Source organism: Amia ocellicauda, unplaced genomic scaffold (genome assembly GCF_036373705.1).
Source record: "Amia ocellicauda isolate fAmiCal2 unplaced genomic scaffold, fAmiCal2.hap1 HAP1_SCAFFOLD_90, whole genome shotgun sequence".
In the NCBI taxonomy this organism is placed as follows: Eukaryota; Metazoa; Chordata; class Actinopteri; order Amiiformes; family Amiidae; genus Amia; species Amia ocellicauda.
Window position 1 is genome coordinate 146002 of NW_027103015.1, and position 144179 is coordinate 290180.

At 42.1% G+C, this 144179-nt stretch overlaps 19 non-coding genes across 19 annotated transcripts; 17 read left to right on the forward strand and 2 right to left on the reverse strand.

Moving 5' to 3' along the window:
• Positions 1 to 18494: 18494 nt before the first annotated feature.
• trnar-ucu (transfer RNA arginine (anticodon UCU)) lies at positions 18495 to 18585 on the reverse strand. The gene is given in 2 exon segments: positions 18495 to 18530; positions 18549 to 18585. It is a non-coding gene; the product is annotated as a tRNA-Arg (tRNA).
• A 2129-nt stretch (positions 18586 to 20714) lies between these two features.
• Positions 20715 to 20805, forward strand: trnar-ucu (transfer RNA arginine (anticodon UCU)). Its single transcript is given in 2 exon segments — positions 20715 to 20751; positions 20770 to 20805. It is a non-coding gene; the product is annotated as a tRNA-Arg (tRNA).
• Positions 20806 to 28430: 7625 nt separating this feature from the next.
• On the forward strand, positions 28431 to 28504 carry trnai-aau (transfer RNA isoleucine (anticodon AAU)). The gene has a single exon. It is a non-coding gene; the product is annotated as a tRNA-Ile (tRNA).
• Positions 28505 to 30658: 2154 nt separating this feature from the next.
• On the forward strand, positions 30659 to 30773 carry trnal-caa (transfer RNA leucine (anticodon CAA)). Its single transcript has 2 exons — positions 30659 to 30696; positions 30728 to 30773. It is a non-coding gene; the product is annotated as a tRNA-Leu (tRNA).
• A 1209-nt stretch (positions 30774 to 31982) lies between these two features.
• Positions 31983 to 32097, forward strand: trnal-caa (transfer RNA leucine (anticodon CAA)). The gene is made up of 2 exons: positions 31983 to 32020; positions 32052 to 32097. It is a non-coding gene; the product is annotated as a tRNA-Leu (tRNA).
• Positions 32098 to 41300: 9203 nt separating this feature from the next.
• trnai-aau (transfer RNA isoleucine (anticodon AAU)) lies at positions 41301 to 41374 on the forward strand. Its single transcript has one exon. It is a non-coding gene; the product is annotated as a tRNA-Ile (tRNA).
• A 2154-nt stretch (positions 41375 to 43528) lies between these two features.
• trnal-caa (transfer RNA leucine (anticodon CAA)) lies at positions 43529 to 43643 on the forward strand. Its single transcript has 2 exons — positions 43529 to 43566; positions 43598 to 43643. It is a non-coding gene; the product is annotated as a tRNA-Leu (tRNA).
• Positions 43644 to 44852: 1209 nt separating this feature from the next.
• On the forward strand, positions 44853 to 44967 carry trnal-caa (transfer RNA leucine (anticodon CAA)). The gene is made up of 2 exons: positions 44853 to 44890; positions 44922 to 44967. It is a non-coding gene; the product is annotated as a tRNA-Leu (tRNA).
• Positions 44968 to 74821: 29854 nt separating this feature from the next.
• trnar-ucu (transfer RNA arginine (anticodon UCU)) lies at positions 74822 to 74912 on the reverse strand. The gene is given in 2 exon segments: positions 74822 to 74857; positions 74876 to 74912. It is a non-coding gene; the product is annotated as a tRNA-Arg (tRNA).
• A 2131-nt stretch (positions 74913 to 77043) lies between these two features.
• On the forward strand, positions 77044 to 77134 carry trnar-ucu (transfer RNA arginine (anticodon UCU)). The gene is given in 2 exon segments: positions 77044 to 77080; positions 77099 to 77134. It is a non-coding gene; the product is annotated as a tRNA-Arg (tRNA).
• A 1712-nt stretch (positions 77135 to 78846) lies between these two features.
• Positions 78847 to 78937, forward strand: trnar-ucu (transfer RNA arginine (anticodon UCU)). Its single transcript is given in 2 exon segments — positions 78847 to 78883; positions 78902 to 78937. It is a non-coding gene; the product is annotated as a tRNA-Arg (tRNA).
• A 1720-nt stretch (positions 78938 to 80657) lies between these two features.
• On the forward strand, positions 80658 to 80748 carry trnar-ucu (transfer RNA arginine (anticodon UCU)). Its single transcript is given in 2 exon segments — positions 80658 to 80694; positions 80713 to 80748. It is a non-coding gene; the product is annotated as a tRNA-Arg (tRNA).
• Positions 80749 to 82464: 1716 nt separating this feature from the next.
• On the forward strand, positions 82465 to 82555 carry trnar-ucu (transfer RNA arginine (anticodon UCU)). Its single transcript is given in 2 exon segments — positions 82465 to 82501; positions 82520 to 82555. It is a non-coding gene; the product is annotated as a tRNA-Arg (tRNA).
• Positions 82556 to 84285: 1730 nt separating this feature from the next.
• trnar-ucu (transfer RNA arginine (anticodon UCU)) lies at positions 84286 to 84376 on the forward strand. Its single transcript is given in 2 exon segments — positions 84286 to 84322; positions 84341 to 84376. It is a non-coding gene; the product is annotated as a tRNA-Arg (tRNA).
• Positions 84377 to 86087: 1711 nt separating this feature from the next.
• On the forward strand, positions 86088 to 86178 carry trnar-ucu (transfer RNA arginine (anticodon UCU)). The gene is given in 2 exon segments: positions 86088 to 86124; positions 86143 to 86178. It is a non-coding gene; the product is annotated as a tRNA-Arg (tRNA).
• A 1716-nt stretch (positions 86179 to 87894) lies between these two features.
• On the forward strand, positions 87895 to 87985 carry trnar-ucu (transfer RNA arginine (anticodon UCU)). The gene is given in 2 exon segments: positions 87895 to 87931; positions 87950 to 87985. It is a non-coding gene; the product is annotated as a tRNA-Arg (tRNA).
• A 1711-nt stretch (positions 87986 to 89696) lies between these two features.
• On the forward strand, positions 89697 to 89787 carry trnar-ucu (transfer RNA arginine (anticodon UCU)). The gene is given in 2 exon segments: positions 89697 to 89733; positions 89752 to 89787. It is a non-coding gene; the product is annotated as a tRNA-Arg (tRNA).
• A 1710-nt stretch (positions 89788 to 91497) lies between these two features.
• Positions 91498 to 91588, forward strand: trnar-ucu (transfer RNA arginine (anticodon UCU)). The gene is given in 2 exon segments: positions 91498 to 91534; positions 91553 to 91588. It is a non-coding gene; the product is annotated as a tRNA-Arg (tRNA).
• Positions 91589 to 93298: 1710 nt separating this feature from the next.
• On the forward strand, positions 93299 to 93389 carry trnar-ucu (transfer RNA arginine (anticodon UCU)). Its single transcript is given in 2 exon segments — positions 93299 to 93335; positions 93354 to 93389. It is a non-coding gene; the product is annotated as a tRNA-Arg (tRNA).
• Positions 93390 to 144179: the final 50790 nt, after the last annotated feature.

The window sequence follows — 144179 nt, forward strand, 5'->3', positions numbered from 1 at the left end:
GAGCACGTGTCATGCTCTGTAATGCAAGGGAGCAATGAGGGGCTGTAGAGACACTCATAAGAGTAGCAGATTTAACACTTTTTTATGAACTACTAATTTGTTCTATTTTAATAGAATATGAAATGTAGTAGAAAGTTGTATCAGATCAGACCACTGGACAGAAACACCCCACCAAGACTGAGTTTTCATGTTTCTGCACATGTCACCTACAAACTGTTGACAGAGTGGATGAGGGTCTACAGCAGAGGTTCCCCATCCTGAGGTTGTGACAAAGTCAGGGTGAGTTTTGTTTAATATGTTTTTAAATTATTATTATTATTATTAAATTATTATATTGTTATTTTATATATATTATTTTGTAAGTAAAAATATGATTGCTTAATATGTTTTTGCATTATTATTACTATTATTATATAGTATTTGTTATTTATATATATGAATTTGTAATTAAAAATATGATACAATTATGTCAAATTAAATCAAAATTATAAACCACATTAATGTACATAGTAATACAACATGATACATATGATACAAAAAACATGTCTTAGTATTTTAGGGGTTGGAGGCTAATTTGACAATGTTAAAATGGGGTAAGGTTTTGAAGCCCTGGCCTACAAAGTCATTTTAAACCCCACTGCACAGCATTGTCAAAGCCCTGCTACCCGTTATCAATGCAGTTGTTAGCTCTGTATTAGACAAGTGTCTAAAAGTTGCATGAATAGATTAATAATACCCCTGTACTACTGGTAAACCTTTAAGTTTACATCATAATTTTTGTAAGTGTTGGAATATGTTGAGGGTGAGCCTATTTGTTTCTGTGTCTGTGAAATAAGCCATTTTACAAAACATAGAGTTTGTAGTGATTTTTCAGAGTTTCAGGGTTTAGTAGAATGCAGTTTTGGTTCATATAAATATGACGTTGTGCTTATTTCAGTCTGCTGTGTGTGTTTCCTGAAGACTGATTGCATTTTCACTATGTAGTTTGCAGATTACTCCTAGAAGTTATATAAATAATTTTACAAAACTTAAAATTTGCAGTAAAATACCATCTGTGCTTATTATATCCTTGCAATGTGGTCCCTATTTCTGTGTTTTGTATGTGTGTCATGCTTGCAGTTGTCACCATGTATTTGTAGGTTTGAAAAATAAGGTATTTCCAAAGGAATAGAAACTTAAGTGTTTCTCACTTTATTTACAATAGATACCTGATGTACTTTGTCGCCAGAACCTGGTATAACTTTGAAAAAGAAGCCAAGAGTGAAAGACTTAATAGAATATATATGGAATATGCTGGAAATGACATTACTCCGTACAGGTCAGTGTTTCTTTCTGTCCAATGTTGGTGTTGTGAACCAGAAATTAATGATTACAAGTATCTATACAACATTTCATGGAGTATCTTTTTCTACTTCTGACTATGTTCCATGTTGTAAAATGCTTGTTTGTCACAATAAAAGTCACCATTGTGTGTGTGTGTGTGTGTGTGTATTTTATTAATTCTATACATTTGAGCACAAACAAATCATATATACATATATTATTTATTACATATGAGTATTCACAAATAGTGCTTCACTGTGTCTCTCTAAGAAAAGTGGTGTGCATGTCTTTAGTGTCTATTGATAAATAAAACCTTACAAGATATATATATATATATATATATATATATATATATATATATATATATATATATATATATATATGTTTGTGTGTGTGTGTGTGTGTGTGTAATGGAATGAAATGCAGTATATTCTTAAATATGATACATGTTAAGGCTACGTTTGAGCATTCACTAATGTAACAAATATAATAAGTACAAGGCTGGTCAAAATGTACAGAAATAATTCTATACATTTCACTGTTGTTCTCTATTGTCTATTGATAAATATAAACTAAAGAGATATAGGTATGTGTGTTTATCAGTGTTTGCTTAAATATATATGTAATGACATGCAATATATGTAAGTCTATACATTTCTTAATTGATTTTTTCTTACCTTTTTATTTTGCCAACACAGTATCATCCTAAGCCTAATCATAAAACATATAAACTAAAAACACATGTGGGTTCAAATCCCACTCTGGGTAAATATTCATGTTTCTTTTTTAATTTACTAAAACAGTATCATAAAACAGTATAACCTTAAATATATATACAACGTTTATTTTTCTTATTTTTTAATTTACTAAAACAGTATAATCAAACATAATCTAAAATAAAATGTATATGTGTATTTACAACTTTTATTTTTCTCAAATGTATACAATATAACCTTGTATATATATAAAACTTTTATTTTTCTTATTTTTTAATTTACTAAAACGAATCATAAAACATTATAACCTAAAATAAAATATAAAACTTTTATTTTCTTATTCTCTATATAACCTTATATATATATATATATATATATATATATATATATATATATATATGTATTTAAAACTTTTCTTATTTTTTAATTTACCAAAACAGTTTCATAAAACAATATAACCTAATATATATATATATATATATATATATATATATATATATATATATATATATATATATATATATATATATATATATATATATATATAAAACTTTTATTTTCTTATTTCTTAATCTTCCAACACAGTATCATAAAACAATATAACCTTAAAAACACAGTTTACGCTATTAAACATTACATCTCCACACCAGCAGGGTGAGGTGCACTTGGACACTCACCATGATGGATGTCACCCTAACAAAATAGCTACCATCTTACCAGATGACCTATGACCTTACAAATGGCCGATGTCAGCCAAGATGGCTGACATCCAAAATAGCCAATATCATCCAAGATGGCTGACAAGGGAGGGTCAAATGATAACCTAAGGGGGGTGCTGGGAAGGAGAGAGGAGTTTCGGTTCAAAGGTACATATGGAGGGCGAGACTTCCAGCTGTCAAAATAAGTGATGCCGCCATCTATACTACTTCTGTGGCTGTCTGTGGCTGGACCGGAGGGTTGGACCTGGGTTTCTCTTCATTACGAATACATCTTTCGATTTCTATTATGTCATCGCTGATATAGCAGTGAAGTGAGAGGAAGAGGAAGGGATAGCACGTGTGTGGGCTCACTGGCTGCCTCAGCTGGAATGGGTGAATGAGAGAGTGCAGGAACGGAACGCAGGAAATATACAATTGTATGTGACAGGCCGCTGTCTGTCACGGCACGGCTGCTGCTGACGTCTACTGATGAGGTGCTCATGTGCCACAGCTGTGTTGTCGCTGCCTCGCTAACAGGCTGTGGACTCACGGTTGCGGACAATGAGCACCGAGGCCATTGTGACGTCAGTGGCAGCTGTGCCTTCTCTATTTAATCCCTCTCCTTCCCAGACGGAGGCAGCTAACCCGCCGAGAAGGAGGACTGACACTCCCAACCCTGACTGCCCGGAGCACCCTGTTTTGTGTGGACGTTTCGTTTTGGTTGTTTTTACCCCTTGTATTTTGTCCCGTTTACCCTGTGAACCACAATAAAGCCCGGACACCAACGGAACCAGAGATTCTCTCCCTCCCTGTGTCTGGCTTTTACATTGTATTATGCATATTCTGAATCGATATGTAATGTATATTAATGATTTATTGATTGAAAGAGTTCTGTTTCTTCTGGCTAAACTTGTTTGCACATTGAATATTGAATTGTAGTGTGTGTGTGTGTGTGTGTGTGTGTGTGTGTGTGTGTGTGTGTGTGTGTGTGTGTGTGTGTGTCACTAGAAGTCCAGCACACTATCCATTGTGGCACAGAACCACAAAACTGTACGACGAAGATTCTCTTCTGCATGCCTGCAGATGACCGGGCGTCTCAGCCCGTGCCAGCAGGGTTAGGCAAGATCTTGCAAGCCCATCCCTCCCGACAAGCGTGGTTTATACTCTGTCCGATTCCACCGTCTTGATTTCTGTTGCAGCCACTTTCCATGCTTTGCTCACTCGAGAGGCAGCCAGGTTAAGCGGGCAATAATGCACAAGTAGCTCTGTCTTGCGAATCTTGGAACTGTCCATTGGACGTACACGGCGTCAGTCGTCAAGAAATGTCAAACAAGGAATGCCCACGACGAAGGTGGGATAGAAAGCCACGTGTGCAAAACACAACGGCTTAGTAGTCCATGGCCTTAAGTACAAGGCCACCTGATCCAGCTGTTCCCGGAGATGCAACTGACACGGAGGGGGACTGGTACAGTGACATTGGCTAGGAAAAGAAGCAGCGTATGAGGTCTTGAGAGTCAGGCAAGGATTTGGGACAAAGTCAGCATTCCAGAAAAGTAAGAAGTGAAGGTCTCAGCGAGGCACTTGACTGCAAGATACCTCTGGCTGTCCAACACACTATACATTGCACCACAGAGCCACATGAACAACTGGTGATGATGCTCTTCTGCACGCCTACTGATGACGGGGCATCTCAGCGTGCTTGTACAAGTAGCATTTTCAGATGTGTTTTTCAATCCCTGTCTCGCTGATATTGACACAAAAGGAAATGATGGGTTCTTCTTTTAGATTATGCGGCTCATGTTGACTTGACTGTGAGGGGAAGTATTTGTCAAGCACACTGTCTGTGTGTCTGTCTGTCTATCTGTGGCTGTCTGTGTGTGTCTGTGCTTGTGTGTGTGTGTCTCTGTGTGTGATGTGGGACAGTGCCCTGTCTGAGTGCCAAATATATTATATTCCCACCATTGTTGCAGCAAGATTGTGTAACCCATATATGAATTTAAGCTTTGTGTATGGCTCCGGAGAGGACAGGTACAGTAGTTCTGTGCAGGTGATTTTTAGAAAAACATTTTCATCCAAGGACATAGAAAGAACATAATGTAAGACACAGGAGACGTGTGTGTTAAAGTTTGAGGTACCTCATTACCATCATCTAGTTGCCCAGAAACCAAAGGGAGTCCTTTTGTATATGATAGCAAGTTCTTTAGAAAAACTTTAGATGTGTCTTGCCCAGTGACCATCTCCGGAGCGCTTCGTTGTAGCTCAATAAACTTTTTTGGTATTATTTCAGTTAAATCAGGTCCTGATTATTCCTTGTCCGCCTGTTTATTAAGGGAGTAAAATTTGTCCCTATCAGTGCGTCTGTGTCTGTGTCTCTGTGTGTGTGTGTCTGTGGAGGGTTGACATTTTTGATATCCGTAACATCACAGCAGATGAGCTGAACATGTTTCTCATTATGCACACTGGGCACACTATATTGAAAAGCGATAACACTACACACATATGAACACCAAACTATTGCTGAAACTTTAGTTATGCTAACTCTGAAAATGATAAAATGATCATCTGAAACACACAACAATAAAGCAAAGAACATCATTCCACAAAGCAAAGCGAGTACATACAAGGATACTGTAACATTGTAACTGTACGCATACACTTAAACTAGTTCAACTAATGTACAAGCACAATGACCATGAACTCAGACCCAATTCTTGGTGGGGGGGTTTAAGACTATAAAAGTCACTGGTGCCATCACTGGTATACATTGATTACAGATCGGGCCCTGTGTTCAGTGTGGCCACTGCTACCTTCCTACATACCAGAGGAGGCTGGTGCATAGAGGTGCGAGAGAGCAGTTCTGGATCAAACACACCTGCTGCTGCGCTCTGCTCTCCAATGCGCACTGCAGGTCAGTCTCAGAACCAGACAGTGCGCAGTAAGTTGACCATTGAAATACTCTTGCTGTGCTGGATTTTATTTCTGCTATGACACTGACAATTTGATGAATGGTGATAGCTAGTTTAGGGTTACCATACATCAGAGGAGGCTGGTCCACAGAGGCAGAGGAGGTTGCTCCTCCTCTATCTTTGAGTGTTTAGCTGTTACTGTTTCTTCAGTTATATTTGTACTATATTACCTTGTTATAGTGTTAAAATGTATTTTCATTTAATAGTGTGGTTTTTCAAAGTAAATAATTTTTATATACATTAATCATATTAACTAAAACAAATATGATATTCTTTTTAGTAAAAATAATACTAATCGTTAATGTTATTTATTGTTTGTTATTGATTGTTAAAAAAATATGTTTTAGCTCACAAGTTTTTGTGATCTTTTCTTGGTAAAGCATTTTAGCACCTTTTTGCCATGTATTGAACAAAGAAGTGCTTTTGCACAGTATATAATGTTACATAAGGGTCCAGGGATTGAATGTTACACTCATAACTTATTGTTCAGACATTAATACATAGATTTTGTTTTGCATGTAAATACTTGTTTGAGGTCATAACACTTTGTTGTAAAAGGGACTACTTAACATACAGTGTTAAAGATGCATTCTAGTGATGTTGGGGGGAGTTGTGTACCCATTCTCTCCAGTCAGGCATTTTCTTTGTTTTTGCATATTAAGGGGACCCTATTTTGTTCACTAATACCATTCCCTCTTGCACTGAACACATGCTCAAGGAATGTGTCCATATTGAAGCACTTTTGGGGGTGAGACGGGTGGAAAAGTTGTCTGTATTGTCTTGTGTTCATGGCAAGAAGGCATCACCGTTGTCTATTGTGTTCATTTTAAAATACATTTGTCACTAGCAAATGGTAGCAAATATGGTGGTACATTAATGCTGGATTGTTATGAATAGCTCAGCTTATCCTTGTAATTTGCTTCAATCTTGACTTACAAACTGAGTTTTTAAAATCAATTTTAAAAGCATGCCCCCAGACCCCCCTAGCAGACCTCTCTGTAATAATCATGGCCTCCTTATGGCCCCCACCCCATTTTCAAAATCCTAGAAATCACCCCTGTTCATCAGTGAAATTGTTTTTGTCCTGTTTTTCATGTTGTACAGAATTGATTTCTTATTATCATGGTTGTACAGTAAACTGTCCAATTTATTAATTCGGGACCGTTTAGGCTGGAGCTTAGGCTCACTCAAATCTTCCTCTTGAAAGTGGCGACTGCAGACGCTAGTATGAGGGGTTATGCTGAACTGCTCACACCAAATATTTTGTATCCACTTTTTGAGAGTATCTTCCATGGCAGGGAAAGTATGAAAAGAAAGCTCAACACGCAGTTGAACTAGAGGAAGCCTCACGCAGCGGGACATCTGATACCCCACTCCCCCGCTGTTATTGTGAAAATGGTGCGGTCGAAACACTTGGCCAGTCAGATGTGCGGAACACACTGATGTGCATTTTGCAGCTCAGCAAAGCGGAAACTGACTAGCGAGTCAAAATGCCTCACCAAAGGCAAAAATCAGGGGACAGAGAGGAAAAGGAATCGAAAGAAGCAGAGAGGCAATGGCCACATTTCTTGCAAAGCATGAACACCAGGTATGATAGGCGAAGCTGAACATGGCAAAAGTGAGGAGCTGGTAGACTAGCAAATAAAACGTCAGCTAGAAAGCTTAACCTTTAAGTAACGTTAGCACATTCACTTCACTAGATAAGAAAAAAAAAACACTGCTTCACTGGCCATGAGAAGGGCTGTGTACCAACCCGGTATTAAACGGGCCCCGGTGCTAAATGATTAAAGACTGTAGTATTGATGAGCTCCGACGTTACGGTTCTTTTGAACGTGTCGGTGTCATTGGAAATCACGCAGCTGCAGCCGCTGCTCTGCTCTGTCGGACTGACAGACACACACACACACACACACACACACACACACACACACACACACACACACACACACACACACACACACACACACACACACACACACACACACACACACACACACACACACACACACACACACACACACACTATGGCAGGGATGGCGAACCCGTAATGCAACGTCTGAATTTCAGTGTGAATACATATACAATAAAATAGCACCCTTCCCAGTAGCTAGAAATACCACGCATTAGGCTGCTATGAGTTAGATCATGGGTTTTCAAACCGGTCCTGGAGTACCCCCTGCCCTGCTGGTTTTTGTTCCAATTTAGGTTTTAATTACTTAATTGAATGGTATATTGCTTTGTTAGGTCAATTAAGGATTCAATTAAGCAATTTAAGACCCCAGTTGCAGTGAACATTTTGTCAGGGTTCACATCGCAAAAAGTGAGACAAATTCACCTCCATTTGCGATGTATTTTCTTCATCGATTCGTTGATTCTACGATGCATTAAAATACGTTTTTCCGACCCAAATCAAGCATCGAAAATGCGTATAAGCAATGCTGAGGTACCTCCCCTTTAAGAAACGCGTTTTTTATTTTTTTATTGTGACGCCCGAGAGGCGGCCCGCACTCCGTGCCCTGTTACCCGAATCCCGTCCCTCATTGGCCAGCGGGTCTGTCACTCATACAGGGCAGGGCTGTAGCTTTCCAATTACACCAGACACGCCCATATCCGAGCACTTGGCTGCGCTGCGTGTTTGTGTGAGAGGCACAGAGCGCACATGGGGAAGACGGGGCGCACACAGAATAGAGGCGATTCACAGACAGCACAAAGACGCCATACAGCACGAAAAAACAAATACAAAGTAGAAAAAATGCAATCTGACAAAATAAATAAAACAAATCAGCTTTCAGAAACAAATCATACATGCGGAGTCTGTTTACAGCACTATGAAAGCCACTGACAGTGTGTTGTTTGCAAGAATAAAACGCCAGGGCGGCGTGGTAGCTGGGATGAGTTACTGCATCAACATAGATAGGAGCTCTTGTAAAGAATAGCCTGTGTCTATGTAAGGCCTGAAGTGACAATATTCAAAAGCCAGATGTTTGGAATTCTGTTTCCCTGTTTAGCATTCTTATGTACTTGTATATAGTTATTCCGGCTGGTGGTAGTCTAATATAAATGGCTGTAATTTCTGTTCTGGAGGTCAGATTTGAGTAGTTATTTTTACACAAGTTCATAAGACTTCGAAGTTTCACTGTCCAGTGTCAAAAGTCTACCTGGAGCACTAAAAAAGTGTTATATTTACAATAAATTCATTTTTTCTTATAAGCGCTTTTGATTTTCTTCACTTTTTTGAGTTCTGTATTAACTCTGGTGGGGCAAACACAATTATTTGTTATTTTCCGAATTTCCATTTTGTGCTGAGTGTTTCCATATAAGATACTTGCCTCTAGCCCTTGTAGTTACAGAGTTATATGACAACAGTAAAATCAGGCAAAAATGTGGGGCCTCAGTGGGTTAAATAAAGAAGTTGTATTGAAAGTCAATTGCATAACTGTATTAGTCAAGACAGATATTATGATCTGCATTCAGTCTGATGCTGAATGTTATGCATCTATAGAGTTTCAAACTTGTATTAGCACACCAGTTCCTCTCCTATGCAATGGTGAATGCAGGCATTATTTAATAAGTAGACAATGCAGTCAGAGTCTGTGAGCAGAGATGGATAGTACTGTGCAGGATTCTGGAAAGGCTTGACTACATACTACAGGAGAAGCATGGAAGTCTTGGTGGTATAACTTGGGTACAGGGATGAGCATAGGGCAGGATATTATCTACAGTCACACACCTGCAACATGCAATCATTAAACAACAATGCAAATATCTGTAAAATGCATTTCACAATCTAAAATGCATGCAAAGTAATGTAGATACGAATGCACATATCATATGTCATGAGAACAAATCATAATCACCACTTTTGATAATTGGTAGACCAATTTAAGTTGCTAATCAAGCAACTGGTGTTGCTAAGCAAAATTATATTTGATTAGCATAACTGCTATGCAAATTTGAGACAACAAAATGTACGCTGCAGTTGGAACAAAAACCAGCAGGGCAGGGGGTACTCCAGGACCGGTTTGAAAACCACTGGGTTAGACGATTGCACTGACTCCTTTTTTCACACGCAAAATTACATCGAGAGCAACAGACATGGACGGTCACTACTACTGAGTTCAGGCAATAATTACTATGCATGCTATTTAAAGTCGTTCACATTGTCTGTCAAACCCAGCGGATTGTACATCACGCGTCACACTCCCCTCACACACACGCACACAAAGTAAGAGATAGAGAGACACCGAGAGAGACAGATAGAGAGAGAGAGCGCTACAGTAATTAACGGAGCACAAGAGGTGGCCGCCGAGGCCACACAAAACACGACAAAGTCAGCACAGTTTCCAAATCGACCCTATTATTTAAAATATATTCAAACTCGGCATTTACGTTTTCAAAGGAGCACAATCTGCCGGTTGTCGTGGTTGGATCGATCCATAATAATGCTAACAATGTTCCAATTTCCCAAATTACTTAGCTAGCTAGCGTTAACTAATTTGACTCAGATCAGTGTAATGTGTGATGCGCTGCATCACTACACTGCATGCTAACGCCCGCAGTTTCACGCAGCAATGACGCAGTGACGCAAATGGAACTGGCTGGCACTTATTCTGCTCGGTGATATTCTTGGTTGTTCCATGGTGGTGCTAAGGTGGGGCTGTAGCCTAACCAAGCCATACCCCGCTGCCGCCCCTGACGCTGTGCAAGATTTCTATGAGGGCAATTATTGCTGTGAGTGACCTAGACAGATGTCATCATGGGCAGACTCTCTCTCTATATATTTTTTTTCACAATAATGCATATTGTCTTGTGCATCATAATAATTTACCCTTGGCTAAATTACTGACCATGCCACTCGTTTCGCCCAAATAGTTTTAGATATAATGCGCACAACTCAGGTTTCCCCCTACAAGATCTTTTTAATCAAATAAAAGTAAGCAGAGACCGGAATAAATTGTACAAAATGTTTAACAGTTTATTACAAGGAAAAATCCAAGAATTAAAGCAGGATATGCAATAAACGATTCAATAATTATTCATCTTAAATGCCACAGGCGAACTGGGGTTAGTGAAGTAAAATAAACAAATAAACCACACTAAAAACCAAACTCTCAATGTGAAAACAAATCGTAATCATTGTAACAACTCAACTCCAAAAAAGAAACCATTCAAATAAGAAACCCCAACTACCCGTTCACCAAGTGGCAATTAGACAGATGACTTTTAAAACTATTGTACGTTACAAATCATAATATAACAGTAGTTTAAAGATGGATAAAAACAAAGCAAAAAATACATAAAATCCATTGTCAGAATGATTAAACAAAAGTTACCTAAAATGCAGTTTAAATACAGTTACCTCGGGGAGGACAGGTCACAGACAGTTAGATGAGTTGGGAGCTGTGAACACAGGTGGGACTTGATAGGGGTGGGACACTTTCCTGGTTTTCTTCTATTTTTACCCCTTTCAGAGATCCCAGTTTAATACTAATGTCTAATCACATTAATCTGTGTCCCAGTCTGCCTCTTTCATATGATATGCAAGTATTACTGATGTAACAAATATCATTTTATTTTCTAGAAAGGGGTGAGGTGACACATTAGCTGACTAAAGTAGGTAGAAACTTTTTTTTTTTAATCTATGTACTATTTGTCAATAGTGAAGTCATGCTGGATTCCAAGACGTGTCTCAGGCTGCCCTCTGACAGAGAAGGAGCTTATTAAGGGCATGTGTTGTGTGCAGGGTATTGTTATTGTTGTATTGCTATGACCAGCAGTACATATTGTGATATTGTGGAGCAGTGTAGCACAGTCACTCAGAGATGGCTCACACTCTGGGCCCTCATTCACCACAGCCCAACACTATAATGGGGATCCCAGACTGACGGGTAGTGGCAAAATAGTTTTCTGTTGGTCTCAGTGTAGGATGTTGTTAATATACACTGCACTGCTGGGTTTACAGGTCACAGTGAGTGTCTCTCCTGGCTGAACAGATTTCACTGATGGAGTCTGAGTCACAGTATACTGTCCGCTGGATTCTGGAAACGAAGAATAAAAACAATGCTTACATATATATGTAATATACATGAAAACAATCTGATTTGGTCTATGAGTTTGATGTGTGCCTGTTTAGATATTACAAAGAAATACATACAAAATGGAAATAATAAAATCAAAATAATTCCCACCCTGAGTGCAGAGTGTCCAGATTAACATGGTGATGAAAGTCATTGTTGATGTGTATTGTGTTGGCATGAAGGGCAGCTGTCAGTCATGAAGTGTTAAACTCACAGGCTATAAACACTCCCAGAGCACTGAAGCATGTGCTGCCGGTGCCAAGTGTCTCGTTGTCGGACCTGCTGCATGGATTCCCCAGATCACCGCTAGCTGTCACCCCTGTCTCAAGTTTTGTGGTTTCCCTTCTAATAATTTAATTATCAATTTCACCTGTCTACTGTCTCCCTGCCCTGCTGAGAAAATCAGCTCAGACCAGCTTCAATTCCAAGATGGTCTAAGGTGGTTCATGATGGGCAATGCTGGTCTATTGCTGGTCCAAGTTGGTTTAGCTGGTTTGATGCTGGTAAAGCTGGTAAATGACAATATGATGCTGGGAGATGGTCATTTGAAAGACCAACTTGGTCAAGCTGGTTGGTTGACCATGTAACCTGGCTAAACCTGGCTAAAGTGACCAGCTAAACTGGCAATGAGATGATCTTTCTTTCAGCCTTGATCAAGATCTAAAGCAATGTATGCTCAAGGTGGTTATTAGTGATCAATTATGAAGTTGCATGCACTTATCAATAATACACGAGAGTCAGGTTTAAAATCCCAATTATTTTATAATCTGCTATTATTGTTCTCCACAATCTTAAATAGCCTTAATTCCCTGTGTTATAGCTCATGTTTTCTTGTGTATTTGATATGCAGATTCCCATAAATCTCCAGCATTGTCATTTAAAAATAATAATAAAATATATAAATACAAAATGTTATGTTTTTTAATTAAATTCCTTTATTGAGAGTTGAACACAGAAGAGTAAAACAGCACTCCTTGCTCTAAGCCTCTCCCAGCATGCATGGAGAGTAGCCTTTTCTACCCTGAGTCTACACTCTGAAATGTGCTGGGTAATAATTTGAACCCAATCATTGGGTTGTGTGTTGAGTCTAGTTTCTTACTGCTCTGAGATCTCAACCCAGCGTGTGGGTTATTTCTCTTAACTACTCGCCGTCACCTGCAGGTAACCTGCACGCGTTACAATGAAGAGCGTTTCAAATCTCTAAGAAGCAGGTAAAGTTTCTGTAACGTACCGTGGGGCACAGGAACACGGGAACCAATTGCAGTGCGTGGTAGAAGTGGTCAGACAGTCGTGGGTCAGATACGATCAGAACAGGGCAATCAAGGGCAAGGCAAAGACGTGGTCGTGGTCACAGGCAAGAGTCAGGCGATCAGGCAAACAGGGGAAGAGCAAGGTCGTGGTCGGGAAGTCAAGGAAGCAAGGCTGAGACAATGCTAAACAAGAAAGAATGCTTGGAATTGTAGAAAGAGCTGACAGAACTTCACAATGTGTGAGAGACAGTGAGGGGTTTATAAGTGGAACAGAAAACCAGGTTGGGAGGTGCAGGGTGAATGGCAGCAGAGGGGCATTGTGGAAGTGCACATGGGTTTCAGGAATGTGATTGAATGATTGAATGAAGGGAGCTGGGAGAGGTGACTGGGAATGGGTGAGTAGTACAGGTAAGTCATATTTTTATTTTATTTTTAAATGTAGGCTATTATATTTAAATATTATAGAATTAAACTATATATATATTTATATATATATATATGTGTGTGTGTGTGTGTGTGTGTGAACCCTGCAAATAGAAAAATAAAAATAGGTTGTAAGTTGCTGACTAGTGCTAATGTTTTTATATTTAACGTGTGTGTGTGTGTATATATATATATATATATATATATATATATATATATATATATATATACACACACACAAACACAAACACACATATATATACACTTTATACAGTGGCTCTCAAAAGTATTCACTCCCCTTGGACTTTTCCACATTTCCTTGTGTTACAACAGGAAATCAGTTTTTGTAGTTTTTGCCACTGATCAACACAGAAAATGTCCATAATGTCAAAGTGAAAACTGCAAATTGTTCTAAATGAATTACAAATACAAAACAGAAAATAATTGAATGCATAAGTAATCACCCACTTCAGTCAATATTTGGTAGAGGCACCTTTGGCAGCAATTACAGCCATGAGTCTATGTGGATAAGTCTCTACCAGCTTTGCACATCTGGAAACAGCAATGTTTGCCCATTGTTTGTAAAATTGCTCAAGCTCCATCAAGTTGGATGGGGACCTTTGGTGAACAGCAATGTTCAAATCTTTCCACATATTCTCAATTGGATTGAGGCCCTGGCTTTGACTGGGCCACTCCAGGACATTCACCTTTTTGTTTTTAAGTCACTCCAGTGTGGCTTTGACTGTATGTTTGGGGTCATTGTCCTGCTGGAAGGTGAATCTTCTCCCAAGTCCCAGGTCTCTTGCAGACTCCAGCAGGTTTTCTTCCAGGGTTTCTCTGTACTTTGCTGCATCCATTTTGCCCTGTATTTGTCCTGATGCAGAGCATCCCCATAGCATGATGCTGCCAGCACCATGCTTCACGGTAGGGATGGTGTTCTCAGGATGATGTGCAGTGTTAGGCTTGCGCTAAACATAGTGCTTGGCGTTGAGGCCAAAAAGCTCTATTTTGGTCTTATCAGACTCATCTAGCCGAGATTTGATGTGAGTTTGTTTCAACAATGGCTTTCGTTTTGCCACTCTCCCATGATGGCCACTTTTGTGAAGCACCCAGGCTATTGCTGCAGTCTGCACTGTCTCCCCCAACTCAGCCGTGGAAGACTGTAACTCTTGGTGGCCTCTGTGACTAGTGCCCTTCTTGCCCAGATACTCAGTTTTTGAGGATGACCTGATCTAGGCAGATTCACAGTCTTCACATTTTATCTCCATTTCTTAATAATGGCCTTTACTGTGTTCCAGGGGATATTCAATGCCTTGGAAACGTTCTTATTTCCTACCCCTGATTGGTGCTTTTAAAGAACCTTATTCCGGATTTGATTTAATGATGTAGTTTCTGTTAGGAATTGTACTAACCAACTGTGGGACTACTAGAATTACATTTTTATATTTTAATCAGAAGAATTCAAATAGTTTAAATAAAACAAATTAACTGTGTAACATGATTGTCACCGAAAGTTACAAAATTCAACAAAACAATCTGTAATTTGTATACAATACATTCACAATTAAACAAAATATACAAATTACATTTAATTTTACTTTATTTTCTCAACTCTGTCTTATCTTACTTTTAATAGGAAATGTAATGTATTTTTTACCCCTCATAAAATAACACAGTACCTAACCAAAATATTAGGAAATGGTATAAGGCAAGGCAAGGGAAAACAAAATCAAGCCATATGTATAGCTTGGTTATGTAACAGACAATCCAGAAAATATAGTAAAGTCTGTAAAAGAAACTCTCTGCACTGGACACGTTCGAAGCAAACATATGCTGACTTCACCAATTGTGCCATCCTATACTAAAGCACCAGTGTCATTGGACTTCTTTTGGTTTAGTTTATTCAATCAATAATCACAGGGTAGCCACAGAGTGCTTTACAGAGTGGTAAACACAACAAATGTACAGCAAAATAAAATAATACGTAAATACAAGTAAAATAAGTAAAATAAATATAGACCTGTAAACAGTTTACATGATCTAAAATAAAGTAAGTGAACATTTAAATAAATAAACCATTTAGGCACGGAGGAGAGAAAAACCAAAAACTAATAATGAATTAATAATATTGTGCATTATGTGAATAATGAATGGCAGAGATTGTTTTAGCAGTTTAGTGGATATAGGGTCTAGTGCGCAGGTTGTAGTATTCATTTTAGTAATTAAGGAGACCAATTCCTGGTGATTTACTGCGTTAAATGAGTCCAAGGTAGGCAGGGGCTGTGAAGGACTGCAGACATCGGCTATAGCATTTGTGTGTGTTTCCACTTCTGTCTGTTTTCTAATGCCGTTAACTTTGCTATTGAAATGATCCATGAAGTCATTGCAGATAATATTGGGGGGGATAACCTCTGAAGGCTTTAAATGCTGATTAGTAAGTGTCGATATTGTATTAAAAAGAAAACGCGGGTTATTCTTATGCGTCTCTATTCAATTAGAGTAGTAGGCAGACCTAGCAGAGGACAGGGCTTGCTTGTATCTTTTTATAATGCCATATGGAAGACCATATGGAAGTTTTGTTGCTCTCCATTTACGTTCATATCTACGGCATCCTGTTTAAAGTGAGCGAGTGTGTTCGTTAAACCATGGTGAGTGGTTTGTTGCTTTAATCTGTCGTGTCCTTAATGGAGCTACTGTATCTAAAGCAGTGCTTAGTGTATTGTTGAAATTATTTAATAATTCATCTACAGATCCCGTTTTGATAAAGCTAGCATTTGGCAACAGAGTAGTACACTTATGAATAGCAGTAGGATTTAGGCAGCAAGTTTCTATGTTCCTCTCCTGTGTGTCTGATTCTACTCCAGGCAGCTCAAATGTAATAAGGCAGTGGTCAGAAATCATCTGGTTCTGGGGTGATATTATTAAGTTGTGAATCTGTACCCCATGGCTAATAACTAGATCCAGTGTGTGATTGTGATGATGTGTGGGTCCTGACACATGCTGAGTGAAGCCTACAGACTCCAATAGGGACAAGAAACTAACACTGAGGGGGTCGTCTTTAATGTCAATATGTATGTTAAAGTCCCCCAAAACATTTTACCAGAGTTTACCATGGTGAATGGCTAAGTCAGATAAGAGATCGCTAAATTCGGTCATAATACAGGAATAGGGGCCTGATGGCCTATAAACAGCTATAAGCTGAAGGTGGATTAAGCCTAAACCTGGTGAATTTCAAAAGATGTGAAGCTGTCAAATGGCTTAGTAGTCTGTGCGGTAGATGGTGGCTAGGCCCCCCCCACAGCCTGTTGTACGGGCCTTCTGGCATTAAGAGAAGTCAATAGGGGAGGCTTCTACTAATGGAATAGTGTCGTCTGGTCTTAACCAGGTCTCTCCAAGCCAATGAAAAATTACTGTTTTAATAGGATAACTATTCATTTTGTTTGTATAAGATTCAATTTCAGGATTATGTGATTTATTCGATGCCCCCAGGCATGGATCTACGATCGGGGTCAGGTTATGCTGGGAGTTCAGGCAGACTGCAGTGTAGGACTGCGAGGCTGCAGCCCGACCGGTGCTCTGAAGAGTCACGTTTTTATATTCTAATGAAAGAACCATTTGTTTATTGATAATACATATTTGGTGATTATACATATGATATCCATCCAAGACTTGGTCACCTGTTGCTCTTAGTACTTTCTTCAAATGTACTTAAACCAAGGAGTACAGTTTTTGAACCATTCAAGACGATTTTATTAATTTGTCCTTTTTAAAAAAAAACTGGTGGTTCAGTTAATTTGCTACAGAAATTCGATACCCTCTCAGTAATGTTGTGTAGATTGCTAAATGGAGAGTCTTTGACAGCATAAACATATTAACTGTGTAGTGGTGCACCTCAACAGAGCTCTTCACAAGCTTAACAAGCTTTCCATTTCCATTTTCAAAATAAGAAGCAGAATGTGCTCACAGGGCTCCCCAGGTGCGTACAATCCCCCAGGAAATTATATACTAGGCTGCAATTTAGTGCGTATCCTCCACTTGTGTTGCAATCTGACCCAAAGGGCAACACCTTTGAGTTACTAACTTAATCCTGTACCAATGTTTACATATTAGATAACTTTCACCATCTGCTGTCAGAGAAACAATGCACTATGTTTGGCAAAGCACTACGCTATGTACAGAACACACTTATTCCTGGGTAGCTGCTGCCATGCTGGAACAGGCTGGCACACAAAATCAGGCACCTGCAAAACAGTTTATATGTTATTGCTCAACTGTCATAAATTGTAGAATACATGATCTCGATAAAAGCTCAGACATTTATCACACAGGGCAAGCCAGCTAAGTGATGAAAGGAACCATAACCGATTTAATGTGCCTTTTCACAATTGCTGGCGCTCTGTGCCACGATCAGCCGTGTTCAGCCAGCATTAATGACACAGGCCGCTTATCTAGAACGGCAACATGAATTGAGCACCATCAGAGTAAACAGACAGTCGCAGTGCGGGGGCTTCTGTAGACTTTCACAAGTATCCGAATTTACTTTTCTCGCTTTAATTCTGTGCTCTCTATATTATCGCTGGATCCAGGGTGGGGGGGGCGTGCTGGGCGTCCCAGGTGCTGCTCTCTTAGACCGAGGTGGAGCCCGAGTGGTAGTCTGAGGTCACCTTCTCTGTGGCACTCGTCACTTCCTTAGTTATTGTCATCATTGCCGCTGCTGGGGAAACTCTCCACTTTAACCGACACGTGGGATAGAAAGCCACGTGTGCAAAACACAACGGCTTAGTAGTCCATGGCCTTAAGTACAAGGCCACCTGATCCAGCTGTTCCCGGAGATGCAACTGACACGGAGGGGGACTGGTACAGTGACAGTGGCTAGGAAAAGAAGCAGGGTATGAGGTCTTGATAGTCAAGCAAGGATTTGGGACAAAGTTGGCATTCCAGAAAAGTAGGAAGTGAAGGCATCAGCAAGGCACTTGACTGCAAGATACCTCTGGTTGTCACAAGGAAGCCCAGCAAGCTGTAAGCTTCATGAAGTGAGCACTGACTCTGGTGGGACTCAAACCCACAACCTTTGAATGACCACTGCCCTTTTCACTAGAAGTCCAACGCACTATCCATTGCGCCACAGAGCCCCACAAGACATTTATCGCCATACTGTTCTGCACGCCTACTGATGACGGGGCATCTCAGCGTGCTTGTACAAGTAGCATTTACAGATGTGTTTTTTTAATCCCTGTCTCGCTGATATTGAGACGAAAGGAAATGAATGGTTCTTCTTTTAGATAATGCGACTCATGTTGACTTGACTATGAGGGGAAGTATTTGTCAGGCACACTGTGTGTTTGTCTGTTTATCTGTGGCTGTCTTTGTGTCTGTGGCAGTCTGTCTGTGTGTGTGTGTCTGTCTGTCTGTCTATCTGTGGCTGTCTGTGTGTCTGTGGCAGTCTGTGTTTGTGGCTGTCTTGTGTGTGTGTCTGTGGCTGGACCGTTGGGGCTGGTTGGAAACATCATCGACCTGGGTTTCTCTTCATCACAAATACATCTTTCCCTGCCCACATGCCCGAATTGCTTTTCAGCTGGATCACAGCCTCGCCCCAGGTGGGCAAAACCTCCAAAAGTGGTACAAACTCATCCATGTATTGCAGGGTTTCTGGGAAATCTGGCATAGTGAGTGAGAAAGTCAACCCTGACAGTGTGGCGAGAGACGGGAAGCCACGGAATTTATGCGCTCTGTGATGTCATAGAAGTCAGCTGTGAGAGAGTTCTGAGATGTCATCGCTGAACTGGCAGTGAAGGGACTACCATGGCCATGGACTACTAAGCCGTTGTGTTTTGCACACGTGGCTTTCTATCCCACCTTCGTCGTGGGCATTCCTTGATTGACATTTCTTGACGAGTGACGCCGTGTACGTCCAATGGACAGTTCCAAGATTCACAAGACAGAGCTACTTGTGCATTATTGCCCGCTTAACCTGGCTGCCTCTCGAGTGAGCAAAGCATGGAAAGTGGCTGCAACAGAAATCAAGACGGTGGAATCGGACAGAGTATACACCACGCTCGTCGGGAGGGATGGGCCTGCAAGATCTTGCCTAACCCTGCTGGGACAGGCTTGAAAGCATACCCATTGCACTTGCTTGCAAGCTGAAGACTCAAGTCAACATGAGCCGCTTTTACCAAATACAAGAACCCATCATTTCCATCCGTCTCAATATCAGCGAGACAGGGATTTAAAAAACACAGCTGTAAATGCTACTTGTCAAATCACGCTGAGACGACCGGTCATCTGCAGGCATGCAGAAGAGTATCTTCGTCGTACAGTTTTGTGGTTCTGTGCCACAATGGATAGTGTGCTGGACTTCTAGTGACACACACACACACACACACACAGCAATTAAATATTCAATGTGCAAACAAGTTTAACCTTAAGAAACAGAACTCTCTCAATCAAGAAATCATGAATATACATTATAAATCGATTCAGAATTTGCATAATACCATTGTATATTTACTGCGTTCCCATCTCTGCACTCTCTCATTCATCCAATCTTGCCCAGTCAGCGAGAGAAGCCACGTACATGCTTTGCCTTCCTCTCCCTCTCCCTTCACTGCCAGTTCAGCGATGACATCTCAGATCTCTCTCACAGCTGACTTCTATGACATCACAGAGCGCATAAATTCCGTGGCTTCCCGTCTCTCGCCACACTGTCAGGGTTGACTTTCTCACTCACTATGCCAGATTTCCCAGAAACCCTGCAATACGTGGATGAGTTTGTACCACTTTTGGAGGTTTTGCCCACCTGGGGCGAGGCTGTGATCCAGCTGAAAAGCAATTCGGGCATGTGGGCAGGGAAAGATGTATTTGTGATGAAGAGAAACCCAGGTCGATGATGTTTCCAACCAGCCCCAACGGTCCAGCCACAGACACACACACAGACAGCCACAAGCACAGACTGCCACAGACACACAGACAGCCACAGATAGACAGACAGACAGACACACACACACAGACAGACTGCCACAGACACAAAGACAGCCACAGATAAACAGACAAACACACAGTGTGCCTGACAAATACTTCCCCTCACAGTCAAGTCAACATGAGTCGCATTATCTAAAAGAAGAACCATTCATTTCCTTTCGTCTCAATATCAGCGAGACAGGGATTAAAAAAACACATCTGTAAATGCTACTTGTACAAGCACGCTGAGATGCCCTGTCATCAGTAGGCGTGCAGAACAGTATGGTGATAACACTCTTGTGGGGGCTCTGTGGCGCAATGGATAGCGCGTTGGACTTCTAGTGAAAAGGGCAGTGGTCATTCAAAGGTTGTGGGTTCGAGTCCCACCAGAGTCAGTGCTCACTTCATGAAGCTTACAGCTTGCTGGGCTTCATCGTGACAGCCAGAGGTATCTTGCAGTCAAGTGCCTTGCTGATGCCTTCACTTCTTACTTTTCTGGAATGCCAACTTTGTCCCAAATCCTTGCTTGACTATCAAGACCTCATACCCTGCTTCTTTTCCTAGCCACTGTCACTGTACCAGTCCCCCTCCGTGTCAGTTGCATCTCCGGGAACAGCTGGATCAGCTGGCCTTGTACTTAAGGCCATGGACTACTAAGCCGTTGTGTTTTGCACACGTGGCTTTCTATCCCACCTTCGTTGTGGGCATTCCTTGTTTGACATTTCTTGACGAGTGACGCCGTGTACGTCCAATGGACAGTTCCAAGATTCACAAGACAGAGCTACTTGTGCATTATTGCCCGCTTAACCTGGCTGCCTCTCGAGTGAGCAAAGCATGGAAAGTGGCTGCAACAGAAATCAAGATGGTGGAATCGGACAGAGTATACACCACGCTCGTCGGGAGGGATGGGCCTGCAAGATCTTGCCTAACCCTACTGGGACAGGCTTGAAAGCATACCCATTGCACTTGCTTGCAAGCTGAAGACTCAAGTCAACATGAGCCGCTTTTACCAAATACAAGAACCCATCATTTCCATCCGTCTCAATATCAGCGAGACAGGGATTTAAAAAACACAGCTGTAAATGCTACTTGTCAAATCACGCTGAGACGACCGGTCATCTGCAGGCATGCAGAAGAGTATCTTCGTCGTACAGTTTTGTGGTTCTGTGCCACAATGGATAGTGTGCTGGACTTCTAGTGACACACACACACACACACACACAGCAATTAAATATTCAATGTGCAAACAAGTTTAACCTTAAGAAACAGAACTCTCTCAATCAAGAAATCATGAATATACATTATAAATCGATTCAGAATTTGCATAATACCATTGTATATTTACTGCGTTCCCATCTCTGCACTCTCTCATTCATCCAATCTTGCCCAGTCAGCGAGAGAAGCCACGTACATGCTTTGCCTTCCTCTCCCTCTCCCTTCACTGCCAGTTCAGCGATGACATCTCAGATCTCTCTCACAGCTGACTTCTATGACATCACAGAGCGCATAAATTCCGTGGCTTCCCGTCTCTCGCCACACTGTCAGGGTCAACTGAAAAACATATTAATTGAACTTAATTTTTCAAGTTTTCACAACTATAAACCAAGTCTAATTGACAAAATAGTCATTCTTCCTCAACTTTCATTACTTACAGTGAGGGAAAAAAGTATTTGATCCCCTACTGATTTTGTACGTTTGCCCACTGACAAAGAAATGATCAGTCTATAATTTTAATGTTAGGTGTATTTTAACAGTGAGAGACAGAATAACAACAAAAAAATCCAGAAAAACGCATTTCAAAAAAGTTATAAATTGATTTGCATGTTAATGAGGGAAATAAGTATTTGATCTCCTATCAATCAGCAAGATTTCTGGCTCCGAGGTGTCTTTTATACAGGTAACGAGCTGACATTAGGAGCGCTCCTAATCTCAGCTCGTTACCTGTATAAAAGACACCTGTCCACAGAAGCAATCAATCAATCAGATTCCAAACTCTCCACCATGGCCAAGACCAAAGAGCTGTCCAAGGATGTCAGGGACAAGATTGTAGACCTACACAAGGCTGGAATGGGCTACAAGACCATCGCCAAGCAGCTTGGTGAGAAGGTGACAACAGTTGGTGCGATTATTCGCAAATGGAAGAAACACAAAATAACTGTCAGTCTCACTCGTTCTGGGGCTCCATGCAAGATCTCACCTTGTGGAGTTTCAATGATCATGAGAACGGTGAGGAATCAGCCCAGAACTACACGGGAGGATCTTGTTAATGATCTCAAGGCAGCTGGGACCATAGTCACCAAGAAAACAATTGGTAACACACTACGCCATGAAGGACTGAAATCCTGCAGCGCCCGCAAGGTCCCCCTTCTCAAGAAAGCACATGTACAGGCCCGTCTTAAGTTTGCCAATGAACATCTGAATGATTCAGAGGAGAACTGGGTGAAAGTGTTGTGGTCAGATGAGACCAAAATCGAGCTCTTTGGCATCAACTCAACTCGCCGTGTTTGGAGGAGGAGGAATGCTGCCTATGACCCCAAGAACACCATCCCCACCATCAAACATGGAGGTGGAAACATTATGCTTTGGGGGTGTTTTTCTGCTAAGGGGACAGGACAACTGCACCGCATCAAAGGGACGATGGACGGGGCCATGTACCGTCAAATCTTGGGTGAGAACCTCCTTCCCTCAGCCAGGGCATTGAAAATGGGTCGTGGATGGGTATTCCAGCATGACAATGACCCAAAACACACAGGAGTGGCTCAAAAAGAAGCACATTAAGGTCCAGGAGTGGCCTAGCCAGTTCTCCAGATCTTAATCCCATAGAAAATCTGTGGAGGGAGCTGAAGGTTCGAGTTACCAAACGTCAGCCTCGAACCCTTAATGACTTGGAGAGGATCTGCAAAGAGGAGTGGGACAAAATCCCTCCTGAGATGTGTGCAAACCTGGTGGCCAACTACAAGAAACGTCTGACCTCTGTGATTGCCAACAAGGGTTTTGCCACCAAGTACTAAGTCGAAGGGGTCAAATACTTATTTCCCTCATTAACATGCAAATCAATTTATAACTTTTGAAATGCATTTTTCTGGATTTTCTTGTTGTTATTCTGTCTCTCACTGCTAAAATACACCTACCATTAAAACTATAGACTGATCATTTAATTGTCAGTGGGCAAACGTACAAAATCAGCAGGGGATCAAATACTTTTTTCCCCCACTGTACTTATTAATTTCATTATTTGCAATCCACAAGTCCATCTATAATCATTCAAACGCGGGCTACTTCATCTTTTCTTGCATGATCAGCAACTTTATCCCATGCTAATTAATACAAAAAATGTCTCAACTCCGGTAAAGTAGTATGTCATCATGACGTGATGGTTTTGGCACATGCGCATTAAACAAAACGTTCATAGAACATATGTTTTGTGGTTACCTGAACACGTTATTTAAAGTTTTACAATTCTGTTCAAGTTGAGGTTGTTGTAACTCATCTTATTGTGTGGTGAGACACTGCAATTTCACAGAACATGATTTTACTTGTCCAATTTCCAAAACGAGCTCTCTTCAATCTCCGTTTCAAATCCATGTTGATTTGCGGGTAATCACTGTATCCACTCAATCTTACTACAGTTGTAAGAAAACACCTGTAATGCTGTACAATGCATGTGTTTTTCAAGCACATGAAAGATTGTAGACAGGTAGAGATCGCCACTTGAGTGCCAGACTGACTCTATTGTAAAGGGAAGGCAGGATTATGTGTTATATTTGATTTATTATGTATTTAAATGACCAGTCAAAATAACCCGATTTTGGCTATTCTAGGAAAATGTGTTTATAACTTATTTATTTTCGTGTTTATGCAGCTAAAACGCTGTAGGCATGTTTAATACATATAGTTAGGAATAGTCACGAATGGGTATATGCGCAGTGTATTTTGGAACACAGTATAATTCAAATTTGAATAACCAAAACGGTCAAATTGACCGGCTCTGCGCTTGTAGTGTTAAATGTGGGTGTCATATCGTGGGCCGCACTTCCATGTGTGACGGGCCGCAGGTCGAGAACCACTGCCCTATTCAGAACAGGTTGGTCAGATAGGACCAGAACCAGTGCAGACCCAAAGAACAGAGGACGAGCGTTAGGCAGACAAACCCCAGGGCCCCAGGGCCACAGGTTAGTGCTTTCCTGGAGGTCTTTAGCTCCCCTGTATAATGGACCATTCCAGAGAGATTCCCCTTTGCAGTCAATATCATCAGCTCAGCAGTTTGCCAATACAGATCCCTGGGGAGGTGGGGGCTCAAATCCAGGACCAGGGTTAGCCACCCCTAGCATAAAGCAAAACATTACATGTGTTTAAATGATTGAAGTCAATACAATGATTAATGAATTGATGTATTTATTGAGGTGGCTGTGACAGAGCAGCTATAGAGACTATTGCACTCCTTCACAGCAGCATCTCTGTTGCTTATATTAAGTTATACTAAGGTATGCTGAGCTGACGATATTGAGGTTTTTACTAAAGAAAAAATAGATAACATGCCACAGGTTAACAACCAGTCCAGTCAAACCCTAAGAGAGATCAGGATAAATGAGGAGGAGGTAGTAAAGGGACTAGCAGAATTAAAAACAAACAAATCACCTGGGCCAGATGGTATATTTCCAACAGTACGTAAAGAAATTATGGAAATGATTGTATTAATTATTTCTAAATAGCACTGGTTTCACTGTTTGTGAATGTTTTGATGGTTTTTTTATTTGTCAAATGCATTGACCGTTATTGTTCTTTTAAATGCATCAGATTGTTTTGATAGTTTTTTTTTGTTTGTTGTTTTTTACATTTCAGTTATTTTGACAATTTTTTCACCATTGCATAAATTAAATAGTCTAAAATGTGCTTTTTATTATTTTGTCTTGCTTTTCAAAGACAAAATCAATTACAAAACTACAATTAAAAAATATATATTTAAGACTGAACATTAAACACTGTGCCAACAAAGCACAATAAATAAAATAAAATAAAATAGATACATTTATATCTGGCCATCTTTGAGCCCCCCTTCTTGAATAGCCTACTGTGAAAGCCGGACACAAATAACGGGGAGAGAGAGAGGGAGAGTCTCCGGTTTCGGTTGTGTCCGGGCTTTATTGAGTTCAGGTATGTCAAAAAAGGGCGGAGATACAAAACAAAAACAAAATCAAAAGCAAAAGCAAAAGCAAAAAGTGTCCACAATCGGGGTGCTCCGGGCAGACAGGGGTAATAGACTCAGTCCACCTTCTTGTCGGTTAGCTGCTTCCGTCGGGGAGGGAGAGGGATTAAATAAACAGGGCACAGCCCACTTTATAGCGAGACACTCCTTTTCAATGGTGCTATATTTACGCTCCTGGGCGATAATTGTTTGCTTAGATAGAGGACGGGGTGTTCCTGACCCCCAACACTCTGGGACAGGACCGCGCCCACTCCAACTTCTGAGGCGTCGGTCTGTAGAATGAAAGGGAGAGAGAAGTCAAGGCATTTAAAAAAAGGGTGTTGGCAGAGGCGGTCCTTAATCGCCTGGAAAGCCACCTGGCACTGCTCCGTCCACTGGACCGTATCTGGAGCACCTTTTCGCGTCAGTTCGGTCAGGGGGTAAGCCAGGGTGGCAAAGTCCGGCAGAAACTGGCGATAATACCCGGAAAACCCCCAAAACTGCCGAACTTCCTTTTTGGACTTAGGAGGCGGACAGGAGGCAATAGCGGTCACTTTGTCAACGACTGGCCGTACCTGCCCCCCTCCTAAGAGGTACCCCAGATACTTGGTCTCCCTCCTCCCAACTGTTCACTTGCCCGGGTTTTCCGTGAGCAGCGCCCAGCCGATCCAGCAACTCATCCACACGGGGCATCGGATAGGCATCAAACCTAGACACTGCATTGAGCTCCCTATAATCAACGCAGAATCTAGTGCTGCCGTCAGGCTTTGGCACCAAGACTATAGGGCTACACCATTCCGATTGTGACTTTTCAATGACTCCCAGCTCCAACATCTTCTGCACCTCTTCATTGACAGCCTACTTTTTGTAATAAGGGGTGCGATAGGGTTTGACACGCACGCAGGTGTCCAGTGCCGTGTGGATGTGGTGTTCAATGAGAGGTGTGAGCCCGGGTCGGTGAGAAAAGACATGCTGGAAGTGGCACAATAAAGAGCGAACCTGCTGTTTCTGGGCGTTTGTTAAATGGGCGTTTGTTAAATTGAGTTCAGTGCGAACCTCAGAAACAGCGGCTTCAGACTCTTTGTTGTGGGGGGAACTAGAAGCACCCAATGCTTCCTCCTCTCGCCACTTCTTCAGCATGTTCAGATGATAGATCTGCTTTTCCCTCAGACGATCCGGGCGACACACCTCATAATCAACATCCCCTAAGCGGCGTGTGACCACAAAGGGTTCCTACCACTTAGCCAGCAGTTTAGATGTTGAATTTGGGAATAACATCAGTACCTTGTCCTTGGGTGAACGATCGTAACCGGGCTCTCCTGTTGTACATGCGCTGTTGTCGCTCCTGGGCCTGTAAGAGATGCGACTGTGCAAGTTTCCCCAGTGCCGATAGCCAATCTCTCAGGTGCAGGATGTGCTGTACCATAGAGGTCTGGGAGGGGGCAGTCGCCTCCCAGTCCTCCTTTATTAAGTCGAGGATGCCCCTCAGCCGCCTCCCGTACAGCAGCTCGAAGGGAGAGAAGCCGGTGGACATCTGGTGCACCTCGCGTACAGCGAACAGCAGGGGTGGCAATAACTTGTCCCAGTCCCGAGCGTCTGTGCTCACAAACTTACAGATCATGTTCTTTAGGGTTTTATTAAAGCGCTCCACTAGGGCGTCTGTCTGGGGATGATAGATTGAGGTCCTGATGGACTTTATCCCCAGCAGCCTACAGAGGTCTCGCATCACGCTTGACATGAATGGAGAGCCCTGATCTGTCAGGATTTCCTTTGGGATCCCCACCCGAGTGAAGACCTTAAACAGCTCCTCGGCGATCCTAGTCGCTGACATTGTCCGTAGATGAATTGCCTCCAGGTACCGAGTGGCATAGTCTACTATGACCAGCACAAATTGATACCCCGGGGAGCTTTTCTCCAACGGACCGATCAAATCCATCCCAATGCGCTCAAATGTTATCTCCATGAGAGGCAGCGGTACCAGCGGAGCCCGCGGTACTGCACTGGCATTGGTCTTCTGGCACTCCGGACAGGCAGCACACCATCTTTCTACCTCCTTTTTGATGCCTGGCCAGAAGAATCGGTCCATTATCCGGCTTAAGGTCTTGTCACGACCCAGGTGACCTGCCCCAGCCAAATCAGATGAGAGCCTATGATCCTTAATATTAGATAGATAGTTTTCACTAGCGAGCACCCGGCTGGGCGATGTCCAGGCTGCCCGCAACGCCGGCACATCACCGTGGTTTTTCCAGGGGACCGCACACTGCCGGGAGAGAGAGAAAAAGAAGGAGCTAAGGAGACAGATTTGTTTTTGGGACGGGCAAGGCAAGAAGGGGAAGTGGGTTGGGGAGAAACATGTTTAGGTGTGGTGTTTGGCAACGTGCTGGTATCCAGGACAGTCGGGGTCTTGGGAACGGAAGGGAGGGTGCCTGCCATCGGGCATCAGAAGGTGGCATCGTCCCAGGCAATGATGGTTCTGTGCCAGCCTGGAGGCCTCCTCCAGGTCTTTGGGTTGGACGTGAGGACGTGGGAGATGGCAGATGAACTGCTCCAAGGCCACCAGGTCGGCAACTTCCGTGGCGGAGTGCTCCTCCGGCTTGAGCCAGCGGTGGCAGGCACCGGAAGCCAAGTTCAAACCGGAGGCTTCTGAGCTTTCAGCGCTGGCCGTCTGACGGATGGATGGAGGCGTGTGTTCAAATCCCACTTCTAAAACACTGATTTATAACATCACCAATGCTAGGAATTACAAAAGTGTTCTTTTCACACTTGTGTGTAATGCATTTTGCAGCCATATTACATAAACATGAGCAAATGCCTGGCAGATAGATTGCTTTTGCTGGCCGGTTAGCTCAGTTGGTTAGAGCGTGGTGCTAATAACGCCAAGATCTTGGGTTCGATCCCCACATCTGCCAATGCCAATCCAAGGTGCTCGTTCGTCTAGTAAGAGTCATGTTTTTTGCAAGTTATAGATGAAACTCCCTGAAGGCAAGCGTAGTAGTGCACTTAAGCAGTGGTAGGATCCACAAGACTTCATCAAGCCGTGTCAAAGTCGCCCATCTACATGCACACGGGAAAATTTCCTTTCTCTGCTTTGCTTTTCTCAGAACACTTCATTTGCATTCTGTCCTCTGATTGTTTCAACTCGTGGGCTCCTGCCAAATCCTAATTACACAGACTTGGAGAGGGAATCAAAGCCAATGGCTTCAAGAATCAACGCAAGTTTCATGAATGGCACATCTAAGCCATGTTGCCAACCAGACATTTAGCTTTTCGTCACCTCGACTCGGTTTCATAAGTGTTGAAAGTCAAGGAATCCTGCAATTCTGTGGCCTCATTCTCAAGGCTATCATCTATAATACACCTCTCAAAAAAATAAGGGAACAAGTAATCATCACAGCATAACACCAAGTCAGATACACTTCAGGCATATCAATCTTTACAGTTAGGAAGCCTATGCGAATGTGAATCACTGTCTCCATTTTTGGTGCAAATGAAAGTGACAGCAGGTGCACCGGAGAGAGGCAACAGCAAGACAACCCCAAAAAGGGAATGGTTTTGCAGGTGGTGGCCACAGACGATTGCTCTCTCCTTATCCTTCCCGACTGATTCTTCTCTCGTTTTGCCTTTTGCTAGTGTCCTTGTCACTACTGGTATTATGAGGCGCTCCCTGCAGCCCATTCAGGTTGCACAGGTAGTCCAGCTCCTCCAGTATGGCACATCCATACGTGCCGTCTGACGATTGCTCTCTCCTTATCCTTCCTGACTGATTCTTCTCTCGTTTTGCCTTTTGCTAGTGTCCTTGTCACTACTGGTAATATGAGGCGCTCCCTGCAGCCCATTCAGGTTGCACAGGTAGTCCAGCTCCTCCAGTATGGCACATCCATAAGTGGCCGAGTGGTCTAAGCCGCCAGACTCAAGGTGCTCTTCCCTCGAAGAGTGTAGAAGGGTTTTCTGGTCTCCTGATGGAGGCGTGGGTTCAAATCCCACTTCTGACAGATTGATTTATAGCATCACCAATGCTAGTAATTGCAAAAGTGTTCTTTTCACACTTGTGTGTAATGCATTTTGCAGCCATTTTACATAAACATGAGCAAATGCCTGGCAGAGAGATTGCTTTTGCTGGCTGGTTCGCTCAGTTGGTTAGAGCATGGCGTTAATAACTACAAGGTCTTGGGTTCGATCCTCACATCGACCTAGGCCAATCCAAGGTGCTCGTCTGTCTAGTACGAGTCCTATTTTCTGAAAGTTATAGACGACACTCCCTGAAGGCAAGCGTAGTAGTGCACTAAAGCAGTGGTAGGATCCACAAGACTTCATCAAGCCGTGTCAAAGTCGGCCATCTACATGCGCACGGGAAAATGTCCTTTATCTGCTTTGCTTTTCTCAGAACACTTCATTTGCATTCAGGCATATCAATCTTTACAGTTAGGAAGCCTAAGCGGTTGTGAATCACTGTCTCCATTTTTGGTGCAAATGAAAGTGACAGCAGGTGCACCGGAGAGAGGCAACAGCAAGACAACCCCAAAAAGGGAATGGTTTTGCAGGTGGTGGCCACAGACAATTGCTCTCTCCTTATCCTTCCCGACTGATTCTTCTCTCGTTTTGCCTTTTGCTAGTGTCCTTGTCACTACTGGTAATATGAGGCGCTCCCTGCAGTTAATTCAGGTTGCACAGGTAGTCCAGCTCCTCCAGTATGGCACATCCATACGTGCCGTCTGACGATTGCTCTCTCCTTATCCTTCCTGACTAATTCTTCTCTCGTTTTGCCTTTTGCTAGTGTCCTTGTCACTACTGGTATTATGAGGCGCTCCCTGCAGCCCATTCAGGTTGCACAGGTAGTCCAGCTCCTCCAGTATGGCACATCCATACGTGGCGCTTGAAGAAAGTTTGCTGTGTCTCCCAGTACAGTCTCAAAAGCATGAAGGTGGGAGAGTTACGAATTTTGCAATGTACGGTGAAGATTTTGAGGTTTCCTAGACTTCGATCACGGAGATCCGATGTGTGATTTAAGTGTCCCCGCAGTTTTCTTGAGCACTATATAATCTCCCGGTGGACATGTACATCCTGTCAGAATGGCCGAGTGGTCTAAGGCGCCAGACTCAAGGTGTTGTTCCCTTGAAGAGTGTAGAAGGGTTTTCTGGTCTCCTGATGGAGGCGTGGGTTCAAATCCCACTTCTGACAGATTGGTTTATAGCATCACCAATGCTAGGAATTGCTAAAGTGTTCTTTTCACACTTGTGTGTAATGCATTTTGCAGCCATTTTACATAAACATGAGCAAATGCCTGGCAGAGAGATTGTTTTTGCTGGCTGGTTAGCTCAGTTGGTTAGAGCATGGCGTTAATAACTACAAGGTCTTGGGTTCGATCCTCACATTGACCAAGGCCAATCCAAGGTGCTCGTCTGCCTAGTTCAAGTCCTATTTTTTGAAAGTTATAGACGACACTCCCTGAAGGCTAGGTAGTAGTGCACTTAAGCAGTGGTAGGATCCACAAGACTTCATCAAGCCGTGTCAATGTCAGCCATCTACATGCACACGGGAAAATGTCCTTTCTCTGCATTGCTTTTCTCAGAACACTTCATTTGCATTCTGTCCTCTGATTGTTTCAACTCGTGGGCTCCTACCAATTCCTTATTACACAGACTTGGAGAGGGAAGCAAAGCCAGTGGCTTCAAGAATCAACGCAAGTTTCATGAATGGCACATCTAAGCCATGTTGCCAACCAGACATTTAGCTGTTGGTCACCTCGACTCGGTTTCATAAGTGTTGAAAGTCACGGAATCCTGCAATTTTGTTGCCTCATTCTCAAGGCTATCTTCTATAATAAACCACTCAAAAAAATAAGGGAACAAGTAATCATCACAGCATAACACCAAGTCAGATACACTTCAGGCATATCAATCTTTACAGTTAGGAAGCCTAAGCGGTTGTGAATCACTGTCTCCATTTTTGGTGCAAATGAAAGTGACAGCAGGTGCACCGGAGAGAGGCAACAGCAGGACAACCCCAAAAAGGGAATGGTTTTGCAGGTGGTGGCCACAGACGATTGCTCTCTCCTTATCCTTCCTGACTGATTCTTCTCTCGTTTTGCCTTTTGCTAGTGTCCTTGTCACTACTGGTAATATGAGGCGCTCCCTGCAGCCCATTCAGGTTGCACAGGTAGTCCAGCTCCTCCAGTATGGCACATCCATACGTGGCGCTTGAAGAAAGTTTGCTGTGTCTCCCAGTACAGTCTCAAAAGCATGAAGGTGGGAGAGTTACGAATTTTGCAATGTACGGTGAAGATTTTGAGGTTTCCTAGACTTCGATCACGGAGATAGGATGTGTGATTTAAGTGTCCCCGCAGTTTTCTTGAGCACTATATAATCTCCCGGTGGACATGTACATCCTGTCAGAATGGCCGAGTGGTATAAGGCACCAGACTCAAGGTGTTGTTCCCTTGAAGAGTGTAGAAGGGTTTTCTGGTCTCCTGATGGAGGCGTGGGTTCAAATCCCACTTCTGACAGATTGGTTTATAGCATCACCAATGCTAGGAATTGCAAAAGTGTTCTTTTCACACTTGTGTGTAATGCATTTTGCAGCCATTTTACATAAACATGAGCAAATGCCTGGCAGAGAGATTGCTTTTGCTGGCTGGTTAGCTCAGTTGGTTAGAGCATGGCATTAATAACTACAAGATCTTGGGTTCGATCCTCACATCGACCCAGGCCAATCCAAGGTGCTCGTCTGCCTAGTTCGAGTCCTATTTTTTGAAAGTTATAGACGACACTCCCTGAAGGCAAGCGTAGTAGTGCACTTAAGCAGTGGTAGGATCCTCAAGACTTCATCAAGCCGTGTCAAAGTCGGCCATCTACATGCACACGGGAAAATGTCCTTTCTCTGCTTTGCTTTTCTCAGAACACTTCATTTGCATTCTGTCCTCTGATTGTTTCAACTCGTGGGCTCCTGCCAATTCTTAATTACACAGACTTGGAGAGGGAAGCAAAGCCAATGGCTTCAAGAATCAACACAAGTTTCATGAATGGCACATCTAAGCCATGTTGCCAACCAAACATTTAGCTTTTCGTCACCTCGACTCGGTTTCATAAGTGTTGAAAGTCACGGAATCCCGCAATTCTGTGGCCTCATTCTCAAGGCTATCTTCTATAATACACCACTCAAAAAAATAAGGGAACAAGTAATCATCACAGCATAACACCAAGTCAGTTACACTTTAGGCATCTTAATCTGTACAGTTAGGAAGCCTAAGCGGTTGTGAATCACTGTCTCCTTTTTTGGTGCAAATGAAAGTGACAGCAGGTGCACCGGAGAGAGGAAACAGCAAGACCACCCCAATAAGGGAATGGTTTTGCAGGTGGTGGCCACGGACGATTGCTCTCTCCTTATCCTTCCTGACTGATTCTTCTCTAGTTTTGCATTTTGCTAGTGTCCTTGTCACTACTGGTATTATGAGGCGCTCCCTGCAGCCCAATTAATGTAGAGTAGGAAGTCCAGCTCCTCCAGGATGTCACATCCATACGTGCTATCAGAAGAACCAGAAGGACCAGTATCTGCTTCTTTGTGCGAGGAGGAACAGGAGGAAACAGACTCTATGAGGGTGGCATGAGGGCCCGTCATCCTCTAGTGGGACCTGTGCTCACAGCCCAGCACCGTGCAGCTCGATTGGTATTCGTGAAAGAGTCTGGAGGCACCGTGGTGAACGTCATTCTGCCTGCAACATCATCCAGCATGACCGGTTTGGCTGCTGGTTTGGAGAGAAACACAAAGTGCCCTCTGTGTATTCACTATGCAACCATCAACAACTCTGACCTGGTCATATATACGTCCCAGGGCATCATCCTGTGTCTGGTCCATAGCGAAATCGGAAAACCTGTTGAAGGTGGGATCCTGTATTGGGCCTTCCACGGGAAGAAGGAGAGAGGAGGTGAGTCCCAGAACTCGTTCCTTCCCCTGGGTCCAACAGGGTACTGTTGGCTGCTACACGACTGGAGTCAGAGGGAAGGCTGTCCCTGCCCCGCTCATCACCTGCAGTCACTAATGGTGATCGGTCCCAAGAGACATGTCCCAATTGTGCCCCAGCCAAATCAGACAATGAGAGCCTAGGATCTTTAATATTGGACAGAAATTCAGAGCAGCCGCAACACCGGGCAGTACGTTCAAAGATGATGAAGAAAGCCTCTGGGTCGTCCTCCGGTCCCATCTTTGGAACCTGCAGACCTGCCCAAGCTGGGTTTGCTGCGGCCACAGCAGGGTTAGGTGCAGGAGTTGGTACTTGAAGTTGCTGGACAAGCGTCTCGAGAGTTTGTTGTTTTTGAGCCTGCAGCTTCACCACTGGGGCCAACAACTGTTCCACTGGAGACGCCTCCATAGCTGTCCTTCCGGGTACAGAGTTCAGGGTAAGTATGTCACAAAGCTTCCCCACATTGGCCACCAATTGTAAATGCCGGACACAATAAACGGAGAGAGTCTCGGGTTCCGGCGGTGTCCGAGCTTTATTGGGGTTCACAATAGTCCAACAGAAAAAAACACAAAAAGGGGAAAACAAGGCAAAACCAGCACACAAAACATCCACATAAACAGGGTGCTCCGGGCAGTCAGAGGTAGGATCACCAGTCCTCCTTCTCAATGGTTAGCTGTCTCCCTCAGGGAAGGAGAGGGATTAAATAGATGAAGCACACCTGCCAATGACGTCACAGTCGCCTCAGTGCTCATTGCATGCAGCCGTGAGCTCACAAGCTGTCTGCGAAGCAGCGGACAACACGGCTGCAACACATGAGCACCTAATTAGTGTGCGTCAGCAGCAGCCATGCCGTGACAGACAGCGTCCTGCCAAAATCACAATAAGATGTATAAAAGTACAGAAAAACAAAATGTAATAAACTATAAATGATCTTTAATACATAGAACTAAAGAAAATAGGTTTAGTGTTTACAGATTCCTTTTTGGAAATACAATGACATGCATTACAAATGAGTATTTACATTTTATTTACAGCTGGTGCTCATGTGTCACTGTGCCCCTCAGGCTGTGGCAGGTGGTGACATATTGGGCAGCCAGGGAGGCTGTGTGTCCCTCCTCCAGGAGGACTGACCATTTTAATTTTTTCTCAGTTTTGTCAAAGGTAGGGTGGCATTCATTATTTTGTTAAGGAATGTGTCCCTTATTTTGGGCATATTTATTGCATTGCAGGAGGAAGTGCAACTCTCTCTCTCTGTCTCTTTCTCTCTCTGTGTGCGTCCGTCTGTCACTGGAGGCGTTTGTCGTCCCCGTCCAGTGACTCCCTCTTAACTCCCCCGGCCCCCTGGAGCGTGACCTACAGCCGAAGGGAGCGCCTGAGGGCTGGTTGGAAGCATCTTGGACTCGGGTTCCTCTTCATCACCAGAAGGGGGAGCCGGAGTAGATTCCTGCAGAGATTGACACTTGTTTTTTTGTTTCAGTAGAAACAGTGCGGAGGCGACCCTAATCCTGGTGGGGGGAGGTGTTTAAAAAAAAAAAAGTTTTATCTTCTTCATAATGACATTATCCTTCAAGAAAAGACAAAGGGCATCAGATGATCAATACGTTAATACATCTCTTATAATCTCTCTTTAAAATACCAACTATTACAATGTTAACCATACATAAACAAAACAACCTATGCTTTTGTTTTTAATGTTGCTAGATCTCACAGTGATAAAATAAGGAAGATATGGTTTAACCAAAGTTGATAAAACATTTCTTGGCAGAGCGCAAACAGAGGACATGTAAATAGGCTGACATTAAATTAAAGATAAGATTCTAAATAAGCTATCTTTTCTCTTCAGTCATGATGAGGAAAAATTAATAACTTGAATAATTTCATTCAGAATGACAAAGTTGCTCAATGTAAGCGCATTTTTCAGAGTAACGTTAGCACAGCTTCCTACAAATTGTCTGATAGATAAGATTAAAAAAGAAATCAGCTATCGGCTATGTTACAAATGAGAATTATACTATTAATATTGTACATTTATGATCATTATGTTTGTAGTTTGGATATGTCGATAATATATTTGACAGTAAATGGGTTTTATACGTTGTGTCCAAAAAAACAAAACAAAAACCCATCCCAATTTGCGTTACGTGATCGGGACCACTCCGTGGACCACAGTGCCGAGGTCCGGACCACTCAGTCGCTGTGATCCAGACCTTGGACCAAAAAATGCTACAACCCCTACTGCTCCGCTGTGTCAGTTGTTGCTGTAACTGAATCACAAAACTGGGTTTTGATGTGCTCCCCACGTGCGTGTTTACAACGTCACTGAAGAAACAAAACATTGAATCTGGAACACTGACGAGAATTGGAAGAAGCCGTGGCTGTGGCTAACTGTGTCTGTGAGTAGTATAGATGGCAGCATCACTTATTTTGACAGCCGGAAGTCCCGCCCTCCCTATGTACCTTTGAACTGGAACTCCTCTCTCCTTCCCAGCACCACCCTGGGTTACCCTTTGACCCTCCCTCCTTATGTACCATTGAACCGGAACTCCTCTCTCCTTCCCAGCACCCCCCAGGGTTACCATTTGACCCTCCCTTGTCAGCCATCTTGGATGATATCAGCCATTTTGGCTGATATCGACCATTTGTAAGGTCACAGGTCATCTGGTAAGATGGTAGCCATTTTGTTAGGGTGACATCCATCATGGTGAATGTCCAAGGGCACCTCACCCTGCTGGTGTGGAGGTGTAATGTTTAATAGCATAAACTGTGTTTTTAAGGTTATATTGTTTTATGATACTGTGTTGGTAAATTAAAAAATAAGAAAATTAAAGTTTAATATATTTTAGGTTATATTGTTTTATGATACTGTTTAAGTAAATAAAAAGAGAATAAGAAAAGTTTTAAATACATATATATATTTAAAGTTATATTGTTTTATGATACTGTTTTAGTAAATAAAAAGAGAATAAAAGTTTTAAATACAGATTTATATATATATATTTTAGTTTAAATTGTTTTATGATACTGTTTTAGTGAATTAAAAAATAAGAAAAATTAAAGTTTAATATATATATATATATATATATATATATATATATATATATATATATATATATATATATATATATATAACAATAGGTTATATTGTTTTATGATACTGTTTTAGTAAATAAAAAGAGAATAAGAAAATAAAAGTTTGATATTTTATTTTAGGTTATAATGTTTTATGATTCGTTTTAGTAAATTAAAAAATAAGAAAAATAAACGTTGTATATATATTTAAGGTTATACTGTTTTATGATACTGTTTTAGTAAATTAAAAAAGAAACATTAATATTTACCCAGAGTGGGATTTGAACCCACATGTGTTTTTAGTTTATATGTTTTATGATTAGGCTTAGGATGATACTGTGTTGGCAAAATAAAAAGGTAAGAAAAAATCAATTAAGAAATGTATAGACTTACATATATTGCATGTCATTACATATATACACTCACCTAAAGGATTATTAGGAACACCTGTTCAATTTCTCATTAATGCAATTATCTAACCAACCAATCACATGGCAGTTGCTTCAATGCATTTAGGGGTGTGGTCCTGGTCAAGACAATCTCCTGAACTCCAAACTGAATGTCTGAATGGGAAAGAAAGGTGATTTAAGCAATTTTGAGCGTGGCATGGTTGTTGGTGCCAGACGGGCCGGTCTGAGTATTTCACAATCTGCTCAGTTACTGGGATTTTCACGCACAACCATTTCTAGGGTTTACAAAGAATGGTGTGAAAAGGGAAAAACATCCAGTATGCGGCAGTCCTGTGGGCGAAAATGCCTTGTTGATGCTAGAGGTCAGAGGAGAATGGGCCGACTGATTCAAGCTGATAGAAGAGCAACTGAAAATAACCATTCGTTACAACCGAGGTATGCAGCAAGGCATTTGTGAAGCCACAACACGTACAACCTTGAGGCGGATGGGCTACAACAGCAGAAGACCCCACCGGGTACCACTCATCTCCACTACAAATAGGAAAAAGAGGCTACAATTTGCACAAGCTCACCAAAATTGGACAGTTGAAGACTGGAAAAATGTTGCCTGGTCTGATGAGTCTCGATTTCTGTTGAGACATTCAGATGGTAGAGTCAGAATTTGGCGTAAACAGAATGAGAACATGGATCCATCATGCCTTGTTACCACTGTGCAGGCTGGTGGTGGTGGTGTAATGGTGTGGGGGATGTTTTCTTGGCACACTTTAGGCCCCTTAGTGCCAACTGGGCATTGTTTAAATGCCACGGCCTACCTGAGCATTGTTTCTGACCATGTCCATCCCTTTATGACCACCATGTACCCATCCTCTGATGGCTACTTCCAGCAGGATAATGCACCATGTCACAAAGGTCGAATCATTTCAAATTGGTTTCTTGAACATGACAATGAGTTCACTGTACTAAACTGGCCCCCACAGTCACCAGATCTCAACCCAATAGAGCATCTTTGGGATGTGGTGGAACGGGAGCTTCGTGCCCTGGATGTGCATCCCACAAATCTCCATCAACTGCAAGATGCTATCCTATCAATATAGGCCAACATTTCTAAAGAATGCTTTCAGCACCTTGTTGAATCAATGCCACGTAGAATTAAGGCAGTTCTGAAGGCGAAAGGGGGTCAAACAGAGTATTAGTATGGTGTTCCTAATAATCCTTTAGGTGAGTGTATTTAAGCAAACACTGATAAACACACATACCTATATCTCTTTAGTTTATATTTATCAATAGACAATAGAGAACAACAGTGAAATGTATAGAATTATTTCTGTACATTTTGACCAGCCCTGTACTTATTATATTTGTTACATTAGTGAATGCTCAAACGTAGTCTTAACATGTATCATATTTAAGAATATACTGCATTTCATTCCATTACACACACACACACACACACACACAAACATATATATATATATATATATATATATATATATATATATATATATATATATATCTTGTAAGGTTTTATTTATCAATAGACACTAAAGACATGCACACCACTTTTCTTACAGAGACACAGTGAAGCACTATTTGTGAATACTCATATGTAATAAATAATATATGTATATATGATTTGTTTGTGCTCAAATGTATAGAATTAATAAAATACACACACACACACACAATGGTGACTTTTATTGTGACAAACAAGCATTTTACAACATGGAACATAGTCAGAAGTAGAAAAAGATACTCCATGAAATGTTGTATAGATACTTGTAATCATTAATTTCTGGTTCACAACACCAACATTGGACAGAAAGAAACACTGACCTGTACGGAGTAATGTCATTTCCAGCATATTCCATATATATTCTATTAAGTCTTTCACTCTTGGCTTCTTTTTCAAAGTTATACCAGGTTCTGGCGACAAAGTACATCAGGTATCTATTGTAAATAAAGTGAGAAACACTTAAGTTTCTATTCCTTTGGAAATACCTTATTTTTCAAACCTACAAATACATGGTGACAACTGCAAGCATGACACACATACAAAACACAGAAATAGGGACCACATTGCAAGGATATAATAAGCACAGATGGTATTTTACTGCAAATTTTAAGTTTTGTAAAATTATTTATATAACTTCTAGGAATAATCTGCAAACTACATAGTGAAAATGCAATCAGTCTTCAGGAAACACACACAGCAGACTGAAATAAGCACAACGTCATATTTATATGAACCAAAACTGCATTCTACTAAACCCTGAAACTCTGAAAAATCACTACAAACTCTATGTTTTGTAAAATGGCTTATTTCACAGACACAGAAACAAATAGGCTCACCCTCAACATATTCCAACACTTACAAAAATTATGATGTAAACTTAAAGGTTTACCAGTAGTACAGGGATATTATTAATCTATTCATGCAACTTTTAGACACTTGTCTAATACAGAGCTAACAACTGCATTGATAACGGGTAGCAGGGCTTTGACAATGCTGTGCAGTGGGGTTTAAAATGACTTTGTAGGCCAGGGCTTCAAAACCTTACCCCATTTTAACATTGTCAAATTAGCCTCCAACCCCTAAAATACTAAGACATGTTTTTTGTATCATATGTATCATGTTGTATTACTATGTACATTAATGTGGTTTACAATTTTGATTTAATTTGACATAATTGTATCATATTTTTAATTACAAATTCATATATATAAATAACAAATACTATATAATAATAGTAATAATAATGCAAAAACATATTAAGCAATCATATTTTTACTTACAAAATAATATGTATAAAATAACAATATAATAATTTAATAATAATAATAATAATTTAAAAACATATTAAACAAAACTCACCCTGACTTTGTCACAACCTCAGGATGGGGAACCTCTGCTGTAGACCCTCATCCACTCTGTCAACAGTTTGTAGGTGACATGTGCAGAAACATGAAAACTCAGTCTTGGTGGGGTGTTTCTGTCCAGTGGTCTGATCTGATACAACTTTCTACTACATTTCATATTCTATTAAAATAGAACAAATTAGTAGTTCATAAAAAAGTGTTAAATCTGCTACTCTTATGAGTGTCTCTACAGCCCCTCATTGCTCCCTTGCATTACAGAGCATGACACGTGCTCTTCACATTGAAATTCACATTCATGTTGATGTAGGACTCGTCAACACAAAACTGTACAAAAATACATGAAATACGTAAACAATACAAACATTAAGAACAGAAACCACTTTCAATCTGACATTTCACAGTATAGAAATTAAATAAGTTTGAATTACCTCATGGTTTTCCTCAGGCTCGGAGCCAGGCCCCATGTTGCCATCAGCGTCAGAAGCTGAGCGCTCTGTGTAAGATTCAGAATAACGTTCAGCTGTGTGCGGTGGAGAGGGGAAATGGCAATGCAGAGCAGGCAGAGTGTCTTCTGGCACTCCGGACAGGCAGCACACCATCTTTCTACCTCCTTTTTGATGCCTGGCCAGAAGAATCGGTCCATTATCCGGCTTAAGGTCTTGTCACGACCCAGGTGACCTGCCCCAGCCAAATCAGATGAGAGCCTATGATCCTTAATATTAGATAGATAGTTTTCACTAGCGAGCACCCGGCTGGGCGATGTCCAGGCTGCCCGCAACGCCGGCACATCACCGTGGTTTTTCCAGGGGACCGCACACTGCCGGGAGAGAGAGAAAAAGAAGGAGCTAAGGAGACAGATTTGTTTTTGGGACGGGCAAGGCAAGAAGGGGAAGTGGGTTGGGGAGAAACATGTTTAGGTGTGGTGTTTGGCAACGTGCTGGTATCCAGGACAGTCGGGGTCTTGGGAACGGAAGGGAGGGTGCCTGCCATCGGGCATCAGAAGGTGGCATCGTCCCAGGCAATGATGGTTCTGTGCCAGCCTGGAGGCCTCCTCCAGGTCTTTGGGTTGGACGTGAGGACGTGGGAGATGGCAGATGAACTGCTCCAAGGCCACCAGGTCGGCAACTTCCGTGGCGGAGTGCTCCTCCGGCTTGAGCCAGCGGTGGCAGGCACCGGAAGCCAAGTTCAAACCGGAGGCTTCTGAGCTTTCAGCGCTGGCCGTCTGACGGATGGATGGAGGCGTGTGTTCAAATCCCACTTCTAAAACACTGATTTATAACATCACCAATGCTAGGAATTACAAAAGTGTTCTTTTCACACTTGTGTGTAATGCATTTTGCAGCCATATTACATAAACATGAGCAAATGCCTGGCAGATAGATTGCTTTTGCTGGCCGGTTAGCTCAGTTGGTTAGAGCGTGGTGCTAATAACGCCAAGATCTTGGGTTCGATCCCCACATCTGCCAATGCCAATCCAAGGTGCTCGTTCGTCTAGTAAGAGTCATGTTTTTTGCAAGTTATAGATGAAACTCCCTGAAGGCAAGCGTAGTAGTGCACTTAAGCAGTGGTAGGATCCACAAGACTTCATCAAGCCGTGTCAAAGTCGCCCATCTACATGCACACGGGAAAATTTCCTTTCTCTGCTTTGCTTTTCTCAGAACACTTCATTTGCATTCTGTCCTCTGATTGTTTCAACTCGTGGGCTCCTGCCAAATCCTAATTACACAGACTTGGAGAGGGAATCAAAGCCAATGGCTTCAAGAATCAACGCAAGTTTCATGAATGGCACATCTAAGCCATGTTGCCAACCAGACATTTAGCTTTTCGTCACCTCGACTCGGTTTCATAAGTGTTGAAAGTCAAGGAATCCTGCAATTCTGTGGCCTCATTCTCAAGGCTATCATCTATAATACACCTCTCAAAAAAATAAGGGAACAAGTAATCATCACAGCATAACACCAAGTCAGATACACTTCAGGCATATCAATCTTTACAGTTAGGAAGCCTATGCGAATGTGAATCACTGTCTCCATTTTTGGTGCAAATGAAAGTGACAGCAGGTGCACCGGAGAGAGGCAACAGCAAGACAACCCCAAAAAGGGAATGGTTTTGCAGGTGGTGGCCACAGACGATTGCTCTCTCCTTATCCTTCCCGACTGATTCTTCTCTCGTTTTGCCTTTTGCTAGTGTCCTTGTCACTACTGGTATTATGAGGCGCTCCCTGCAGCCCATTCAGGTTGCACAGGTAGTCCAGCTCCTCCAGTATGGCACATCCATACGTGCCGTCTGACGATTGCTCTCTCCTTATCCTTCCTGACTGATTCTTCTCTCGTTTTGCCTTTTGCTAGTGTCCTTGTCACTACTGGTAATATGAGGCGCTCCCTGCAGCCCATTCAGGTTGCACAGGTAGTCCAGCTCCTCCAGTATGGCACATCCATACGTGGCCGAGTGGTCTAAGGCGCCAGACTCAAGGTGCTCTTCCCTCGAAGAGTGTAGAAGGGTTTTCTGGTCTCCTGATGGAGGCGTGGGTTCAAATCCCACTTCTGACAGATTGATTTATAGCATCACCAATGCTAGTAATTGCAAAAGTGTTCTTTTCACACTTGTGTGTAATGCATTTTGCAGCCATTTTACATAAACATGAGCAAATGCCTGGCAGAGAGATTGCTTTTGCTGGCTGGTTCGCTCAGTTGGTTAGAGCATGGCGTTAATAACTACAAGGTCTTGGGTTCGATCCTCACATCGACCTAGGCCAATCCAAGGTGCTCGTCTGTCTAGTACGAGTCCTATTTTCTGAAAGTTATAGACGACACTCCCTGAAGGCAAGCGTAGTAGTGCACTAAAGCAGTGGTAGGATCCACAAGACTTCATCAAGCCGTGTCAAAGTCGGCCATCTACATGCACACGGGAAAATGTCCTTTCTCTGCTTTGCTTTTCTCAGAACACTTCATTTGCATTCAGGCATATCAATCTTTACAGTTAGGAAGCCTAAGCGGTTGTGAATCACTGTCTCCATTTTTGGTGCAAATGAAAGTGACAGCAGGTGCACCGGAGAGAGGCAACAGCAAGACAACCCCAAAAAGGGAATGGTTTTGCAGGTGGTGGCCACAGACAATTGCTCTCTCCTTATCCTTCCCGACTGATTCTTCTCTCGTTTTGCCTTTTGCTAGTGTCCTTGTCACTACTGGTAATATGAGGCGCTCCCTGCAGTTAATTCAGGTTGCACAGGTAGTCCAGCTCCTCCAGTATGGCACATCCATACGTGCCGTCTGACGATTGCTCTCTCCTTATCCTTCCTGACTAATTCTTCTCTCGTTTTGCCTTTTGCTAGTGTCCTTGTCACTACTGGTATTATGAGGCGCTCCCTGCAGCCCATTCAGGTTGCACAGGTAGTCCAGCTCCTCCAGTATGGCACATCCATACGTGGCGCTTGAAGAAAGTTTGCTGTGTCTCCCAGTACAGTCTCAAAAGCATGAAGGTGGGAGAGTTACGAATTTTGCAATGTACGGTGAAGATTTTGAGGTTTCCTAGACTTCGATCACGGAGATCCGATGTGTGATTTAAGTGTCCCCGCAGTTTTCTTGCGAACTATATAATCTCCCGGTGGACATGTACATCCTGTCAGAATGGCCGAGTGGTCTAAGGCGCCAGACTCAAGGTGTTGTTCCCTTGAAGAGTGTAGAAGGGTTTTCTGGTCTCCTGATGGAGGCGTGGGTTCAAATCCCACTTCTGACAGATTGGTTTATAGCATCACCAATGCTAGGAATTGCTAAAGTGTTCTTTTCACACTTGTGTGTAATGCATTTTGCAGCCATTTTACATAAACATGAGCAAATGCCTGGCAGAGAGATTGTTTTTGCTGGCTGGTTAGCTCAGTTGGTTAGAGCATGGCGTTAATAACTACAAGGTCTTGGGTTCGATCCTCACATTGACCAAGGCCAATCCAAGGTGCTCGTCTGCCTAGTTCAAGTCCTATTTTTTGAAAGTTATAGACGACACTCCCTGAAGGCTAGGTAGTAGTGCACTTAAGCAGTGGTAGGATCCACAAGACTTCATCAAGCCGTGTCAATGTCAGCCATCTACATGCACACGGGAAAATGTCCTTTCTCTGCATTGCTTTTCTCAGAACACTTCATTTGCATTCTGTCCTCTGATTGTTTCAACTCGTGGGCTCCTACCAATTCCTTATTACACAGACTTGGAGAGGGAAGCAAAGCCAGTGGCTTCAAGAATCAACGCAAGTTTCATGAATGGCACATCTAAGCCATGTTGCCAACCAGACATTTAGCTGTTGGTCACCTCGACTCGGTTTCATAAGTGTTGAAAGTCACGGAATCCTGCAATTTTGTTGCCTCATTCTCAAGGCTATCTTCTATAATAAACCACTCAAAAAAATAAGGGAACAAGTAATCATCACAGCATAACACCAAGTCAGATACACTTCAGGCATATCAATCTTTACAGTTAGGAAGCCTAAGCGGTTGTGAATCACTGTCTCCATTTTTGGTGCAAATGAAAGTGACAGCAGGTGCACCGGAGAGAGGCAACAGCAGGACAACCCCAAAAAGGGAATGGTTTTGCAGGTGGTGGCCACAGACGATTGCTCTCTCCTTATCCTTCCTGACTGATTCTTCTCTCGTTTTGCCTTTTGCTAGTGTCCTTGTCACTACTGGTAATATGAGGCGCTCCCTGCAGCCCATTCAGGTTGCACAGGTAGTCCAGCTCCTCCAGTATGGCACATCCATACGTGGCGCTTGAAGAAAGTTTGCTGTGTCTCCCAGTACAGTCTCAAAAGCATGAAGGTGGGAGAGTTACGAATTTTGCAATGTACGGTGAAGATTTTGAGGTTTCCTAGACTTCGATCACGGAGATAGGATGTGTGATTTAAGTGTCCCCGCAGTTTTCTTGAGCACTATATAATCTCCCGGTGGACATGTACATCCTGTCAGAATGGCCGAGTGGTATAAGGCACCAGACTCAAGGTGTTGTTCCCTTGAAGAGTGTAGAAGGGTTTTCTGGTCTCCTGATGGAGGCGTGGGTTCAAATCCCACTTCTGACAGATTGGTTTATAGCATCACCAATGCTAGGAATTGCAAAAGTGTTCTTTTCACACTTGTGTGTAATGCATTTTGCAGCCATTTTACATAAACATGAGCAAATGCCTGGCAGAGAGATTGCTTTTGCTGGCTGGTTAGCTCAGTTGGTTAGAGCATGGCATTAATAACTACAAGATCTTGGGTTCGATCCTCACATCGACCCAGGCCAATCCAAGGTGCTCGTCTGCCTAGTTCGAGTCCTATTTTTTGAAAGTTATAGACGACACTCCCTGAAGGCAAGCGTAGTAGTGCACTTAAGCAGTGGTAGGATCCTCAAGACTTCATCAAGCCGTGTCAAAGTCGGCCATCTACATGCACACGGGAAAATGTCCTTTCTCTGCTTTGCTTTTCTCAGAACACTTCATTTGCATTCTGTCCTCTGATTGTTTCAACTCGTGGGCTCCTGCCAATTCTTAATTACACAGACTTGGAGAGGGAAGCAAAGCCAATGGCTTCAAGAATCAACACAAGTTTCATGAATGGCACATCTAAGCCATGTTGCCAACCAAACATTTAGCTTTTCGTCACCTCGACTCGGTTTCATAAGTGTTGAAAGTCACGGAATCCCGCAATTCTGTGGCCTCATTCTCAAGGCTATCTTCTATAATACACCACTCAAAAAAATAAGGGAACAAGTAATCATCACAGCATAACACCAAGTCAGTTACACTTTAGGCATCTTAATCTGTACAGTTAGGAAGCCTAAGCGGTTGTGAATCACTGTCTCCTTTTTTGGTGCAAATGAAAGTGACAGCAGGTGCACCGGAGAGAGGAAACAGCAAGACCACCCCAATAAGGGAATGGTTTTGCAGGTGGTGGCCACGGACGATTGCTCTCTCCTTATCCTTCCTGACTGATTCTTCTCTAGTTTTGCATTTTGCTAGTGTCCTTGTCACTACTGGTATTATGAGGCGCTCCCTGCAGCCCAATTAATGTAGAGTAGGAAGTCCAGCTCCTCCAGGATGTCACATCCATACGTGCTATCAGAAGAACCAGAAGGACCAGTATCTGCTTCTTTGTGCGAGGAGGAACAGGAGGAAACAGACTCTATGAGGGTGGCATGAGGGCCCGTCATCCTCTAGTGGGACCTGTGCTCACAGCCCAGCACCGTGCAGCTCGATTGGTATTCGTGAAAGAGTCTGGAGGCACCGTGGTGAACGTCATTCTGCCTGCAACATCATCCAGCATGACCGGTTTGGCTGCTGGTTTGGAGAGAAACACAAAGTGCCCTCTGTGTATTCACTATGCAACCATCAACAACTCTGACCTGGTCATATATACGTCCCAGGGCATCATCCTGTGTCTGGTCCATAGCGAAATCGGAAAACCTGTTGAAGGTGGGATCCTGTATTGGGCCTTCCACGGGAAGAAGGAGAGAGGAGGTGAGTCCCAGAACTCGTTCCTTCCCCTGGGTCCAACAGGGTACTGTTGGCTGCTACACGACTGGAGTCAGAGGGAAGGCTGTCCCTGCCCCGCTCATCACCTGCAGTCACTAATGGTGATCGGTCCCAAGAGACATGTCCCAATTGTGCCCCAGCCAAATCAGACAATGAGAGCCTAGGATCTTTAATATTGGACAGAAATTCAGAGCAGCCGCAACACCGGGCAGTACGTTCAAAGATGATGAAGAAAGCCTCTGGGTCGTCCTCCGGTCCCATCTTTGGAACCTGCAGACCTGCCCAAGCTGGGTTTGCTGCGGCCACAGCAGGGTTAGGTGCAGGAGTTGGTACTTGAAGTTGCTGGACAAGCGTCTCGAGAGTTTGTTGTTTTTGAGCCTGCAGCTTCACCACTGGGGCCAACAACTGTTCCACTGGAGACGCCTCCATAGCTGTCCTTCCGGGTACAGAGTTCAGGGTAAGTATGTCACAAAGCTTCCCCACATTGGCCACCAATTGTAAATGCCGGACACAATAAACGGAGAGAGTCTCGGGTTCCGGCGGTGTCCGAGCTTTATTGGGGTTCACAATAGTCCAACAGAAAAAAACACAAAAAGGGGAAAACAAGGCAAAACCAGCACACAAAACATCCACATAAACAGGGTGCTCCGGGCAGTCAGAGGTAGGATCACCAGTCCTCCTTCTCAATGGTTAGCTGTCTCCCTCAGGGAAGGAGAGGGATTAAATAGATGAAGCACACCTGCCAATGACGTCACAGTCGCCTCAGTGCTCATTGCATGCAGCCGTGAGCTCACAAGCTGTCTGCGAAGCAGCGGACAACACGGCTGCAACACATGAGCACCTAATTAGTGTGCGTCAGCAGCAGCCATGCCGTGACAGACAGCGTCCTGCCAAAATCACAATAAGATGTATAAAAGTACAGAAAAACAAAATGTAATAAACTATAAATGATCTTTAATACATAGAACTAAAGAAAATAGGTTTAGTGTTTACAGATTCCTTTTTGGAAATACAATGACATGCATTACAAATGAGTATTTACATTTTATTTACAGCTGGTGCTCATGTGTCACTGTGCCCCTCAGGCTGTGGCAGGTGGTGACATATTGGGCAGCCAGGGAGGCTGTGTGTCCCTCCTCCAGGAGGACTGACCATTTTAATTTTTTCTCAGTTTTGTCAAAGGTAGGGTGGCATTCATTATTTTGTTAAGGAATGTGTCCCTTATTTTGGGCATATTTATTGCATTGCAGGAGGAAGTGCAACTCTCTCTCTCTGTCTCTTTCTCTCTCTGTGTGCGTCCGTCTGTCACTGGAGGCGTTTGTCGTCCCCGTCCAGTGACTCCCTCTTAACTCCCCCGGCCCCCTGGAGCGTGACCTACAGCCGAAGGGAGCGCCTGAGGGCTGGTTGGAAGCATCTTGGACTCGGGTTCCTCTTCATCACCAGAAGGGGGAGCCGGAGTAGATTCCTGCAGAGATTGACACTTGTTTTTTTGTTTCAGTAGAAACAGTGCGGAGGCGACCCTAATCCTGGTGGGGGGAGGTGTTTAAAAAAAAAAAAGTTTTATCTTCTTCATAATGACATTATCCTTCAAGAAAAGACAAAGGGCATCAGATGATCAATACGTTAATACATCTCTTATAATCTCTCTTTAAAATACCAACTATTACAATGTTAACCATACATAAACAAAACAACCTATGCTTTTGTTTTTAATGTTGCTAGATCTCACAGTGATAAAATAAGGAAGATATGGTTTAACCAAAGTTGATAAAACATTTCTTGGCAGAGCGCAAACAGAGGACATGTAAATAGGCTGACATTAAATTAAAGATAAGATTCTAAATAAGCTATCTTTTCTCTTCAGTCATGATGAGGAAAAATTAATAACTTGAATAATTTCATTCAGAATGACAAAGTTGCTCAATGTAAGCGCATTTTTCAGAGTAACGTTAGCACAGCTTCCTACAAATTGTCTGATAGATAAGATTAAAAAAGAAATCAGCTATCGGCTATGTTACAAATGAGAATTATACTATTAATATTGTACATTTATGATCATTATGTTTGTAGTTTGGATATGTCGATAATATATTTGACAGTAAATGGGTTTTATACGTTGTGTCCAAAAAAACAAAACAAAAACCCATCCCAATTTGCGTTACGTGATCGGGACCACTCCGTGGACCACAGTGCCGAGGTCCGGACCACTCAGTCGCTGTGATCCAGACCTTGGACCAAAAAATGCTACAACCCCTACTGCTCCGCTGTGTCAGTTGTTGCTGTAACTGAATCACAAAACTGGGTTTTGATGTGCTCCCCACGTGCGTGTTTACAACGTCACTGAAGAAACAAAACATTGAATCTGGAACACTGACGAGAATTGGAAGAAGCCGTGGCTGTGGCTAACTGTGTCTGTGAGTAGTATAGATGGCAGCATCACTTATTTTGACAGCCGGAAGTCCCGCCCTCCCTATGTACCTTTGAACTGGAACTCCTCTCTCCTTCCCAGCACCACCCTGGGTTACCCTTTGACCCTCCCTCCTTATGTACCATTGAACCGGAACTCCTCTCTCCTTCCCAGCACCCCCCAGGGTTACCATTTGACCCTCCCTTGTCAGCCATCTTGGATGATATCAGCCATTTTGGCTGATATCGACCATTTGTAAGGTCACAGGTCATCTGGTAAGATGGTAGCCATTTTGTTAGGGTGACATCCATCATGGTGAATGTCCAAGGGCACCTCACCCTGCTGGTGTGGAGGTGTAATGTTTAATAGCATAAACTGTGTTTTTAAGGTTATATTGTTTTATGATACTGTGTTGGTAAATTAAAAAATAAGAAAATTAAAGTTTAATATATTTTAGGTTATATTGTTTTATGATACTGTTTAAGTAAATAAAAAGAGAATAAGAAAAGTTTTAAATACATATATATATTTAAAGTTATATTGTTTTATGATACTGTTTTAGTAAATAAAAAGAGAATAAAAGTTTTAAATACAGATTTATATATATATATTTTAGTTTAAATTGTTTTATGATACTGTTTTAGTGAATTAAAAAATAAGAAAAATTAAAGTTTAATATATATATATATATATATATATATATATATATATATATATATATATAACAATAGGTTATATTGTTTTATGATACTGTTTTAGTAAATAAAAAGAGAATAAGAAAATAAAAGTTTGATATTTTATTTTAGGTTATAATGTTTTATGATTCGTTTTAGTAAATTAAAAAATAAGAAAAATAAACGTTGTATATATATTTAAGGTTATACTGTTTTATGATACTGTTTTAGTAAATTAAAAAAGAAACATTAATATTTACCCAGAGTGGGATTTGAACCCACATGTGTTTTTAGTTTATATGTTTTATGATTAGGCTTAGGATGATACTGTGTTGGCAAAATAAAAAGGTAAGAAAAAATCAATTAAGAAATGTATAGACTTACATATATTGCATGTCATTACATATATATTTAAGCAAACACTGATAAACACACATACCTATATCTCTTTAGTTTATATTTATCAATAGACAATAGAGAACAACAGTGAAATGTATAGAATTATTTCTGTACATTTTGACCAGCCCTGTACTTATTATATTTGTTACATTAGTGAATGCTCAAACGTAGTCTTAACATGTATCATATTTAAGAATATACTGCATTTCATTCCATTACACACACACACACACACACACAAACATATATATATATATATATATATATATATATATATATATATATATATATATATATATATCTTGTAAGGTTTTATTTATCAATAGACACTAAAGACATGCACACCACTTTTCTTACAGAGACACAGTGAAGCGCTATTTGTGAATACTCATATGTAATAAATAATATATGTATATATGATTTGTTTGTGCTCAAATGTATAGAATTAATAAAATACACACACACACACACAATGGTGACTTTTATTGTGACAAACAAGCATTTTACAACATGGAACATAGTCAGAAGTAGAAAAAGATACTCCATGAAATGTTGTATAGATACTTGTAATCATTAATTTCTGGTTCACAACACCAACATTGGACAGAAAGAAACACTGACCTGTACGGAGTAATGTCATTTCCAGCATATTCCATATATATTCTATTAAGTCTTTCACTCTTGGCTTCTTTTTCAAAGTTATACCAGGTTCTGGCGACAAAGTACATCAGGTATCTATTGTAAATAAAGTGAGAAACACTTAAGTTTCTATTCCTTTGGAAATACCTTATTTTTCAAACCTACAAATACATGGTGACAACTGCAAGCATGACACACATACAAAACACAGAAATAGGGACCACATTGCAAGGATATAATAAGCACAGATGGTATTTTACTGCAAATTTTAAGTTTTGTAAAATTATTTATATAACTTCTAGGAATAATCTGCAAACTACATAGTGAAAATGCAATCAGTCTTCAGGAAACACACACAGCAGACTGAAATAAGCACAACGTCATATTTATATGAACCAAAACTGCATTCTACTAAACCCTGAAACTCTGAAAAATCACTACAAACTCTATGTTTTGTAAAATGGCTTATTTCACAGACACAGAAACAAATAGGCTCACCCTCAACATATTCCAACACTTACAAAAATTATGATGTAAACTTAAAGGTTTACCAGTAGTACAGGGATATTATTAATCTATTCATGCAACTTTTAGACACTTGTCTAATACAGAGCTAACAACTGCATTGATAACGGGTAGCAGGGCTTTGACAATGCTGTGCAGTGGGGTTTAAAATGACTTTGTAGGCCAGGGCTTCAAAACCTTACCCCATTTTAACATTGTCAAATTAGCCTCCAACCCCTAAAATACTAAGACATGTTTTTTGTATCATATGTATCATGTTGTATTACTATGTACATTAATGTGGTTTACAATTTTGATTTAATTTGACATAATTGTATCATATTTTTAATTACAAATTCATATATATAAATAACAAATACTATATAATAATAGTAATAATAATGCAAAAACATATTAAGCAATCATATTTTTACTTACAAAATAATATGTATAAAATAACAATATAATAATTTAATAATAATAATAATAATTTAAAAACATATTAAACAAAACTCACCCTGACTTTGTCACAACCTCAGGATGGGGAACCTCTGCTGTAGACCCTCATCCACTCTGTCAACAGTTTGTAGGTGACATGTGCAGAAACATGAAAACTCAGTCTTGGTGGGGTGTTTCTGTCCAGTGGTCTGATCTGATACAACTTTCTACTACATTTCATATTCTATTAAAATAGAACAAATTAGTAGTTCATAAAAAAGTGTTAAATCTGCTACTCTTATGAGTGTCTCTACAGCCCCTCATTGCTCCCTTGCATTACAGAGCATGACACGTGCTCTTCACATTGAAATTCACATTCATGTTGATGTAGGACTCGTCAACACAAAACTGTACAAAAATACATGAAATACGTAAACAATACAAACATTAAGAACAGAAACCACTTTCAATCTGACATTTCACAGTATAGAAATTAAATAAGTTTGAATTACCTCATGGTTTTCCTCAGGCTCGGAGCCAGGCCCCATGTTGCCATCAGCGTCAGAAGCTGAGCGCTCTGTGTAAGATTCAGAATAACGTTCAGCTGTGTGCGGTGGAGAGGGGAAATGGCAATGCAGAGCAGGCAGAGTGTCTGTGAGACGGGTCTCTGTCCTGCTTGTCCTGCAGAGCCTCTCTTATCTGAAATGGCACTGGACACAACCAAAGCAGCAACGTCCCACAGGCAACAGGTCCTTAAGAGAGAACACTGTCAAATTTAACATTCAATAAAAGTCCACAGTTTTGACCATTTTCAGTTGAATTAATCCTCCGCATCAAATGCATTGAGACCATACACAGCTTTCAGATGCCTTGTACTTTAAGATATGTTGTATATTTAGGCTACCCTGTTATTGCTTGAATAAAATGTTATTTTAAGAGAGCAGTAAGAAAAAGGGGGAACAAAGATATATAATTCAATTAATAATTTTAAGCACTCTTGCTATTAGAAATAACTAAGATGAAGGCCTAAACTGGCTATCTAGTAACTGTTTAAAAATAAATGGTTTTCCGTGAGTGTGCTAAAGAAATGAACTTCTCATTTCTGTCATTACAGTGAACTAACTGGAATACGTACAGCATACACCTAACAATTGCTAAGAATTAAATGCTTTTCTTTATGAAATGTAAGATTAGTGCTCAAAATAATTAGACATCTATATTTCTACCTGGGCTTGATTATGTTGACAGTTTATGGCTGTGCTTTGCCATTAATCCAGATTTCACCTTGTTCTCTATGGGTTGGTTTCAGAGCATGATTAGCACTAGTTTAAGTACATTACTCAGAATATGTCACTCACCATTGTTTGGTATACAAAATGATTTAGCCTGAAGGACAATAAAGCATTGGTATATAGTACTATACTAGGCTAGCAAAAGTAATTTACCCATGTACATAAACAACCTACAGTCTGAATTCAACCTTCTTGGCTCTGTCTCACATGTACCAACTTTTAAAATCTCAATTTGACTTACTAGTAAAAGTTACAAAGTGAGAGGGATTTAACCATAGACAAAGAACGATAGGTTGCATATGCAACCCCGGTTATCTGAGAAAAGAAGGACTTCCCAAGGGGGAGGGGTTTTCAGCGTGCATCGCTGGAACGCATCAAAGACTTTTGTCTATCAAAGCTGCCATTGGCCCTTGTGCCCGTCACTCAAACAGGACCCTTCCACTTCCTGTTTGTATAAAAGGTGATGGCTGACCGGAGTGCTCGCTGCGCGCGTACGTTGCAGTGCACGAGCGTGGTATTGACGGTATGGAGAGACCCCGTTCCTTCTCCTCCCGTCCCCGCTGCTGTGCCACGTGTGGCCACCACATGCTACCGGCTTGGAGTGGTGACGTGATCTGCCCCCTCTGTCAGGGACCGGGGGTCCTAGTCACGTCCTGAAAGACAGGGGGCGAGATGCTGCTCCAGGATGGACCAGATCTGTGCCCTACTGGCTGCTCAAGGTTTATTTAGCCGCCCTCTCCTCATGTCATGTCAGGATTGATGGCGAGCCTCCGGGCCCTCATTTTTTAGCAGCGCAGTTTCTGAAATTTGCCCGCATGGCGCCTTGATGTAGTGCTGGACGCGCTTTCCAAGGCCCCATTTGAGCCCTTGCTCATATGACTTAAGGTTTGCGTCACTGAAGACGGCGTTTTTGCTGGCAATCACGTCAGCAAAACGTGTGAGCGAGTTACATGCCCTGTCTGTTCACCCTGTGTGTGTGCGTTTTGCAGGAGATGGTTCCAGGGTTACACTTTGGCCTAATCCTGCATTCCTCCCGAAGGATATGTCTCCTTTCCATATCAACAGGCCTATTGAGTTAATGGCTTTCCATCCTCCACCCTTCTCTTTGGAGGAGGAGAGTAGGCTACACCTGTTGTGCCTGCTGCGGGCTCTCAGGTGCTATTTGAAGCGCACCAAGGACATTCGATGCTCGGACCAATTGTTTGTGGCCGGGCGCTTTCAAAGCAGCGCCTCTCGCACTGGATTGTGGACACCATTACCACGGCTTATGAGTCAACTGGAGCCCCAGTGCCTGAACACCTGCTGGCCTACTCGACTCAAGGTGTAGCCACGTCGTGGGCCCTTTTTCCAAGGCGCCCCACTGGCAGACATCTGTGCGGCTGCGAGTTGGGTCTCACCGCACACCTTTGTTCGGTTCTACAGGCTGGACGTGACAGGCCCAGTTCCTTCTATTGGGAATCCGGTGTTGGCTTCAGCTGAGTCGCAGTAGCCTGTTAGGCACTGGCTCCTGGCTTTTCTATCCCTGTCTGCCCCTGTTGAGCATGCTTGGGAAAAGCAATGCAGAACCGTTATCCCTTCCTACCGGACTGTGACTTGTATACAGTTCATTCTATAGGTGGGAGTGCATGTGTTTTTTACACGTGTACCCCGCCATTGTACATAGTTCCTTTGTCAGCAGGCCTTGGCCCCTCCCTAGCTATACTAGCTGTGCTGAGGGCCGCTGCTGCTGTATTCAGCAGTAGGCTTTGAGTTTGCTCTTGTGCCCCGTTGTGTATATAGTTCATTTATTGACATCAGTAGAGCATCTGTTGCCGCTAGCTGCCGCAGTGGGTAACCTGCTCCTGTGTCTTGTGTGTGGTGCATGAACTGGCTCCTGCGCCCCGCAGTGTATATAGTTCTTTAGAATATACAGTTGAGCTTGTCCGCTCCTTATTAAGTTTAGCATGGACAACTGCTCCTGTTGTTAGCGAGGGCACTTGTGCTTCGCTATGTATATAGTTCCTTTGCCAGCAGTCTGTGGCCCCGCCCTAGCTATGCTAGTACTGAGGCCACTGCTGTGGTGTCCAGCGGAAGGCACTTGAGTTGGTTCTTGTTGGTCCACTGTGTATATTGTTCCATTATTCATAATTGAACTATCCAGCAGTGGCTATCTAGTCTGGTTAGCCCGCTGTATGTTGAGCACGGGCTGCGACACTACGTCCTGTGCTTATATGGTGTGGTCTGGGTATTGGCCCTGCTCCTAGCCCTGCTAGTAGAGCAGGAGGCTGCTATTACTAGGCTTCATGGTAGGCACAAGGTCTTGTTGCCTGTGGATACACCATTGCTTGTTTCTTCCCAGTTCAGCGTGACTGTGGTCTTCGCGTCTGAGCAGCACAGATGTGGCCCAAGGGGCCCCTGTGGCTCTATCATAGAGTTGGTACGGCTCCTAGTAGGTTCGCCTCGGGGCAGGCTCTCTTACCAGCTCGCTGCCTCCTCCCTTGCGACGGTTTGGTTATACTGTAACCCCTCCCCCTTGGGCAGTGCTTCTGACTCGAAAGATAACGATAGGTTGCGTGTGAAACCCCGGTTATCTGAGAAAAGAAGCACTGCCCAAGGGTTGCAAGCTCGCGCGGGAGTTCAAGCTCCCAGCAAAAAGAGGAAGTCCTTGTGCAGACGTCACCTTTTATACAAACAGGAAGTGGAAGGGTCCTGTTTGAGTGACGGGCACAAGGGCCAATGGCAGCTTTGATAGACAAAAGTCTTTGATGCGTTCCAGCGATGCACGCTGAAAACCCCTCCCCCTTGGGAAGTCCTTCTTTTCTCAGATAACCGGGGTTGCATATGCAACCTATCGTTCTTTGTCTATGGTTAAATCCCTCTCACTTTGTAACTTTTACTAGTAAGTCAAATTGAGATTTTAAAAGTTGGTACATGTGAGACAGAGCCAAGAAGGTTGAATTCAGACTGTAGGTTGTTTATGTACATGGGTAAATTACTTTTGCTAGCCTAGTATAGTACTATATACCAATGCTTTATTGTCCTTCAGGCTAAATCATTTTGTATACCAAACAATGGTGAGTGACATATTCTGAGTAATGTACTTAAACTAGTGCTAATCATGCTCTGAAACCAACCCATAGAGAACAAGGTGAAATCTGGATTAATGGCAAAGCACAGCCATAAACTGTCAACATAATCAAGCCCAGGTAGAAATATAGATGTCTAATTATTTTGAGCACTAATCTTACATTTCATAAAGAAAAGCATTTAATTCTTAGCAATTGTTAGGTGTATGCTGTACGTATTCCAGTTAGTTCACTGTAATGACAGAAATGAGAAGTTCATTTCTTTAGCACACTCACGGAAAACCATTTATTTTTAAACAGTTACTAGATAGCCAGTTTAGGCCTTCATCTTAGTTATTTCTAATAGCAAGAGTGCTTAAAATTATTAATTGAATTATATATCTTTGTTCCCCCTTTTTCTTACTGCTCTCTTAAAATAACATTTTATTCAAGCAATAACAGGGTAGCCTAAATATACAACATATCTTAAAGTACAAGGCATCTGAAAGCTGTGTATGGTCTCAATGCATTTGATGCGGAGGATTAATTCAACTGAAAATGGTCAAAACTGTGGACTTTTATTGAATGTTAAATTTGACAGTGTTCTCTCTTAAGGACCTGTTGCCTGTGGGACGTTGCTGCTTTGGTTGTGTCCAGTGCCATTTCAGATAAGAGAGGCTCTGCAGGACAAGCAGGACAGAGACCCGTCTCACAGACACTATGCCTGCTCTGCATCGCCATTTCCCCTCTCCACCGCACACAGCTGAACGTTATTCTGAATCTTACACAGAGCGCTCAGCTTCTGACGCTGATGGCAACATGGGGCCTGGCTCCGAGCCTGAGGAAAACCATGAGGTAATTCAAACTTATTTAATTTCTATACTGTGAAATGTCAGATTGAAAGTGGTTTCTGTTCTTAATGTTTGTATTGTTTACGTATTTCATGTATTTTTGTACAGTTTTGTGTTGACGAGTCCTACATCAACATGAATGTGAATTTCAATGTGAAGAGCACGTGTCATGCTCTGTAATGCAAGGGAGCAATGAGGGGCTGTAGAGACACTCATAAGAGTAGCAGATTTAACACTTTTTTATGAACTACTAATTTGTTCTATTTTAATAGAATATGAAATGTAGTAGAAAGTTGTATCAGATCAGACCACTGGACAGAAACACCCCACCAAGACTGAGTTTTCATGTTTCTGCACATGTCACCTACAAACTGTTGACAGAGTGGATGAGGGTCTACAGCAGAGGTTCCCCATCCTGAGGTTGTGACAAAGTCAGGGTGAGTTTTGTTTAATATGTTTTTAAATTATTATTATTATTATTAAATTATTATATTGTTATTTTATATATATTATTTTGTAAGTAAAAATATGATTGCTTAATATGTTTTTGCATTATTATTACTATTATTATATAGTATTTGTTATTTATATATATGAATTTGTAATTAAAAATATGATACAATTATGTCAAATTAAATCAAAATTATAAACCACATTAATGTACATAGTAATACAACATGATACATATGATACAAAAAACATGTCTTAGTATTTTAGGGGTTGGAGGCTAATTTGACAATGTTAAAATGGGGTAAGGTTTTGAAGCCCTGGCCTACAAAGTCATTTTAAACCCCACTGCACAGCATTGTCAAAGCCCTGCTACCCGTTATCAATGCAGTTGTTAGCTCTGTATTAGACAAGTGTCTAAAAGTTGCATGAATAGATTAATAATACCCCTGTACTACTGGTAAACCTTTAAGTTTACATCATAATTTTTGTAAGTGTTGGAATATGTTGAGGGTGAGCCTATTTGTTTCTGTGTCTGTGAAATAAGCCATTTTACAAAACATAGAGTTTGTAGTGATTTTTCAGAGTTTCAGGGTTTAGTAGAATGCAGTTTTGGTTCATATAAATATGACGTTGTGCTTATTTCAGTCTGCTGTGTGTGTTTCCTGAAGACTGATTGCATTTTCACTATGTAGTTTGCAGATTACTCCTAGAAGTTATATAAATAATTTTACAAAACTTAAAATTTGCAGTAAAATACCATCTGTGCTTATTATATCCTTGCAATGTGGTCCCTATTTCTGTGTTTTGTATGTGTGTCATGCTTGCAGTTGTCACCATGTATTTGTAGGTTTGAAAAATAAGGTATTTCCAAAGGAATAGAAACTTAAGTGTTTCTCACTTTATTTACAATAGATACCTGATGTACTTTGTCGCCAGAACCTGGTATAACTTTGAAAAAGAAGCCAAGAGTGAAAGACTTAATAGAATATATATGGAATATGCTGGAAATGACATTACTCCGTACAGGTCAGTGTTTCTTTCTGTCCAATGTTGGTGTTGTGAACCAGAAATTAATGATTACAAGTATCTATACAACATTTCATGGAGTATCTTTTTCTACTTCTGACTATGTTCCATGTTGTAAAATGCTTGTTTGTCACAATAAAAGTCACCATTGTGTGTGTGTGTGTGTGTGTGTATTTTATTAATTCTATACATTTGAGCACAAACAAATCATATATACATATATTATTTATTACATATGAGTATTCACAAATAGTGCTTCACTGTGTCTCTCTAAGAAAAGTGGTGTGCATGTCTTTAGTGTCTATTGATAAATAAAACCTTACAAGAGATATATATATATATATATATATATATATATATATATATATATATATATATATATATATATATGTTTGTGTGTGTGTGTGTGTGTGTGTAATGGAATGAAATGCAGTATATTCTTAAATATGATACATGTTAAGGCTACGTTTGAGCATTCACTAATGTAACAAATATAATAAGTACAAGGCTGGTCAAAATGTACAGAAATAATTCTATACATTTCACTGTTGTTCTCTATTGTCTATTGATAAATATAAACTAAAGAGATATAGGTATGTGTGTTTATCAGTGTTTGCTTAAATATATATGTAATGACATGCAATATATGTAAGTCTATACATTTCTTAATTGATTTTTTCTTACCTTTTTATTTTGCCAACACAGTATCATCCTAAGCCTAATCATAAAACATATAAACTAAAAACACATGTGGGTTCAAATCCCACTCTGGGTAAATATTCATGTTTCTTTTTTAATTTACTAAAACAGTATCATAAAACAGTATAACCTTAAATATATATACAACGTTTATTTTTCTTATTTTTTAATTTACTAAAACAGTATAATCAAACATAATCTAAAATAAAATGTATATGTGTATTTACAACTTTTATTTTTCTCAAATGTATACAATATAACCTTGTATATATATAAAACTTTTATTTTTCTTATTTTTTAATTTACTAAAACGAATCATAAAACATTATAACCTAAAATAAAATATAAAACTTTTATTTTCTTATTCTCTATATAACCTTATATATATATATATATATATATATATATATATATATATATATATATATATATATATATATATATATGTATTTAAAACTTTTCTTATTTTTTAATTTACCAAAACAGTTTCATAAAACAATATAACCTAATATATATATATATATATATATATATATATATATATATATATATATATATATATATAACTTTTCTTATTCTTTTTATTTACTTAAACAGTATCATAAAACATTATAACCTAAAATATATAAAACTTTTATTTTCTTATTTCTTAATCTTCCAACACAGTATCATAAAACAATATAACCTTACAGTTTACGCTATTAAACATTACATCTCCACACCAGCAGGGTGAGGTGCACTTGGACACTCACCATGATGGATGTCACCCTAACAAAATAGCTACCATCTTACCAGATGACCTATGACCTTACAAATGGCCGATGTCAGCCAAGATGGCTGACATCCAAAATAGCCAATATCATCCAAGATGGCTGACAAGGGAGGGTCAAATGATAACCTAAGGGGGGTGCTGGGAAGGAGAGAGGAGTTTCGGTTCAAAGGTACATAGGGAGGGCGAGACTTCCAGCTGTCAAAATAAGTGATGCCGCCATCTATACTACTTCTGTGGCTGTCTGTGGCTGGACCGGAGGGTTGGACCTGGGTTTCTCTTCATTACGAATACATCTTTCGATTTCTATTATGTCATCGCTGATATAGCAGTGAAGAGAGAGGAAGAGGAAGGTATAGCACGTGTGTGGGCTCACTGGCTGCCTCAGCTGGAATGGGTGAATGAGAGAGTGCAGGAACGGAACGCAGGAAATATACAATTGTATGTGACAGGCCGCTGTCTGTCACGGCACGGCTGCTGCTGACGTCTACTGATGAGGTGCTCATGTGCCACAGCTGTGTTGTCGCTGCCTCGCTAACAGGCTGTGGACTCACGGTTGCGGACAATGAGCACCGAGGCCATTGTGACGTCAGTGGCAGCTGTGCCTTCTCTATTTAATCCCTCTCCTTCCCAGACGGAGGCAGCTAACCCGCCGAGAAGGAGGGCTGACACTCCCAACCCTGACTGCCCGGAGCACCCTGTTTTGTGTGGACGTTTCGTTTTGGTTGTTTTTACCCCTTGTATTTTGTCCCGTTTACCCTGTGAACCACAATAAAGCCCGGACACCAACGGAACCAGAGATTCTCTCCCTCCCTGTGTCTGGCTTTTACAGTGTATTATGCATATTCTGAATCGATATGTAATGTATATTAATGATTTATTGATTGAAAGAGTTCTGTTTCTTCTGGCTAAACTTGTTTGCACATTGAATATTGAATTGTAGTGTCTGTGTGTGTGTGTGTGTGTGTGTGTGTGTGTGTGTGTGTGTGTGTGTGTGTGTGTGTGTGTGTGTGTGTGTGTGTGTGTGTCACTAGAAGTCCAGCACACTATCCATTGTGGCACAGAACCACAAAACTGTACGACGAAGATTCTCTTCTGCATGCCTGCAGATGACCGGGCGTCTCAGCATGATTTGACAAGTAGCATTTACAGTTGTGTTTTTTTAATCCCTGTCTCGCTGATATTGAGACGAATGGAAATGATGGGTTCTTCTATTTGGTAAAAGCGGCTCATGTTGACTTGAGTCTTCAGCTTGCAAGCAAGTGCAATGGGTATGCTTTCCAGCCCGTGCCAGCAGGGTTAGGCAAGATCTTGCAAGCCCATCCCTCCCGACAAGCGTGGTTTATACTCTGTCCGATTCCACCGTCTTGATTTCTGTTGCAGCCACATTCCATGCTTTGCTCACTCGAGAGGCAGCCAGGTTAAGCGGGCAATAATGCACAAGTAGCTCTGTCTTGCGAATCTTGGAACTGTCCATTGGACGTACACGGCGTCAGTCGTCAAGAAATGTCAAACAAGGAATGCCCACGACGAAGGTGGGATTGAAAGCCACGTGTGCAAAACACAACGGCTTAGTAGTCCATGGCCTTAAGTACAAGGCCACCTGATCCAGCTGTTCCCGGAGATGCAACTGACACGGAGGGGGACTGGTACAGTGACATTGGCTAGGAAAAGAAGCAGCGTATGAGGTCTTGAGAGTCAGGCAAGGATTTGGGACAAAGTCAGCATTCCAGAAAAGTAAGAAGTGAAGGTCTCAGCGAGGCACTTGACTGCAAGATACCTCTGGCTGTCCAACACACTATACATTGCACCACAGAGCCACATGAACAACTGGTGATGATGCTCTTCTGCACGCCTACTGATGACGGGGCATCTCAGCGTGCTTGTACAAGTAGCATTTTCAGATGTGTTTTTCAATCCCTGTCTCGCTGATATTGACACAAAAGGAAATGATGGGTTCTTCTTTTAGATTATGCGGCTCATGTTGACTTGACTGTGAGGGGAAGTATTTGTCAAGCACACTGTCTGTGTGTCTGTCTGTCTATCTGTGGCTGTCTGTGTGAGTCTGTGCTTGTGTGTGTGTGTCTCTGTGTGTGATGTGGGACAGTGCCCTGTCTGAGTGCCAAATATATTATATTCCCACCATTGTTGCAGCAAGATTGTGTAACCCATATATGAATTTAAGCTTTGTGTATGGCTCCGGAGAGGACAGGTACAGTAGTTCTGTGCAGGTGATTTTTAGAAAAACATTTTCATCCAAGGACATAGAAAGAACATAATGTAAGACACAGGAGACGTGTGTGTTAAAGTTTGAGGTACCTCATTACCATCATCTAGTTGCCCAGAAACCAAAGGGAGTCCTTTTGTATATGATAGCAAGTTCTTTAGAAAAACTTTAGATGTGTCTTGCCCAGTGACCATCTCCGGAGCGCTTCGTTGTAGCTCAATAAACTTTTTTGGTATTATTTCAGTTAAATCAGGTCCTGATTATTCCTTGTCCGCCTGTTTATTAAGGGAGTAAAATTTGTCCCTATCAGTGCGTCTGTGTCTGTGTCTCTGTGTGTGTGTGTCTGTGGAGGGTTGACATTTTTGATATCCGTAACATCACAGCAGATGAGCTGAACATGTTTCTCATTATGCACACTGGGCACACTATATTGAAAAGCGATAACACTACACACATATGAACACCAAACTATTGCTGAAACTTTAGTTATGCTAACTCTGAAAATGATAAAATGATCATCTGAAACACACAACAATAAAGCAAAGAACATCATTCCACAAAGCAAAGCGAGTACATACAAGGATACTGTAACATTGTAACTGTACGCATACACTTAAACTAGTTCAACTAATGTACAAGCACAATGACCATGAACTCAGACCCAATTCTTGGTGGGGGGGTTTAAGACTAGAAAAGTCACTGGTGCCATCACTGGTATACATTGATTACAGATCGGGCCCTGTGTTCAGTGTGGCCACTCCTACCTTCCTACATACCAGAGGAGGCTGGTGCATAGAGGTGCGAGAGAGCAGTTCTGGATCAAACACACCTGCTGCTGCGCTCTGCTCTCCAATGCGCACTGCAGGTCAGTCTCAGAACCAGACAGTGTGCAGTAAGTTGACCATTGAAATACTCTTGCTGTGCTGGATTTTATTTCTGCTATGACACTGACAATTTGATGAATGGTGATAGCTAGTTTAGGGTTACCATACATCAGAGGAGGCTGGTCCACAGAGGCAGAGGAGGTTGCTCCTCCTCTATCTTTGAGTGTTTAGCTGTTACTGTTTCTTCAGTTATATTTGTACTATATTACCTTGTTATAGTGTTAAAATGTATTTTCATTTAATAGTGTGGTTTTTCAAAGTAAATAATTTTTATATACATTAATCATATTAACTAAAACAAATATGATATTCTTTTTAGTAAAAATAATACTAATCGTTAATGTTATTTATTGTTTGTTATTGATTGTTAAAAAAATATGTTTTAGCTCACAAGTTTTTGTGTTCTTTTCTTGGTAAAGCATTTTAGCACCTTTTTGCCATGTATTGAACAAAGAAGTGCTGTTTTTTATTTGACCTATTTGTATATATTTGCACAGTATATAATGTTACATAAGGGTCCAGGGATTGAATGTTACACTCATAACTTATTGTTCAGACATTAATACATAGATTTTGTTTTGCATGTAAATACTTGTTTGAGGTCATAACACTTTGTTGTAAAAGGGACTACTTAACATACAGTGTTAAAGATGCATTCTAGTGATGTTGGGGGGAGTTGTGTACCCATTCTCTCCAGTCAGGCATTTTCTTTGTTTTTGCATATTAAGGGGACCCTATTTTGTTCACTAATACCATTCCCTCTTGCACTGAACACATGCTCAAGGAATGTGTCCATATTGAAGCACTTTTGGGGGTGAGGCGGGTGGAAAAGTTGTCTGTATTGTCTTGTGTTCATGGCAAGAAGGCATCACCGTTGTCTATTGTGTTCATTTTAAAATACATTTGTCACTAGCAAATGGTAGCAAATATGGTGGTACATTAATGCTGGATTGTTATGAATAGCTCAGCTTATCCTTGTAATTTGCTTCAATCTTGACTTACAAACTGAGTTTTTAAAATCAATTTTAAAAGCATGCCCCCAGACCCCCCTAGCAGACCTCTCTGTAATAATCATGGCCTCCTTATGGCCCCCACCCCATTTTCAAAATCCTAGAAATCACACCTGTTCATCAGTGAAATTGTTTTTGTCCTGCTGTGTACCAACCCGGTATTAAACGGGCCCCGGTGCTAAATGATTAAAGACTGTAGTATTGATGAGCTCCGACGTTACGGTTCTTTTGAACGTGTCGGTGTCATTGGAAATCACGCAGCTGCAGCCGCTGCTCTGCTCTGTCGGACTGACAGACACACACACACACACACACACACACACACACACACACACACACACACACACACACACACACACACACACACACACACACACACACACACACACACACACACACACACACACACTATGGCAGGGATGGCGAACCCGTAATGCAACGTCTGAATTTCAGTGTGAATACATATACAATAAAATAGCACCCTTCCCAGTAGCTAGAAATACCACGCATTAGGCTGCTATGGGTTAGATCATGGGTTTTCAAACCGGTCCTGGAGTACCCCCTGCCCTGCTGGTTTTTGTTCCGATTTAGGTTTTAATTACTTAATTGAATGGTATATTGCTTTGTTAGGTCAATTAAGGATTCAATTAAGCAATTTAAGACCCCAGTTGCAGTGAACATTTTGTCAGGGTTCACATCGCAAAAAGTGAGACAAATTCACCTCCATTTGCGATGTATTTTCTTCATCGATTCGTTGATTCTACGATGCATTAAAATACGTTTTTCCGACCCAAATCAAGCATCGAAAATGCGTATAAGCAATGCTGAGGTACCTCCCCTTTAAGAAACGCGTTTTTTATTTTTTTATTGTGACGCCCGAGAGGCGGCCCGCACTCCGTGCCCTGTTACGAATCCCGTCCCTCATTGGCCAGCGGGTCTGTCACTCATTCAGGGCAGGGCTGTAGCTTTCCAATTACACCAGACACGCCCATATCCGAGCACTTGGCTGCGCTGCGTGTTTGTGTGAGAGGCACAGAGCGCACAAGGGTGAAGACGGGGCGCAGAAAAAATGCAATCTGACAAAATAAATAAAACAAATCAGCTTTCAGAAACAAATCATACATGCGGAGTCTGTTTACAGCACTATGAAAGCCACTGACAGTGTGTTGTTTGCAAGAATAAAACGCCAGGGCGGCGTGGTAGCTGGGATGAGTTACTGCATCAACATAGATAGGAGCTCTTGTAAAGAATAGCCTGTGTCTATGTAAGGCCTGCAGTGACAATATTCAAAAGCCAGATGTTTGGAATTCTGTTTCCCTGTTTAGCATTCTTATGTACTTGTATATAGTTATTCCGGCTGGTGGTAGTCTAATATAAATGGCTGTAATTTCTGTTCTGGAGGTCAGATTTGAGTAGTTATTTTTACACAAGTTCATAAGACTTCGAAGTTTCACTGTCCAGTGTCAAAAGTCTACCTGGAGCACTAAAAAAGTGTTATATTTACAATAAATTCATTTTTTCTTATAAGCGCTTTTGATTTTCTTCACTTTTTTGAGTTCTGTATTAACTGGTGGAGCAAACACAATTATTTGTTATTTTCCGAATTTCCATTTTGTGCTGAGTGTTTCCATATAAGATACTTGCCTCTAGCCCTTGTAGTTACAGAGTTATATGACAACAGTAAAATCAGGCAAAAATGTGGGGCCTCAGTGGGTTAAATAAAGAAGTTGTATTGAAAGTCAATTGCATAACTGTATTAGTCAAGACAGATATTATGATCTGCATTCAGTCTGATGCTGAATGTTATGCATCTATAGAGTTTCAAACTTGTATTAGCACACCAGTTCCTCTCCTATGCAATGGTGAATGCAGGCATTATTTAATAAGTAGACAATGCAGTCAGAGTCTGTGAGCAGAGATGGATAGTACTGTGCAGGATTCTGGAAAGGCTTGACTACATACTACAGGAGAAGCATGGAAGTCTTGGTGGTCTAACTTGGGTACAGGGATGAGCATAGGGCAGGATATTATCTACAGTCACACACCTGCAACATGCAATCATTAAACAACAATGCAAATATCTGTAAAATGCATTTCACAATCTAAAATGCATGCAAAGTAATGTAGATACGAATGCACATATCATATGTCATGAGAACAAATCATAATCACCACTTTTGATAATTGGTAGACCAATTTAAGTTGCTAATCAAGCAACTCGTGTTGCTAAGCAAAATTATATTTGATTAGCATAACTGCTATGCAAATTTGAGACAACAAAATGTACGCTGCAGTTGGAACAAAAACCAGCAGGGCAGGGGGTACTCCAGGACCGGTTTGAAAACCACTGGGTTAGACGATTGCACTGACTCCTTTTTTCACACGCAAAATTACATCGAGAGCAACAGACATGGACGGTCACTACTACTGAGTTCAGGCAATAATTACTATGCATGCTATTTAAAGTCGTTCACATTGTCTGTCAAACCCAGCGGATTGTACATCACGCGTCACACTCCCCTCACACACACGCACACAAAGTAAGAGATAGAGAGACACCGAGAGAGACAGATAGAGAGAGAGAGCGCTACAGTAATTAACGGAGCACAAGAGGTGGCCGCCGAGGCCACACAAAACACGACAAAGTCAGCACAGTTTCCAAATCGACCCTATTATTTAAAATATATTCAAACTCGGCATTTACGTTTTCAAAGGAGCACAATCTGCCGGTTGTCGTGGTTGGATCGATCCATAATAATGCTAACAATGTTCCAATTTCCCAAATTACTTAGCTAGCTAGCGTTAACTAATTTGACTCAGATCAGTGTAATGTGTGATGCGCTGCATCACTACACTGCATGCTAACGCCCGCAGTTTCACGCAGCAATGACGCAGTGACGCAAATGGAACTGGCTGGCACTTATTCTGCTCGGTGATATTCTTGGTTGTTCCATGGTGGTGCTAAGTTGGGGCTGTAGCCTAACCAAGCCATACCCCGCTGCCGCCCCTGACGCTGTGCAAGATTTCTATGAGGGCAATTATTGCTGTGAGTGACCTAGACAGATGTCATCATGGGCAGACTCTCTCTCTATATATTTTTTTTCACAATAATGCATATTGTCTTGTGCATCATAATAATTTACCCTTGGCTAAATTACTGACCATGCCACTCGTTTCGCCCAAATAGTTTTAGATATAATGCGCACAACTCAGGTTTCCCCCTACAAGATCTTTTTAATCAAATAAAAGTAAGCAGAGACCGGAATAAATTGTACAAAATGTTTAACAGTTTATTACAAGGAAAAATCCAAGAATAAAAGCAGGATATGCAATAAACGATTCAATAATTATTCATCTTAAATGCCACAGGCGAACTGGGGTTAGTGAAGTAAAATAAACAAATAAACCACACTAAAAACCAAACTCTCAATGTGAAAACAAATCGTAATCATTGTAACAACTCAACTCCAAAAAAGAAACCATTCAAATAAGAAACCCCAACTACCCGTTCACCAAGTGGCAATTAGACAGATGACTTTTATAACAGTAGTTTAAAGATGGATAAAAACAAAGCAAAAAATACATAAAATCCATTGTCAGAATGATTAAACAAAAGTTACCTAAAATGCAGTTTAAATACAGTTACCTCGGGGAGGACAGGTATGCAGAGCAGCTTCCTTCATCCAAATCCTGTCACAGACAGTTAGATGAGTTGGGAGCTGTGAACACAGGTGGGACTTGATAGGGGTGGGACACTTTCCTGGTTTTCTTCTATTTTTACCCCTTTCAGAGATCCCAGTTTAATACTAATGTCTAATCACATTAATCTGTGTCCCAGTCTGCCTCTTTCATATGATATGCAAGTATTACTGATGTAACAAATATCATTTTATTTTCTAGAAAGGGGTGAGGTGACACATTAGCTGACTAATGTAGGTAGAAACTTTTTTTTTTTAATCTATGTACTATTTGTCAATAGTGAAGTCATGCTGGATTCCAAGACGTGTCTCAGGCTGCCCTCTGACAGAGAAGGAGCTTATTAAGGGCATGTGTTGTGTGCAGGGTATTGTTATTGTTGTATTGCTATGACCAGCAGTACATATTGTGATATTGTGGAGCAGTGTAGCACAGTCACTCAGAGATGGCTCACACTCTGGGCCCTCATTCACCACAGCCCAACACTATAATGGGGATCCCAGACTGACGGGTAGTGGCAAAATAGTTTTCTGTTGGTCTCAGTGTAGGATGTTGTTAATATACACTGCACTGCTGGGTTTACAGGTCACAGTGAGTGTCTCCTGGCTGAACAGATTTCACTGATGGAGTCTGAGTCACAGTATACTGTCCGCTGGATTCTGGAAACGAAGAATAAAAACAATGCTTACATATATATGTAATATACATGAAAACAATCTGATTTGGTCTATGAGTTTGATGTGTGCCTGTTTAGATATTACAAAGAAATACATACAAAATGGAAATAATAAAATCAAAATAATTCCCACCCTGAGTGCAGAGTGTCCAGATTAACATGGTGATGAAAGTCATTGTTGATGTGTATTGTGTTGGCATGAAGGGCAGCTGTCAGTCATGAAGTGTTAAACTCACAGGCTATAAACACTCCCAGAGCACTGAAGCATGTGCTGCCGGTGCCAAGTGTCTCGTTGTCGGACCTGCTGCATGGATTCCCCAGATCACCGCTAGCTGTCACCCCTGTCTCAAGTTTTGTGGTTTCCCTTCTAATAATTTAATTATCAATTTCACCTGTCTACTGTCTCCCTGCCCTGCTGAGAAAATCAGCTCAGACCAGCTTCAATTCCAAGATGGTCTAAGGTGGTTCATGATGGGCAATGCTGGTCTATTGCTGGTCCAAGTTGGTTTAGCTGGTTTGATGCTGGTAAAGCTGGTAAATGACAATATGATGCTGGGAGATGGTCATTTGAAAGACCAACTTGGTCAAGCTGGTTGGTTGACCATGTAACCTGGCTAAACCTGGCTAAAGTGACCAGCTAAACTGGCAATGAGATGATCTTTCTTTCAGCCTTGATCAAGATCTAAAGCAATGTATGCTCAAGGTGGTTATTAGTGATCAATTATGAAGTTGCATGCACTTATCAATAATACACGAGAGTCAGGTTTAAAATCCCAATTATTTTATAATCTGCTATTATTGTTCTCCACAATCTTAAATAGCCTTAATTCCCTGTGTTATAGCTCATGTTTTCTTGTGTATTTGATATGCAGATTCCCATAAATCTCCAGCATTGTCATTTAAAAATAATAATAAAATATATAAATACAAAATGTTATGTTTTTTAATTAAATTCCTTTATTGAGAGTTGAACACAGAAGAGTAAAACAGCACTCCTTGCTCTAAGCCTCTCCCAGCATGCATGGAGAGTAGCCTTTTCTACCCTGAGTCTACACTCTGAAATGTGCTGGGTAATAATTTGAACCCAATCATTGGGTTGTGTGTTGAGTCTAGTTTCTTACTGCTCTGAGATCTCAACCCAGCGTGTGGGTTATTTCTCTTAACTACTCGCCGTCACCTGCAGGTAACCTGCACGCGTTACAATGAAGAGCGTTTCAAATCTCTAAGAAGCAGGTAAAGTTTCTGTAACGTACCGTGGGGCACAGGAACACGGGAACCAATTGCAGTGCGTGGTAGAAGTGGTCAGACAGTCGTGGGTCAGATACGATCAGAACAGGGCAATCAAGGGCAAGGCAAAGACGTGGTCGTGGTCACAGGCAAGAGTCAGGCGATCAGGCAAACAGGGGAAGAGCAAGGTCGTGGTCGGGAAGTCAAGGAAGCAAGGCTGAGACAATGCTAAACAAGAAAGAATGCTTGGAATTGTAGAAAGAGCTGACAGAACTTCACAATGTGTGAGAGACAGTGAGGGGTTTATAAGTGGAACAGAAAACCAGGTTGGGAGGTGCAGGGTGAATGGCAGCAGAGGGGCATTGTGGAAGTGCACATGGGTTTCAGGAATGTGATTGAATGATTGAATGAAGGGAGCTGGGAGAGGTGACTGGGAATGGGTGAGTAGTACAGGTAAGTCATATTTTTATTTTATTTTTAAATGTAGGCTATTATATTTAAATATTATAGAATTAAACTATATATATATTTATATATATATATATGTGTGTGTGTGTGTGTGTGTGTGAACCCTGCAAATAGAAAAATAAAAATAGGTTGTAAGTTGCTGACTAGTGCTAATGTTTTTATATTTAACGTGTGTGTGTGTGTATATATATATATATATATATATATATATATATATATATATATATACACACACACAAACACAAACACACATATATATACACTGTAAACAGTGGCTCTCAAAAGTATTCACTCCCCTTGGACTTTTCCACATTTCCTTGTGTTACAACAGGAAATCAGTTTTTGTAGTTTTTGCCACTGATCAACACAGAAAATGTCCATAATGTCAAAGTGAAAACTGCAAATTGTTCTAAATGAATTACAAATACAAAACAGAAAATAATTGAATGCATAATTAATCACCCACTTCAGTCAATATTTGGTAGAGGCACCTTTGGCAGCAATTACAGCCATGAGTCTATGTGGATAAGTCTCTACCAGCTTTGCACATCTGGAAACAGCAATGTTTGCCCATTGTTTGTAAAATTGCTCAAGCTCCATCAAGTTGGATGGGGACCTTTGGTGAACAGCAATGTTCAAATCTTTCCACATATTCTCAATTGGATTGAGGCCCTGGATTTGACTGGGCCACTCCAGGACATTCACCTTTTTGTTTTTAAGTCACTCCAGTGTGGCTTTGACTGTATGTTTGGGGTCATTGTCCTGCTGGAAGGTGAATCTTCTCCCAAGTCCCAGGTCTCTTGCAGACTCCAGCAGGTTTTCTTCCAGGGTTTCTCTGTACTTTGCTGCATCCATTTTGCCCTGTATTTGTCCTGATGCAGAGCATCCCCATAGCATGATGCTGCCAGCACCATGCTTCACGGTAGGGATGGTGTTCTCAGGATGATGTGCAGTGTTAGGCTTGCGCTAAACATAGTGCTTGGCGTTGAGGCCAAAAAGCTCTATTTTGGTCTTATCAGACTCATCTAGCCGAGATTTGATGTGAGTTTGTTTCAACAATGGCTTTCGTTTTGCCACTCTCCCATGAAGGCCACTTTTGTGAAGCACCCAGGCTATTGCTGCAGTCTGCACTGTGTCTCCCAGCTCAGCCGTGGAAGACTGTAACTGTTGGTGGCCTCTGTGACTAGTGCCCTTCTCGCCCAGATACTCAGTTTTTGAGGATGACCTGATCTAGGCAGATTCACAGTCTTCACATTTTATCTCCATTTCTTAATAATGGCCTTTACTGTGTTCCAGGGGATATTCAATGCCTTGGAAACGTTCTTATTTCCTACCCCTGATTGGTGCTTTTAAAGAACCATATTCCGGATTTGATTTAATGATGTAGTTTCTCTTAGGAATTGTACTAACCAACTGTGGGACTACTAGAATTACACTTTTATATTTTAATCAGAAGAATTCAAATAGTTTAAATAAAACAAATTAACTGTGTAACATGATTGTCACCGAAAGTTACAAAATTCAACAAAACAATCTGTAATTTGTATACAATACATTCACAATTAAACAAAATATACAAATTACATTTAATTTTACTTTATTTTCTCAACTCTGTCTTATCTTACTTTTAATAGGAAATGTAATGTATTTTTTACCCCTCATAAAATAACACAGTACCTAACCAAAATATTAGGAAATGGTATAAGGCAAGGCAAGGGAAAACAAAATCAAGCCATATGTATAGCTTGGTTATGTAACAGACAATCCAGAAAATATAGTAAAGTCTGTAAAAGAAACTCTCTGCACTGGACACGTTCGAAGCAAACATATGCTGACTTCACCAATTGTGCCATCCTCTATACTAAAGCACCAGTGTCATTGGACTTCTTTTGGTTTAGTTTATTCAATCAATAATCACAGGGTAGCCACAGAGTGCTTTACAGAGTGGTAAACACAACAAATGTACAGCAAAATAAAATAATACGTAAATACAAGTAAAATAAGTAAAATAAATATAGACCTGTAAACAGTTTACATGATCTAAAATAAAGTAAGTGAACATTTAAATAAATAAACCATTTAGGCACGGAGGAGAGAAAAACCAAAAACTAATAATGAATTAATAATATTGTGCATTATGTGAATATTGAATGGCAGAGATTGTTTTAGCAGTTTAGTGGATATAGGGTCTAGTGCGCAGGTTGTAGTATTCATTTTAGTAATTAAGGAGACCAATTCCTGGTGATTTACTGCGTTAAATGAGTCCAAGGTAGGCAGGGGCTGTGAAGGACTGCAGACATCGGCTATAGCATTTGTGTGTGTTTCCACTTCTGTCTGTTTTCTAATGCCGTTAACTTTGCTATTGAAATGATCCATGAAGTCATTGCAGATAATATTGGGGGGGATAACCTCTGAAGGCTTTAAATGCTGATTAGTAAGTGTCGATATTGTATTAAAAAGAAAACGCGGGTTATTCTTATGCGTCTCTATTCAATTAGAGTAGTAGGCAGACCTAGCAGAGGACAGGGCTTGCTTGTATCTTTTTATAATGCCATATGGAAGACCATATGGAAGTTTTGTTGCTCTCCATTTACGTTCATATCTACGGCATCCTGTTTAAAGTGAGCGAGTGTGTTCGTTAAACCATGGTGAGTGGTTTGTTGCTTTAATCTGTCGTGTCCTTAATGGAGCTACTGTATCTAAAGCAGTGCTTAGTGTATTGTTGAAATTATTTAATAATTCATCTACAGATCCCGTTTTGATAAAGCTAGCATTTGGCAACAGAGTAGTACACTTATGAATAGCAGTAGGATTTAGGCAGCAAGTTTCTATGTTCCTCTCCTGTGTGTCTGATTCTACTCCAGGCAGCTCAAATGTAATAAGGCAGTGGTCAGAAATTATCTGGTTCTGGGGTGATATTATTAAGTTGTGAATCTGTACCCCATGGCTAATAACTAGATCCAGTGTGTGATTGTGATGATGTGTGGGTCCTGACACATGCTGAGTGAAGCCTACAGACTCCAATAGGGACAAGAAACTAACACTGAGGGGGTCGTCTTTAATGTCAATATGTATGTTAAAGTCCCCCAAAACATTTTACCAGAGTTTACCATGGTGAATGGCTAAGTCAGATAAGAGATCGCTAAATTCGGTCATAATACAGGAATAGGGGCCTGATGGCCTATAAACAGCTATAAGCTGAAGGTGGATTAAGCCTAAACCTGGTGAATTTCAAAAGATGTGAAGCTGTCAAATGGCTTAGTAGTCTGTGCGGTAGATGGTGGCTAGGCCCCCCCCACAGCCTGTTGTACGGGCCTTCTGGCATTAAGAGAAGCCAAAGGGGAGGCTTCTACTAATGGAATAGTGTCGTCTGGTCTTAACCAGGTCTCTTCAAGCCAATGAAAAATTACTGTTTTAATAGGATAACTATTCATTTTGTTTGTATAAGATTCAATTTCAGGATTATGTGATTTATTCGATGCCCCCAGGCATGGATCTACGATCGGGGTCAGGTTATGCTGGGAGTTCAGGCAGACTGCAGTGTAGGACTGCGAGGCTGCAGCCCGACCGGTGCTCTGAAGAGTCACGTTTTTATATTCTAATGAAAGAACCATTTGTTTATTGATAATACATATTTGGTGATTATACATATGATATCCATCCAAGACTTGGTCACCTGTTGCTCTTAGTACTTTCTTCAAATGTACTTAAACCAAGGAGTACAGTTTTTGAACCATTCAAGACGATTTTATTAATTTGTCCTTTTTAAAAAAAAACTGGTGGTTCAGTTAATTTGCTACAGAAATTCGATACCCTCTCAGTAATGTTGTGTAGAATGCTAAATGGAGAGTCTTTGACAGCATAAACATATTAACTGTGTAGTGGTGCACCTCAACAGAGCTCTTCACAAGCTTAACAAGCTTTCCATTTCCATTTTCAAAATAAGAAGCAGAATGTGCTCACAGGGCTCCCCAGGTGCGTACAATCCCCCAGGAAATTATATACTAGGCTGCAATTTAGTGCGTATCCTCCACTTGTGTTGCAATCTGACCCAAAGGGCAACACCTTTGAGTTACTAACTTAATCCTGTACCAATGTTTACATATTAGATAACTTTCACCATCTGCTGTCAGAGAAACAATGCACTATGTTTGGCAAAGCACTACGCTATGTACAGAACACACTTATTCCTGGGTAGCTGCTGCCATGCTGGAACAGGCTGGCACACAAAATCAGGCACCTGCAAAACAGTTTATATGTTATTGCTCAACTGTCATAAATTGTAGAATACATGATCTCGATAAAAGCTCAGACATTTATCACACAGGGCAAGCCAGCTAAGTGATGAAAGGAACCATAACCGATTTAATGTGCCTTTTCACAATTGCTGGCGCTCTGTGCCACGATCAGCCGTGTTCAGCCAGCATTAATGACACAGGCCGCTTATCTAGAACGGCAACATGAATTGAGCACCATCAGAGTAAACAGACAGTCGCAGTGCGGGGGCTTCTGTAGACTTTCACAAGTATCCGAATTTACTTTTCTCGCTTTAATTCTGTGCTCTCTATATTATCGCTGGATCCAGGGTGGGGGGGGCGTGCTGGGCGTCCCAGGTGCTGCTCTCTTAGACCGAGGTGGAGCCCGAGTGGTAGTCTGAGGTCACCTTCTCTGTGGCACTCGTCACTTCCTTAGTTATTGTCATCATTGCCGCTGCTGGGGAAACTCTCCACTTTAACCGACACGTGGAATAGAAAGCCACGTGTGCAAAACACAACGGCTTAGTAGTCCATGGCCTTAAGTACAAGGCCACCTGATCCAGCTGTTCCCGGAGATGCAACTGACACGGAGGGGGACTGGTACAGTGACAGTGGCTAGGAAAAGAAGCAGGGTATGAGGTCTTGATAGTCAAGCAAGGATTTGGGACAAAGTTGGCATCCCAGAAAAGTAAGAAGTGAAGGCATCAGCAAGGCACTTGACTGCAAGATACCTCTGGCTGTCACGAGGAAGCCCAGCAAGCTGTAAGTTTCATTAAGTGAGCACTGACTTTGGTGGGACTCGAACCCACAGCCTTTGAATGACCACTGCCCTTTTCACTAGAAGTCCAATGCGCTATCCATTGCGCCACAGAGCCCCTCAAGACATTTATCGCCATACTGTTCTGCACGCCTACTGATGACGGGGCATCTCAGCGTGCTTGTACAACAAGCATTTACAGATGTGTTTTTTTAATCCCTGTCTCGCTGATATTGAGACGAAAGGAAATGAATGGTTCTTCTTTTAGATAATGCGACTCATGTTGACTTGACTGTGAGGGGAAGTATTTGTCAGGCACACTGTGTGTTTGTCTGTTTATCTGTGGCTGTCTTTGTGTCTGTGGCAGTCTGTCTGTGTGTGTGTGTCTGTCTGTCTGTCTATCTGTGGCTGTCTGTGTGTCTGTGGCAGTCTGTGCTTGTGGCTGTCTGTGTGTGTGTCTGTGGCTGGACCGTTGGGGCTGGTTGGAAACATCATCGACCTGGGTTTCTCTTCATCACAAATACATCTTTCCCTGCCCACATGCCCGAATTGCTTTTCAGCTGGATCACAGCCTCGCCCCAGGTGGGCAAAACCTCCAAAAGTGGTACAAACTCATCCATGTATTGCAGGGTTTCTGGGAAATCTGGCATAGTGAGTGAGAAAGTCAACCCTGACAGTGTGGCGAGAGACGGGAAGCCACGGAATTTATGCGCTCTGTGATGTCATAGAAGTCAGCTGTGAGAGAGTTCTGAGATGTCATCGCTGAACTGGCAGTGAAGGGACTACCATGGCCATGGACTACTAAGCCGTTGTGTTTTGCACACGTGGCTTTCTATCCCACCTTCGTCGTGGGCATTCCTTGATTGACATTTCTTGACGAGTGACGCCGTGTACGTCCAATGGACAGTTCCAAGATTCACAAGACAGAGCTACTTGTGCATTATTGCCCGCTTAACCTGGCTGCCTCTCGAGTGAGCAAAGCATGGAAAGTGGCTGCAACAGAAATCAAGACGGTGGAATCGGACAGAGTATACACCACGCTCGTCGGGAGGGATGGGCCTGCAAGATCTTGCCTAACCCTGCTGGGACAGGCAGGAAAGCATACCCATTGCACTTGCTTGCAAGCTGAAGACTCAAGTCAACATGAGCCGCTTTTACCAAATACAAGAACCCATCATTTCCATCCGTCTCAATATCAGCGAGACAGGGATTTAAAAAACACAGCTGTAAATGCTACTTGTCAAATCACGCTGAGACGACCGGTCATCTGCAGGCATGCAGAAGAGTATCTTCGTCGTACAGTTTTGTGGTTCTGTGCCACAATGGATAGTGTGCTGGACTTCTAGTGACACACACACACACACACACAGACACTACAATTCAATATTCAATGTGCAAACAAGTTTAGCCAGAAGAAACAGAACTCTTTTAATCAAGAAATCATGAATATACATTATAAATCGATTCAGAATTTGCATAATACCATTGTATATTTACTGCATTCCCATCTCTGCACTCTCTCATTCATCCAATCTTGCCCAGTCAGCGAGAGAAGCCACGTACATGCTTTGCCTTCCTCTCCCTCTCCCTTCACTGCCAGTTCAGCGATGACATCTCAGATCTCTCTCACAGCTGACTTCTATGACATCACAGAGCGCATAAATTCCGTGGCTTCCCGTCTCTCGCCACACTGTCAGTGTTGACTTTCTCACTCACTATGCCAGATTTCCCAGAAACCCTGCAATACATGGATGAGTTTGTACCACTTTTGGAGGTTTTGCCCACCTGGGGCGAGGCTGTGATCCAGCTGAAAAGCAATTCGGGCATGTGGGCAGGGAAAGATGTATTTGTGATGAAGAGAATCCCAGGTCGATGATGTTTCCAACCAGCCCCAACGGTCCAGCAACAGACACACACACAGACAGCCACAAGCACAGACTGCCACAGACACACAGACAGCCACAGATAGACAGACAGACAGACACACACACACAGACAGACTGCCACAGACACAAAGACAGCCACAGATAAACAGACAAACACACAGTGTGCCTGACAAATACTTCCCCTCACAGTCAAGTCAACATGAGTCGCATTATCTAAAAGAAGAACCATTCATTTCCTTTCGTCTCAATATCAGCGAGACAGGGATTAAAAAAACACATCTGTAAATGCTACTTGTACAAGCACGCTGAGATGCCCCGTCATCAGTAGGCGTGCAGAACAGTATGGCGATAAATGTCTTGAGGGGCTCTGTGGCGCAATGGATAGCGCATTGGACTTCTAGTGAAAAGGGCAGTGGTCATTCAAAGGTTGTGGGTTCGAGTCCCACCAGAGTCAGTGCTCACTTCATGAAACTTACAGCTTGCTGGGCTTCCTTGTGACAGCCAGAGGTATCTTGCAGTCAAGTGCCTTGCTGACGCCTTCACTTCTTACTTTTCTGGGATGCCAACTTTGTCCCAAATCCTTGCTTGACTATCAAGACCTCATACCCTGCTTCTTTTCCTAGCTACTGTCACTGTACCAGTCCCCCTCCGTGTCAGTTGCATCTCCGGGAACAGCTGGATCAGGTGGCCTTGTACTTAAGGCCATGGACTACTAAGCCGTTGTGTTTTGCACAAGTGGCTTTCTATCCCACCTTCGTTGTGGACATTCCTTGTTTGACATTTCTTGATGACGCACGCCGTGTACGTCCAATGGACAGTTCCAAGATTCGCAAGACAGAGATACTTGTGCATTATTGCCCGCTTAACCTGGCTGCCTCTCGAGTGAGCAAAGCATGGAAAGTGGCTGCAACAGAAATCAAGACGGTGGAATCGGACAGAGTATACACCACGCTCGTCGGGAGGGATGGGCCTGCAAGATCTTGCCTAACCCTGCTGGCACGGGCTGGAAAGCATACCCATTGCACTTGCTTGCAAGCTGAAGACTCAAGTCAACATGAGCCGCTTGTACCAAATAGAAGAACCCATCATTTCCATCCGTCTCAATATCAGTGAGACAGGGATTTAAAAAACACAGCTGTAAATGCTACTTGTCAAATCACACTGAGACGCCCGGTCATCTGCAGGCATGCAGAAGAGTATCTTCGTCGTACAGTTTTGTGGTTCTGTGCCACAATGGATAGTGTGCTGGACTTCTAGTGACACACACACACACACACACACACACACACACAGCAATTAAATATTCAATGTGCAAACAAGTTTAACCTTAAGAAACAGAACTCTCTCAATCAAGAAATCATGAATATACATTATAAATCGATTCAGAATTTGCATAATACCATTGTATATTTACTGCGTTCCCATCTCTGCACTCTCTCATTCATCCAATCTTGCCCAGTCAGCGAAAGAAGCCACGTACATGCTTTGCCTTCCTCTCCCTCTCCCTTCACTGCCAGTTCAGCGATGACATCTCAGATCTCTCTCACAGCTGACTTCTATGACATCACAGAGCGCATAAATTCCGTGGCTTCCCGTCTCTCGCCACACTGTCAGTGTTGACTTTCTCACTCACTATGCCAGATTTCCCAGAAACCCTGCAATACATGGATGAGTTTGTACCACTTTTGGAGGTTTTGCCCACCTGGGGCGAGGCTGTGATCCAGCTGAAAAGCAATTCGGGCATGTGGGCAGGGTAAGATGTATTTGTGATGAAGAGAAACCCAGGTCGATGATGTTTCCAACCAGCCCCAACGGTCCAGCAACAGACACACACACAGACAGCCACAAGCACAGACTGCCACAGACACACAGACAGCCACAGATAGACAGACAGACAGACACACACACACAGACAGACTGCCACAGACACAAAGACAGCCACAGATAAACAGACAAACACACAGTGTGCCTGACAAATACTTCCCCTCACAGTCAAGTCAACATGAGTCGCATTATCTAAAAGAAGAACCATTCATTTCCTTTCGTCTCAATATCAGCGAGACAGGGATTAAAAAAACACATCTGTAAATGCTACTTGTACAAGCACGCTGAGATGCCCCGTCATCAGTAGGCGTGCAGAACAGTATGGCGATAAATGTCTTGAGGGGCTCTGTGGCGCAATGGATAGCGCATTGGACTTCTAGTGAAAAGGGCAGTGGTCATTCAAAGGTTGTGGGTTCGAGTCCCACCAGAGTCAGTGCTCACTTCATGAAACTTACAGCTTGCTGGGCTTCCTTGTGACAGCCAGAGGTATCTTGCAGTCAAGTGCCTTGCTGACGCCTTCACTTCTTACTTTTCTGGGATGCCAACTTTGTCCCAAATCCTTGCTTGACTATCAAGACCTCATACCCTGCTTCTTTTCCTAGCTACTGTCACTGTACCAGTCCCCCTCCGTGTCAGTTGCATCTCCGGGAACAGCTGGATCAGGTGGCCTTGTACTTAAGGCCATGGACTACTAAGCCGTTGTGTTTTGCACACGTGGCTTTCTATCCCACCTTCGTTGTGGACATTCCTTGTTTGACATTTCTTGATGACTCACGCCGTGTACGTCCAATGGACAGTTCCAAGATTCGCAAGACAGAGATACTTGTGCATTATTGCCCGCTTAACCTGGCTGCCTCTCGAGTGAGCAAAGCATGGAAAGTGGCTGCAACAGAAATCAAGACGGTGGAATCGGACAGAGTATACACCACGCTCGTCGGGAGGGATGGGCCTGCAAGATCTTGCCTAACCCTGCTGGCACGGGCTGGAAAGCATACCCATTGCACTTGCTTGCAAGCTGAAGACTCAAGTCAACATGAGCCGCTTGTACCAAATAGAAGAACCCATCATTTCCATCCGTCTCAATATCAGTGAGACAGGGATTTAAAAAACACAGCTGTAAATGCTACTTGTCAAATCACACTGAGACGCCCGGTCATCTGCAGGCATGCAGAAGAGTATCTTCGTCGTACAGTTTTGTGGTTCTGTGCCACAATGGATAGTGTGCTGGACTTCTAGTGACACACACACACACACACACACACACACACACACACACACAGCAATTAAATATTCAATGTGCAAACAAGTTTAACCTTAAGAAACAGAACTCTCTCAATCAAGAAATCATGAATATACATTATAAATCGATTCAGAATTTGCATAATACCATTGTATATTTACTGCGTTCCCATCTCTGCACTCTCTCATTCATCCAATCTTGCCCAGTCAGCGAAAGAAGCCACGTACATGCTTTGCCTTCCTCTCCCTCTCCCTTCACTGCCAGTTCAGCGATGACATCTCAGATCTCTCTCACAGCTGACTTCTATGACATCACAGAGCGCATAAATTCCGTGGCTTCCCGTCTCTCGCCACACTGTCAGTGTTGACTTTCTCACTCACTATGCCAGATTTCCCAGAAACCCTGCAATACATGGATGAGTTTGTACCACTTTTGGAGGTTTTGCCCACCTGGGGCGAGGCTGTGATCCAGCTGAAAAGCAATTCGGGCATGTGGGCAGGGTAAGATGTATTTGTGATGAAGAGAAACCCAGGTCGATGATGTTTCCAACCAGCCCCAACGGTCCAGCCACAGACACACACACAGACAGCCACAAGCACAGACTGCCACAGACACACAGACAGCCACAGATAGACAGACAGACAGACACACACACACAGACAGACTGCCACAGACACAAAGACAGCCACAGATAAACAGACAAACACACAGTGTGCCTGACAAATACTTCCCCTCACAGTCAAGTCAACATGAGTCGCATTATCTAAAAGAAGAACCATTCATTTCCTTTCGTCTCAATATCAGCGAGACAGGGATTAAAAAAACACATCTGTAAATGCTACTTGTACAAGCACGCTGAGATGCCCCGTCATCAGTAGGCGTGCAGAACAGTATGGCGATAAATGTCTTGAGGGGCTCTGTGGCGCAATCGATAGCGCATTGGACTTCTAGTGAAAAGGGCAGTGGTCATTCAAAGGTTGTGGGTTCGAGTCCCACCAGAGTCAGTGCTCACTTCATGAAACTTACAGCTTGCTGGGCTTCCTTGTGACAGCCAGAGGTATCTTGCAGTCAAGTGCCTTGCTGACGCCTTCACTTCTTACTTTTCTGGGATGCCAACTTTGTCCCAAATCCTTGCTTGACTATCAAGACCTCATACCCTGCTTCTTTTCCTAGCTACTGTCACTGTACCAGTCCCCCTCCGTGTCAGTTGCATCTCCGGGAACAGCTGGATCAGGTGGCCTTGTACTTAAGGCCATGGACTACTAAGCCGTTGTGTTTTGCACACGTGGCTTTCTATCCCACCTTCGTTGTGGGCATTCCTTGTTTGACATTTCTTGATGACTCACGCCGTGTACGTCCAATGGACAGTTCCAAGATTCGCAAGACAGAGATACTTGTGCATTATTGCCCGCTTAACCTGGCTGCCTCTCGAGTGAGCAAAGCATGGAAAGTGGCTGCAACAGAAATCAAGACGGTGGAATCGGACAGAGTATACACCACGCTCGTCGGGAGGGATGGGCCTGCAAGATCTTGCCTAACCCTGCTGGCACGGGCTGGAAAGCATACCCATTGCACTTGCTTGCAAGCTGAAGACTCAAGTCAACATGAGCCGCTTGTACCAAATAGAAGAACCCATCATTTCCATCCGTCTCAATATCAGTGAGACAGGGATTTAAAAAACACAGCTGTAAATGCTACTTGTCAAATCACACTGAGACGCCCGGTCATCTGCAGGCATGCAGAAGAGTATCTTCGTCGTACAGTTTTGTGGTTCTGTGCCACAATGGATAGTGTGCTGGACTTCTAGTGACACACACACACACACACACACACACACACACACACAGCAATTAAATATTCAATGTGCAAACAAGTTTAACCTTAAGAAACAGAACTCTCTCAATCAAGAAATCATGAATATACATTATAAATCGATTCAGAATTTGCATAATACCATTGTATATTTACTGCGTTCCCATCTCTGCACTCTCTCATTCATCCAATCTTGCCCAGTCAGCGAAAGAAGCCACGTACATGCTTTGCCTTCCTCTCCCTCTCCCTTCACTGCCAGTTCAGCGATGACATCTCAGATCTCTCTCACAGCTGACTTCTATGACATCACAGAGCGCATAAATTCCGTGGCTTCCCGTCTCTCGCCACACTGTCAGTGTTGACTTTCTCACTCACTATGCCAGATTTCCCAGAAACCCTGCAATACATGGATGAGTTTGTACCACTTTTGGAGGTTTTGCCCACCTGGGGCGAGGCTGTGATCCAGCTGAAAAGCAATTCGGGCATGTGGGCAGGGTAAGATGTATTTGTGATGAAGAGAAACCCAGGTCGATGATGTTTCCAACCAGCCCCAACGGTCCAGCAACAGACACACACACAGACAGCCACAAGCACAGACTGCCACAGACACACAGACAGCCACAGATAGACAGACAGACAGACACACACACACAGACAGACTGCCACAGACACAAAGACAGCCACAGATAAACAGACAAACACACAGTGTGCCTGACAAATACTTCCCCTCACAGTCAAGTCAACATGAGTCGCATTATCTAAAAGAAGAACCATTCATTTCCTTTCGTCTCAATATCAGCGAGACAGGGATTAAAAAAACACATCTGTAAATGCTACTTGTACAAGCACGCTGAGATGCCCCGTCATCAGTAGGCGTGCAGAACAGTATGGCGATAAATGTCTTGAGGGGCTCTGTGGCGCAATGGATAGCGCATTGGACTTCTAGTGAAAAGGGCAGTGGTCATTCAAAGGTTGTGGGTTCGAGTCCCACCAGAGTCAGTGCTCACTTCATGAAACTTACAGCTTGCTGGGCTTCCTTGTGACAGCCAGAGGTATCTTGCAGTCAAGTGCCTTGCTGACGCCTTCACTTCTTACTTTTCTGGGATGCCAACTTTGTCCCAAATCCTTGCTTGACTATCAAGACCTCATACCCTGCTTCTTTTCCTAGCTACTGTCACTGTACCAGTCCCCCTCCGTGTCAGTTGCATCTCCGGGAACAGCTGGATCAGGTGGCCTTGTACTTAAGGCCATGGACTACTAAGCCGTTGTGTTTTGCACACGTGGCTTTCTATCCCACCTTCGTTGTGGACATTCCTTGTTTGACATTTCTTGATGACTCACGCCGTGTACGTCCAATGGACAGTTCCAAGATTCGCAAGACAGAGATACTTGTGCATTATTGCCCGCTTAACCTGGCTGCCTCTCGAGTGAGCAAAGCATGGAAAGTGGCTGCAACAGAAATCAAGACGGTGGAATCGGACAGAGTATACACCACGCTCGTCGGGAGGGATGGGCCTGCAAGATCTTGCCTAACCCTGCTGGCACGGGCTGGAAAGCATACCCATTGCACTTGCTTGCAAGCTGAAGACTCAAGTCAACATGAGCCGCTTGTACCAAATAGAAGAACCCATCATTTCCATCCGTCTCAATATCAGTGAGACAGGGATTTAAAAAACACAGCTGTAAATGCTACTTGTCAAATCACACTGAGACGCCCGGTCATCTGCAGGCATGCAGAAGAGTATCTTCGTCGTACAGTTTTGTGGTTCTGTGCCACAATGGATAGTGTGCTGGACTTCTAGTGACACACACACACACACACACACACACACACACACACACACACACACACACAGCAATTAAATATTCAATGTGCAAACAAGTTTAACCTTAAGAAACAGAACTCTCTCAATCAAGAAATCATGAATATACATTATAAATCGATTCAGAATTTGCATAATACCATTGTATATTTACTGCGTTCCCATCTCTGCACTCTCTCATTCATCCAATCTTGCCCAGTCAGCGAAAGAAGCCACGTACATGCTTTGCCTTCCTCTCCCTCTCCCTTCACTGCCAGTTCAGCGATGACATCTCAGATCTCTCTCACAGCTGACTTCTATGACATCACAGAGCGCATAAATTCCGTGGCTTCCCGTCTCTCGCCACACTGTCAGTGTTGACTTTCTCACTCACTATGCCAGATTTCCCAGAAACCCTGCAATACATGGATGAGTTTGTACCACTTTTGGAGGTTTTGCCCACCTGGGGCGAGGCTGTGATCCAGCTGAAAAGCAATTCGGGCATGTGGGCAGGGTAAGATGTATTTGTGATGAAGAGAAACCCAGGTCGATGATGTTTCCAACCAGCCCCAACGGTCCAGCCACAGACACACACACAGACAGCCACAAGCACAGACTGCCACAGACACACAGACAGCCACAGATAGACAGACAGACAGACACACACACACAGACAGACTGCCACAGACACAAAGACAGCCACAGATAAACAGACAAACACACAGTGTGCCTGACAAATACTTCCCCTCACAGTCAAGTCAACATGAGTCGCATTATCTAAAAGAAGAACCATTCATTTCCTTTCGTCTCAATATCAGCGAGACAGGGATTAAAAAAACACATCTGTAAATGCTACTTGTACAAGCACGCTGAGATGCCCTGTCATCAGTAGGCGTGCAGAACAGTATGGCGATAAATGTCTTGTGGGGCTCTGTGGCGCAATGGATAGCGCGTTGGACTTCTAGTGAAAAGGGCAGTGGTCATTCAAAGGTTGTGGGTTCGAGTCCCACCAGAGTCAATGCTCACTTCATGAAATTTACAGCTTGCTGGGCTTCCTCGTGACAGCCAGAGGTATCTTGCAGTCAAGTGCCTTGCTGACGCCTTCACTTCTTACTTTTCTGGAATGCCAACTTTGTCCCAAATCCTTGCTTGACTATCAAGACCTCATACCCTGCTTCTTTTCCTAGCCACTGTCACTGTACCAGTCCCCCTCCGTGTCAGTTGCATCTCCGGGAACAGCTGGATCAGCTGGCCTTGTACTTAAGGCCATGGACTACTAAGCCGTTGTGTTTTGCACACGTGGCTTTCTATCCCACCTTCGTTGTGGGCATTCCTTGTTTGACATTTCATGACGACTGACGCCGTGTACGTCCAATGGACAGTTCCAAGATTCGCAAGACAGAGCTACTTGTGCACTTTTTGCCCGCTTAACCTGGCTGCCTCTCGAGTGAGCAAAGCATGGAAAGTGGCTGCAACAGAAATCAAGACGGTGGAATCGGACAGAGTATACACCACACTCGTCGGGAGGGATGGGCCTGCAAGATCTTGCCTAACCCTGCTGGCACGGGCTGGAAAGCATACCCATTGCACTTGCTTGCAAGCTGAAGACTCAAGTCAACATGAGCCGCTTGTACCAAATAGAAGAACCCATCATTTCCATCCGTCTCAATATCAGTGAGACAGGGATTTAAAAAACGCAGCTGTGAATGCTACTTGTCAAATCACGCTGAGACGCCTGGTCATCTGCAGGCATGCAGAAGAGTATCTTCGTCGTACAGCTTTGTGGTTCTGTGCCACAATGGATAGTGTGCTGGACTTCTAGTGACACACACACACACACACACACACACACACAGCAATTAAATATTCAATGTGCAAACAAGTTTAACCTTAAGAAACAGAACTCTCTCAATCAAGAAATCATGAATATACATTATAAATCGATTCAGAATTTGCATAATACCATTGTATATTTACTGCATTCCCATCTCTGCACTCTCTCATTCATCCAATCTTGCCCAGTCAGCGAGAGAAGCCACGTACATGCTTTGCCTTCCTCTCCCTCTCCCTTCACTGCCAGTTCAGCGATGACATCTCAGATCTCTCTCACAGCTGACTTCTATGACATCACAGAGCGCATAAATTCCGTGGCTTCCCGTCTCTCGCCACACTGTCAGGGTTGACTTTCTCACTCACTATGCCAGCTTTCCCAGAAACACTGCAATACGTGGATGAGTTTGTACCACTTTTGGAGGTTTTGCCCACCTGGGGCGAGGCTGTGATCCAGCTGAAAAGCAATTCGGGCATGTGGGCAGGGAAAGATGTATTTGTGATGAAGAGAAACCCAGGTCGATGATGTTTCCAACCAGCCCCAACGGTCCAGCCACAGACACACACACAGACAGCCACAAGCACAGACTGCCACAGACACACAGACAGCCACAGATAGACACACAGACAGACACACACACACAGACAGACTGCCACAGACACAAAGACAGCCACAGATAAACAGACAAACACACAGTGTGCCTGACAAATACTTCCCCTCACAGTCAAGTCAACATGAGTCGCATTATCTAAAAGAAGAACCATTCATTTCCTTTCGTCTCAATATCAGCGAGACAGGGATTAAAAAAACACATCTGTAAATGCTACTTGTACAAGCACGCTGAGATGCCCCGTCATCAGTAGGCGTGCAGAACAGTATGGCGATAAATGTTTTGTGGGGCTCTGTGGCGCAATGGATATCGTGTTGGACTTCTAGTGAAAAGGGCAGTGGTCATTCAAAGGCTGTGGGTTCGAGTCCCACCAGAGTCAGTGCTCACTTCATGAATCTTACAGCTTGCTGGGCTTCCTCGTGACAGCCAGAGGTATCTTGCAGTCAAGTGCCTCACTGACGCCTTCACTTCTTACTTTTCTGGAATGCCAACTTTGTCCCAAATCCTTGCTTGACTATCAAGACCTCATACCCTGCTTCTTTTCCTAGGCACTGTCACTGTACCAGTCCCCCTCCGTGTCAGTTGCATCTCCGGGAACAGCTGGATCAGGTGGCCTTGTACTTAAGGCCATGGACTACTAAGCCGTTGTGTTTTGCACACGTGGCTTTCTATCCCACCTTCGTTGTGGACATTCCTTGTTTGACATTTCTTGATGACTCACGCCGTGTACGTCCAATGGACAGTTCCAAGATTCGCAAGACAGAGATACTTGTGCATTATTGCCCGCTTAACCTGGCTGCCTCTCGAGTGAGCAAAGCATGGAAAGTGGCTGCAACAGAAATCAAGACGGTGGAATCGGACAGAGTATACACCACGCTCGTCGGGAGGGATGGGCCTGCAAGATCTTGCCTAACCCTGCTGGCACGGGCTGGAAAGCATACCCATTGCACTTGCTTGCAAGCTGAAGACTCAAGTCAACATGAGCCGCTTGTACCAAATAGAAGAACCCATCATTTCCATCCGTCTCAATATCAGTGAGACAGGGATTTAAAAAACACAGCTGTAAATGCTACTTGTCAAATCACACTGAGACGCCCGGTCATCTGCAGGCATGCAGAAGAGTATCTTCGTCGTACAGTTTTGTGGTTCTGTGCCACAATGGATAGTGTGCTGGACTTCTAGTGACACACACACACACACACACACACACACACACACACAGCAATTAAATATTCAATGTGCAAACAAGTTTAACCTTAAGAAACAGAACTCTCTCAATCAAGAAATCATGAATATACATTATAAATCGATTCAGAATTTGCATAATACCATTGTATATTTACTGCGTTCCCATCTCTGCACTCTCTCATTCATCCAATCTTGCCCAGTCAGCGAAAGAAGCCACGTACATGCTTTGCCTTCCTCTCCCTCTCCCTTCACTGCCAGTTCAGCGATGACATCTCAGATCTCTCTCACAGCTGACTTCTATGACATCACAGAGCGCATAAATTCCGTGGCTTCCCGTCTCTCGCCACACTGTCAGTGTTGACTTTCTCACTCACTATGCCAGATTTCCCAGAAACCCTGCAATACATGGATGAGTTTGTACCACTTTTGGAGGTTTTGCCCACCTGGGGCGAGGCTGTGATCCAGCTGAAAAGCAATTCGGGCATGTGGGCAGGGTAAGATGTATTTGTGATGAAGAGAAACCCAGGTCGATGATGTTTCCAACCAGCCCCAACGGTCCAGCCACAGACACACACACAGACAGCCACAAGCACAGACTGCCACAGACACACAGACAGCCACAGATAGACAGACAGACAGACACACACACACAGACAGACTGCCACAGACACAAAGACAGCCACAGATAAACAGACAAACACACAGTGTGCCTGACAAATACTTCCCCTCACAGTCAAGTCAACATGAGTCGCATTATCTAAAAGAAGAACCATTCATTTCCTTTCGTCTCAATATCAGCGAGACAGGGATTAAAAAAACACATCTGTAAATGCTACTTGTACAAGCACGCTGAGATGCCCTGTCATCAGTAGGCGTGCAGAACAGTATGGCGATAAATGTCTTGTGGGGCTCTGTGGCGCAATGGATAGCGCGTTGGACTTCTAGTGAAAAGGGCAGTGGTCATTCAAAGGTTGTGGGTTCGAGTCCCACCAGAGTCAATGCTCACTTCATGAAATTTACAGCTTGCTGGGCTTCCTCGTGACAGCCAGAGGTATCTTGCAGTCAAGTGCCTTGCTGACGCCTTCACTTCTTACTTTTCTGGAATGCCAACTTTGTCCCAAATCCTTGCTTGACTATCAAGACCTCATACCCTGCTTCTTTTCCTAGCCACTGTCACTGTACCAGTCCCCCTCCGTGTCAGTTGCATCTCCGGGAACAGCTGGATCAGCTGGCCTTGTACTTAAGGCCATGGACTACTAAGCCGTTGTGTTTTGCACACGTGGCTTTCTATCCCACCTTCGTTGTGGGCATTCCTTGTTTGACATTTCATGACGACTGACGCCGTGTACGTCCAATGGACAGTTCCAAGATTCGCAAGACAGAGCTACTTGTGCACTTTTTGCCCGCTTAACCTGGCTGCCTCTCGAGTGAGCAAAGCATGGAAAGTGGCTGCAACAGAAATCAAGACGGTGGAATCGGACAGAGTATACACCACACTCGTCGGGAGGGATGGGCCTGCAAGATCTTGCCTAACCCTGCTGGCACGGGCTGGAAAGCATACCCATTGCACTTGCTTGCAAGCTGAAGACTCAAGTCAACATGAGCCGCTTGTACCAAATAGAAGAACCCATCATTTCCATCCGTCTCAATATCAGTGAGACAGGGATTTAAAAAACGCAGCTGTGAATGCTACTTGTCAAATCACGCTGAGACGCCTGGTCATCTGCAGGCATGCAGAAGAGTATCTTCGTCGTACAGCTTTGTGGTTCTGTGCCACAATGGATAGTGTGCTGGACTTCTAGTGACACACACACACACACACACACACACACACAGCAATTAAATATTCAATGTGCAAACAAGTTTAACCTTAAGAAACAGAACTCTCTCAATCAAGAAATCATGAATATACATTATAAATCGATTCAGAATTTGCATAATACCATTGTATATTTACTGCATTCCCATCTCTGCACTCTCTCATTCATCCAATCTTGCCCAGTCAGCGAGAGAAGCCACGTACATGCTTTGCCTTCCTCTCCCTCTCCCTTCACTGCCAGTTCAGCGATGACATCTCAGATCTCTCTCACAGCTGACTTCTATGACATCACAGAGCGCATAAATTCCGTGGCTTCCCGTCTCTCGCCACACTGTCAGGGTTGACTTTCTCACTCACTATGCCAGCTTTCCCAGAAACACTGCAATACGTGGATGAGTTTGTACCACTTTTGGAGGTTTTGCCCACCTGGGGCGAGGCTGTGATCCAGCTGAAAAGCAATTCGGGCATGTGGGCAGGGAAAGATGTATTTGTGATGAAGAGAAACCCAGGTCGATGATGTTTCCAACCAGCCCCAACGGTCCAGCCACAGACACACACACAGACAGCCACAAGCACAGACTGCCACAGACACACAGACAGCCACAGATAGACACACAGACAGACACACACACACAGACAGACTGCCACAGACACAAAGACAGCCACAGATAAACAGACAAACACACAGTGTGCCTGACAAATACTTCCCCTCACAGTCAAGTCAACATGAGTCGCATTATCTAAAAGAAGAACCATTCATTTCCTTTCGTCTCAATATCAGCGAGACAGGGATTAAAAAAACACATCTGTAAATGCTACTTGTACAAGCACGCTGAGATGCCCCGTCATCAGTAGGCGTGCAGAACAGTATGGCGATAAATGTTTTGTGGGGCTCTGTGGCGCAATGGATATCGTGTTGGACTTCTAGTGAAAAGGGCAGTGGTCATTCAAAGGCTGTGGGTTCGAGTCCCACCAGAGTCAGTGCTCACTTCATGAATCTTACAGCTTGCTGGGCTTCCTCGTGACAGCCAGAGGTATCTTGCAGTCAAGTGCCTCACTGACGCCTTCACTTCTTACTTTTCTGGAATGCCAACTTTGTCCCAAATCCTTGCTTGACTATCAAGACCTCATACCCTGCTTCTTTTCCTAGCCACTGTCACTGTACCAGTCCCCCTCCGTGTCAGTTGCATCTCCGGGAACAGCTGGATCAGGTGGCCTTGTACTTAAGGCCATGGACTACTAAGCCGTTGTGTTTTGCACACGTGGCTTTCTATCCCACCTTCGTTGTGGGCATTCCTTGTTTGACATTTCATGACGACTGACGCCGTGTACGTCCAATGGACAGTTCCAAGATTCGCAAGACAGAGCTACTTGTGCATTATTGCCCGCTTAACCTGGCTGCCTCTCGAGTGAGCAAAGCATGGAATGTGGCTGCAACAGAAATCAAGACGGTGGAATCCGACAGAGTATACACCACGCTCGTCGGGAGGGATGGGCCTGCAAGATCTTGCCTAACCCTGCTGGCACGGGCTGGAAAGCATACCCATTGCACTTGCTTGCAAGCTGAAGACTCAAGTCAACATGAGCCGCTTGTACCAAATAGAAGAACCCATCATTTCCATCCGTCTCAATATCAGTGAGACAGGGATTTAAAAAACGCAGCTGTGAATGCTACTTGTCAAATCACGCTGAGACGCCTGGTCATCTGCAGGCATGCAGAAGAGTATCTTCGTCGTACAGCTTTGTGGTTCTGTGCCACAATGGATAGTGTGCTGGACTTCTAGTGACACACACACACACACACACACACACACACAGCAATTAAATATTCAATGTGCAAACAAGTTTAACCTTAAGAAACAGAACTCTCTCAATCAAGAAATCATGAATATACATTATAAATCGATTCAGAATTTGCATAATACCATTGTATATTTACTGCGTTCCCATCTCTGCACTCTCTCATTCATCCAATCTTGCCCAGTCAGCGAGAGAAGCCACGTACATGCTTTGCCTTCCTCTCCCTCTCCCTTCACTGCCAGTTCAGCGATGACATCTCAGATCTCTCTCACAGCTGACTTCTATGACATCACAGAGCGCATAAATTCCGTGGCTTCCCGTCTCTCGCCACACTGTCAGGGTTGACTTTCTCACTCACTATGCCAGCTTTCCCAGAAACACTGCAATACGTGGATGAGTTTGTACCACTTTTGGAGGTTTTGCCCACCTGGGGCGAGGCTGTGATCCAGCTGAAAAGCAATTCGGGCATGTGGGCAGGGAAAGATGTATTTGTGATGAAGAGAAACCCAGGTCGATGATGTTTCCAACCAGCCCCAACGGTCCAGCCACAGACACACACACAGACAGCCACAAGCACAGACTGCCACAGACACACAGACAGCCACAGATAGACACACAGACAGACACACACAGACAGACAGACTGCCACAGACACAAAGACAGCCACAGATAAACAGACAAACACACAGTGTGCCTGACAAATACTTCCCCTCACAGTCAAGTCAACATGAGTCACATTATCTAAAAGAAGAACCATTCATTTCCTTTCGTCTCAATATCAGCGAGACAGGGATTAAAAAAACACATCTGTAAATGCTACTTGTACAAGCACACTGAGATGCCCCGTCATCAGTAGGCGTGCAGAACAGTATGGCGATAAATGTTTTGTGGGGCTCTGTGGCGCAATGGATATCGTGTTGGACTTCTAGTGAAAAGGGCAGTGGTCATTCAAAGGCTGTGGGTTCGAGTCCCACCAGAGTCAGTGCTCACTTCATGAATCTTACAGCTTGCTGGGCTTCCTCGTGACAGCCAGAGGTATCTTGCAGTCAAGTGCCTCACTGACGCCTTCACTTCTTACTTTTCTGGAATGCCAACTTTGTCCCAAATCCTTGCTTGACTATCAAGACCTCATACCCTGCTTCTTTTCCTAGCCACTGTCACTGTACCAGTCCCCCTCCGTGTCAGTTGCATCTCCGGGAACAGCTGGATCAGGTGGCCTTGTACTTAAGGCCATGGACTACTAAGCCGTTGTGTTTTGCACACGTGGCTTTCTATCCCACCTTCGTTGTGGGCATTCCTTGTTTGACATTTCATGACGACTGACGCCGTGTACGTCCAATGGACAGTTCCAAGATTCGCAAGACAGAGCTACTTGTGCATTATTGCCCGCTTAACCTGGCTGCCTCTCGAGTGAGCAAAGCATGGAATGTGGCTGCAACAGAAATCAAGACGGTGGAATCCGACAGAGTATACACCACGCTCGTCGGGAGGGATGGGCCTGCAAGATCTTGCCTAACCCTGCTGGCACGGGCTGGAAAGCATACCCATTGCACTTGCTTGCAAGCTGAAGACTCAAGTCAACATGAGCCGCTTGTACCAAATAGAAGAACCCATCATTTCCATCCGTCTCAATATCAGTGAGACAGGGATTTAAAAAACGCAGCTGTGAATGCTACTTGTCAAATCACGCTGAGACGCCTGGTCATCTGCAGGCATGCAGAAGAGTATCTTCGTCGTACAGCTTTGTGGTTCTGTGCCACAATGGATAGTGTGCTGGACTTCTAGTGACACACACACACACACACACACACACACACAGCAATTAAATATTCAATGTGCAAACAAGTTTAACCTTAAGAAACAGAACTCTCTCAATCAAGAAATCATGAATATACATTATAAATCGATTCAGAATTTGCATAATACCATTGTATATTTACTGCGTTCCCATCTCTGCACTCTCTCATTCATCCAATCTTGCCCAGTCAGCGAGAGAAGCCACGTACATGCTTTGCCTTCCTCTCCCTCTCCCTTCACTGCCAGTTCAGCGATGACATCTCAGATCTCTCTCACAGCTGACTTCTATGACATCACAGAGCGCATAAATTCCGTGGCTTCCCGTCTCTCGCCACACTGTCAGGGTTGACTTTCTCACTCACTATGCCAGCTTTCCCAGAAACACTGCAATACGTGGATGAGTTTGTACCACTTTTGGAGGTTTTGCCCACCTGGGGCGAGGCTGTGATCCAGCTGAAAAGCAATTCGGGCATGTGGGCAGGGAAAGATGTATTTGTGATGAAGAGAAACCCAGGTCGATGATGTTTCCAACCAGCCCCAACGGTCCAGCCACAGACACACACACAGACAGCCACAAGCACAGACTGCCACAGACACACAGACAGCCACAGATAGACACACAGACAGACACACACACACAGACAGACTGCCACAGACACAAAGACAGCCACAGATAAACAGACAAACACACAGTGTGCCTGACAAATACTTCCCCTCACAGTCAAGTCAACATGAGTCACATTATCTAAAAGAAGAACCATTCATTTCCTTTCGTCTCAATATCAGCGAGACAGGGATTAAAAAAACACATCTGTAAATGCTACTTGTACAAGCACGCTGAGATGCCCTGTCATCAGTAGGCGTGCAGAACAGTATGGCGATAAATGTTTTGTGGGGCTCTGTGGCGCAATGGATATCGTGTTGGACTTCTAGTGAAAAGGGCAGTGGTCATTCAAAGGCTGTGGGTTCGAGTCCCACCAGAGTCAGTGCTCACTTCATGAATCTTACAGCTTGCTGGGCTTCCTCGTGACAGCCAGAGGTATCTTGCAGTCAAGTGCCTCACTGACGCCTTCACTTCTTACTTTTCTGGAATGCCAACTTTGTCCCAAATCCTTGCTTGACTATCAAGACCTCATACCCTGCTTCTTTTCCTAGGCACTGTCACTGTACCAGTCCCCCTCCGTGTCAGTTGCATCTCCGGGAACAGCTGGATCAGGTGGCCTTGTACTTAAGGCCATGGACTACTAAGCCGTTGTGTTTTGCACACGTGGCTTTCTATCCCACCTTCGTTGTGGGCATTCCTTGTTTGACATTTCATGACGACTGACGCCGTGTACGTCCAATGGACAGTTCCAAGATTCGCAAGACAGAGCTACTTGTGCATTATTGCCCGCTTAACCTGGCTGCCTCTCGAGTGAGCAAAGCATGGAATGTGGCTGCAACAGAAATCAAGACGGTGGAATCCGACAGAGTATACACCACGCTCGTCGGGAGGGATGGGCCTGCAAGATCTTGCCTAACCCTGCTGGCACGGGCTGGAAAGCATACCCATTGCACTTGTTTGCAAGCTGAAGACTCAAGTCAACATGGCTTTCTATCCCACGTGTCGGTTAAAGTGGAGAGTTTCCCCAGCAGCGGCAATGATGACAATAACTAAGGAAGTGACGAGTGCCACAGAGAAGGTGACCTCAGACTACCACTCGGGCTCCACCTCGGTCTAAGAGAGCAGCACCTGGGACGCCCAGCACGCCCCCCCCACCCTGGATCCAGCGATAATATAGAGAGCACAGAATTAAAGCGAGAAAAGTAAATTCGGATACTTGTGAAAGTCTACAGAAGCCCCCGCACTGTGACTGTCTGTTTACTCTGATGGTGCTCAATTCATGTTGCCGTTCTAGACAAGCGGCCTGTGTCATTAATGCTGGCTGAACGCGGCTGATCGTGGCACAGAGCGCCAGCAATTGTGAAAAGGCACATTAAATCGGTTATGGTTCCTTTCATCACTTAGCTGGCTTGCCCTGTGTGATAAATGTCTGAGCTTTTATCGAGATCATGTATTCTACAATTTATGACAGTTGAGCAATAACATATAAACTGTTTTGCAGGTGCCTGATTTTGTGTGCCAGCCTGTTCCAGCATGGCAGCAGCTACCCAGGAATAAGTGTGTTCTGTACATAGCGTAGTGCTTTGCCAAACATAGTGCATTGTTTCTCTGACAGCAGATGGTGAAAGTTATCTAATATGTAAACATTGGTACAGGATTAAGTTAGTAACTCAAAGGTGTTGCCCTTTGGGTCAGATTGCAACACAAGTGGAGGATACGCACTAAATTGCAGCCTAGTATATAATTTCCTGGGGGATTGTACGCACCTGGGGAGCCCTGTGAGCACATTCTGCTTCTTATTTTGAAAATGGAAATGGAAAGCTTGTTAAGCTTGTGAAGAGCTCTGTTGAGGTGCACCACTACACAGTTAATATGTTTATGCTGTCAAAGACTCTCCATTTAGCAATCTACACAACATTACTGAGAGGGTATCGAATTTCTGTAGCAAATTAACTGAACCACCAGTTTTTTTTTAAAAAGGACAAATTAATAAAATCGTCTTGAATGGTTCAAAAACTGTACTCCTTGGTTTAAGTACATTTGAAGAAAGTACTAAGAGCAACAGGTGACCAAGTCTTGGATGGATATCATATGTATAATCACCAAATATGTATTATCAATAAACAAATGGTTCTTTCATTAGAATATAAAAACGTGACTCTTCAGAGCACCGGTCGGGCTGCAGCCTCGCAGTCCTACACTGCAGTCTGCCTGAACTCCCAGCATAACCTGACCCCGATCGTAGATCCATGCCTGGGGGCATCGAATAAATCACATAATCCTGAAATTGAATCTTATACAAACAAAATGAATAGTTATCCTATTAAAACAGTAATTTTTCATTGGCTTGGAGAGACCTGGTTAAGACCAGACGACACTATTCCATTAGTAGAAGCCTCCCCTATTGACTTCTCTTAATGCCAGAAGGCCCGTACAACAGGCTGTGGGGGGGGCCTAGCCACCATCTACCGCACAGACTACTAAGCCATTTGACAGCTTCACATCTTTTGAAATTCACCAGGTTTAGGCTTAATCCACCTTCAGCTTATAGCTGTTTATAGGCCATCAGGCCCCTATTCCTGTATTATGACCGAATTTAGCGATCTCTTATCTGACTTAGCCATTCACCATGGTAAACTCTGGTAAAATGTTTTGGGGGACTTTAACATACATATTGACATTAAAGACGACCCCCTCAGTGTTAGTTTCTTGTCCCTATTGGAGTCTGTAGGCTTCACTCAGCATGTGTCAGGACCCACACATCATCACAATCACACACTGGATCTAGTTATTAGCCATGGGGTACAGATTCACAACTTAATAATATCACCCCAGAACCAGATGATTTCTGACCACTGCCTTATTACATTTGAGCTGCCTGGAGTAGAATCAGACACACAGGAGAGGAACATAGAAACTTGCTGCCTAAATCCTACTGCTATTCATAAGTGTACTACTCTGTTGCCAAATGCTAGCTTTATCAAAACGGGATCTGTAGATGAATTATTAAATAATTTCAACAATACACTAAGCACTGCTTTAGATACAGTAGCTCCATTAAGGACACGACAGATTAAAGCAACAAACCACTCACCATGGTTTAACGAACACACTCGCTCACTTTAAACAGGATGCCGTAGATATGAACGTAAATGGAGAGCAACAAAACTTCCATATGGTCTTCCATATGGCATTATAAAAAGATACAAGCAAGCCCTGTCCTCTGCTAGGTCTGCCTACTACTCTAATTGAATAGAGACGCATAAGAATAACCCACGTTTTCTTTTTAATACAATATCGACACTTACTAATCAGCATTTAAAGCCTTCAGAGGTTATCCCCCCCAATATTATCTGCAATGACTTCATGGATCATTTCAATAGCAAAGTTAACGGCATTAGAAAACAGACAGAAGTGGAAACACACACAAATGCTATAGCCGATGTCTGCAGTCCTTCACAGCCCCTGCCTACCTTGGACTCATTTAACGCAGTAAATCACCAGGAATTGGTCTCCTTAATTACTAAAATGAATACTACAACCTGCGCACTAGACCCTATATCCACTAAACTGCTAAAACAATCTCTGCCATTCATTATTCACATAATACACAATATTATTAATTCATTATTAGTTTTTTGTTTTTCTCTCCTCCGTGCCTAAATGGTTTATTTATTTAAATGTTCACTTACTTTATTTTAGATCATGTAAACTGTTTACAGGTCTATATTTATTTTACTTATTTTACTTGTATTTACGTATTATTTTATTTTGCTGTACATTTGTTGTGTTAACCACTCTGTAAAGCACTCTGTGGCTACCCTGTGAAGGGCGCTATACAAATAAAAATTGATTGATTGATTGATTGATTATTGATTGAATATACTAAACCAAAAGAAGTCCAATGACACTGGTGCTTTAGAAAAGGATGGCACAATTGGTGAAGTCAGCATATGTTTGCTTCGAACGTGTCCAGTGCAGAGAGTTTCTTTTACTGACTTTACTATATTTTCTGGATTGTCTGTTACATAACCAAGCTATACATATGGTTTGTTTTTGTTTTCCCTTGCCTTGCCATATACCATTTTCTAATATTTTGGTTAGGTACTGTGTTATTTTATGAGGGGTAAAAAATACATTACATTTCCTATTAAAAGTAAGATAAGACAGAGTTGAGAAAATAAAGTAAAATTAAATGTAATTTGTATATTTTGTTTAATTGTGAATGTATTGTATACAAATTACAGATTGTTTTGTTGAATTTTGTAACTTTCGGTGACAATCATGTTACACAGTTAATTTGTTTTATTTAAACTATTTGAATTCTTCTGATTAAAATATAAAAGTGTAATTCTAGTAGTCCCACAGTTGGTTAGTACAATTCCTAAGAGAAACTACATCATTAAATCAAATCCGGAATATGGTTCTTTAAAAGCACCAATCAGGGGTAGGAAATAAGAACGTTTCCAAGACATTGAATATCCCCTGGAACACAGTAAAGGCCATTATTAAGAAATGGAGATAAAATGTCAAGACTGTGAATCTGCCTAGATCAGGTCATCCTCAAAAACTGAGTATCTGGGCGAGAAGGGCACTAGTCACAGAGGCCACCAACAGTTACAGTCTTCCACGGCTGAGCTGGGAGACACAGTGCAGACTGCAGCAATAGCCTGGGTGCTTCACAAAAGTGGCCTTCATGGGAGAGTGGCAAAACGAAAGCCATTGTTGAAACAAACTCACATCAAATCTCGGCTAGATGAGTCTGATAAGACCAAAATAGAGCTTTTTGGCCTCAACGCCAAGCACTATGTTTAGCGCAAGCCTAACACTGCACATCATCCTGAGAACACCATCCCTACCGTGAAGCATGGTGCTGGCAGCATCATGCTATGGGGATGCTCTGCATCAGGACAAATACAGGGCAAAATGGATGCAGCAAAGTACAGAGAAACCCTGGAAGAAAACCTGCTGGAGTCTGCAAGAGACCTGGGACTTGGGAGAAGATTCACCTTCCAGCAGGACAATGACCCCAAACATACAGTCAAAGCCACACTGGAGTGACTTAAAAACAAAAAGGTGAATGTCCTGGAGTGGCCCAGTCAAAGCCAGGGCCTCAATCCAATTGAGAATATGTGGAAAGATTTGAACATTGCTGTTCACCAAAGGTCCCCATCCAACTTGATGGAGCTTGAGCAATTTTACAAACAATGGGCAAACATTGCTGTTTCCAGATGTGCAAAGCTGGTAGAGACTTATCCACATAGACTCATGGCTGTAATTGCTGCCAAAGGTGCCTCTACCAAATATTGACTGAAGTGGGTGATTACTTATGCATTCAATTATTTTCTGTTTTGTATTTGTAATTCATTTAGAACAATTTGCAGTTTTCACTTTGACATTATGGACATTTTCTGTGTTGATCAGTGGCAAAAACTACAAAAACTGATTTCCTGTTGTAACACAAGGAAATGTGGAAAAGTCCAAGGGGAGTGAATACTTTTGAGAGCCACTGTATACAGTGTATATATATGTGTGTGTGTGTGTTTGTGTGTGTGTATATATATATATATATATATATATATATATATATATATACACACACAAGTTAAATATAAAAACAATAGCACTAGTCAGCAACTTACAACCTACTTTTATTTTTCTATTTGCAGGGTTCACACAAACATATATATATATATATATATATATATATATAATCGTTTAATTCTATAATATTTAAATATAATAGCCTACATTTAAAAATAAAATAAAAATATGACTTACCTGTACTACTCACCCATTCCCAGTCACCTCTCCCAGCTCCCTTCATTCAATCATTCAATCACATTCCTGAAACCCATGTGCACTTCCACAATGCCCCTCTGCTGCCATTCACCCTGCACCTCCCAACCTGGTTTTCTGTTCCACTTATAAACCCCTCACTGTCTCTCACACATTGTGAAGTTCTGTCAGCTCTTTCTACAATTCCAAGCATTCTTTCTTGTTTAGCATTGTCTCAGCCTTGCTTCCTTGACTTCCCGACCACGACCTTGCTCTTCCCGTTTGCCTCATCGCCAGACTCTTGCCTGTGACCACGACCACGTCTTTGCCTTGCCCTTGATTGCCCTGTTCTGATCGTATCTGACCCACGACTGTCTGACCACTTCTACCACGCACTGCAACTGGTTCCCGTGTTCCTGTGCCCCACGGTACGTTACAGAAACTTTACCTGCTTCTTAGAGATTTGAAACGCTCTTCATTGTAACGCGTGCAGGTTACCTGCAGGTGACGGCGAGTAGTTAAGAGAAATAACCCACAAGCTGGGTTGAGATCTCAGAGCAGTAAGAAACTTGACTCAACACACAACCCAATGATTGGGTTCAAATTATTACCCAGCACATTTCACAGTGTAGACTCAGGGTAGAAAAGGCTACTCTCCATGCATGCTGGGAGAGGCTTAGAGCAAGGAGTGCTGTTTTACTCATCTGTGTTCAACTCTCAATAAAGGAATTTAATTAAAAAACATAACATTTTGTATTCATATATTTTTTTATTATTTTTAAATAACAATGCTGGAGATTTATGGGAATTTGCATATCAAATACACAAGAAAACATGAGCTATAACACAGGGAATTAAGGCTATTTAAGATTGTGGAGAACACTAATAGCAGATTATAAGATAATTGGGATTTTAAACCTGACTCTCGTGTATTATTGATAAGTGCATGCAACTTCATAATTGATCACTAATAACCACCTTGAGCATACATTGCTTTAGATCTTGATCAAGGCTGAAAGAAAGATCATCTCATTGCCAGTTTAGCTGGTCACTTTACCAGCATAGCCAGGTTACATGGTCAACAAACCAGCTTGACCAAGTTGGTCTTTCAAATGACCATCTCCCACCATCATATTGTCATTTACCAGCTTTACCAGCATCAAACCAGCTAAACCTACTTGGACCAGCAATAGACCAGCATTGCCCATCATGAACCACCTTAGACCATCTTGGAATTGAAGCTGGTCTGAGCTGATTTTCTCAGCAGGGCAGGGAGACAGTAGACAGGTGAAATTGATAATTAAATTATTAGAAGGGAAACCACAAAACTTGAGACAGGGGTGACAGCTAGCGGTGATCTGGGGAATCCATGCAGCAGGTCCGACAACGAGACACTTGGCACCGGCAGCACATGCTTCAGTGCTCTGGGAGTGTTTATAGCCTGTGAGTTTAACACTTCATGACTGACAGCTGCCCTTCATGCCAACACAATACACATCAACAATGGCTTTCATCACCATGTTCATCTGGACACTCTGCACTCAGGGTGGGAATTATTTTGATTTTATTATTTCCGTTTTGTATGTATTTCTTTGTAATATCTAAACAGCCACACATCAAACTCATAGACCAAATCAGATTGTTTTCATGTATATTACATATATATGTAAGCATTGTTTTTATTCTTCGTTTCCAGAATCCAGCGGACAGTATACTGTGACTCAGACTCCATCAGTGAAATCTGTTCAGCCAGGAGAGACACTCACTGTGACCTGTAAACCCAGCAGTGCAGTGTATATTAACAACATCCTACACTGAGACCAACAGAAAACTGATTTATTTTGCTACTACCCATCAGTCTGGGATCCCCATTATAGTGTTTTGGGCTGTGGTGAATGAGGGCCCAGAGTGTGAGCCATCTCTGAGTGACTGTGCTACACTGCTCCACAATATCACAATATGTACTGCTGGTCATAGCAATACAACAATAACAATACCCTGCACACAACACATGCCCTTAATAAGCTCCTTCTCTGTCAGAGGGCAGCCTGAGACACGTCTTGGAATCCAGCATGACTTCACTATTGACAAATAGTACATAGATAAAAAAAAAAAAAGTTTCTACCTACTTTAGTCAGCTAATGTGTCACCTCACCCCTTTCTAGAAAATAAAATGATATTTGTTACATCAGTAATAATTGCATATCATATGAAAGAGGGAGACTGGGACACAGATTAATCTGATTAGACATTAGTATTAAACTGGGATCTCTGACAGGGGTAAAAATAGAAGAAAACAAGGAAAGTGTCCCACCCCTATCAAGTCCCACCTGTGTTCACAGCTCCCAACTCATCTAACTGTCTGTGACAGGATTTGGATGAAGGAAGCTGCTCTGCATACCTGTCCTCCCCGAGGTAACTGTATTTAAACTGCATTTTAGGTAACTTTTGTTTAATCATGCTGACAATGGATTTTATGTATTTTTTGCTTTGTTTTTTTTCCATCTATAAACTATTGTTATATTATGATTTGTAACGTACAATAGTTTTAAAAGTCATCTGTCTAATTGCCACTTGGTGAACGGGTAGTTGGGGTTTCTTATTTGAATGGTTTCTTTTTTGGAGTTGAGTTGTTACAATGATCACGATTTGTTTTCACATTTAGAGTTTGGTTTGTAGTGTGGTTTATTTGTTTATTTTACTTCACTAACCCCAGTTCGCCTGTGGCATTTAAGATGAATAATTATTGAATCGTTTATTGCATATCCTGCTTTTATTCTTGGATTTTTGCTTGTAATAAACTGTTAAACATTTTGTACAATTTATTCCGGTCTCTGCTTACTTTTATTTGATTAAAAAGATCTTGTAGGGGGAAACCTGAGTTGTGCACATTATATCTAAAACTATTTGGGCGAAACGAGTGGCATGGTCAGTAATTTAGCCAAGGGTAAATTATTATGATGCACAAGACAATATGCATTATTGTGAAAAAATATATATAGAGAGAGAGTCTGCCCATGATGACATCTGTCTAGGTCACTCACAGCAATAATTGCCCTCATAGAAATCTTGCACAGCGTCAGGGGCGGCGGCGGGGTATGGCTTGGTTAGGCTACAGCCCCAACTTAGCACCACCATGGAACAACCAAGAATATCACCGAGCAGAATAAGTGCCAGCCAGTTCCATTTGCGTCACTGCGTCATTGCTGCGTGAAACTGCGGGCGTTAGCATGCAGTGTAGTGATGCAGCGCATCACACATTACACTGATCTGAGTCAAATTAGTTAACGCTAGCTAGCTAAGTAATTTGGGAAATTGGAATATTGTTAGCATTATTATGGATCGATCCAACCACGACAACCGGCAGATTGTGCTCCTTTGAAAACGTAAATGCCGAGTTTGAATATATTTTAAATAATAGGGTCGATTTGGAAACTGTGCTGACTTTGTCGTGTTTTGTGTGGCCTCGGCGGCCACCTCTTGTGCTCCATTAATTACTGTAGCGCTCTCTCTCTCTATCTGTCTCTCTCGGTGTCTCTCTATCTCTTACTTTGTGTGCGTGTGTGTGAGGGGAGTGTGACGCGTGATGTACAATCCGCTGGGTTTGACAGACAATGTGAACGACTTTAAATAGCATGCATAGTAATTATTGCCTGAACTCAGTAGTAGTGACCGTCCACGTCTGTTGCTCTCGATGTAATTTTGCGTGTGAAAAAAGGAGTCAGTGCAATCGTCTAACCCAGTGGTTTTCAAACCGGTCCTGGAGTACCCCCTGCCCTGCTGGTTTTTGTTCCAACTGCAGCGTACATTTTGTTGTCTCAAATTTGCATAGCAGTTATGCTAATCAAATATAATTTTGCTTAGCAACACGAGTTGCTTGATTAGCAACTTAAATTGGTCTACCAATTATCAAAAGTGGTGATTATGATTTGTTCTCATGACATATGATATGTGCATTCTTATCTACATTACTTTGCATGCATTTTAGATTGTGAAATGCATTTTACAGATATTTGCATTGTTGTTTAATGATTGCATGTTGCAGGTGTGTGACTGTAGATAATATCCTGCCCTATGCTCATCCCTGTACCCAAGTTATACCACCAAGACTTCCATGCTTCTCCTGTAGTATGTAGTCAAGCCTTTCCAGAATCCTGCACAGTACTATCCATCTCTGCTCACAGACTCTGACTGCATTGTCTACTTATTAAATAATGCCTGCATTCACCATTGCATAGGAGAGGAACTGGTGTGCTAATACAAGTTTGAAACTCTATAGATGCATAACATTCAGCATCAGACTGAATGCAGATCATAATATCTGTCTTGACTAATACAGTTATGCGCTTGACTTTCAATACAACTTCTTTATTTAACCCACTGAGGCCCCCCATTTTTGCCTGATTTTACTGTTGTCATATAGCTCTGTAACTACAAGGGCTAAAGGCAAGTATCTTATATCTCAGCACAAAATGGAAATTTGGAAAATAACAAATAATTGTGTTTGCCCCACCAGAGTTAATACAGAACTCACAAAGGTGAAGAAAATCAAAAGCGCTTATAAGAAAAAATGAATTTATTGTAAATATAACACTTTTTTAGTACTCCAGGTAGACTTTTGACACTGGACAGTGAAACTTCGAAGTCTTATGAACTTGTGTAAAAATAACTACTCAAATCTGACCTCCAGAACAGAAATTACAGCCATTTATATTAGACTACCACCAGCCGGAATAACTATATACAAGTACATAAGAATGCTAAACAGGGAAACAGAATTCCAAACATCTGGCTTTTGAATATTGTCACTTCAGGCCTTACATAGACACAGGCTATTCTTTACAAGAGCTCCTATCTATGTTGATGCAGTAACTCATCCCAGCTACCACGCCGCCCTGGCGTTTTATTCTTGCAAACAACACACTGTCAGTGGCTTTCATAGTGCTGTAAACAGACTCCGCATGTATGATTTGTTTCTGAAAGCTGAGGTGTTTTATTTATTTTGTCAGATTGCATTTTTTCTATTTGTATTTGTTTTTTCGTGCTGTATGGCGTCTTTGTGCTGTCTGTGAATCGCCTCTATTCTGTGTGCGCCCCGTCTTCCCCATGTGCGCTCTGTGCCTCTCACACAAACACGCAGCGCAGCCAAGTGCTCGGATATGGGCGTGTCTGGTGTAATTGGAAAGCTACAGCCCTGCCCTGTATGAGTGACAGACCCGCTGGCCAATGAGGGACGGGATTCGGGTAACAGGGCACGGAGTGCGGGCCGCCTCTCGGGCGTCACAATAAATTTAAAAAATACGCGTTTCTTAAAGGGGAGGTACCTCAGCATTGCTTATACGCATTTTCGATGCTTGATTTGGGTCGAAAAAACGTATTTTAATGCATCGCAGAATCAGTGAATCGATGAAGAAAATACATCGCAAATGGAGGTGAATTTGTCTCACTTTTTGCGATGTGAACCCTGACAAAATGTTCACTGCAACTGAGGTCTTAAATTGCTTAATTGAATCCTTAATTGACCTAACAAAGCAATATACCATTCAATTAAGTAATTAAAACCTAAATTGGAACAAAAACCAGGGAGTACTCCAGGACCGGTTTGAAAACCCATGATCTAACCCATAGCAGCCTAATGCGTGGTATTTCTAGCTACTGGGAAGGGTGCTATTTTATTGTGTATGTATTCACACTGAAATTCAGACGTTGCATTACGGGTTCGCCATCCCTGCCATAGTGTGTGTGTGTGTGTGTGTGTCAGTCCGACAGAGCAGAGCAGCGTGTGGTGCAATGTATAGTTATTTTATATATATTATTTTGTAAGTAAAAATATGATTGCTTAATATGTTTTTGCATTATTATTACTATTATTATATAGTATTTGTTATTTATATATATGAATTTGTAATTAAAAATATGATAAAATTATGTCAAATTAAATCAAAAATATAAACCACATTAATGTACATAGTAATACAACATGATACATATGATACAAAAAAACATGTCTTAGTATTTTATGGGTTGGAGGCTAATTTGACAATGTTAAAATGGGGTAAGGTTTTGAAGCCCTGGCCTACAAAGTCATTTTAAACCCCACCGCACAGCATTGTCAAAGCCCTGCTACCCGCTATCAATGCAGTTGTTAGCTCTGTATTAGACAAGTGTCTAAAAGTTGCATGAATAGATTAATAATACCCCTGTACTACTGGTAAACCTTTAAGTTTACATCATAATTTTTGTAAGTGTTGGAATATGTTGAGGGTGAGCCTATTTGTTTCTGTGTCTGTGAAATAAGCCATTTTACAAAACATAGAGTTTGTAGTGATTTTTCAGAGTTTCAGGGTTTAGTAGAATGCAGTTTTGGTTCATATAAATATGACGTTGTGCTTATTTCAGTCTGCTGTGTGTGTTTCCTGAAGACTGATTGCATTTTCACTATGTAGTTTGCAGATTACTCCTAGAAGTTATATAAATAATTTTACAAAACTTAAAATTTGCAGTAAAATACCACTTGTGCTTATTATATCCTTGTAATGTGGTCCCTATTTCTGTGTTTTGTATGTGTGTCATGCTTGCAGTTGTCACCATGTATTTGTAGGTTTGAAAAATAAGGTATTTCCAAAGGAATAGAAACTTAAGTGTTTCAAAATAGCCGATATCATCCAAGATGGCTGACAAGGGAGGGTCAAATGGTAACCCAAGGGGGGTGCTGGGAAGGAGAGAGGAGTTCCGGTTCAAAGGTACATAGGGAGGGCGGGACTTCCAGCTGTCAAAATAAGTGATGCCACCATCTATGCTACTTCTGTGGCTGTCTGTGGCTGGACCGGAGGGTTGGACTTGGGTTTCTCTTCATTACGAATACATCTTTCGCTGCCCAGGTGCCCACATGCCTGAACTGCTTTTCAGCTGGATCACAGCTCCGCCCCAGCAGGGTAGAGCATCCAAAAATGGTACAAACTCATCCACGTATTGCAGTGTTTCCGGGAAAGCTGGCATACTGAGCGAGAAAGTCAACACTGACAGTGTGGCGAGAGACATAATGTATGTGCTCTGTAATGTCATTGCTGTCAGGTGAGAGATTTCTATGATGTCATCACTGATATAGCAGTGAAGTGAGAGGAAGAGGAAGGGATAGCACGTGTGTGGGCTCACTGGCTGCCTCAGCTAGAATGGGTGAATGAGAGAGTGCAGGAACGGAACGCACGAAATATACAATTGTATGTGACAGGCCGCTGTCTGTCACGGCACGGCTGCTGCTGACATCTGCTGATGAGGTGCTCATGTGCCACAGCTGTGTTGTTGCTCCCTCGCTAACAGGCTGTGGACTCACGGTTGCGGGCAATGAGTACCGAGGCGATTGTGAGCTGTGCGATGTCTATTTAATCCCTCTCCTTCCCAGACGGAGGCAGCTAACCCGCTGAGAAGGAGGACTGACACTCCCAACCCTGACTGCCAGGAGCACCCTGTTTTGTGTGGACGTTTTGTTTTGGTTGTTTTTACCCCTTGTATTTTGTCCCTTTTACCCTGTGAACCACAATAAAGCCCGGACACCAACGGAACCAGAGATTCTCTCCCTCCCTGTGTCTGGCTTTTACATTGTATTATGCATATTCTGAATCGATATGTAATGTATATTAATGATTTATTGATTGAAAGAGTTCTGTTTCTTCTGGCTAAACTTGTTTGCACATTGAATATTGAATTGTAGTGTGTGTGTGTGTGTGTGTGTGTGTGTGTGTGTGTGTGTGTGTGTGTGTGTGTGTGTGTGTGTGTGTGTGTGTGTGTGTGTGTGTGTGTGTGTGTGTGTGTGTGTGTGTGTGTGTGTCACTAGAAGTCCAGCACACTATCCATTGTGGCACAGAACCACAAAACTGTACGACGAAGATACTCTTCTGCATGCCTGCAGATGACCGGGCGTCTCAGCGTGATTTGACAAGTAGCATTTACAGCTGTGTTTTTTAAATCCCTGTCTCGCTGATATTGAGACGGATGGAAATGAATGGTTCTTGTATTTGGTAAAAGCGGCTCATGTTGACTTGAGTCTTCAGCTTGCAAGCAAGTGCAATGGGTATGCTTTCCAGCCCGTGACAGCAGGGTTAGGCAAGATCTTGCAGGCCCATCCCTCCCGATGAGCGTGGTGTATACTCTGTCCGATTCCACCGTCTTGATTTCTGTTGCAGCCACTTTCCATGCTTTGCTCACTCGAGAGGCAGCCAGGTTAAGTGGGCAATAATGCACAAGTAGCTCTGTCTTGTGAATCTTGGAACTGTCCATTGGACGTACACGGCGTCACTCGTCAAGAAATGTCAATCAAGGAATGCCCACGACGAAGGTGGGATAGAAAGCCACGTGTGCAAAACACAACGGCTTAGTAGTCCATGGCCTTAAGTACAAGGCCACCTGATCCAGCTGTTCCCGGAGATGCAACTGACACGGAGGGGGACTGGTACAGTGACAGTGGCTAGGAAAAGAAGCAGCGTATGAGGTCTTGAGAGTCAGGCAAGGATTTGGGACAAAGTCAGCATTCCAGAAAAGTAAGAAAAGAAGGTGTCAGCGAGGCACTTGACTGCAAGATACCTCTGGCAGTCACAAAGAAGCCCACCAAGCTGTAAGTTTCATGAAGTGAGCACTGACTCCAGTGGGCTCAAACCCACAACCTTTGAATGACCACTGTCCTTTTCACTAGAAGTCCAACACACTATACATTGCACCACAGAGCCACATGAACAACTGGTGATGATGCTCTTCTGCACGCCTACTGATGACGGGGCATCTCAGCGTGCTTGTACAAGTAGCATTTTCAGATGTGTTTTTCAATCCCTGTCTCGCTGATATTGACACAAAAGGAAATGATGGGTTCTTCTTTTAGATAATGCGGCTCATGTTGACTTGACTGTGAGGGGAAGTATTTGTCAAGCACACTGTCTGTGTGTCTGGCTGTCTGTGTGTGTCTGTGCTTCTGTGTGTGTGTCTCTGTGTGTGATGTGGGATAGTGCCCTGTCTGAGTGCCAAATATATTATATTCCCACCATTGTTGCAGCAAGATTGTGTAACCCATATATGAATTTAAGCTTTGTGTATGGCTCCGGAGAGGACAGGTACAGTAGTTCTGTGCAGGTGATTTTTAGAAAAACATTTTCATCCAAGGACATAGAAAGAACATAATGTAAGACACAGGAGACGTGTGTGTTAAAGTTTGAGGTACCTCATTACCATCATCTAGTTGCCCAGAAACCAAAGGGAGTCCTCTTGTATATGATAGCAAGTTCTTTAGAAAAACTTTAGATGTGTCTTGCCCAGTGACCATCTCCGGAGCGCTTCGTTGTAGCTCAATAAACTTTTTTGGTATTATTTCAGTCAAATCAGGTCCTGATTATTCCTTGTCCGCCTGTTTATTGAGGGAGTAAAATTTGTCCCTATCAGTGCGTCTGTGTCTGTGTCTCTGTGTGTGTGTGTCTGTGGAGGGTTGACATTTTTGATATACGTAACATCAGAGCAGATGAGCTGAACATGTTTCTCATTATGCACACTGGGCACACTATATTGAAAAGCGATAACACTACACACATATGAACACCAAACTATTGCTGAATCTTTAGTTATGCTAACTCTGAAAATGATAAAATGATCATCTGAAACACACAACAATAAAGCAAAGAACATCATTCCACAAAGCAAAGCGAGCACATACAAGGATACTGTAACATTGTAACTGTACGCATACACTTAAACTAGTTCAACTAATGTACAAGCACAATGACCATGAACTCAGACCCAATTCTTGGTGGGGGGGTTTAAGACTAGAAAAGTCACTGGTGCCATCACTGGTATACATTGATTACAGATCGGGCCCTGTGTTCAGTGTGGCCACTGCTACCTTCCTACATACCAGAGGAGGCTGGTGCATAGAGGTGCGAGAGAGCAGTTCTGGATCAAACACACCTGCTGCTGCGCTCTGCTCTCCAATGCGCACTGCAGGTCAGTCTCAGAACCAGACAGTGCGCAGTAAGTTGACCATTGAAATACTCTTGCTGTGCTGGATTTTATTTCTGCTATGACACTGACAATTTGATGAATGGTGATAGCTAGTTTAGGGTTACCATACATCAGAGGAGGCTGGTCCACAGAGGCAGAGGAGGTTGCTCCTCCTCTATCTTTGAGTGTTTAGCTGTTACTGTTTCTTCAGTTATATTTGTACTATATTACCTTGTTATAGTGTTAAAATGTATTTTCATTTAATAGTGTGGTTTTTCAAAGTAAATACTTTTTATATACATTAATCATATTAACTAAAACAAATATGATATTCTTTTTAGTAAAAATAATACTAATCGTTATTGTTATTTATTGTTTGTTATTGATTGTTAAAAAAATATGTTTTAGCTCACAAGTTTTTGTGTTCTTTTCTTGGTAAAGCATTTTAGCACCTTTTTGCCATGTATTGAACAAATAAGTGCTGTTTTTTATTTGACCTATTTGTATATATTTGCACAGTACATAATGTTACATAAGGGTCCAGGGATTGAATGTTACACTCATAACTTATTGTTCAGACATTAATACATAGATTTTGTTTTGCATGTAAATACTTGTTTGAGATCATAACACTTTGTTGTAAAAGGGACTTCTTAACATACAGTGTTAAAGATGCATTCTAGTGATGTTGGGGGGAGTTGTGTACCCATTCTCTCCAGTCAGGCATTTTCTTTGTTTTTGCATATTAAGGGGACCCTATTTTGTTCACTAATACCATTCCCTCTTGCACTGAACACATGCTCAAGGAATGTGTCCATATTGAAGCACTTTTGGGGGTGAGGCGGGTGGAAAAGTTGTCTGTATTGTCTTGTGTTCATGGCAAGAAGGCATCACCGTTGTCTATTGTGTTCATTTTAAAATACATTTGTCACTAGCAAATGGTAGTAAATATGGTGGTACATGAATGCTGGATTGTTATGAATAGCCCAGCTTATCCTTGTAATTTGCTTCAATCTTGACTTACAAACTGAGTTTTTAAAACCAATTTTAAAAGCATGCCCCCAGACCCCCCTAGCAGACCTCTCTGTAATAATCATGGCCTCCTTATGGCCCCCACCCCATTTTCAAAATCCTAGAAATCACCCCTGTTCATCAGTGAAATTGTTTTTGTCCTGTTTTTCATGTTGTACAGAATTGATTTCTTATTATCATGGTTGTACAGTAAACTGTCCAATTTATTAATTCGGGACCGTTTAGGCTGGAGCTTAGGCTCACTCAAATCTTCCTCTTGAAAGTGGCGACTGCAGACGCTAGTATGAGGGGTTATGCTGAACTGCTCACACCAAATATTTTGTATCCACTTTTTGAGAGTATCTTCCATGGCAGGGAAAGTATGAAAAGAAAGCTCAACACGCAGTTGAACTAGAGGAAGCCTCACGCAGCGGGACATCTGATACCCCACTCCCCCGCTGTTATTGTGAAAATGGTGCGGTCGAAACACTTGGCCAGTCAGATGTGCGGAACACACTGATGTGCATTTTGCAGCTCAGCAAAGCGGAAACTGACTAGCGAGTCAAAATGCCTCACCAAAGGCAAAAATCAGGGGACAGAGAGGAAAAGGAATCGAAAGAAGCAGAGAGGCAATGGCCACATTTCTTGCAAAGCATGAACACCAGGTATGATAGGCGAAGCTGAACATGGCAAAAGTGAGGAGCTGGTAGACTAGCAAATAAAACGTCAGCTAGAAAGCTTAACCTTTAAGTAACGTTAGCACATTCACTTCACTAGATAAGAAAAAAAAAAAACACTGCTTCACTGGCCATGAGAAGGGCTGTGTACCAACCCGGTATTAAACGGGCCCCGGTGCTAAATGATTAAAGACTGTAGTATTGATGAGCTCCGACGTTACGGTTCTTTTGAACGTGTCGGTGTCATTGGAAATCACGCAGCTGCAGCCGCTGCTCTGCTCTGTCGGACTGACAGACACACACACACACACACACACACACACACACACACACACACACACACACACACACACACACACACACACACACACACACACTATGGCAGGGATGGCGAACCCGTAATGCAACGTCTGAATTTCAGTGTGAATACATACACAATAAAATAGCACCCTTCCCAGTAGCTAGAAATACCACGCATTAGGCTGCTATGGGTTAGATCATGGGTTTTCAAACCGGTCCTGGAGTACCCCCTGCCCTGCTGGTTTTTGTTCCAATTTAGGTTTTAATTACTTAATTGAATGGTAAATTGCTTTGTTAGGTCAATTAAGGATTCAATTAAGCAATTTAAGACCTCATTTGCAGTGAATATTTTGTCAGGGTTCACATCGCAAAAAGTGAGACAAATTCACCTCCATTTGCGATGTATTTTCTTCATCGATTCACTGATTCTGCGATGCATTAAAATACGTTTTTCCGACCCAAATCAAGCATCGAAAATGCGTATAAGCAATGCTGAGGTACCTCCCCTTTAAGAAACGCGTATTTTTTAAATTTATTGTGACGCCCGAGAGGCGGCCCGCACTCCGTGCCCTGTTACCCGAATCCCGTCCCTCATTGGCCAGCGGGTCTGTCACTCATACAGGGCAGGGCTGTAGCTTTCCAATTACACCAGACACGCCCATATCCGAGCACTTGGCTGCGCTGCGTGTTTGTGTGAGAGGCACAGAGCGCACATGGGGAAGACGGGGCGCACACAGAATAGAGGCGATTCACAGACAGCACAAAGACGCCATACAGCACGAAAAAACAAATACAAAGTAGAAAAAATGCAATCTGACAAAATAAATAAAACACCTCAGCTTTCAGAAACAAATCATACATGCGGAGTCTGTTTACAGCACTATGAAAGCCACTGACAGTGTGTTGTTTGCAAGAATAAAACGCCAGGGCGGCGTGGTAGCTGGGATGAGTTACTGCATCAACATAGATAGGAGCTCTTGTAAAGAATAGCCTGTGTCTATGTAAGGCCTGAAGTGACAATATTCAAAAGCCAGATGTTTGGAATTCTGTTTCCCTGTTTAGCATTCTTATGTACTTGTATATAGTTATTCCGGCTGGTGGTAGTCTAATATAAATGGCTGTAATTTCTGTTCTGGAGGTCAGATTTGAGTAGTTATTTTTACACAAGTTCATAAGACTTCGAAGTTTCACTGTCCAGTGTCAAAAGTCTACCTGGAGTACTAAAAAAGTGTTATATTTACAATAAATTCATTTTTTCTTATAAGCGCTTTTGATTTTCTTCACTTTTGTGAGTTCTGTATTAACTCTGGTGGGGCAAACACAATTATTTGTTATTTTCCAAATTTCCATTTTGTGCTGATTGTTTCCATATAAGATACTTGCCTCTAGCCCTTGTAGTTACAGAGTTATATGACAACAGTAAATTCAGGCAAAAATGGGGGGCCTCAGTGGGTTAAATAAAGAAGTTGTATTGAAAGTCAAGCGCATAACTGTATTAGTCAAGACAGATATTATGATCTGCATTCAGTCTGATGCTGAATGTTATGCATCTATAGAGTTTCAAACTTGTATTAGCACACCAGTTCCTCTCCTATGCAATGGTGAATGCAGGCATTATTTAATAAGTAGACAATGCAGTCAGAGTCTGTGAGCAGAGATGGATAGTACTGTGCAGGATTCTGGAAAGGCTTGACTACATACTACAGGAGAAGCATGGAAGTCTTGGTGGTATAACTTGGGTACAGGGATGAGCATAGGGCAGGATATTATCTACAGTCACACACCTGCAACATGCAATCATTAAACAACAATGCAAATATCTGTAAAATGCATTTCACAATCTAAAATGCATGCAAAGTAATGTAGATAAGAATGCACATATCATATGTCATGAGAACAAATCATAATCACCACTTTTGATAATTGGTAGACCAATTTAAGTTGCTAATCAAGCAACTCGTGTTGCTAAGCAAAATTATATTTGATTAGCATAACTGCTATGCAAATTTGAGACAACAAAATGTACGCTGCAGTTGGAACAAAAACCAGCAGGGCAGGGGGTACTCCAGGACCGGTTTGAAAACCACTGGGTTAGACGATTGCACTGACTCCTTTTTTCACACGCAAAATTACATCGAGAGCAACAGACGTGGACGGTCACTACTACTGAGTTCAGGCAATAATTACTATGCATGCTATTTAAAGTCGTTCACATTGTCTGTCAAACCCAGCGGATTGTACATCACGCGTCACACTCCCCTCACACACACGCACACAAAGTAAGAGATAGAGAGACACCGAGAGAGACAGATAGAGAGAGAGAGCGCTACAGTAATTAATGGAGCACAAGAGGTGGCCGCCGAGGCCACACAAAACACGACAAAGTCAGCACAGTTTCCAAATCGACCCTATTATTTAAAATATATTCAAACTCGGCATTTACGTTTTCAAAGGAGCACAATCTGCCGGTTGTCGTGGTTGGATCGATCCATAATAATGCTAACAATGTTCCAATTTCCCAAATTACTTAGCTAGCTAGCGTTAACTAATTTGACTCAGATCAGTGTAATGTGTGATGCGCTGCATCACTACACTGCATGCTAACGCCCGCAGTTTCACGCAGCAATGACGCAGTGACGCAAATGGAACTGGCTGGCACTTATTCTGCTCGGTGATATTCTTGGTTGTTCCATGGTGGTGCTAAGTTGGGGCTGTAGCCTAACCAAGCCATACCCCGCTGCCGCCCCTGACGCTGTGCAAGATTTCTATGAGGGCAATTATTGCTGTGAGTGACCTAGACAGATGTCATCATGGGCAGACTCTCTCTCTATATATATTTTTTCACAATAATGCATATTGTCTTGTGCATCATAATAATTTACCCTTGGCTAAATTACTGACCATGCCACTCGTTTCGCCCAAATAGTTGTAGATATAATGCACACAACTCAGGTTTCCCCCTACAAGATCTTTTTAATCAAATAAAAGTAAGCAGAGACCGGAATAAATTGTACAAAATGTTTAACAGTTTATTACAAGCAAAAATCCAAGAATAAAAGCAGGATATACAATAAACGATTCAATTATTATTCATCTTAAATGCCACAGGCGGACTGGGGTTAGTGAAGCAAAATAAACAAATAAACCACACTACAAACCAAACTCTAAATGTGAAAACAAATCGTGATCATTGTAACAACTCAACTCCAAAAGAGAAACCATTCAAATAAGAAACCCCAACTACCCGTTCACCAAGTGGCAATTAGACAGATGACTTTTAAAATTATTGTACGTTACAAATGACAATGTAACAGTAGTTTAAAGATGGATACAAACAAAGCAAAAAATACATAAAATCCATTGTCAGCATGATTAAACAAAAGTTACCTAAAATCCAGTTTAAATCCAGTTACCTCGGGGAGGAGAGGTATGCAGAGCAGCTTCCTTCATCCAAATCCTGTCACAGACAGTTAGATGAGTTGGGAGCTGTGAACACAGGTGGGACTTGATAGGGGTGGGACACTTTCCTGGTTTTCTTCTATTTTTACCCCTGTCAGAGATCCCAGTTTAATACTAATGTCTAATCAGATTAATCTGTGTCCCAGTCTCCCTCTTTCATATGATATGCAAGTATTACTGATGTAACAAATATCATTTTATTTTCTAGAAAGGGGTGAGGTGACACATTAGCTGACTAAAGTAGGTAGAAACTTTTTTTTTTTAATCTATGTACTATTTGTCAATAGTGAAGTCATGCTGGATTCCAAGACGTGTCTCAGGCTGCCCTCTGACAGAGAAGGAGCTTATTAAGGGCATGTGTTGTGTGCAGGGTATTGTTACTGTTGTATTGCTATGACCAGCAGTACATATTGTGATATTGTGGAGCAGTGTAGCACAGTCACTCAGAGATGGCTCACACTCTGGGCCCTCATTCACCTCAGCCCAACACTATAATGGGGATCCCAGACTGACGGGTAGTGGCAAAATAAATCAGTTTTCTGTTGGTCTCAGTGTAGGATGTTGTTAATATACACTGCACTGCTGGGTTTACAGGTCACAGTGAGTGTCTCTCCTGGCTGAACAGATTTCACTGATGGAGTCTGAGTCACAGTATACTGTCCGCTGGATTCTGGAAACGAAGAATAAAAATAATGCTTACATATATATGTAATATACATGAAAACAATCTGATTTGGTCTATGAGTTTGATGTGTGCCTATTTAGATATTACAAAGAAATACATACAAAATGGAAATAATAAAATCAAAATAATTCCCACCCTGAGTGCAGAGTGTCCAGATGAACATGGTGATGAAAGCCATTGTTGATGTGTATTGTGTTGGCATGAAGGGCAGCTGTCAGTCATGAAGTGTTAAACTCACAGGCTATAAACACTCCCAGAGCACTGAAGCATGTGCTGCCGGTGCCAAGTGTCTCGTTGTCGGACCTGCTGCATGGATTCTCCAGATCACCGCTAGCTGTCACCCCTGTCTCAAGTTTTGTGGTTTCCCTTCTAATAATTTCATTATCAACTTCACCTGTCTACTGTCTCCCTGCCCTGCTGAGAAAATCAGCTCAGACCAGCTTCAATTCCAAGATGGTCTAAGGTGGTTCATGATGGGCAATGCTGGTCTATTGCTGGTCCAAGTAGGTTTAGCTGGTTTGATGCTGGTAAAGCTGGTAAATGACAATATGATGCTGGGAGATGGTCATTTGAAAGACCAACTTGGTCAAGCTGGTTGGTTGACCATGTAACCTGGCTATGCTGGTAAAGTGACCAGCTAAACTGGCAATGAGATGATCTTTCTTTCAGCCTTGATCAAGATCTAAAGCAATGTATGCTCAAGGTGGTTATTAGTGATCAATTATGAAGTTGCATGCACTTATCAATAATACACGAGAGTCAGGTTTAAAATCCTAATTATTTTATAATCTGCTATTATTGTTCTCCACAATCTTAAATAGCCTTAATTCCCTGTGTTATAGCTCATGTTTTCTTGTGTATTTGATATGCAAATTCCCATAAATCTCCAGCATTGTTATTTAAAAATAATAATAAAATATATAAATACAAAATGTTATGTTTTTTAATTAAATTCCTTTATTGATAGTTGAACACAGCAGAGTAAAACAGCACTCCTTGCTCTAAGCCTCTCCCAGCATGCATGGAGAGTAGCCTTTTCTACCCTGAGTCTACACTGTGAAATGTGCTGGGTAATAATTTGAACCCAATCATTGGGTTGTGTGTTGAGTCAAGTTTCTTACTGCTCTGAGATCTCAACCCAGCTTGTGGGTTATTTCTCTTAACTACTCGCCGTCACCTGCAGGTAACCTGCACGCGTTACAATGAAGAGCGTTTCAAATCTCTAAGAAGCAGGTAAAGTTTCTGTAACGTACCGTGGGGCACAGGAACACGGGAACCAGTTGCAGTGCGTGGTAGAAGTGGTCAGACAGTCGTGGGTCAGATACGATCAGAACAGGGCAATCAAGGGCAAGGCAAAGACGTGGTCGTGGTCACAGGCAAGAGTCTGGCGATGAGGCAAACGGGAAGAGCAAGGTCGTGGTCGGGAAGTCAAGGAAGCAAGGCTGAGACAATGCTAAACAAGAAAGAATGCTTGGAATTGTAGAAAGAGCTGACAGAACTTCAGAATGTGTGAGAGACAGTGAGGGGTTTATAAGTGGAACAGAAAACCAGGTTGGGAGGTGCAGGGTGAATGGCAGCAGAGGGGCATTGTGGAAGTGCACATGGGTTTCAGGAATGTGATTGAATGATTGAATGAAGGGAGCTGGGAGAGGTGACTGAGTAGTACAGGTAAATCATATTTTTATTTTATTTTTAAATGTAGGCTTTTATATTTAAATATTATAGAATTAAACAATATATATATATATATATATATATATATATATATATATATATATATATATATATATACACTCACCTAAAGGATTATTAGGAACACCTGTTCAATTTCTCATTAATGCAATTATCTAACCAACCAATCACATGGCAGTTGCTTCAATGCATTTAGCGGTGTGGTCCTGGTCAAGACAATCTCCTGAACTCCAAACTGAATGTCTGAATGGGAAAGAAAGGTGATTTAAGCAATTTTGAGCGTGGCATGGTTGTTGGTGCCAGACGGGCCGGTCTGAGTATTTCACAATCTGCTCAGTTACTGGGATTTTCACGCACAACCATTTCTAGGGTTTAAAAAGAATGGTGTGAAAAGGGAAAAACATCCAGTATGCGGCAGTCCTGTGGGCAACAAAAATGCCTTGTTGATGCTCGAGGTCAGAGGAGAATGGGCCGACTGATTCAAGCTGATAGAAGAGCAACTTTGACTGAAATAACCACTTGTTACAACCGAGGTATGCAGCAAAGCATTTGTGAAGCCACAACACGTACAACCTTGATGCGGATGGGCTACAACAGCAGAAGACCCCACCGGGTACCACTCATCTCCACTACAAATAGGAAAAAGAGGCTACAATTTGCACAAGCTCACCAAAATTGGACAGTTGAAGACTGGAAAAATGTTGCCTGGTCTGATGAGTCTCGATTTCTGTTAAGACATTCAGTTGGTAGAGTCAGAATTTGGTGTAAACAGAATGAGAACATGGATCCATCATGCCTTGTTACCACTGTGCAGGCTGGTGGTGGTGGTGTAATGGTGTGGGGGATGTTTTCTTGGCACACTTTAGGCCCCTTAGTGCCAATTGGGCATTGTTTAAATGCCACGGCCTACCTGAGCATTGTTTCTGACCATGTCCATCCCTTTATGACCACCATGTACCCATCCTCTGATGGCTACTTCCAGCAGGATAATGCACCATGTCACAAAGGTCCAATCATTTCAAATTGGTTTCTTGAACATGACAATGAGTTCACTGTACTAAACTGGCCCCCACAGTCACCAGATCTCAACCCAATAGAGCATCTTTGGGATGTGGTGGAACGGGAGCTTCGTGCCCTGGATGTGCATCCCACAAATCTCCATCAACTGCAAGATGCTATCCTATCAATATGGGCCAACATTTCTAAAGAATGCTTTCAGCACCTTGTTGAATCAATGCCACGTAGAATTAAGGCAGTTCTGAAGGCGAAAGGGGGTCAAACACAGTATTAGTATGGTGTTCCTAATAATCCTTTAGGCGAGTGTATATATATATATATGTGTGTGTGAACCCTGCAGATAGAAAAATAAAAATAGGTTGTAAGTTGCTGACCAGTGCTAATGTTTTTATATTTAACGTGTGTGTGTGTGTGTGTGTGTATTCACTCCCCTTGGATTTTCCACATTTCCTTGTGTTACAACAGGAAATCAGTTTTTGTAGTTTTTGCCACTGATCAACACAGAAAATGTCCATAATGTCAAAGTGAAAACTGCAAATTGTTCTAAATGAATTACAAATACAAAACAGAAAATAATTGAATGCATAAGTAATCACCCACTTCAGTCAATATTTGGTAGAGGCACCTTTGGCAGCAATTACAGCCATAAGTCTATGTGGATAAGTCTCTACCAGCTTTGCACATCTGGAAACAGCAATGTTTGCCCATTGTTTGTAAAATTGCTCAAGCTCCATCAAGTTGGATGGGGACCTTTGGTGAACAGCAATGTTCAAATCTTTCCACATATTCTCAATTGGATTGAGGCCCTGGCTTTGACTGGGCCACTCCAGGACATTCACCTTTTTGTTTTTAAGTCACTCCAGTGTGGCTTTGACTGTATGTTTGGGGTCATTGTCCTGCTGGAAGGTGAATCTTCTCCCAAGTCCAAGGTCTCTTGCAGACTCCAGCAGGTTTTCTTCCAGGGTTTCTCTGTACTTTGCTGCATCCATTTTGCCCTGTATTTGTCCTGATGCAGAGCATCCCCATAGCATGATGCTGCCAGCACCATGCTTCACGGTAGGGATGGTGTTCTCAGGATGATGTGCAGTGTTAGGCTTGCGCTAAACATAGTGCTTGGCGTTGAGGCCAAAAAGCTCTATTTTGGTCTTATCAGACTCATCTAGCCGAGATTTGATGTGAGTTTGTTTCAACAATGGCTTTCGTTTTGCCACTCTCCCATGAAGGCCACTTTTGTGAAGCACCCAGGCTATTGCTGCAGTCTGCACTGTGTCTCCCAGCTCAGCCGTGGAAGACTGTAACTCTTGGTGGCCTCTGTGACTAGTGCCCTTCTCGCCCAGAGATACTCAGTTTTTGAGGATGACCTGATCTAGGCAGATTCACAGTCTTGACATTTTATCTCCATTTCTTAATAATGGCCTTTACTGTGTTCCAGGGGATATTCAATGCCTTGGAAACGTTTTTATTTCCTACCCCTGATTGGTGCTTTTAAAGAACCTTATTCCGGATTTGATTTAATGATGTAGTTTCTCTTAGGAATTGTACTAACCAACTGTGGGACTACTAGAATTACATTTTTATATTTTAATCAGAAGAATTCAAATAGTTTAAATAAAACAAATTAACTGTGTAACATGATTGTCACCGAAAGTTACAAAATTCAACAAAACAATCTGTAATTTGTGTACAATACATTCACAATTAAACAAAATATACAAATTGCATTTAATTTTACTTTATTTTCTCAACTCTGTCTTATCTTACTTTTAATAGGATATGTAATGTATTTTTTACCCCTCATAAAATAACACAGTACCTAACCAAAATATTAGGAACTGGTATAAGGCAAGGGAAGGTAAAACAAAAACAAACCATATGTATAGCTTGGTTATGTAACAGACAATCCAGAAAATATAGTAAAGTCTGTAAAAGAAACTCTCTGCACTGGACACGTTCGAAGCAATCATATGCTGACTTCACCAATTGTGCCATCCTATACTAAAGCACCAGTGTCATTGGACTTCTTTTGGTTTAGTATATTCAATCAATAATCAATCAATCAATTTTTATTTGTATAGCGCCCTTCACAGGGTAGCCACAGAGCGCTTTACAGAGTGGTAAACACAACAAATGTACAGCAAAATAAAATAATACATAAATACAATAAAGTAAAATAAATATAGACCTGTAAACAGTTTACATGATCTAAAATAAAGTAAGTGAACATTTAAATAAATAAACCATTTAGGCACGGAGGAGAGAAAAACAAAAAACTAATAATGAATTAATAATATTGTGTATTATGTGAATAAAGAATGGCAGAGATTGTTTTAGCAGTTTAGATGATATAGGGTCTAGTGCGCAGGTTGTAGTATTCATTTTAGTAATTAAGGAGACCAATTCCTGGTGATTTACTGCGTTAAATGAGTCCAAGGTAGGCAGGGGCTGTGAAGGACTGCAGACATCGGCTATAGTATTTGTGTGTGTTTCCACTTCTGTCTGTTTTCTAATGCCGTTAACTTTGCTATTGAAATGATCCATGAAGTCATTGCAGATAATATTGGGGGGGATAACCTCTGAAGGCTTTAAATGCTGATTAGTAAGTGTCGATATTGTATTAAAAAGAAAACGCGGGTTATTCTTATGCATCTCTATTCAATTAGAGTAGTAGGCAGACCTAGCAGAGGACAGGGCTTGCTTGTATCTTTTTACATTGCCATATGGAAGACCATATGGAAGTTTTGTTGCTCTCCATTTACATTCATATCTACGGCATCCTGTTTAAAGTGAGCGAGTGTGTTCGTTAAACCATGGTGAGTGGTTTGTTGCTTTAATCTGTCGTGTCCTTAATGGAGCTACTGTATCTAAAGCAGTGCTTAGTGTATTGTTGAAATGATTTAATAATTCATCTACAGATCCTGTTTTGATAAAGCTAGCATTTGGCAACAGAGTAGTACACTTATGAATAGCAGTAGGATTTAGGCAGCAAGTTTCTATGTTCCTCTCCTGTGTGTCTGATTCTACTCCAGGCAGCTCAAATGTAATAAGGCAGTGGTAAGAAATCATCTGGTTCTGGGGTGATATTATTAAGTTGTGAATCTGTACCCCATGGGTAATAACTAGATCCAGTGTGTGATTGTGATGATGTGTGGGTCCTGACACATGCTGAGTGAAGCCTACAGACTCCAATAGGGACAAGAAACTAACACTGAGGGGGTCATCTTTAATGTCAATATGTATGTTAAAGTCCCCCAAAATAATGAGTTTACCATGGTGTATGGCTAAGTCAGATAAGAGATCGCTAAATTCGGTCATAATACAGGAATAGGGGCCTGATGGCCTATAAACAGCTATAAGCTGAAGGTGGATTAAGCCTAAACCTGGTGAATTTCAAAAGATGTGAAGCTGTCACATGCCTTAGTAGATAGGCGCAGGTCTGTGCGGTAGATGGTGGCTAGGCCCCCCCCACAGCCTGTTGTACGGGCCTTCTGGCATTAAGAGAAGTCAATAGGGGAGGCTTCTACTAATGGAATAGTGTCGTCTGGTCTTAACCAGGTCTCTCCAAGCCAATGAAAAATTACTGTTTTAATAGGATAACTATTCATTTTGTTTGTATAAGATTTAATTTCAGGATTATGTGATTTATTCGATGCCCTCAGGCATGGATCTACGATCGGGGTCAGGTTATGCTGGAAGTTACAGGCAGACTGCAGTGTAGGACTGCGAGGCTGCAGCCCGACCGGTGCTCTGAAGAGTCACGTTTTTATATTCTAATGAAAGAACCATTTGTTTATTGATAATACATATTTGGTGATTATACATATGATATCCATCCAAGACTTGGTCACCTGTTGCTCTTAGTACTTTCTTCAAATGTACTTAAACCAAGGAGTACAGTTTTTGAACCATTCAAGACGATTTTATTAATTTTCCTTTTAAAAAAAAAAACTGGTGGTTCAGTTAATTTGCTACAGAAATTCGATACCCTTTCAGTAATGTTGTGTAGATTGCTAAATGGAGAGTCTTTGACAGCATAAACATATTAACTGTGTAGTGGTGCACCTCAACAGCTTAACAAGCTTTCCATTTCCATTTTCAAAATAAGAAGCAGAATGTGCTCACAGGGCTCCCCAATTATTGACATTTGAGGCCAGAGGAGTAAATTGATGCACATTGAATGTCATATTTTTTTCTCCATAAAGGATCTGAACACGAATTACAAATTCTACAAGGATAAGGGCAGCAAAATGAGTATCCCGCTTATCAATTTCACTTTCTAACAATATATGCATTGGTTGCACAAGCAGAGCAAATTGAGCATTATTTAAGATGCATCTTTCAATCACAAAGGCAACATGTTCCCTATGACCCACTGGGCTTTGGAAAGCTGTTCCTCTGCTCTATATCGGACCTCCGGATCATTTGTTTGTTGCTAATTGATTGGTTTAAGCCGCAGGTGCGTACAATCCCCCAGGAAATTATATACTAGGCTGCAATTTAGTGCGTATCCTCCACTTGTGTTGCAATCTGACCCAAAGGGCAACACCTTTGAGTTACTAACTTAATCCTGTACCAATGTTTACATATTAGATAACTTTCACCATCTGCTGTCAGAGAAACAATGCACTATGTTTGGCAAAGCACTATGCTATGTACAGAACACACTTATTCCTGGGTAGCTGCTGCCATGCTGGAACAGGCTGGCACACAAAATCAGGCACCTGCAAAACAGTTTATATGTTATTGCTCAACTGTCATAAATTGTAGAATACATGATCTCGATAAAAGCTCAGACATTTATCACACAGGGCAAGCCAGCTAAGCGATGAAAGGAACCATAACCATTTAATGTGCCTTTTCACAATTGCTGGCGCTCTGTGCCACGATCAGCCGTGTTCAGCCAGCATTAATGACACAAGGCCGCTTGTCTAGAACGGCAACATGAATTGAGCACCATCAGAGTAAACAGACAGTCGCAGTGCGGGGGCTTCTGTAGACTTTCACAATTATCCGAATTTACTTTTCTCGCTTTAATTCTGTGCTCTCTATATTATCGCTGGATCCAGGGGACTGGGGACAGTGCTGGCTCAGTACCGGTACACTGTGTGTGTGTGTGTGTGTGTGTGTGTGTGTGTGTGGGGGGTGGCGGGGGGGGCGTGCTGGGCATCCCAGGTGCTGCTGTCTTAGACCAAGGTGGAGCCCGAGTGGTAGTCTGACGTCACCTTCTCTGTGGCACTCGTCACTTCCTTAGTTATTGTCATCATCGCCGCTGCTGGGGAAACTCTCCACTTTAAAAGCGTCATTGTCCTCACCATACCTGGAGAAATAAAATAAAACGGTTCAGAATGGTTACTGGAAATCAGGGTGTGTGCCCTGCGCTGAAACCAAACACAAGAAAGGACGAGAGTGAAAAGGAAGAAAGGGAAATAAGGAGAGAGAAACGCTCACCTGCACCACAGCTCTCCAGGGTCGACCCATAGTGAGCGCCCAACAAACCAAATGGCCCATCCCTAGCTCCATAATATCACTATCTATATCATATATGTTTGCTTATATATTGACTTAAATACGGTGTTGCTTATTTATGGTGTATGCAACTGTGTTAAAGGATTTATGCACAAAGTTTCTTCAGTTTAATCCAGTACCCCCCCCAATACCAAATGGCCCATCCCTAACTGCACAATATCACTCTATACGTTTACTTGTATTTTAACGTAGCTTATTTATGGTCTATGCAACTGTATTTAAGGATTGATACACACGTTTTCTTGTCTTTTGGCTTTGTTTTAGGATTATACTCACGTTTAATGATGCTCTGGTCACTCCACAGACTGCCTCTGTTGTCTGCTGCAAGTGGTACATTCGATTACATCTTGACGTGCGCTAGTAGCGATCGTTTCCAGTACATTTCTATATAAAATACTACCGGAGTAAGGCTGGAGGACACAAACCGAACGCAACCGCTGGCACATTGTCAGTTGCACGCATGCGCGAAACTAGCGCACCGAATAGCGCACCGAATAGCGCACCGAGGAAAAATCTGTAGATTTAAATCGTAACAGCTGTAAAACGTAAGATAATATGCACTAGCCACACGGACTAGTTCTAGAGAATCTGTACTGACCCGCAGCGATCTGCACTAGCCATTGGCAAGTGGGCTCGCGTTAAGATCGACCCCTGTAGTAGAACAGTGTGTCTCTATGGTTACCTATGTAGAAGCCCCAGTATAGACCAGTGTGTCTCTGGTCTATTAGATGGACTGTATTATAGAGTTAGACTTATAATTGTCACATTGTGCCAAATGTTGTGTCAAACATAGTGAGAAGTCTGTTAATTATACAGTAGTCAAGCTGGCTTGCATTAGTCAGTCACTAGTCAGTGGGAACTGTTTCTCTTTGGGTCTAGTCCAGTATGGTCCTGCCTATGACTAGTCTATTGTTGAATGGATTGTTGTTTTAATGAGGGCTCAGATTCTAGTCCAGTTGATGTTCTACTCTCAGACTTTTGGATTTAAAATTTACTTTTCACGTTGTGCCTCAGAATGCTCAGGAGTATATGAATCAGATGTGAATTGATAATGAAACAATGATTGGTAAAAATCGATGAAGATCGATGGTTCCATGTTTATGAAATGTTTTGATTCTTGAAGGCAATGTCACTCAATGCGTGTGACTTCTTAATTATAAGTATTACAGTTCAGGCCAAATGGCAGCTGGAATTTGAATACTCTGTATTTCATGTGTTTTAAGTGGTATTGTTCAAATACCGCACATTTAGAAGCCTGAATGATGCAGCAAATTGACAAAACATTGAGTGACAGTGAGTGCAAATTAAATAAGAAATAACAAAGTTTGTTACAGTTTTAAATAATACAAATTGACAATATTTTCAACAATTTTCTTTTCCTGACAATAATTTAAAATCAGGACTGGATCCAAATTGGCGGGCTAGTGCAACTTGAGAGCCACTAGTCCTGTTGGCTAGTGGGAAAAATAGTTAAGATCTACCCCTGTACTACATACATACAGGTAACCATAGAGACACACTGGTCTATACTGGGTCTACTACATAGGTAACCATGGAGACACACTGGTCTATACTGGGGCTACTACATAGGTAACCATAGAGACACACTGGTCTATACTGGGGCTACTACATAGGTAAACATAGAGACACACTGGTCTATACTGGGGCTACTACATAGGTAACTATAGAGACACACTAGTCTATACTGGGGCTACTACATAGGTAACCATGGAGACACACTGGTCTATACTTGGGCCACTTCATAGGTAACCATAGAGACACACTGCTCTATATGGGGCTACTACATAGGTAACCATAGAGACACACTGGTCTTAACTGGGGCTACTACATAGGTAACCATAGAGACACACTGGTCTATATGGGGCTACTACATAGGTAACCATAGAGACACACTAGTCTATACTGGGGCTACTACATAGGTAACCCAGGGCTCTACAGTGCGAGCGTTATGCTCGAATTTGTGAGTGAAAATAATGTTGTGCGAGTGTGAAATACAATTTGGGCGCACAGTGCGTATACAATATTTGAACTCTATAAGTAAATACTACATTGACAGGATTTTGATAATAATTATATTTTACACTAATCATTATTACGTTAGAAAATGTGGGAAATGTAGTTCGGTTGTGTATTGTCGCAATTAACCGAGAAGGCAATGAAAACTACAAGAACCGTGAATGACGTTCATGACCCAGTGCTGCAGCGGTACATTTGGTACAACATCCAATCACCTACCATCTGGCGTCATTAAAACACACTTACGGATACAGTAGTACTCAGCGACAGCGGGGCTGCCAACGACTTAGCGATAAAGTTGATTAAAATCGAATAAAATCTTAAAATGTAATTAATCGTCGATTACTTGGGTCTACCTGGGGCGCAGCTACTAGAAAAAACCTTGAGAGAGGCAACAGCTACACCCGTGGAAAGTAAAGGAGCACTTTACATGGAATTTACACTGAAGAGTTTGCTGCAACATGTGCATAGGTGAACTCACACGGTGCGGGCACAATGACACAGAAAACTGAAGAGACGCACTTGAGCCGATGGCAGGATGGAGACATTCAGCTGGTACATGTCTGGACCGAAAACTTGTCCATTAAGGATGGCACAGTGGACCCGTTTAAACCACACAAGTACTCAACCTTTCTGTTACTTGAGCTACACCTAGTTTGTTTCTTACGGTGGCCCTGAAGTGCAACTGCTGAAAACATAAAACAGCAGCTGCGAGATTTGCAGTGGCTGTGAGATTTGGAAGTGCTGAAAAATAGAGCCGCTGCTGCAGCATTTTCAGAAGCAATTACAGAAAGGGAGGGTGTGTTTTAAAATATATTTGACTGATGCCATTGGACAGCAAACAAGTCATGTCGGCCGAGCTGCTTCTCCAGAAGAGTCAACAGAATCTGAGGAAGGGGCGCCAACTGCGCAGTGCGCGAAGTATTCATATTAATATTGTTGTGATCTTCTGCTCTCTCAAGGCTCCACTGTACAGCACTGTATTTAAATGTCTTGCACATTGTTACATTTGTTTTTCATTTTAGCATTAAATATGAACCATTTATGATGATGTACCACTAATTGTTTTTTCTTCTGAGTGTGACCCTAAATTTTGGACTGTGCCCCTACATTTTTTTCAATTTAGGGTAACAGTGCTCCTGAGGAAAAAAGTCAACGTAGAGCCCTGTAACCATAGAGACATGTGGTTCTAAACTGGGATTAGGTAACTATAGAAAGACACTGTCCTATACTGGGGCTACTACACAGGTAACCATAGAGACACACTATTGTATACTGGTCCTACTACATAGGTAACCATGGAGACACACTGGTCTGTACTGGGCATACGAAAGAGGTAACCATAGAGACACACGGTTCTATACTGGGACCAGGTAACCATAGAGAGACACTGTCCTATACTGGGGTTACTATTTTATTTTGTAATAATTATCTGAATCTCAGCCAATGAGTTCCTCATCCACCTAACAGACACTCATACAAGACAGTGTCCTAGTCCTGCGCTCTTGTTGGGAAGGATATATCACAAGAACCATCTTAAATTACCCACTGTTCTAAAACTTACTATATAAGGACCTACCTCGCTCTCCTTGTTTGTTGGGTAGAAAGATTGTGGTGGTTTTGACTGTGTTAATATATATATATTTTAAGGATTGCTTGTGTTTTTGATTTGGACTGTTACTGAGAACCCTGATTTTGTGATTGAACCTGGACTGGCTGAGGACCCACTGCCTACTGATTTGGACAAGCACTTTCACAATGTCAGAGAAGCCTCTGGTGTTTGATCACTTTGTAAACTTAAGTGATGGTAACAAAGAAGGAAACCTGGACCCCACCGGACCTCACTTTCGCAGCCCCCCAGCCCCCCCGGACCTCACTTCATCAGCATCAGGTCTATACTGGGGCTACTACATAGGTAACCATAGAGAGACACCATTCTGTACTGGGGCTTCTACATAGGTAACATATGTAACGAGGAGTTTGTAAATGTCCTGCTGTTGTAGGGGTTCTAAGCTAGATATCTTGGATGGATGAGAAACTAAAGGATCTAAGTCCGCGCCCCCAACACAGTTCGTCCCTATACCCCCCAAATTTGAGGTATGTGCCCATCCTGCGCTATCTTTTTTTTACATACCGAAGTATAGCTGTGACCTAATTTGGCAAAGTAGGGTTCAAGATTTAAATTCACAATGGCTACCTGAACTAACAGTAATGGGGCACACAAAAAGTAAACAGAGAGGATAACTAAACTATTCCTACCCTCCCGAATCTTACAGGACAGACGAGACACCCCTACACCAAGATACTTATACAATAGAAAAACTATGGTCATGCTATGCTTCAAAGAAAGAAAATGCTATTGCTGCTTACTTGCGTTTTTCCCTTTTTACCTTCTCTGATCACAATGCTTTTTGACAAAAACTCAGGTGCGGGTGCACCCTGCGCTATCCTTTGCCCGAGTTTGGCCAGGAAATCTCACTGTAGTCATCTTAGTTCAACACGGGCAGTCATTAACTGCGTGTCACACGGGTCCAGTTCACTTTGCACCTAGAACAGTCTCTTCTAAAAAAAAACTTGAAAAGAAACACAATTGCAGGCCAGTGTTCAGAAACAAAGTTCATTGTTTTCATATAAAAAACATGTTTATTTCCTCTGCACACTACACAGCTCCAATTAGCACACTCAACTAATCATGGCGACTACTCTTCCCGAACTACAGCCCACCCTTTTTCTCGAGAAAGCTACATTCCGATTGGACAGCAGGTTAGGCGATTCAGTAATTCAGTTGGTTTGCGAAGCCATCCATTACATTAGACCTCTCTGGTGTTCTTAATGTAACAATACCATATTCTGAACAAAGTAGTATCCCTTACAGTATCCCCCCTGTTGAAAACCTGCTGAATTAATACAGGTTATATATCAAAACATTCCAGGCAATTTCAGGATACCTTTTAAGGGGTCTGTGATCTATAATGTCAAAACACTGCATATTTTTTGTAAATACCCTTCTATTAAGCTTACTGGAAGTGTACCCTTGTTATATCTCTGGGAGCATCTCACAACAGGGGAATCCTCCCTCTCTAGCTCTAGATCATCCAAGGGTTCTGGTTCCTGCCCATCTAGAATTCCCTCTGGTTCTAGAATATTTTCCATCTGTGTTTTTGTGACTACACACAGAGACGCACTGTTCTGTACTGGGGCTTCTATATAGCTAACCATAGAGACACACTGGTCTATACTGGGATTAGGTAACCATAAAGACACACTGTTCTATACTGGGGCTTCTACATAGGTAACCATAGAGACACTGTTCTATACTGGGGCTTCTACATAGGTAACCATTAGTAATATTACGTATTAGTCCTTTTATTCCCTGGAAGATAGCACTTCACAGCATTTGATCATGCTTCTTGTGTTACTAATACTTGTATTATTGATTGATTTCCCCCTTGCTCCCTTTCCCGTAACCCTTGACTGTGACCTTACATCTTGACAGCACTTAGCTTTTACGTTCCAGGATGTATGACCTCACTTACTGTACTTACCTGTGTAAATTGGAAGTTGTAAAATGTATTATATTTTGAATTGCTTTGTACAATGTAAATTTGTATTTGTAATATTTGATGCCTTAACTGTATTCTTGCAATTTGTATAGCACTGGATAAGGGCATCTGCCAAGAAATAATAATAATAATAATAATAATAATAATAATAATAATAATAATAATAATAATAGCCATAGAGACACACTGGTCTGTACTGGGACAAGGTAACCATAGAGACACTGGTCTATACTGAACTGATGCTGGTCATGAAATGTACCCTGTGATGAGGTGTGCGTGATGGTAAAGCAGTAGCTCTTTTGGAGTATCAGGGCTCATAGTGTTGCATTTTTGCGGAGTTCTTCAAGACAGGTTTGTATTTCACTATCATGTTTACTTTAAATAGCTCAGAGAAATGTCCTTTATTTAGAGCTTCTCTGAGACCCCTGATTGGAATTCACTGCTTTGTGCAGTACATCAGAATGTCAATCACAATTCCTCTCAAATAAGCCTTCCTGGAATCCCGATTTAACCGATTAAAAATGTTTCTGTGTGGCTTTGTCTGTAACCTTCGGATGGACAGTACCAATTGCTTGCTTCATGTTTTGAACGGCTCTGATTCAAATGCTTAAAATCTTTAAAACCATTTTTAGTGAACGTTTCTTTGGTGTGGGAATCAGAACAAATGCCTGCATATCTACAGATAATTGCATTTCTGGCTATGCTGTATTCCATCCAGCGATACTTCTCATACCACCGCTGTGATGAAAAACTTTGGGATTATCACAAATTAAAGCAAATGCCTGCAATTTTGGCCGTGTAGGTGACTCATCTATTCCTTATAAATCCGAGGGACAGTTAAATGTTTCCTTACCGAATTCAACACTGGCCTGTGGATGCAAAGCAGTGTTTATATTGGTTTCTTCCGATGCAGTTGGTGATTTATCAGGTTGTGTAATGTGCTGTTCTGATAGTTCTCTTCTCGTCTTTTGAAATAATTCAACAAATAATTTTGTTTCACCATTTGTAGGAACTCCGTTCACAACTACATTTGTTCAGTTGTCATGGTGTGATGCACTACGTAAAAAAACATTTACCACAGCCAGTTATAACCTGCTTGTGCATAACTTAGCCAAAATGTAACCATTAGACTTGAAAAGAACCAACCCCCATGCTTTGGAATAAAGCCTGTGATTTGCCGATACATGTTATTGCTTCAGAATCTTGTATTTATAATGTTTTTTTAACACGCGGGAGAAATTTTACACTCTCTGATTGGGTGGACCTGAGAGGTAAGTAGGTGGGCCAAGGCCCACCCAGGCCCATCCAGGCCCACCCAGGCCCACCCATGGCTACGCTCCTGTTGTGGCCCAGGTGCTTATTTGACACCCAGACTTACGGCCCACTGATTAATTTAGGTTAGCGTTGTAGCTCCCCCATCTGGGGATACAGTGGAATTGTTGCCTTTATTAAAGAGTCTAAAGACGGCTGTCCGGTTCTGAACTTGGACCTGAAGTATTGTGTAGTATAAGTATCGCATGTCTTCAAAGCATGCAGGGAAAATGTACAATGACTCGAGATCGTCACCCTTGAACTCCCTCACTACTTTTGTTCTCTGAAAGTAGCTGATAGAAACTTGCACACAACTAGTTATTCAGAGATAACATTACCACTTTAAACGATTTCTGAATTGGGCTATAGTGGCTGTTATAATGGGGTTTTAGATTTCCTAAACATTGACTGGGAAAGCCCAGTTGAGACTACAGAAGCAGAAGTAGAAATGCTTTAGAGGGCAAACGACTGCTTTCTACCTCAATTAGTCAGGGAACCAACCAGAGAGAGCGCATGCTATTTGATATTTTCAAACGACCAATGGTGAACTGCAGTCACAATATGGTTAGCTTTGAGGCATACTTTCACAAAACAAGGACCTACACTCAGTTGAGCCTCTTACTAAAAATGAAGCCACATTTCTTCAAATCATAAATGTAACCGCTACACTGTAAAAATTATTTGTTGACGCAACGTGACTTAGTCAAGTCATCTTGTTGCTTTGACTCAGTTTAGCAAACATGAAGTGTTAAGTTCACTCACTGTTGAAATAACATGCAGTAAATTGAGCCAACGTACTCTATCAATTAATAAGCATTTAGAATTTTTAGTTAAGTCAACTGAAAAACATATTAATTGAACTTAATTTTTCAAGTTTTCACAACTATAAACCAAGTCTAATTGACAAAATAGTCATTCTTCCTCAACTTTCATTACTTACAGTGAGGGAAAAAAGTATTTGATCCCCTACTGATTTTGTACGTTTGCCCACTGACAAAGAAATGATCAGTCTATAATTTTAATGGTAGGTGTATTTTAACAGTGAGAGACAGAATAACAACAAAAAAATCCAGAAAAACACATTTCAAAAAAGTTATAAATTGATTTGCATGTTAATTAGGGAAATAAGTATTTGATCTCCTATCAATCAGCAAGATTTCTGGCTCCCAGGTGTCTTTTATACAGGTAACGAGCTGACATTAGGAGCGCTCCTAATCTCAGCTCGTTACCTGTGTAGCGTAAGGTACACTTATATATTTCAATTAAAGAAGTGAATTTATAGTATCACCTTATCACGAATCCTGGAATCTTGTAGAACTAAATTTCTGTAATAATTGGACGCAGACACCAATTCCAAAGATATAAATTGTCAAATTTATTCAAAACAAAGACTAAATGTAGCACTACACTAATTATACAAAAGGGAAAAACTAATTAAAATTCAACTCTAGATCAACAAATCAAAGACAAATCACTTCCGTGACCAAATCAAAGACCATGGGATCGCATATGATAACACAAATCGTTAAACAAAAAAGGTTATAAACACATTGACTACAATACCGATTAGTAAGACGAAGAGGAGTCTCTCGTTAGTATTATTAGTCAGACATTAAATAACTACGCAGGTTAGTATTTATGTCAGGTAACTTCTCGTTATATATATATATATCAGTCTCATTTACGTTTAGGTGCCGAGAAAGATCCTATCATTACTTGTTACCACAATTTCCCTTAACTGATTATTATTCAATGATTAAGGATAGGCAGGGCCACCAATAATCTAATGTCTATTAACTTGTGTCAATTTCAGACTAAACAGTTAAACAGGAATGAGAAGATATTTCTCGGCGTTGACAGATTTTATTTCTAAAATTATCAACAAAACAGTTTAATGCAACACACATTTATATTTAAGAAAACTAAATGATATTACACATTCTAGAGTTATGAATCACAGATTAACATTTCTAATTGATTTCTCAAATGTCATGAATCATGAACTCCAAACTGTTAAACTTATCTGAACTTCGTCGCAGAGAGGCCTCTCTGGCTTCGGGCTCAGATAACAGCACACGGCACGAGGTCCGTGTGGTTGGAACAAAGGCAGTCCGGTTCGGCTTTGTCCAAGAACTTCCACTCAGTCGATGCACCTGGAAGTTGGGGTTTCGCGAAAGTAGAGTCGTTTCCAAACAGATTTTCCACTGGTTTGAAGGCTCCAAGGTTGTGCACAAAATCTTCTTGGCAAGCAGGGTCTCTCACCGTACTTATTTGAAGACAAAGTCTTTGAGGAAAGCAGGGCCCTGTTCGTTCCAAGGGTCAAGTTTCTTAAGACTCAAATAGCTATTTAAATGACTTACACTTTCGTATACAGTCGACTTAGTCAATTGTCCAGCTGTAAAACTCCACTGATCAGGTGGGCACAGGCGGGCAGCGCAGTCTGTAAAGTTCTTTATTTAATAAAGTCCTTTAAAAGAATTCTTCGTACGGCTCAATCTCCTTCTCCCAGTTTAACTCTTCTGTTGCCGGCAAAGACTTGGTTGGTTTCTGGTTCCGGTTCTGGCAACAGAGCTACAGGTTGAGCTGTGGCAGCGAGTTACTGGTTCAGGTGAGAGAGAGAGAGAGACTGACTGTCCGCTGTTCCTTATAGTCTGTCAGATCAATAGGTGATTGGTTCCTGAGTTCTTGAGATTGGATTTCGGTTTCAGCCCCCAGTGTCCTATTGGAGGGGGGCTTGATTTATGACTGATGTCAATCCATGCCATCTTTTGGAAATGCCGGTTGGCCCGGGTTCGTAGCTCTATGTCGGGATTTCGGTTCTCGTCCACTTCAAAGAGTTTTTATCACCTACAGGCCCCTTTCTCCAGACATCTCATAGCTGAATTCCAAACTATTTGGCCTCTTCTTGGTGCCATCCTCCCCAAAAATGTCACTTTGATGCAAACCAGTTCCAAGCTGATGAGCTAAGGGAATCTGATAACTTTGGGGGGGAGAGGTTTTCTTTAGATCAGTGCTTCAGCTCAGAGCCCAAATGCTCTTATCAAAATACACCCAACATAACGCTACACCTGTATAAAAGACACCTGTCCACAGAAGCAATCAATCAATCAGATTCCAAACTCTCCACCATGGCCAAGACCAAAGAGCTGTCCAAGGATGTCAGGGACAAGATTGTAGACCTACACAAGGCTGGAATGGGCTACAAGACCATCGCCAAGCAGCTTGGTGAGAAGGTGACAACAGTTGGTGCGATTATTCGCAAATGGAAGAAACACAAAATAACTGTCAGTCTCCCTCGGTCTGGGGCTCCATGCAAGATCTCACCTCGTGGAGTTTCAATGATCATGAGAACGGTGAGGAATGAGCCCAGAACTACACGGGAGGATCTTGTTAATGATCTCAAGGCAGCTGGGACCATAGTTACCAAGAAAACAATTGGTAACACACTACGCCGTGAAGGACTGAAATCTGCAGCGCCCGCAAGGTCCCCCTTCTCAAGAAAGCACATGTACAGGCCCGCCTAAAGTTTGCCAATGAACATCTGAATGATTCAGAGGAGAACTGGGTGAAAGTGTTGTGGCCAGATGAGACCAACTCAAATCGCCGTGTTTGGAGGAGGAGGAATGCTGCCTATGACCCCAAGAACACCATCCCCACCATCAAACATGGAGGTGGAAACATTATGCTTTGGGGGTGTTTTTCTGCTAAGGGGACAGGACAACTGCACCGCATCAAAGGGACGATGGACGGGGCCATGTACCGTCAAATCTTGGGTGAGAACCTCCTTCCCTCAGCCAGGGCATTGAAAATGGGTTGTGGATGGGTATTCCAGCATGACAATGACCCAAAACACACAGGAGTGGCTCAAAAAGAAGCACATTAAGGTCCAGGAGTGGCCTAGCCAGTCTCCAGACCTTAATCCCATAGAAAATCTGTGGAGGGAGCTGAAGGTTCGAGTTGCCAAACGTCAGCCTCGAAACCTTAATGACTTGGAGAGGATCTGCAAAGAGGAGTGGGACAAAATCCCTCCTGAGATGTGTGCAAACCTGGTGGCCAACTACAAGAAATGTCTGACCTCTGTGATTGCCAACAAGGGTTTTGCCACCAAGTACTAAGTTGAAGGGGTCAAATACTTATTTCCCTCATTAACATGCAAATCAATTGATAACTTTTTTGAAATGTGTTTTTCTGGATTTTTTTATTGTTATTCTGTCTCTCACTGCTAAAATACACCTACCATTAAAACTATAGACTGATAATTTATTTGTCAGTGGGCAAACGTACAAAATCAGCAGGGGATCAAATACTTTTTTCCCCCACTGTACTTATTAATTTCATTATTTGCAATCCACAAAGTCCATCTATAATCATTCAAACGTGGGCTACTTCATCTTTTCTTGCATGATCAGCAACTTTATCCCATGCTAATTAATACAAACAATGTCTCAACTCCGGTAAAGTAGTATGTCATCATGACGTGATGGTTTTGGCACATGCGCATTACACAAAACGTTGATAGAACATATGTTTTGTGGTTACCTGAACACGTTATGTAAAGTTTTACAATACTGTTCAAGTTGAGGTTGTTGTAACTCATCTTATTGTGTGGTGAGACACTGCAATTTCACAGAACATGATTTTACTTGTCCAATTTCCAAAACGAGCTCTCTTCAATCTCCATTTCAAATCCATGTTGATTTGCGGGTAATCACTGTATCCACTCAATCTTACTACAGTTGTAAGAATACACCTGTAATGCTGTACAATGCATGTGTTTTTCAAGCACATGAAAGATTGTAGACAGGTAGAGATCGCCACTTGAGTGCCAGACTGACTCTATTGTAAAGGGAAGGCATGATTATATGTTATATTTGATTTATTATGTATTTAAATGACCAGTAAAAATAACCCGATTTTGGCTATTCTAGGTAAATGTGTTTATAACTTATTTATTGTCGTGTTTATGCAGCTAAAACGCTGTAGGCATGTTTAATACATATAGTTAGGAATAGTCACGAATGGGTATATGCGCAGTGTATTTTGGAACACAGTATAATTCAAATTTGAATAACCAAAACGGTCAAATTGACCGGCTCTGCGCTTGTAGTGTTAAATGTGGGTGTCATATCGTGGGCCGCACTTCCATGTGTGACGGGCCGCAGGTCGAGAACCACTGCCCTATTCAGAACAGGTTGGTCAGATAGGACCAGAACCAGTGCAGACCCAAAGAACAGAGGACGAGCGTTAGGCAGACAAACCCCAGGGCCCCAGGGCCACAGGTTAGTGCTTTCCTAGAGGTCTTTAGCTCCCCTGTATAATGGACCATTCCAGAGAGATTTCCCTTTGCAGTCAATATCATCAGCTCAGCAGTTTACCAATACAGATCCCTGGGGAGGTGGGGGCTCAAATCCAGGACCAGGGTTAGCCACCCCTAGCATAAAGTAAAATTACATGTGTTTAAATGTTTGAAGTCAATACAATGATTGATGAATTGATGTATTTATTGAGGTGGCTGTGACAGAGCGGCTATAGAGACTATTGCGCTCCTTCACAGCAGCATCTCTGTTGCTTATATTAAGTTATACTAAGGTATGCTGAGCTGACGATATTGAGGTTTTTACTAAAGAAAAAACAGATAACATGCCACAGGTTAACAACCAGTCCAGTCAAACCCTAAGAGAGATCAGGATAAATGAGGAGGAGGTAGTAAAGGGACTAGCAGAATTAAAAACAAACAAATCACCTGGGCCAGATGGTATATTTACAACAGTACGTCAAGAAATTATGGAAATGATTGTATGAATTATTTCTAAATAGCACTGGTTTCACTGTTTTTGAATGTTTTGATGTTTTTTTTATTTGTCAAATGCATTGACCGTTATTGTTCTTTTAAATGCATCAGATTGTTTTGATAGTTTTTTTTTTGTTTGTTGTCTTTTACATTTCAGTTATTTTGAAAATTTTGTCACCACTGCATAAATTAAATAGTCTAAAATGTGCTTTTTATTATTTTGTCTTGCTTTTCAAAGACAAAATCAATTACAAAACTACAATTAAAAAATATGTATTTAAGACTGAACATTAAACACTGTGCCAACAAAGCACAATAAATAAAATAAAATAAAATAGATAAATTTATATCTGGCCATCTTTGAGCCCCCCTTCTTGAATAGCCTACTGTGAAAGCCGGACACAAATAACGGGGAGAGAGAGAGGGAGAGTCTCCGGTTTCGGTTGTGTCCGGGCTTTATTTAGTTTAGGTATGTCAAAAAAAGGTGGAGATACAAAACAAAAACAAAATCAAAAGCAAAAGCAAAAAGTGTCCACAATCGGGGTGCTCCGGGCAGACAGGGGTAATAGACTCAGTCCACATTCTTGTCGGTTAGCTGCTTCCGTCGGGGAGGGAGAGGGATTAAATAAACAGGGCACAGCCCACTTTATAGCGAGACACTCCTTTTCAATGGTGCTATATTTACGCTCCTGGGCGATAATTGTTTGCTTAGATAGAGGACGGGGTGTTCCTGACCCCCAACACTCTGGGACAGGACCGCGCCCACTCCAACTTCCGAGGCGTCGGTCTGTAGAATGAAAGGGAGAGAGAAGTCAAGGCATTTAAAAAGAGGGTGTTGGCAGAGGCGGTCCTTAATCACCTGGAAAGCCACCTGGCACTGCTCTGTCCACTGGACCGTATCTGGAGAACCTTTTCGCGTCAGTTCGGTCAGGGGGTAAGCCAGGGTGGCAAAGTCCGGCAGAAACTGGCGATAATACCCGGAAAACCCCAAAAACTGCCGAACTTCCTTTTTGGACTTAGGAGGCGGACAGGAGGCAATAGCGGTCACCTTGTCAATGACTGGCCATACCTGCCCCCCTCCTAAGAGGTACCCCAGATACTTGGTCTCCCTCCTCCCAACTGTTCACTTGCCCGGGTTTTCCGTGAGCAGCGCCCAGCCGATCCAGCAACTCATCCAGGGAGGGTGCCCACCATCGGGCATCGGAAGGTGGCATCGTCCCGGGCAGTGAGGTGGTTCTCTGCCATCTTGGTGGCCTCCTCCAGGTCTTCGGGTTGGTGGGCTTGCACCCACTCTGCGGGGGGATGTGTGAGACGGCAGATGAACTGCTCCAAGGCCACCAGGTCGGCAACTTCCGTGGCGGAGAGCTCCTCCGGCTTGAGCCAGCGGTGGCAGGCGCCGGGAGCCGGGTTCGAACCAGAGGCTTCTGAGCTTTCGGCGCTGGCCGTCCGACGTCAGACCGACCCGGTCCAGGACACTGTCCCTCAGTCTTTTGTAGTCTAGGGCATCCTCGGGACGGAGCACTCGGGTGGCAGACTGCGCCTCCCCGGTGAACAGGGGAGCCAGGCGTACCGCCCACTCCGACTTCGGCCAGCCGCAACACCGGGCGGTGTGCTTGAAGATGGTAAGAAAAGCCTCCGGGTCATCCTCCGGCCACATCTGCGGAATCCTCAGGTCAGCCCAAGCCGGAGTCGCTGCGGCTACAGCAGAGACAAGTTGCTGCACCAGCGTCTCCAGGGTGTGCTGTTGCTGAGCCTGCAACTGCACTACTGCGGCCAGCAATTGTTCCACGGAAGCTGCCTCCATTGCCGTCCTTCCACACACCAGGTAGGGAGTTGGGGATGATTATACCGCGGAGCTTCCCCACATCGGCCACCAAATGTGAAAGCCAGACACAAATAACAGGGAGAGAGAGGGAGATTGCTCATTGCCCGCAGCCGTGAGTGTGCAGCCTGTTAGCGAGGGAGCGGACAACACAGCTGCGGCACATGAGCACCTCATCAGCGGACGTCAGCAGCAGCCGTGCCGTGACAGACAGTGGGCTGTCACACCTACATTAGGCCTATAACTGACTGAGGGTGCATAAATTTGCTCACCTGTATAGACTAGATAGGTGTGTATGAGGGAAAAGGATCTGGATAGAAAAAACATGCTCCCACACAGTTTCTACTTATACGTTTTATAAGGTCTTTGATCAAAACATTGCATTCTATTGAATTATAACACTTGCTAATAGAGGCATCTTCAAATCTATCAATCACATATGCAATAACATGGCAGCTGAGGGGGATCTGTATAAATACACTGACACATCAGAAGGGGTGTTGTATGGTGACACATTATTGCTCTTCATACTCCTCTTCCTCTTCAGTGCTACTCCCTTTTCTGGGTTTCTGTACGTCATTAAAAGGATTTCATTGGATTGGCAAGATATTCACGGTCACGGACTGTGGTTGGTTAAAAAATACATCATCTCTAGGAATGATGACAGACAGTAACGTCCTTCCATTGTTCAATATGATGCACGCCAACGAAGACACAATGCAAACAAAACGCACGCTTCTGTTCAGCAGAATCTCTGCTACGCAGCAAAAAATGCAGGACGCAAATCATTTCAACACAAATTAATACGTTGTAATTGATGCAATTGATGAATACTTATCTAACACAACAACTTTGATTAATAAATATGTATGTAATAATACATTAGAAGACGTATGGAAATGGCATAATAATAGCAGACCTTTCAACTCTCATGCATGTCGTGTCAGACTCTTGTATTATTGTCCCGACATTATCACAACTTTTTATTGTCACAATTTCAAATTAACTATAAAGGTTGTGACTATTTGTTTTATAAAGGAATATTTTGCAAGCTGTAATTGACCGAACAATATGTTTGTTTTTTTTATACATTTTCATTCAATTGCCAGTTTAGCAATGTGAGCTGCAACGAAAATGCCTTACATTAGCTTCCTTGTGGCAATGTTTTCCAGTCACAACAGAGAAATACAAAATGTATAAGAACTATCTAGCTAGCTAATTTATACAGTCTACTTGACAAAACGATTGGCTTTTCATCTGCACACCACAGTCAGACTGCTGCTCTGCGTTCGGAAACACACCTATGCATTCGTTACAGTGAATACAGAATAAACAGCAATAGCTGGCTGCTATTTGATCGCGTCATCAAAAACGTCATTGTTCGGTCTTTTCACTTATTCGGCAGAACACGGAAACAGCTTTTTTTGCTATTTTCGGCTGAATAATTTAGGTTACCGAACATTCGGTGCATCTCTAATCTGTGCGTGAGGGTTAGGCTATCTGTGCATGTGTCTGTCTGTGTGTCTGCACTCTGTGATGTCTTTGCTGTCAGGTGAGAGAGTTCCGTGATGTCACAGAGTGTAGGGAAGGGAACGCAGCAAATATACAATTGTATTATGCATAATCTGAATTGAATTGTAATGTATATTCATGATTTCTTGATTGAAAGAGTTCTGTTTCTTCTGGCTAAACTTGTTTGCACATTGAATATTGAATTGTAGTGTCTGTGTCTCTGTGTGTCTGTGTCACTAGAAGTCCAGCACACTATCCATTGTGACACAGATCAACTAAACTGTCCGGTGAAGACACTCATCCATGGCCTTAATCACTAGGCTACCTGATCCAGGAGACGCAACTGGTACAGTGACTGGTACAGTGACAGTGGCTAGGAAAAGAAGCAGTGTATGAGGTCTTGAGAGTCAGGCAAGGATTTGGGACAAAGTTGGCATTCCAGAAAAGTAAGAAGTGAAGGTGTCAGCGAGGCACTTGACTGCAAGATACCTCTGGCTGTCACAAGGAAGCCCAGCAAGCTCTAAGTTTCAGGAAGTGAGCACTGACTCTGGCGGGACTCAAACCCACAACCTTTGGATGACCACTGCCCTTTTCACTAGAATTCCAACATGGTATCCATTGCACCACACAAGACATTTGTCACCATACTGTTCTGCACACCTACTGATGACGGGGCATCTCAGCGTGCTTGTACAAGTAGCATTTACAGATGTGTTTTATTAATCCCTGTCTCGCTGATATTGAGACGAAAGGAAATGATGGGTTCTTCTTTTAGATAATGCGACTCATGTTGACTTGACTGTGAGGGGAAGTATTTGTAAGGCACACTGTGTGTTTGTCTGTTTATCTGTGGCTGTCTTTGTGTCTGTGGCAGTCTGTCTGTCTAACTGTGGCTGTCTGTGTGTCTGTGGCAGTCTGTGCTTGTGGCTGTCTGTGTGTGTGTCTGTGGCTGGACCGATGGGGCTGGTTGGAAACATCATCGACCTGGGTTTCTCTTCATCACAAATACATCTTTCCCTGCCCACATGCCCAAATTGCTTTTCAGCTGGATCACAGCCTCGCCCCAGGTGGGCAAAACCTCCAAAAGTGGTACAAATTCATCCACGTATTGCAGTGTTTCCGGGAAAGCTGGCATAGTGAGTGAGAAAGTCAACCCTGACAGTGTGGCGAGAGATGGGAAGCCACGGAATTTATGCGCTCTGTGATGTCATAGAAGTCAGCTGTGAGAGAGTTCTGAGATGTCATCGCTGAACTGGCAGTGAAGGAAGAGGGAGAGGAAGGCAAAGCATGTACGTGGCTTCTCTCGCTGACTGGGCAAGATTGGATGAATGAGAGAGTGCAGGGACGGGAACGCAGTAAATATACAATGGTATTATGCAAATTCTGAATCGATTTATAATGTATATTCATTGCACATTGAATATTGAATTGCTGTGTGTATGTGTGTGTGTGTGTGTGTGTCACTAGAAGTCCAGCACACTATTCATTGAAGCACAGAACCACAAAACTGTACGACGAAGATACTCTTCTGCATGCCTGCAGATGACTGGGCGTCTCAGCGTGATTTGACAAGTGTAGAACCGTCTCAGAAATAAGTGGAGAAGTCACGGAGATAAAGCAAATAGAACTTTAATCGAGCCGGCTCGGAAGCCCCACGTCAGAAATAATTCCTTCAGTGAGACTTAATGTTTACAAACATGAGTACAACTTTATAGGAAAAATGACGTAACATCTTATGGCCGTTCATCCAATCAGAAGGTACAGGTCCGGGTCTGTTTACGATCTGTCCTCCCGTGAAGAGGTGATGGATACAAAAAGCAGATGTCCGTCTTTGATGTGCACTAGGAAGATGTAATCCCATGGTGGTCATTTACCTAGTGTCAATCGCTCAGTAACAGAAACATTCCTGCCTATCTTGAGAAACGATGAAGTCATAAACAAATTCACAGCAGACATCTGTAGGCTATTTCAGCACTGTGTAATCTTTCATTACTGACAGGAGATTCTAACAAACCAACCTTGTTGACCCTTTACTTGTCCTGCTAAATCTAATCTGCTCAGTCTGTATACAAACTACTTCTAATGCTAGTATTAATATAAAACATTATATAATTATCACAAAACGCTTTCTTCAACATCCTATACAGAGTCTTCATTCCCTCCTTTTTGGCAATAGAGCGAAGCGAATAGAAGCCAAAATAATCGTGTTTATCAGTTACAATAATTTCTTCCTCCTGAGGGGCAGGTGGTATAGTGCTGCGTTTTCAGCTCCCATCCATCCCAACCTGCCACCTACGAGGTGTGTATGTATGTACGGTGAGGTATTCAAATAATCAGGGGATAGGAATGTCTTTTTCTTTGCCTGGTCAGGCAAACAATTATATCATAACTATACCTTAATGAATATTGAGCTCTCTTATGGAAATTGCAGTGGCCACCTACATTTTCCTGGAGCTTTACTGTGTATCTCAAATTATATTTCATCCTGCCCCAGGTCATAAAGGTCAATCCCCAGTTACATAATACATACATTGTTTTGCTTCTAAAGGAATACAAAAGTCAGCAAAAATGTTATTTTTACAAATTCAGTTATTCACATATATTTCTGTTGCATTTTAATTTATAAACATTGTACATTCCATACATCTCAAGAGAAGGGCAATTGACTTATTCTTACTTCATGACTCTTATTCTATTCATTTGAGTAATTTGACATCTCCACCAAAAGTACATTATAAATTAACTACCAATACAAGAATATATGCTACTGCAGATGTCATTTGAGCTGTTTTCACAATGTATTGCAGATTCCTATAATCTGGACAACCTTTAATAGCAGTATTTTAACTTATTTCTCCATTAAGTCAAGCATCAGCGTTGTGGACCTCAACATCGGTCTGTTCAAGATGCCGTGAGGCTGTCTTTAAAGCCGCGCCCTCGGCCTACTGTGTCTCAAGGAGAACGCCAGCGTCTTCTCCATATGCACCTCTGCCACTACGGGTCAGACATCGGTTCCTTCAGGACACGATTCATAATGTGCATATCTGCCATGTGGAATAAATCAGTCATCTGAAGACACAATGTGTGGTTCGCACAACATCAGAGATCCTCCTTATAAAAGGCATCTCTATCACATGGACAGTAGTTGACATTCACACAATCTATAAGGTTTCCAGTAAAGGGACAATTCAAAATAATAATCTTGATCCCAATTTATCACAGATTATTTCAGTACAGCACTCAGCTGTCGTCAGCAGCATCATATCTCCTGTGTTACTACTTCCTAGTGTCAATACTCTTTTGTGTGGAGCTGTCAAACTTTCAAAACAATGTGCTTATCTCTTTGCTTTTATCTGACTTAAATATCTGAGACTATTTTAATAATTATTACAGCAGCTCTTTCAACAACATAGTTAATAGTTGTTAGGTAAATGATGGCAAATTCATTCTTTATAAATGAACCATCATTTGAAATTATTTCCATAGTTTCATTAGGAACAACTCCTATTATTCCTATTTTCATTATTATTATTTATTTCTCTAATATTTCCTTCCAACATTGCCAGTGTCTTGATTTTTATTTTACCCATTCATGGACATTCATTGTCTCCATATATAAATTTACTTCGAATAAACCTTCATCTTTAAGAATAGATTATATAATTCCTTTTATAATTCCATCCTTATTCTACTAAACCTTATAATGACTGCTGTACACATCTTTGCATAAACATTATCATTATATTTCCCAAAAGTCAGAACCAAATTGGCACTGCTCTAAAGCCAATTCTATCACCCAATAGACTTATGCAATAAAACCTTTTTTTTTTTTTTTTTTAACTAGAGCAAATATGTATTATTCGTTCATTTCAAAGCATTGACTTTGTTATCACATACAATTTTTAGAACTAGTTTTTCACTCAATTCCCATATACAATAATACAATACACCATAGTAGCATTATTCAGTGTGTATCCACTTACATCACATTGAAACATCACATATCATTTCACATTTCAGTCACACATGCAAACAGCACAATTCTTTCAATCCAGTAGTCACTCTATTAAACTATGGAAAGGATAGTTCATGAAATGCCCATAGTTCAACCAGACTCTGTATCCTTCAATTGCGCTTAGATTTAAAAGAGGTTGGAGTTGTATGACTATTCATGTTTCTTTTCAATCTATTTCCATATTGTTTCTTCAGGCCTTTCTCCAACTTTTCCTGAAAGATAAAATTATATTATTTTCAGCACCTGAAATCAATCAGAAATGCATTGTTAATGCTCTGTCCGTCTATTCCTGGACATCGCCACCCTCCTGTTGTCAATTGGAATCAGCAGAGTTAGTTAGTTTATCACTTTCACAATATTATGGTAAGCATCGTATGCTTCCACCATCCCCATCCCTCCTGTCCGTCCACACACACTGACATCAGTGGCCATGAGGACGGATTATGGGCCGCAGCACTTAGAGCGGAGGCCAGTGTGAGAGGGGAGACTATGTACTGATGTGTCATGGCATGTGAGTAGGGAACCTGTGGACTAAATGTGAGGGAAATTCATTGTTGCTGGTTCCTGTGAAGACAGATAATAGTAGTTATTTTCCTATTCATCTGTATCAACATCAGTATTATTAGCATTAGTAATGTAACTATTCTTGATTTCCCAGGACATTACTGTCAGTTGACAATGTTGCTTGGTTCGTTGTAGTACATCTTTATTTATTTACAAGGCAGCTCTCTTATCTCTCTGTGGGGAGCTGACCTCACAGACACTTTCACTGCCCCAATCCCTCCCCCCCCTTTTTTTTCTTTTGTTTGTTTGGGGGGGTGAATCCCTTCTTGATTAATAGGGTATTTCTGTTTGGGAAAGCAGTATTTCCATACAGTTTCAAGACTTTAGATTTTAAACTATATCTCATTCAATGATTTATTTATTTTACATTAAGTTATACCTTAAGTAACTTCCTTATTTTCCCTCATATTCCATTCAATCGCCATCAAAACTCTTGT